The sequence below is a fragment of the Carcharodon carcharias genome, chromosome 15 (genome assembly GCF_017639515.1).
Source record: "Carcharodon carcharias isolate sCarCar2 chromosome 15, sCarCar2.pri, whole genome shotgun sequence".
Taxonomy (NCBI): domain Eukaryota; kingdom Metazoa; phylum Chordata; class Chondrichthyes; order Lamniformes; family Lamnidae; genus Carcharodon; species Carcharodon carcharias.
In genome coordinates this window covers 36,513,621-36,657,799 of record NC_054481.1, presented here as the reverse complement: position 1 = coordinate 36,657,799, position 144,179 = coordinate 36,513,621, and positions in this window count along the sequence as shown.

Below are 144,179 nucleotides of genomic sequence, written 5' to 3'. Positions count from 1 at the left end.
GCCATTGCTGGCTTCTCCCGTGTCCAGGGTGCAATAGACTGTACACATGTGGCCATCAAGGCGCCAGCAGGTGAGCCCAGTGCCTTCATCAACAGGAAGGGCTTCCACTCCATGAACGTGAGGATAGTGTGTGATCACAGGATGCAGATTCTACAAGTCTGTGCAAGGTACCCAGGCAGCTCCCACGACTCCTACATCCTCAGACACTCCCAGGTGCCAGGGCTCTTCAGTGCTCCAGCTCGGCTGGATGGTTGGCTGCTGGGTGACAAGGGCTATCCCCTGCGAAGGTGGCTCATGCTGCCTCCCCACCATCCAAGAACAGAAGCTGAGCAGCGGTATAATAGGAGCCACACCTCCACAAGGGCTGTGGTGGAGAGAGCCATTGGTCTTCTCAAGATGCGCTTCCATTGCATGGACTGCTCAGGGGGCGCACTCCAGTACCTCCCAGATCGCATCTCTCTGATAGCGATAGTCTGCTGTGCCCTGCACAATCTTGAGCTGGAAAAAGGGGATGCAGTTGATGATGAATACCTTGACATCCTGGATGAGGCTGCACATGATGAATCCAGCAGTGCCTCAGATGAGGAAGCACAGGGCGATGATGAGGAGCAGAATGACGACCCGCAATTACACCAAGGAGGCAGGGACACCCGGGACAATTTAATCCAAAGAACCTTCAGCTAGCTCCATACACGGATCAGCAGGAACAGCATTGCCTGACATTTCCACACGTGGCACATCTTCCGCCTGTTCAGCTGCAACTAAGGGCTTGGTACAGAAACATCAATGTCCACTCAAACGCTCATGAAAAATATGTGAAAAAGAAAAATGCACCACAAACAAAAGACAATCAGCCATGATAACAAAGGTGGACTTTATTCTGTCCAAAAGAAAAGCAAACAACACTCCAATGCAATAAGAAAAATTTGGGTCCCTATTCTAAGGGCAACACAAAATCACCAGTGACATACCCGTGGAGTGCCTAAGGTGCCTTATGCTTACGTTTTCAGGTGCTATGTCTAGGTGCTGCCCCGTTGCTCGAGTGGCTTGTGAGACAGCCTGCTGATTCTGCTGTCCTATTGGCCTTGATGACCTTGGGGGCTGTCCTCTGGCCTGTGGAGTCTGTGATGGCTCAGCCCGGGTGGGAGTGGCCAGTTCCTGAACTGGCACCTCCCCAGTTGTCGCAGCCTCAATGGAAGAAACATTGGCTGGCAGAGGGGCAGAGCAGCTGCAGCCCTCATCCGGAGCGCCCTGAGAGGAGCTCGCAGCGACGACAGGCAGCTGCTGCGCCAACGTGAGGTCCCTTTTGACCTTCTTGTTCACTGCAGATGCATGGGCACCGACATTTGGTGCCCACAACATTTCCCACATTGGAAATGACCACCCGTGGCCAGTACCACTGTGAGAGCTTGCAGGTCAGAGCGTATCCCAATCATTAAATGTTCCATTCGATTGAAGTCCCTTTCTATGAGAGTCGCCAATCTCCCATTGAAGGAAGCCTGAAGCTCTGCCCTGAGGGTCAAACTTTCATGCGCACTCTGCCTGGACTCCTCCGTCGCAGAGAGCAACTGAGGTGTTCCCTCATGCAACCCTGCCAGATGCAAACGCACTTCCTGCTGCCTGTCCTGCAGCTGCTGCAGAGGACAACTCCAGAGGCACATCATCACTGCCGGACTCAGCATGTGCCTCGTCCCCTGCAGCCCTCCAGCTGCTAGCGCCTTTGGCACTCTCTGCCCCTACCATCTCCTCCAGCAATTATGATGTGCCCTCTCCACTGTGATGCGGGACACTAGCCGATGGTAAAGTCACCACCGAGGTGTGTATGTCTGCGCTGGTACCTGGCTGGCTGAAATGATGTGCCACAAGTTGCACATGCTGGCCCTCAGGTGTGGAGAGGGGGCTGCGGTGTCGAGGTGCGGCTCGCTCTGGTAGTGATGCTGAAATTAATAACATGGACACTGCATCAGTTAGCGTACATTCAGTTCAAACTTTCATCCCTTTTCCCCCCAGCTTCATAAGTCACTCACCCTTCAAGACCCTAAGGAGACAAACATTGGTGAGGTGGGAAAGAGTCAAGAGGAGCCCCAACCATTAAATGCGCATGCAGACAGGCTGGTCAGATGGCCTCAGGAGTGCCTCATGACATGTACCATAGGAGTGGGGAGAGTGCAGAGGTACCTAACCTGGATGCATTGTGGCCTGGATAGTTGCGGGGCTGAGGAAACATCACAGACAGTTGCGATATTTGTCGTGGATCACAGGAGATTGAAAGGTCACATTATTGATCTTCATTCCGTTAGGAGGGGCATAGAACGGGTGGGCAGAAGGCAACATTTCCCCTTGGTGCAGGGATGAGTAACGTGATGGCATTTATCTAAGTTGAGTGCCATGAGGTTCACAGCTGAGGTGCTGAGGACCTTTTGGACAGAGTAATGTGGGGTACGCTGGCTGAAAGGGAGCTGGAGGCCCAAACCCCCTCAGATGCAATAACTCTTTGGCTGTGCAGCAGCGATCCAATGGCATGTTAGACCATGGTGATAGTGGTCACAAATGGGATAAGGTGACTCTGGAAGGTGGTGGAGACGCAAATCCTCAAAGGGACAAGGGTCCCTTCTGTATGACCCACACGTCAGAATGTCTCAGTCTGTGAATGAGCATTGTTTCAGCATTAACGATTCCAGCAACCATCAGTGGTTTGGATGGTGGGCAGACAGAGTGGATGGGACTGTGGACCTCAAATACATGGCCACTGGACCCCAGCCTTGCCGCCCCTGGCTTCCTGCCTCCTGCCCAGCTCCATGGCCTGCTCTTCAAAAGTTGTGAGGTGCTGGAGGAAGGCACACCCACCTCCAGTCCTCTGGTGCTCCCGGGCATTGTGGTGACTTTTTGCCTGCAAAACAGAGAAGAGGATTTATTGGAGCTGATTGTTCATGTACTCTGCACGCGCACGCCGCACCCTAACCACAGTGGCCCATCTGAGGCCTCCAGCAGCTCCAATCCACACTACTGGTGATCAGTCCCCAGAAGATAGTATGGCTGGTCCCAACCCCCTCCCCCAATGTCCACCTTGGACACATTCGGCGTCCATCACTTTGAATAGCACACGGGTCTTAGTGCCCATGGTAAGGTGACGCAACTAGGTGCGGCGCTGATGCCAGCAGATGCCACTTGGCCAAAACACCTTGAGGCACCCCTTGCACCATCTCATTACCATCAATATGATATGTGTTGGAGTTCTGAGTATGTGTCTAGCAGCCTCCTCTGTAGGTTGCTCCCAGACTACTCAAATGTCACAAACACCAACATATGCTGCGGGGAGAACCCTTCTTCACCTCAACCGCTAAGGCTGATGTAAGCATGGTCAGTACCAATTTGCCCACCCAGATTGCGCCAGATGCCCTATGCAGTAACGACAGCAAGACATGGTGGGGAGCTCAAAGTCTAAGGCTGCCTTCTGGGTCAAATGGCCAAGACAGACATGGTACTCACCCGTCCAGAGCGCAGCAAATCATTGAATCTTTTACTGCACTGGGTGCCAGTGCGCCTCACATCATCATGGGCACTCATAGCATCACCCACCTCCTCCCATGTCTGGTTGGTGACATGGGGGGCCCTCCTCCTCCCATCCTCTGGATACAGCAGGTGCCGACGGATAGACACCTCTTGGAGGAGCACAGCAAGGCAGACATCTGGAAATCGGGGGGGCACTGTGGCCTCCCGCTGGCCTCTCCTGCAGCCTGCCCCCCTCCTCCTGCTCATGCTGCTGTGCAATCGGTCCTCCCTCCCTCTCTCCACGAGTGGCCATGGTGCACTGCCTCAAGCAGGCTGCCTGGCCACTCTTTATACAGGCTGCCGGCTCCCCATTGGAACCGGCAGTCTGAGGCCACCCAGCCCCCGCGACTATTTTCCCGTTCTCCACGGGAGTCGCTTACCCACCGGGGAGGCCTCAATTGGCCCGCCCGTGGAAAATGGCAGCACGGCCCGTTTCTCCAGCGGCAATCGGCTGCCCACCCGCCGCCGAGTTGGTCCAGACTGCCCGACCGGCAAATGGAAAATCCTGCCCATCGTTTTTAATATGTCCCTGTTCGTGTGGCTGAGTCACATGTGGGGACATGTTTCCCTTATTTTTAAAATCTTCATTTTTCATTTAAAATTCCTTCAGCTCCCTGAGGCAGCTCTGTGCCTTCAGGGAACTTTCAGCCCCCATTCCCCCAGTGCAGGCGCAGACTTCCGGGCTCGGGCTCCTCCCACCCCCACCCCAGCAGCGCTGAGGCACCCAGCACACATTTCAGGCTGGCTGGCCGTTATTTGATGCGCCCCCCCCCCACCCAGCGTCAAATCGCAGTCGTGGCTGTTCCTGGGCCCACCCGACTGCCCAACAAAGGGAAAATCCTGCCCTATGTGAAGTCTTAGCAAGAAAAGGTGGAACAAGAAAATGCAATGGTCTTGAACTTGGACGGTGTTGCCTCTGACTGCCCTGGCATCAAACCGTTAAACAAAGCCAATTCTCGCCATAATAACCGTGCTGTAAAGGAACCGTAGCATGTTAATCATAAAGAAATTCAGCACTGCAGGAACAATTGAGAAGGATATACTTGCAGATGGACCAGCAATCAAAAAGAAATTCTTAGTTTAGTATGACAACTGTAAAACTGTATCAAACTGCTTTGAGCTGGTTCATTTGACTTTTATAGTCATGATATCATAATTGACTATTTGCTTTATTCTGCTGCTTCTAGAACCAGTTGAAGCCAGTCTAAACCAGTATAGACATGTATCTTTCATTAAGCTAGCTGTGAAATGAGCTGTGAAACTCCTCTCTCACTTTTAGTCACTGCCATATTGCTGGTAGAATGATGCTGCTTGATAGTCCTAAATATGTTGTTTGAGCTGTAATCTGAAATGTAAGTCTAATATCAATTCTTTGTATGATTAAAAGGTCAAGTAGATTTGTTCATGCAAAATAACGGAGAAAAAATGGACTGCAAAAATAATTTACAAGCAGCAGCCACAGGCAGAAAGGAAATCATAACTGGAAAATGCCAATTTGAATATCACGACTATGATGAGTTGGCATGTTAGTGGTTTTGCATATATTCAATAAACATATTTTTTAAAATGGTATCCACAATCAGCAACTTTTAAGAGACAAATATACATGGAAAATTGAAAATCGATTAAATGATGAATTTAGTCTCAGTGCAGGGGGTCTCATGGTGCAGAGGTTGTGATGACCCTACCTCTGAGCCAGAAGCTCCGGGTTCAAGTCCCACTTCAGGACTTGATGGCCACAGAAGAGGTGTTTGAACCAGCAAAACAGGTTGATTGTCAATTTGTAAATCCTTTCAATATGCCTATCACAAGCGGTAAGTGTGGGAGAGTTTCCTGGTCAGCCATGTGCAGAAGGCAATGGCAGACCACTGCAGTACCAGGCCAAGCATAACCATGGACCAATTGCAGAAGTCCATGGTTGCCAACACCCTTTCAAGGCATGGTGCCTGCAGGGAGAGATTATTGGTGCAGTTTGGCCACAATTTCTCAAACCCTGGACAACAAAACTGAAGTATGTGGAGTCTTGCTCATGAAAGCCTGAGTTCCTGTTCCTGGCATACTGTTAAGGACATGACATTGAACAGATGCTTGATGTTTTCCCACAGAGCAAGAATAACCTCTCCTAAGGGAAACTCATCTTGCTGTGTAGAAAAGCTCATGATTTAGTCCCTTGAATATGCTGAATTATAGTTAATTGCCACTGGAGCAGTGGTAGGATCACTGTAATAATAGCTCTCTATCCACAGATTAGGGAAGGGAATGTGAGCCAAGGTTCCCTTTTATAATTGCGATGTAAGACTGACTCCCTGTTGGAAACTGCATATGCAAGGATGTTAGTTTAGAAGAAGAGAAGTCTCTGATGCCCTGCACATCAGAACAACTGACCAAGCCTGGGATTTCCCAGTCCCGCCTGCAGCCGGGATTTTCCGGCCCTGCCCGCGGCCAGGATTTCCTGGTGCCACTGAAGTCAATGGGCTTTTGGCTGGCTCTCCAAATTTTCCGTTCTCGCCCATGACAGGTCCCGAAAGTCCCAGCCCAACACTCACTGTCAATGTTTGTACAGATCCTGGGGTACCAGAGGGTGACTGGTGCCTGTGGAACATATTCTATTAAAGTTAAAGGAAGCGGAATTGGGAGAAAGTGAAAGAGAAATAAAAAAATAATGAATCATGAATTGGATAGCACATTCAACAAACTGTGGATCTCCCAGCAGCTAAAATTAAGAGTAGCATGGCCTTGACATAAGGAATTTTACTGATTGTGTTAAGATGTCTGATTTTATGAACAGAATCAGTCCTCATCTTATGTGGAGAAATAGATAGCAGGAGGAAATAAACACAATAAAAACAGGAGACGAGACTCTGATCTCACGATATGAGAGTTAATTTTAATTTCCTTGATAATTTTGGCTTAGATATTTTCAGTTCATGAATTTGGACATGAAACTAATGGACAAGTATATCATGCTAATTTCCAGATATAATTTGGCACGGAAGGCCTAATACCTGTATGAGTTCTGAATTGCGAAAAACTAATCTAGATTTGAAAGATAGTATCAGTAACGGTGACCATGGGCAGAATTTTCTACCTGTCGGGCGGGTGTGGACCCATTCAGCGCCCGCGATCGGGTCCGCACCGCCATCTTACCCAGGTGGGCCAATTAAGGCCCACCCAGCGCATTTCCCGATTCCTGTGGATAGCAGGAGTGTGCGAGCGGCGTCGGACGTGCACAGGCTGCTGGGTCCAATCGCAATCTGCAGTCTGTTTAAAGGAAGGCCTGGCAGCTTCCTGTAGGCTGCTCACAATGGCCGCTTCCAGGTCACACCTCAAGGGGTCAGCTGAGCAGGGCACGCTGGAGGGAAGGGCAGAGGAGCAGGGCAGGCTGCAGGGTCTGCCACAGGAGCAGGGCAGGCTGCAGGGTAGGCCAGCGGGGGGCCAATGCACCCCTCGTTTTTCAAATGACTGCCTTACTGCCCTCCTTGAGGAGGTGGCAGCACGGCAGGAGGTGTTGGTCCCCCAGGATGGGAGGAGGAGGCCCCTCCACAAGACCAAACGTGACTGGGAGGAGGTGGCGGAGGTGCTGAGCTCCCACGATGTGGTGCGGTGCACCTGGATCCAGTGCCGTAAGCGCTTCAATGTTTTGTTGTGCTCTGGAAGGGTGAGGACCATGTTGGCATTGGGCATTTAACTCAGCAGGTAGGCTAGGCCTTTGAGGCCAATCCCCACCCCCAACTACTGTTATGACTGTATTGAATCATGTTGGGATTTTTCCTTCACTGGGTGGGCAAGCAGATAGTGCCCATTCTTACATCAGCCTGAGTGGTTCATGAGGAGATGAATTCTCCCCGCACTATGTGTTGCTCTTAGTCACACATGACTAGCCTGGGGGCAACCTGTAGGAGATGCAGCTAGGTGCACACTCAGAACTCCAACACATGTCCTATTCATGGTGATGAGATTGTGGAAAGGGAGCCTCAAGGTGTTGTGGCCAAGAACCATCTGCTGCCCTCGATGCTGCACATAGTTGTGCCTCCTTGCTATGGGATTAAAAACCGTGTGTTTCCTAAAGTGATATACGCAGAATGTGTCCAAGGTGGCCGTTGGGGGGGCAGTGTTGGGAGGAGGCGTACTATCTTTGTGTGACTGATCAGCAGTAGCAGGGAGAGGAGGCACTGGAGGCCTGATATGGGCCACTGTGATTGGGGTGCAGCGTGCGCATGCAGAGTCCATGTGCGATTAGCCACAATGAATGGTCTTCTCTGCTTTTCAGGAGAATGCTCACACTGCGTTTGAGGACTGGAGGGGGCCAGGTCCAGCTGCTGATGTTAAGCCGCTTCAAACAGGAGGCCCTGGAGCTTGGGAGGCACCATGCTCCCAGGTCAACTGGTGTCAGTGAGGCTGGGGTGGAACGACCAGGTATTTGAGGCCAACAGTGAGATCCACAATGTCCTCCCAACATCCATAGCACTGATGATTGTTTAATTTGTTATTGTTGCAACATTGCTCGATCACAGAGTGATAGAGTCAGACGTGTAGATCATAGAAAAAGGCCCTTCGGCCCTTCAAAGATGCACACTTCAAACACCTCCCAAAGTCACCTCATCCCATTTCCCAGCACTATGCCCATGGCCTTGTATGCCATGGCATCGCAACTGCACATCCAAATACTTATTACATGTTAGGAGGGTTTCTGCATCCGCCACCCTTTCAGGCAGCGCGTTCCACGTTCCCAACACACTCTGTGTGCAAAAGTTGCACATCACATCACCTGTCAACCTTATGCCCCTTTACTTAAATCTATGGTTACTCATCCCTCCGCCAACGGGAAAAGTTCCTTTCTGTCTACCCTATCTATGCTCCACATAATGTTATAAACCTCAATAATGTCACCCCTCAATCTCCTCTGCCCCAGGGGAAATAACCCCAGTCTATGCTACCTCTCCTTATAAGTCAAACTCTTCAGCCCAGCCAGCATCCTGATCAATGACCTCTGCCCTCGCTCCACTCCAATCATATCCCTTCCATGAAGCGCATTTCACAACTGCACACAGAACTATAGCTGTGGCCTAGACAGCGTTTTCTGCACTTGGACATTACCTCCCTGTTCCTATATTCTATTCCTCAGTTAATAAAGGCAAGTATGTCATTTACCTTCTTAAACACCTTATGTACCTGTCTTGCTACAGCAAGGTCCCTTTGATCCTCCTTACTTTCCATGGTCCTATCATTCATCGTGTATTCCTGTGCCTTGTTGTCCTGCCCAAGTGCATCACCTCACACTTATCCACAGAACATTCCATTTGGCATTCTTTAGGCCATCTGACCAGCCGGTCTAAATCCACCTGTAATGTAAGGGTATCATCCTCACTATTTGCCACCCCACCAATGTTCATGTCCATAGGTTCTGGGAGGTTGAGTGTATAATGAGCCAGGGGAAAGGGATGAAGTGTGTCACTGTGTGCACGCTAACTGATCCACTCTCCTTGCTGTTCATTTCAGCATCATCAGAGCATGGCCACCAGGAGGAACTATAGATGCCCCCTCTCACACCTGAGGGCCCTCAAGTGTCACCTGCGTCACACCATTTCTGCGAGGCAGGCACCAGCACAGATATTAGCATCTCAGTGGGCATTGCAACATCGGCTAGTGTCCTGGGGCACAGAGGAGAGGGCACTTCACAATCGCTGGAGGAGCTGGCAGAGACAGAGTGTGCCGATGGTGCCAGTGGTCAGAATACTGCAGGGGACCGGGCACATGCTCAGTTGGGGCCTGATGATGTATCTCTGGAGTCGTCCGCGATGCAGCAGTTGCAGGAAATGTGGCTGGGTGTGCGGGAGCATCGGGGAATGATACATGAGGCTATGCTTTGCTTGATGTCTGTGGTGGAGGAGTCCACGCGGAGCATCATTGATGCAATAAGCCTCATGGCAGAGTGACATGCTTCCTCCATGGAGAGAATGGCGACTCTTGTGGAGAGGCACCTCTAGGAGAACAAGCAGGTCCTCCTGGGGTTACGCTTGTACCTGCAAGCCCTCACAGCGCCAGTGGCCACAGCTGGTCATTGCCAATGTGGGAGATGGTGTGGGCTTCAAGCTTCCCAACTCGTTGACCATCCATCGACGGTGAGCTGGGAGGTCCAGAGTGACCTCACATCAGCGCTGCAGCTGCCTGTCGTATATGTGGGCTCCTCTCATGGTGCTCCGGAAGAGGGCACCAGCTGCTCCGCCCCTGTCCCAGTGACCGCTTCATCAGGTGAGGCTGCGATGACTGGGGAGATGCCAGCTGTGGAACTGGCAGATCCCTCCCAGGCGGGCCCAGCACAGGCTCCATGGGCCAGAGGATGACCGCCAAGGTCATCGGGGCCAACAGGACAGCAGAGTCAGCAGATAAAAACAAAATTGTTGAAGGGTCATGAGGACTCAAAATGTCAACTTTATTCTTCTCCGCCGATGCTGCCAGACCTGCTGAGTTTTTCCAGGTAATTCTGTTTTTGTTGTGCAGCAGAGTCAGCAGGCTGTCTCAGATGCCACTCTGAGCAATGGGGCGGCACCAAGACATAGCACCCTAAATGTAAGCATAAGGCACCTTAGGCACACCATGGGTTACTCACTGGTGCTTTTGTGTTGGCCCGAGATTAGGTCCTTATTATTTGTTTCAGCTTCATTAATGTTTTGTTTTGAATTTCTGAGAATTTCTGATGGTGAAAATTTAAACCAGATGTGTTACCATGGCTGAGGGTGGCATCTTTGTTCTGCATTTGTATGTTTTGGATAAATGTCATGAGTGTTTGTTTGGACATTGAAGTTTATGTCCAAAGCCCTTAGTTGCAGCTGATGATCTGGCAGATTTAGCACTTAGGTGCCAAGTATGGAAGTGCCAGGCAAGGCTGGTCCTCCTGATCCACTTGTGTGGAGCTAGCTGAAGGTTTGTTGGATTAAAGTCTCCCAGATGTCCCTGCCTCCTTGGTGTAGTCCCTGGTCAGCGTTTAGCCCCTCTGCATTCTTCTGTGCTTCCTCATCCTCAGAATCAGTGCTGGACTCATCGTGTGCAGCTGCATCCACTGCGTCAATCTCTTCATCATCCACTGCGTCCCCCCTTTCCAGTTCAAGAATGTGGAGAGTGCAGCATGCTTACCAATTCAGTGAGAGTTTAACTGTTAGTGTGCTGTGACCGTAAAAGACACAAACAGACAGGTTTCCATGCATTTGTTTAACAAGGAAAAGAGGATAGTTTTTATTGTACTTAACCCAATCTAAGAAAAACAATACAAAATGCTTGAACTTTCATGCGTATACATACTTAGGCTCACACATACAAAAATAGGCTACAAAGTGGGAGGATAAGTTAAGTGATATTATTAAAGGCCAATAAAGATTAAAGTTACATGGTTCTCGTAGACTGATGAGATTGGCGGTCCTCCTGGTTTCAGTGCCAAGGTGATTTAAAGATGCTGATGGACAATTTATCTGTTCTTCTGGAGACAGTAGCTGCTGGGTTGAGATCTTTAAAAACCCCTGCCTGTGGCACACGAATAGTCAAACTGCAGATGGGGCTCGAGCTTATAAAATAGCTGGAGGTAGAGAGAGAGGGGAAGGTCCACAATGGAGTCTTCTGTTCTGTTTGTTTACAGACTGCTTGTTTCCACCTGGTCCATGGAATAAATAAGATTTGATATCTGAAACCAGTTTCAGTCATGTGACCACATGATCAACACTTCCGTTGTTCACATAAATGAATGATTTAAAGTTAGAAGCCATTGCTACACAATGGTGAGTGGATGGTGACTATTCAATCCTACTTATGATGAAATGGTTCCTCTGCAGTTTCCTTTTTTCGGCATTGCTTGGAGACATGGAGTCTGGACTTTGAGTTTTTGGTAAGCGTACAGACAATAGGAGGTGTGAATGCCACAACTGGTTTTGTCTCAGCATGTCCATTCAAGGGGGGGTACCATAGTGTCATTTAATTACGAGCTTCCTGGAGACGAGTTAATTCTGAATCTGTGCAGAAATTACAAAAGTCACTTGACTCCTGGAGGCCATCTTAACTGCTTTCTGTTATAGTCATTTTAAAACTTAGTCACTGATTTTCAGCTAGTGAATACATAAAATTATTTTTATAAAGCATGGCCTCATAACATTGTGCATTTAACACCAAATTGCACTGTTTATTTCCAACTCTGCTTGTGTTTAAGATCAGCTGAGTGAATTAAATACGTTGATGTTGTGCACCTTATTTTCCATTTGTTGAGTAAAAGGATGAAGAATCAGGCAGGCCCTTTTACAGGCTTGACCTTCCTTCATTTGCTGTAACCATGCAATCCAATATTCCCAGGTACAAAAAAAGAATTTACTCCCAAATATATTAGTAAGGCATATACACTTAGCAGATATTTACAGAGGATTGAATGTATTTATACATGACGGATAATTTTCTTATGTCTTGCTGCTGTGAGAAGCATTGCCCACCTACAATGTGTATGGGAAATTCAGTCTGTGCGTGGGACCTCCAACCCGAATGGTATTCAACCCTTTAATTAGATTCTTGATTAGATTTTATTTATTCAACTTTGTTCACTTCTCAGATCCAGATTGTCAAACAGAACAGAACACAGAATAAATTTGAAAAGAGTGCCAGAAAAGTAACATAATTATGTTATTATACAAAAGACCAATTTCCTCTGTTCTGGCTTATGCTAATATATAAAACATATACTCCATATTTCCAGCAGGCTTTGTTTTTCTGTGTAACCCCTTTGGAAATTGCTACTGTAGGTAAGAGCATGAAGTCTGTAGGGAAGAGACATTATGATTTATCCAATTGTTATAAATATATTGATCCTTTGTGACACATCTATAATTGATGCACTCCCATCTTTCTCTGGATTCAGGCCAGCTCGTTAAACTAAATAATTTTATGTTCTGTTTTTGTGGTAGATAAAGTGCACAAGATAAATCTCAAATCACAGTGGTCCGAATACTGGTGGAGGCGACGGGTGTCTCAGCCATGGGCTGGATAGCCGGTGAGACCCTCCCTGTTGCCTCTTTTTGAGAAGGCCCACCGCATGATGTGCAATAAGGCACTTAACAGGCTAGTGGTGGTCCTTCCCCCGGGATCAAGGTCTCTGGGACAGAAGTCCTGTCCATCAAGAGCTGCCAGCCAAGCAGAAGCTGATATTGTTCTGTACTCAGCAGTGCCACCAGGATGGTGATGGATGCCATGGGTACTACAGCCACCCGAGGCCTCAGATCGAGAAGGCACAGGTGAATGATGGCGGGAAAGGGGAGTTACATTGGCAACAAGGACGGAAGTGTGGGGTGTGTTTCAGCAGGCCCTCCCCCTTCCTGGATTCCTTGATCAGGCACTACGCGCCTTTGAATGAGGGACTCCCCCGAAAGCCCGCAAGCAAACACACCAGTGTTTGCTTGTTGTGCTCCCTGCATGGCATGCCCTCAGCGGGGTTAATACTAGTAGTGGGGTGAGACCTTTGAGTAGGCATTAATTACTACTTAAGGGCCTCAATTAGCAATGGGGGAAGGAAGGCCTTTCATAAGCCTTCCTGCCACAAACTTAATCGGGGCGGAGGCAGGTAGGTGATGGGACCCCAACCCACCAAGCAGCCCCCCCACCACCACCACCACCAAGTTATTAACCCCAGCACATGGGAGGGCACACCCAGTTGCTGCTGAATGAATCCAGGATCTTATGGATTTAGTTGCTCTGAGGATGTAATGATGGGGGGTACGATGGAGCAGGGAGAATGTGGGAGGGAAGAAATACCACAAATGTAGCTTCCTAACATAGGTGTGGGTTCAAATTGTGAACTTAATTTGCATGTAGAATAACAGTCACTGCACTCCCCAAAGTAATCCAATATATGAAATGTGTTTAGGAATTTAGATCATATAATGAGGCAATTTATGAGAAATTTTCCAACTTCACATTGCTGCCAGAGAGCTGCATCCAGCAGTTATACTGGAAATTCAGTCATGCACTATGTATGATTTTCTGAATATTTAAATATTCCTAACACTTGGAAGATTGCACACAGCGTTCACCCACACGTACCATTTGTACTCCTGGTGGAGGGCAAAGTGAGGAAAATTACTCCATTAACCCTTTAATTTGCAGATGCATCCTATGTACATGACATTTAAGGTTACTTTTAATGTCGAGATTTTTAAGAAGTGCAATCTGGTAAAGCAGGTATTAAATGGTTTAGTTGTTTTCAACAATATAAGCATACATAACGCATATTTAGCACACAGTTAGGGAGATTGTTTGGAAAGAATTAAGGTGAAATGTGGTTTCAGAAGCCTAGCCTCTTAAAACATTGGATTATCCTGCACAAATTGAGCCTGTCATTTCAGGTAAAGGTCTGTTTTGTAACCATCCTTCTGATCATTCCCCTTTCCCTAATGAAGTTTTCAGTAACGTTAATATCACTCCGTCCCTCGGATAACAAGGCAATTATCAACAGAGTACTCCCAGAGGGCAACAAAGGCCCAGTTTTAATGAGCAGCACACTGCTGGAATAGTCATTGACTCCTTGTACTTTGTCAATTAAATGTTATTAATGTTCCCTGTGTTGCTTGTTATTTGTACTGTGCAGCTGCTTGTGTAGATGTGCACTTGCCCTACATAAAACCTGCACAAAATAAATCTGGTTCTACATGGAGAGATTCAAATGTAACTCATATTAACAGATGGTGTGTCTCCTTACAAAAAAATGGAAAGCATCATTTATATTAACAACTTACAGATATATTTGTTGCAATAAATTGCATCAGAACAAACTTTGCTGTCCTATTTTCTCATCTCCCTCCCTCTCCTGAGCTGGTGACGCACATTTGCTTCAGCTCTAGTACACTCGCAGCTCTCTGATACTTCTTTTGAGTGACCATTCTTCAAGCTAGGTTATAAAATTCAGCAGGGGATGTTACTAATCTTGCCTTGTAACTCTAATGGGAGCTGGGCAGAACTCCAAGGGAGTTGGAGTAAATGTCATTATGTCATTGCCCTGTAATGGGTTGGTGGTGACCTGACAGTCTCCTGCTCGAATTACAATGGGAGACTGGTAAAATCCTTATAGAATTTCAAGGCTTGAATGTTGGGAGGCTGCACACAAATAGCCATTTTCCAGTGCTGGTCACTTGATAGTAATCAGGAACAGGCACTCTGCTTTTGCTTTGCACTCCTTGGATCAGGTATCCAATTGTAGTAACTTTCTCTCACCGTCAAGAATGTGCGTTTATGTAATGTAGGAAAAGATTGTAAGGGATAGCACAAAGGCATAATCAGGAAGAAATTAAGGAGCTGAGCCAAAGAACGAAATATTAAAAAGGGTGACCAAAAGCTTGGTGTAAGGGAGGAGTGCTAAGGAGGGTCTTACAGGAGGTGACAGTGAGGCAGAGTGGCTTAGGAAAGACATTCCAGATAATAAGACATAGGCAGCTGAAAGCACGGGTGACAAGAGTGGTGCAAAGGGAAGGAGATGCCCAAGAAGGCAGAGTTGAGGGAATGGGGAGCCCAGGGGGGTTGTTGTAGGGTTGGAGCAAGTTACAGAAGGGGCAAAACCATCAGCTCCTGATTTGCAGATCCTATAACACAAATATTTTATTTGTTTCTCGGGACCTTGTGAACCTTACAAATTATGCCTTACAAATTGGTAGTACTCATTTGAAATTGGCCCCAAATGAAGCCTGTGAGTCTTCACAGGCTCTATTAATGCTGTTCACCCATATTAAAACAGATCTGATAGTCTTGCCTTCAGAAGTTGTCTTTTGATTGTTGCTTGCCAACATTGCCTATTGAATGTAATTTTGACTGTAGATCGGCTTCAATGAAAAGAGAAATAAGGGGAGGTATAAGTCAGGCTGCCAAGTTAGGCCTCTGACTTGGTCTTCTAGCCACAGTATTTATATAGCTAGTCTAGCTCAGTTTCTGGTCAATGGTGATCCCCAGGATGTTTATAGTCAAGGATTCAGCGATGGTAATGTTATTGAATGTCTGAGACGATGGTTAGATTCCCTCTTGTTGGAGATGGTTATTTCCTGGCACTTGCGTGGCGCGAATGTTACTTGCCCCTTGACAGCCCAAGCCTGGATATTGTCCAGGTCTTGCTGCATTTGGACATGGACTGCTTCATGCTTGAAGATAACCAGAGCATTAAATTTCTACACTACCAGATTGATTTGATATTGTGCTAACACCCAGATTACTTTACTTTAATTTTTCACAGTTCTGCCATCATAATTTTTTTGAGAGAGGAGGGAGATAAAAGATGTGACGTGATGTGACGCGAGAAAAAACTTTTTCACACAATGAGTGGTTTGGGTCTGGAGTGCACTGCCTGGAAGTATGGTGAAGGTGGGTTCAATCGAGACATTCAAGAGGACCTTAGATGATTATTTGATAAACAATGTGCAAGGATGCAGGGAAAAAGCAGGGCAATGGCACTAGGTCATCATGCTCATTTGGAAAGCCTGTGCACACACAATGGGCCGAATGGCCTCCTCCTGTGCTGTTAAGATTCTGTGATTCTGTGATAAGATGATTGGCTGCTCAGGGAGTAAGCATACCTTTGAAAACCTGAGTTCGCAACCACATTGAGAAACTCACTACAACCGTAATATGTAGAACACATGATTGACATGTTCAAGTAGAGATCTTACTGTCTGGACAGCAGAGGAAGATTTTCCAATAGAGCTTTGCAAGATCTCCAAAATTAAAGATCCTTGCATTTTTCACAATTCTGTCAGCCAAGGAGGAGTTAGAAGAGAATGGATGGATGAAGGTGGGCAACCCCAATGTGGGCAGTGGGAAACAATGAGAAGGAAAAGGAAAAAATGGATGAAGTCACTTTAGAACTAGATAAGCCAGTCACTGATGGAAACATTATTTATCTAACTATGTACTCCCTCTAAACAAAAATCCTTCACTATTTTTAAAATTCTTTTTCTTCTTAGGCAGCCCCTTGATGTTGAGGGTGTCTTGCTTCCACACTAAAAATGAATTCTCGGGTGACTGAAGAATCCAATGCGTGACCTACACTCCCTGTCACAGGTGGGGCAGACAGTGGTAGGGGGGATGGGTGGGTGGGGTGCCCGAGTTGCCATGTGCTCCTTTTGCTGTCAATGCTTGGCCTCAGCTGGCCCTTGGCGATGAGACTCGAGGTGTTCAGCTCCTTCCTGGATGCTTTCCTTCCACTTTGGGCAGTCTTGGGCCAGAGATTCCCAGATGTCGGGCGGGATGTTGAGGAGACTTTGACGGTGTCCTTGAAGTGTTTCCTCTGCCCCCTGGGTCTCGCTTGCCTTGTTGAAGCTCCGAGTAGAGCGCTTGTTTCGAGAGTCCCGTGACAGGCAGGTGGATGATTTGGCCCGCCCAGCAGAGCTGGTCGAGTGTGGGCAATGCTTCGATGCTGGGGATGTTGGCCTGAGCGGGAACATTGACGTTAGTGTGCCCATCCTGCCAATGGATTTGCAGCATCTTGTGGAGGCACCCCTGGTGGTACTTCTCCAGAGTTTTGAAGTGTCTGCTGTACATAGTCCACATCTCTGAGCCACGTAGGAGGGCGGGTATCACTACTGCTCTGTAGACAATGAGCTTCGCGCAGGGTTCGAGGTCCTGGTCTTCAAACACTCTCTTCCTCAGGCAGTCGAAGGCTGCGCTGGCACACTGAGGGTGGTGTTGAACCTTGTCGTTGATGTCTGCCCTTGTTGACAGTGGGTTCCCAAGGTATGGAAAGTGGTCCATGTCGTCCAAGGCTTCTTCGTGGATTTTGATAACCGGGGGCGGGGGGCGGTGGTGGTGGTGGTGGTGGAGGGGTGCAGCATGATGTGCAGGGAGCAGATTGGTAGAAGACCTTTGCCTTACAGATGTTTAGTGGAAGGCCCATGCTCTCGAATGCCTTGATGAAGGTGTTGACGATGGCTTGGAGCTCAGCCTCTGAACAAGCGTTGCCTGCATGCTGTAGTTCAATGACAAAGGATGGGACAATCTTGGACCTGGCCTGCAGGTGGCAGAGGTGGACCAGGTTCCCGTTTGTTCTGAAGTTTAGCTCTGCTCCAGTGGGGAGTTTGCTGAGGTTGAGATGGAGCATGGCGGCAAGGAAGAGCGTGAAGAGTGTCGGTGTGATGACACAGCCTTGCTTGACTCCAGTCCAAACATGGATTAGGTCTGTGATGGATCTGTTGGTCAGGATCACAGCTTGCTTGTCATTGTGGAGCAGGTGGAGGATGGTGACAATCCTTTGGGGCAGCCGAAACGGAGGAGGATGCTCCAAAATCCTTCGCAATTGACAGTGCTGAAGGCTTTTGTGAGGTCAAAGAGGGCTACCCACAAGGGTTGGTGGTGTTCCCTGCATTTCTCTTGCAGTTGCTGCACAGTGAAGATCATGTCCGTTGTGCCCCTTAGTGGGCAGAATCCACATTGTGAATATAGTGATTGATTCAACACTTTCCATTAGGATTTGATCAAAGATAATTAGCTATTAACCCATATACCGCTACATGCAGCCCTTCTGAAATGAACTACTTGAATTATGCTCAAACAAAATGCTACCATTTAATTTCCCTACAAGTGAATTGTGTACATGGCACTTACCTATTGTATTTCTCTTAATCTTGAGTACAGCGTGTCTACTCAAACCTAGTTTAATGCTCATTCCAGCTGCTGCTCCAATGGAAAGAATTAGCTAACTCTCGTGGGAAAGGATCATGATATGGAGGGGCTCTGTGTCTCTCAGTGCTGGACCATAAGGTGCTCCAGAAATCATTTGCAACACTCCTGCTTACTGGGGCTTTCCTTCAGTCTTTTGAGGGAGCTGGCCAGGTTCAAGAGGTTTGGCATTCTCCTGTTGATAAAGATGAACTCTCATCATTAGAGGATAGTGCTCTGGAATGTGAAACCGATCAACTGCCCTTATATCCACCTCATGTAACATCACACTGGGTGGAACCTTATGAGACGACGGGAATCTTAACTGCCAGCTAGAGAGGTCCACTGACCATGAGCTAATCAGGCAGTTGAGAGGCCACTGGCAGGCCTTTCCATAGGATCAGGACTTCGGGGTGGAGGTCCTGCCTCCAGAGAGCTGCTGGCCAAATTCTTTTGCTCAGCAACATCTCTGGGGAGGTGGTGGCTGCTACTGGAATTGCAGCCACCAGAAACCCAGAATTGAGGAGTGACCCAGACCAGAGTTAAGTAATGGCAGGAGGGGTTTTGCAGGGTTCATGGGTAAGGTATGTAAAGGAGTGGGACACTGTGGTGAGGTGCAGTTCTATGTAACTTTAACAGAATTTAGTTAATCGACTACGTGACTGTATCAACCAATTGCTGTACAGCACGGGCTACTTTTGGTAATGTAAGTCTAGAGCTGGAGGTGATTGAAGAAGCACACAATGTGTTTGTGCTCTGTTCTCAGCTCCAATAAACCACCAGTGTTTGTTAAGTACGTCGGTCTCTCTCTGCCTGTTTGTTAGGTCTCTCTCTGCCTGTTTGTTAGGTCTCTCTCTCTCTGCCTGTTTGTTAGGTCTCTCTCTGCCTGTTTGTTAGGTCTCTCTCTCTCTGCCTGTTTGTTAGGTCTCTCTGCTTGTTTGTTAGGTCTCTCTCTGCGTATCTTGTTTCAAGTACTGACAAGTGTGTAGATATCAAGGATGCAGCTCATGTTCATGGGACACAGTGAACCTGATTATCCAAAACATAAAAGCAGCACAGGCTGGGGGTGGGGGGTGGTGGTGCCTCTCAGTGCCACCCCCGCAACCCGCCCCCTCCCCTCCCCCAGTTCCCAATGCTGGGTCCCTTGATCAGGCACTGAGTGCCTTTGAAGGAGGGGACCCCCCCACCTCCATCCGGAGACCACAAGCAGCCTACACCAGTTTACTTGTCATGCTCCCTGCATAGTGACAGGCCTGCAGCTGGGTCAATACTAGCAACAGTGGGATGAGGCCCTTAAATGGTCATTCATTGTCCACTTAAGGCCTCAATTCACAGTGGGGCAGGAAGGCTGGCCATGAGCTTTCCTGCCCCAGACTTAATTGAGGTGGAGGCAAGAGGGTGGAAGGGTGCTCACTTGCCATCCCACTGCTCAATTAAATGCCCTATCTACTTCTAAACACGCCACAGAGAGGGTGGAAGATTTCACTCACTGCGTTTACCAGTGATCAAACAAGAAAGCTGGAGACATTGGAACTTCGCGGCTGCTAACAGACAATTTAATGTGCTGCACTTTTAGGCCTCCCTCTGTTTGCTTTTGCCACCATCGATAACCACCACCACCCCCCCCACCCCCACCCCCAACTTCTGCCCCCTGCCCTTCAACCCCAGTGCCAATAAAGCCTTGGCTCAGAGGTAGAATTCTCAGCTCTGAGTTAGGTTGTGGGATCAAACCAACCTCCAAAGATTTGAGCACTTAATCCAAGCTGACATTTCAGTACAATCGGGGGAGTGCTGCGTTGTCAAAAGTGCTGTCTTTCAGATGTGATTTCAAACAAAGGCCGTATATGTCCTATTGGGTTAACATAAAAAATCCAAGGATACTTTTCAAAGAAGAGCAGAAGAGTTGCCCTGGTCAATGCTTTTTTTGCGCTTCTACAGGAGTTCAAGTCACCAGAATTGCTGGATGCAATTATTGCAGAATTGCTTTGATCATCTACATGGAGCTGTGCTATAGCTGGCAACAGTCCTCCTGCACTCTCAATGGGCTGAAAATGGCACGTTTGTATCACAGAAATTCTTCTGTCTGACACCACATGTCTTACCTCCCAATATAATGGAACATCTTATCTAGAAAGTTTGTAGACTTTTACCATTAGAGACAAAATTGTGTTATTTCACAATTGCTCATGGTGTTATTTGAATGAGTCTTTCACTATCTTGAAACTTTTAGATGTTAAAAACCAAAAGCATTTTTTCCCTAACTTTCCAGTACACTGAACTGGTGAGTGCTAAACATCATGATACAACTCATGGAGGAACTATAGGGCTCTGTAACATCTGTATTTTAGCCTTAGGCAGCCTTCTAATAGCCAAAAATGAGACCTGAGATGTGTGTGTACATTTTCACCAGGAATTGCAGAGAATGCTGTCTTGGTAAAGGGGTTTCCATGCATGCACACTTATTGTGCCAACAGCATGTAGAGCAGGCAGATTATGATGTCAGTGTGCAATGCCACGCTGGCCACCAGTGCCGCAATTTTTGCACTTCACATTCCAGCCTATGCCCTGTCTTAACCGTGCACAGGTGGACATGTCTTAAACAAAATAAAGGATCCCCACTCCAATAACCCGCTCCCCACCCTCCCCTCACCAATATTATTCAAAGGAATCAGGAACTACGGCTGCATTAGTTGTTGCATTATTTCTTCTAGCTATTGTATGTGTTTTTTGGAGCATTCCTACACTTGTTTAAAGTTTGAATCCTCTTTGGAGAGTGGTTTGGTTGCTGTTGAACAACTATCTTGTTGATTTATGGGTTTGTGCTGAAAGAAATTGCTTCCAGACATGGGTGGCCTGTTAGTCCTCCTCTGTGAATTGAGTATAACTGAGGGACTGAAGAGAGGCGGTGCAGAGCAGGATAAGTTGCTGGAAGAGGAAAGAGGATGGGAGGGGGGAGAAGGGCTCTCAGCAGGAGGCCATATTCGCCAAGGGTTTTTAGGGAGCAATCCCTTTGCCTAAAGAAGGCCCTGTTAACAAAACCTGCCTTGATCCCAGTCAGAAAGGTGATTCCACCAATTGTGCTCAATAATTGCGGGGGGGGGGGGGGGGGGGGGGGGGGGGGGTTGGTGGGGGTGGGGAGGGGAGCGGGTTGATGGGGGGATGTGGGAGAGTGGTTTCAGCACATTGTATTTAGATGTACAGACAATTGGGCACTGGTGCCCACATGAATTCAGAACTAATCACAGCGGTTTCAATTGACCAACAGTGGCTAACAATTGAAGCTATTAACCAGGCTGATCTGCTACTGCAGAAATCATGAGTTGATAAAGTTTTACCCTTATCTTTTATAAAACTGCATCCCATCAGCTGGAGGTCCCATTTATCCTGTTCCAGTCAGGAATCGATGACACTGCTTGCTTGTGCTGACTAATGGGAGATTTTATATTTGGTGATTACGTGAATGAATTTGCATGGAAACTTGAATGTACCTTCACCCTGGCAAAGCCAGCAGAGTGTTCAGCACATTCGGAGTGCATTTTGCCAACTGAGCCCCTACTGGAAACTCCAGGCCCAGCTGGAGCGTCACTTCCTTGGATCTTTCTGAATACAGTGCCTTAGGAGGCTATGCTTCTTCGTGCAGACTGTTGCAGAGCTCTGCAAACTCCCGCAACTGAACCTGCTGCTGGCTCGACCGAAGGATGTGCTTTCCGAATTGCTGTCAAAGTTCCTTGAAGTTCTTCGCTGCTGCCTCCTTTCAGTCTGCTATAGGGGATGCTAGACAGATTTTGTCAATCTGTAATAGCCAGCCTACCTGCCCCATTGACTTTAACTGTCAACAGCAGAGAGCTTGGGGATTTGTAGCAGTGTCCCTTCATCCAGAGTATTATTGAGTGCACATGGATTGCCATCAGGACACCAGAATGCTAGATAACAGCAGTGATCATTAGAAAAAACCGCTACTCCATTAACATCCAGCTAATGTCCAATCACGGAAATAGGATCATACAAATTTGTTCAAGGAACTGAGGCAATTGCTACAATAGATTTATCCTGCAACAGCTCATTATTTCTCCAGTTCTGACCCTTTCAGGAATATGTCAGGATGGTTACTGGGAGACAAGGGCCATGATGTTTCATAACCCCACATACCCAAGCAACACAGACATAATGAAAGACAGGGAATTCCCAGGATCATAATTGAGTTCAACCTAGGAGTGCTGAAGTAGAACTTGAAATGTCTCAGCAGGCCCAGTAGCTCCCTACAATATGCTCCATGACAATCTACATCGTACTGCACAATCCCTGCTTTACAGGGAGACTTGCATTTGGAAGAGGCATAGTAGGAGCGGCAATCTACATTGAGTGAGGAAAGCAAGGAAGCAGCTGAAAATGGAGGACAACTTCCAAGGTCTTGCAAAAAGACATTGTGAAGATTAGCTAATCACCCAGTGATTCCTTTGAACTGCCCTCAAACATTACATAAGAGAGTTAGGATTTTACAGTCAATGTCGTATCCCGAACACTTGTTTAATCCTGCTTCAAAGAATATTTAGAAAATTTAGACAACTTCTGTATCAATGCCAAGCTGACAATGCAGATTTGGAAACTCTTACCAGCTAAGTGCCATATCTGATAAAGGAAATTTATTTAATGACAATCATAATAATTTCCTTCCATTAATTCACCCAAGTGGTCGATCCATTCTGCTTTTCTGAAATGTATGTTTCCTAACTATTTTACTCCTATGAAGTGTTCCCATGTAGCTTTGGGTAATTTGTTAGAAGGGCTGCTATTGTGCATGTTAGAATCCTCGTGGTTGTGACCCTCGTCATTTCTGGGTGCTTGAGCCTCTATGGCCCTAGCTGCAGCTTGTTGCACCTCAACTGCAGATGGGCCGCTCTAGCCCAGCTAGCTTGCTGGCAACCCTGGCAGGCATTGGTTAAGGAGGTGGGGAAAGAGCAGACGTGTTGACATCCTGAGGGAGGACAGAGTGTGCTGCTGCCATTGCTTCATTCCCACTCCCGTGGGACTGGTGCTCATCATTTCTGCTAAGTTTTGGGGAACAGACTGTAGCATAATGGGTTAATAGTTAATGTAATGAGAGGGTGATGTGTATCATGATGTAACAGTGACGCCAGCAATCATATGTTAGAGACTGTTAGAAAAATGAAATAGTCTGTACACAAGACAGATGTACTTACCCAGTGGCTTACCATGTATATAATGTAAATAAAGTATTTTTGAAGAAACCTACCTGAGTCAGACCTAAGTCACTCATGGGTAAAGGGAAACTTTTCCAACATAGATTAGGCCACAAGATAAACCACAAAATGTGGTAGCAGCAGTGGTGTCACCAATCTAACAACAATTAGATGTCATCGGCAGGACATCCATGGGAAGAAAATGGAAGAAGAATTCCTCAGAGGAAGAATCAGGAGAATTTTTCACTTCACATCTCCTTCACTGTCACTGGATCAAAGTCCTGGAACTCCCTCCCTAACAGCATAGTGGGTGTACCTACACCACATGGACTTCAGTGGTTCGAGAGGCAGCTCACCACCACCTTCTCAAAGGCAGTTAGGGATGAGCAATAAATGCTGGCCTAGCCAGCGATGCCCACATCCCATGAACAAATTTTTAAAAACTTACCTTGGTGAGAGGCACACTGAGGATCAGAAATGATGTCAGCACCAGTCACTGCCCCTTTGGCGGCCATTCAAAAACTTTGAAGGTCCACAGAGAGCGCAACATTGGGAGTTTTGGAAAAAACACTTCCTGAGGTATCGAGCAGCATTGGGTGTGCATGCCAAAGAGCAGAAGCAGCATGTTAGTTCATTCCTCTACGCAGTAGAGCCTATCACTGATGATGCCCTCGTGAGACAGAAGGTAGAAGAGACCTCTGCAGACCTCAAAACTGCTCTAAAAGTGCTTGATGCATATTTCAGCCCAAAATAGAATCTCATAATCTCATCGAGTGAGCACGATTGAAAAAGAGATCCCAAAGGCCAGGCGAATCTGTTAAATTGTTTCTTGTAGACCTGTATAAGTTGTTGCGGGTATGGTGCACTGGAAGACAAACTTATTTGCGACCACATTGTCATCAGAGTGCGCAACACAAAGCTGTCAGATTGCTTAAAGACAAAAGGCAATCTAACACTCAACCAAGTGGTTCAATACGCTAGGCAGGCTGAACTTAGGAAGCAAAATCAGGCTATAATCTGTCAAAATACCAAGGCTTCAGAAGAGTCTATTAGTTGGGCAGGCCCAAAGGTGCAGCTGCACCCACTGAAATGCCCGCCAAAACGGGTGAGAGGACAGAAAACCATATAGCAGTCATCATGAGGTGCCCACGCTGCGGCACTGAAAAGCAGTACAGAAGGCAAGGTTGACCAGCAAGGGACGCAGATTGTTTCCAACGCAGAAAGACTAGACACTTCAAGCAGAACTGTAAATCCAAAAATTTTGTTAAAGAAAGGAAGCAAAAGAATGTCTATGAAACACAGACAAATCAAGAAATTGGGAATAAGGAAAGGACTGAGATTATAGATTTCCTAGAAGTAAAAGATCACAAACAAGACTTTTGGTCAGTCACTTTAGAAGCTAAAGGCTTTAAAACTGACTTCAAACTTAATACTGTAGTGGTGTTACAGTACTGGCTGACCATTTGCAATGGCTCAAACAGGTGACATCCAACCATCAGCATTAAATTGCAAGGCCCAGGTGGTAAGGATCTTAAAGTAAAAGGGTCAGATACTGTCACACTTCACAAGTGGTGACAGGTTATAGAGATCCTCTGCAGCATGCACAATCAAAGCACATCTTTACTGAGCGGAAATGCATGTATACAACTGGGCTTTCTGGAAATAGCAGACCAAATCCTACATCAGGTCAGCTGAGTAGCATTCATGGAGGAGTTTCCAAAGTCGGGTGCAGACTGATGGGTTTCGATTCAGCAGTAGCTGGCGATATTTATTCATTGTGTGGTGGTCATTTTCCATTACAAAGACACCATCCATTGGACCCCATGAGGAGATTATAGATCTCTCAGTTCTTTTCGAACATAGACCAGAAGGTGTGGACAAAGCAGGGACTTCAGCAGATGGTGACTATCCACAAGAGGACCTTCTGCACCTAGATTGGCTCTTTCATAAAGAGGGTTATCAGAGAGAAGCCAATTTAGCAATGAGTTAGAAGATGAGGTTCTAGAGATTGGTTTGCTCTTTGAACCTGCTGCACATGAAGTCTTGAGGAGGCAGCTGTGTATGCTGTCAAAGAGCAGAATTTGTATCTTTGTCTCATTGGACCCACCAATGAGATCGTTTAAAAATTGCTGGCTGATCTCAGTGAGCTGTCCAGGGAGAACAAAATGTTTGATTCCAAGTTGGATCAACTTGCTTGAACGAAGGTATAGCCTATTAGTTTGGATGAAAGTAAGTAGATGCCCACACGTCAATCTCATCAGAAAGTCATCCTTCCACTGAAGTTGTCCTTCATTACAGAAGGGGAGGACATAACTACAGGGCTTCTGTAGCTGAGGAGCCCTAGACAAGCATTTTGTCTAGATTTAGTTCTGAAGTTTCATTCCATTGCTGAAGATGGTGTTGCCTTATCTTCTTATGCTGACACAGCCATCCCATTAGGGCTACAGTGGACTGACCTCATGTCGAAGCAAGTGTGGCTATTACCAATACCTATAGAAAGCAAAAATAGTTTCTGAAGTGTTGCCAGGAAGTCATATTTTCTTCATTTCCTGCAGTGCCTCCAGGATTTTCATCGTTCCTCTCATCGTCCATATTTTTTTCAATTTCAGATATCAAATACCCTTTTTGTCCTCAATGGAGCATTGAATGATATAGCTGTGCAATTCTTCGTTGGAATTGAAGATACTTCATCTTCTCAGGCCTTTCTCTGGTGTGCTAAGAGGAAGCAGAAGATTCCAGAGAGAATGTGAGCCTGTCCTCTTCCTGTTCAATCTCTTGGATCAGTCTTTCATTGAAAAGGTTTCACGATCTTTACGGCTCCATCGTCATGGTGGTCACAGCCCAGCTTCCAGCAGCCGTGGAAAGCTGCGGCCCCACTCCGCTGATGCTATTCTTTTCCAGGGAAAGGACGAGCGAACTCATGAATCCACAACATCCTCCCAGAGATCCGAGAACACTTTGGGAGATTGAATCCTTCATAACAGTGAGTTGGTGGGGGAAGAGTAGGAGTTGGAAGGTGTTGGAAAGAAGTTTTAAACATAAAGGAGGTTACAGAAGTTCAAAGATGCAATGTAAATAATTTAAGAAAATAGTTTAAAATTGTTATTAAAAAGTTGACATTATACTCGGGAGGAGATGGAGCATGATGGATTAATAGTTATGGTAATGACATAGTGATGTCTATCGTGGTGTAACAATGACATCAGTTAACATGTGTTAGAGGCTCTGGCCGGGTCAATGGTACTTTTGGCTGCCTTGCCAGATTTTCTTACTACAGGTGGGACTGGAAAATCCGGCCTCTGTTAAAAAAGGGAATAGTCTGTGCGCAAGAGAGATGTACTTACCTAGTAGCTTATCTTACATAGTTTAAGTAGTTTGAAGATATATATCTAGTCACTCGTGAGTAGAGGGAAACCTTCCCAGCATAGATTAGGCCACAAGTTAAACCAAAAACATAGACCACAGAAGATGTGTGCCTCCTTGAAAGTCTCTCTTTACTTGACCCTCCAGGCTCTCCAAGGTCCCAGAGCCAGAATGGCAGCTGCAAAAGTGGTGACACTACCTCTCTTTGTGAGGGCACTGTTGTAGCATCCCTAGAAGTGACCACACTACCGTAAGAGCTAACATCATACAGTTTGGAACTAGGCTTCTCCATTTTTTCAGCTATAGTAGTTCAGAGAAATTATGCTAAACTTGTATCAACCTTTGAATAGACTATTTTTGAAGCACTTGGTTCTGGTCATCATGTTATAAAAAGGATGTAGATATACTGCAGAGAACATAAGAAAGATTTACAAGGTTGCTAATAGAGCTGCGAGGTTGTACTTAATAGGACAGGATGAACAACCTCTTTTCAATTACAAAGAGAAGGCTGAGGAGTGACAATGAGAGTTTTTAAAATTCTGAAAGGTTTTGATAGAGTAGATGCAGAGAGAATGTTTGTACTTTGGGGGAAGAATGAAATTAGAGGCCATCAATATCAGATATTCACCAAGAAATCCAATAGGGAATGCAGAAGGAATTTTCTTTACCCAGAGCGTGGTGAGAATGTGGAACTTCCTACCAGAGGGAGTACTTGAGACAAATGGTTTGGATGCATTTAATGAGAGGCTGTATCAGCATATGAGAGAGAAGGGAATAGAAAGGTTTGTTGAAAGCTTTCATAGAATGGTTACAGCACAGAATCAGCCCATCATGCCTGTGATGGCTCTCTGAAGGAGCAATTCACCTTGTGCCACTTGTGCCCCATAACCCTACACATTCTTCCTTTTCAGATAATAATCCAATTCCCTCTTAAATGACTCAATTGAAGCTGCCTGCACCACACCCTCAGGCAGTGCATTTCAGATGCTAACCGCTGGCTGCATGAATCAGTTTTTCCTCATGAAGCCATTGCTACTTTTGCCAAATACCTTAAATCTATATCCTCTGGTTCTTGATCCTTCCACCAAAACAGTTTCTCCCTATCCACTCTGTCCAGATCCCTCATGATTTTGAATACCACTATCAAATCTCCTCCCAGCCATCTCTTCTCCAATGAAAGCAGTCCTAATTTCTCCAATTTACCTAGGTGGCTGAAGACCCTCACCCCTGGAACCAGTCTCATGAATCTTTTCTGTACCTTTTCCAATGCCTTTACATCCTTCCTAAAATGTGGTGCCCAAAGTTGGACTCCAGTTGAAGGCGGGCCAGTGTTTTATACAAGCTTAACATAACTTCCTTGCTTTTGTACTCTCTGTCCCTATTGAGAAAGCCTAGGATACTGTATGCTTATTAATTGTGCTCTCAACATGCCCCACCACCTTCAATTATTTATGCACATATACACCCATGTTCCTCTTCTCCTGCAACCCTTTTAGACTTGTCCCCTTTACTTTACATTGTCTCTGGATCTACGTTTTTCTACCAAAATTAATTGCTTCACACTTCTCTGCTTTAAATTTAATTTGCCACTTGTATGCCCATTCCACCAACTGCCTAAGTTATTTTGAAGATCTGCACTGTACTCCTCACAGTTCACAAGTTTTGTATCATCCACAAATTTTGAAATTGTCCCCTATACACCAAGATCTAGGTCATTAATATATATCAGGAAGAATAGGGGTTCTAACAAAGACTCCTGGGGAACTCCTCCACTATAAACCTTCCTCCAGTCTGAAAAACATTCATTGACCAGTACTTTTTGTTTCCTGTTACTCAGCCAATTTCATATCCATTTCACTATTGTCCCTTTCATTCCTCTAACTTTGTTCACAAGTCTATTGTGTGTCCTTTTATCAAATGCTTTTCTGAAGTCGACGTACACCTCATCAACAGCATTACTGTCATCAACTCCCTTTGTTACCTCATCAAAAAACTCAATCAAGTTAGATAAACATGATTTCCCCTTAACAAATTTGTGCTTGTTTTCCTTAATTAACCCACATTTGCACAAGTGACTAATAATTTTGTCCCAAATTATTATTTCTAGAAGCTTCCCTACCACTGAGGTTAAACTGATTGGCCTCTAGTTGCTGGGCTTTATATTTACATCCTTTTTTGAACAAGGGTGTAACATTTGCAATTCACCAGTTCTCTGGCATCACCTGAACCTAATGAAGATTGGAAAATTATGACTAATGCCTCCACGATTTCCCTCCCCTCAGTACCCTTGGATCCATCTTAGCTGGTCCTGATGCCTTATCAACTTTAAGTATTGGCAGCATATCCAACACCCCCTCCTTATCAATTTTAAACCCTTTTAGTGTCTGAACTATATACCTCCTCTTTCACCATGACCTGCACAGCACCTCCTTCCTTGGTAAAGACAGATACAAAGTATTAATTTAATGCCTCAGCCATGCCCCATGCCTCCATGCATAAATCTCCTTTTTGGTCCCTCATCAGCCCCATTCCTCTTTTAACCACCCTTTCATGACTTATACGCCTGTAGAAGACTTTTGAGTTACCTTTTATGTTAGCTGCCAATCTTTTTTCTAACACTCTCTTTGCTTCTCTTATTTGCTTTTTCAATTCCCCACTGAACTTTGTATATGTTATATTCAACCTGGTTCATGGTGTATTGTCCACTTGACATTTGTCATCAGCACATTTTTTCTTCTTCATCTTAATCTCTATCTCTTTTGTCATCCAGGAAGCTGTGAACTTGTTTGCCTTTTCATGGGAATATAACTTGACTATGCCCAAACTATCTCTTCTTTAAAGGCAGCCCTTATTCAGTTACAGCTTTGCCTGCCATGTTTAATTCCAATTTATCTGGGTCAGATCCATTATTACCCCATTGAAGTTGGCTTTCGCCCAGTTAATTATTCTTATTTTCAATTGTACTTTGCCCTTTTCCATAGCCAACCTAAACCTTATGATACAATGATCACTGTCCCCTAAAAGTTCTCCTACTGACACTTGGTCCACTTGGCCCACCTCATTCCCAAGAACCAGATCTGGCAGTGCCTCCTTTCTTGCAGGACTAGAAACATACTATTGTAGAAAATTCTCCCAAACACATTCTAGGAACTCTTGCACTTCTCTACCCTTAACACTATTACTATTCCGGTATATATTCAGATAATTAAAGTCCCCTATTATAACTACTTTATAATTTTTGAACCTTTTTGTAGTTTCCTTGCAAATTTGTTCCTTTAAATCTTTCCCACACGCATGTGCATAAAATGACACATGGTGATGTCGGGCAAGCGTCCTGACATCACTGCGCGATAGTTCGTTGGGCGGGTGCGTGATGATCTCCAATGCGCGCCCGCCATTAATTAACCGGCCACTTAAGGCCCTTGAAGTGCCAATCGACTGTGATTTTTTGGCACCCGTGCAATCTTCAGGTCAGCCCATGGTCACAACAGGCAGGCAGGTAGGACACATTGGTATAAGCCTCATCCACAGGCAGGATAAGAGGGCTCAGTGGGGTCACGAGTGTGCTCTGTGAAATATTGATGTTTCAAAGTTACTGATACTTGCCTGCGTGATCTGCAATACTTCAAAACGCATACCAGCTGCTTGGTCTGGACTTACAACCTTCAGGTCAGCACTCTGCAGTGAGGAATCTTTTTTGGGCCTGAAGGCTTCAGGAAGCCTTCCCTTAGCCTGGGAATGGGAGCTGAACTCTCCACTGGAGGCACTTCCTCTGAAGAGGAAGGGAGGGCTAGAAGGGGGAGGAGGCCAGAAGTGCACATTCAGTCTCCAGGGGAGCCACCTTTGGGAGATCAGGCACAGGCAGAAGGGGTGCAGGGCCAAGAGATAGTCCAAGGTGGAAGGGGCCGCAGAAGACACCACTATCCTGCTGCCAGGGTATACAGGCAGCGAAACAGTTACCTCAATATGTCTGAAGTGCAGTGCTGAAGGAGGCTCCGTCTCTCAAGGGAGACAGTTAACTATATCTGTCAGATGATTGGGCCTGAGATCTCCGTGAACTGTGTGGGTGGACACCCCATGCCAGTGGCTCTGAATGTCACAGCTGCCCTCAACGTCTATGCCTCTTGCTCCTTCCAGGGCTCGGTGAGTGATCTTTGTGGTGTCTCCCAATCAGCTGCCCACACTTGTGTCAAGCAGGTCACAGAAATTCTGTTCAGGCATGCATTGACCTTCATCCTTTACCTTTGGGACCAGGCAAACCAGACAGAGTGAGCCAGAGGCTTCACGGCCATTGCTGGCTTCCCCCGTGTCCAGGATGCAATAGACTGTACACATGTGGCCATCAAGGCACCTGCAGGTGAGCCCGGTGCCTTCATCAACAGGAAGGGCTTCCACTCCATGAACGTGTGGATAGTGTGTGATCGCAGGATATTGATTCTACAAGTCTGTGCAAGGTACCCAAGCAGCTCCCACGACGCCTACATCCTCAGACACTCCCAGGTGCCGGGGCTCTTCAGTGCTCCGACCCGGCTTGATGGATGGCTGCTGGGTGACAAGGGCTATCCCCTCAGAAGGTGGCTCATGACACCTCTCCACCATCCAAGAACAGAAGCTGAGCAGCGGTACAATAGGAGCCGCACCTCCACAAGGGCTGTGATGGAGAGAGCCATCGGTCTTCTCAAGATGACCTTCTGATGTCTGGACAGCTCAGGGGGTGCACTCCAGTACCCCCCAGATCATGTCTCGGTGATAGTGGTTGCATGCTGCACTCTCCACAATCTTGCACTGGAAAGGGGGGGACATAGTGGACGATGAAGACGTTGACGGAGTGGCTGCAGCTGCACACGAGTCCAGCAGTGAGTCCGAGGATGAGCAGACACAGGGAAATGCTGAGGGGGTAGACACTGACCCGGGCATACTCCAGGGAGGCAGGGACATCTGGGAGGCTTTAATCTGACGAACCTTCAGCTAGCATGCCACAGATGAAGCACCAGGACAAGCCTGCGCTGTAGGCTCCATACTCGACACCCAAATGCAAAATCTGCCAAGTTAGCAACAGTAACTAAGGGCCTTGTTAGTAAAGCTGAATGTCCCACAAAGCTCTCATTACATTATTGGAAACCACCCACCTCCAGAACAAAAGAGGCACCCTCAGACATGGTGACATGTCTGAATTTAATATTGCAAACAAAGAAACTTAATGAAACAAAATTAAAGAGGTGTTAAAAATCACATTAACTCATAAAGACCTCATTGCAGGCCAACACATAAGCATCAGTGATAAACCCGTGGTGTGCCTAAGGTGCCTTATGTTTACATTTTCGGGTGCTACGTCTTGGTGCTGACCCCTTGGTGGGAATGGCATCTGAGCCAGCCTGCTGACTCTGCTGTCCTGTTGATGACCTTGGCGGACGTCTTCTGTCCCATGGAGCCTGTGATGGCCTCATCTGGGAGGGAGCTACCAGTTCCACAGCTGGCATCTCCCCAGCCTCACCGGATGCAACGGTCACTGGAAGAGGGGCAGAGGAGTTGCCGCCCTCATCTGGAGCGCCCTGAGAGGAGCTCGTAGAGACGACAGGCAGCTGCTGTGCTGATGTGAGGTTGCTTCCAACCTCCCTTCTCACTGTGGTTGGATGGGCACTGAGCTGGAAAACTTGTTGCCCAGACCATCTCCACACTGGCACTGACTACTGAGGTCAATGCCGACATGAGGGCTTGCTGGTCCGAGCACATCCCCAGGAAGCCCTGATAGGTCGTCTGGAGGACCCTCTCCATGAGTGTCGCCACTCTCTCCATGGAGGATGCATGGCACTCAGACATCAGGCTCAGTGCTTTGGTGATAGTCTGCGTATGCTCCTCCACCACAGAGGCCAAGCCAAGCATAGCCTCATGTATCTCCCCCAGATGCTCCCGCACACCTGGCTGCATTTCCTGCGCTTGCTGTGTCGGACAACTCCAGAGGCACATCATCAGGCACCAACTGAGCATGTGCCTGGTCCCCTGCAGTCCTCCAACTGCTGGCGCCATGGGCACTCTCTGTCTTTGCCAGCTCCTCCAGCGACTGTGAAGTGCCCTCACTGCTGTGCCCTGGGACACTAGCCGATGTTATAATTCCTACCGACATGCTAGTAACTGCGCTGGTGCCTGCCTCGCAGAGGTGGTGTGACGCTGGTAAGACATCAGGGCCCTCAGGTGTGAGAGGGGGTCTCTGCTGCTCCTCCTCCCAGCCCTGCTCCGCTGATGCTGAAAGGAAGAACAAGGACATTGGATCAGTTAATGTGGAGGCGGTGTCAATGTGCACCCCTGTCTCCCAGATCATTATGCACTCATCCTTCCATAAGCAATGGTCAAGCCATGTTGCAAACTTCAATCACTGAACATTCAGCACTGCCATGGCTGCCGGGCGAACAATGGTGACCTCAGTGCTCCACAAACTACCTGCCCATGGCACCCCAGCCTCACCAGCACCAGTGGACCTGAGTGCATGGCGCCTCTCCAAATCCAAGGCCTCCTGCTCGCAACAACTGAGAATTGCCACCTGGGCCGGCCCACCGCCAATCCTCACCCACCTGGTTGGGTTATGTGCATTCTTTCCTGAAAATGAGAGAAGAGCATTGATTAGTGCCACTTGTACCTGGACACCCTTTGCGCACGGCCCACCCCAACCAGAATGGGACATTGCAGGGCTCCAGTGCCTCCTCACCCAGCTGCTGCCGAACACTCACACAAAGATGCTTGGCCTATCCCCCTCCCACACTGACCCTTGGATAAATGCTGCCTACACCACATTAGGCACCACACGGTCTAACCTTCCATAGCAAGGAGGCACAAGCACGTGGAGCGCAGAGGACAGCAGATCGATTGTTGCCCCGCCACCTTCAAGCTTCCCTTCCAGCATCACCCTGACTTTGACATATCCTGGAGTTCCAGCACTGCGCCTAGGTGCAGCTCCTCCAGGTTGTCCCCAAAACAGTCAGGTGGGTGTCACTGTACCACATGCTGTGGGGGCAGAACCCATCTCTTCACCACCCTCTCAGTGTGACCTTGGCATGGGCAATATCTGCTGGCCCACTCAGCGAAGGACACATGTCATCAATGATTCAATGCAGTCACTACACTCAGACTTGGGCGTGGGGGTCGCCAGGGTGGAAAGCCTACCTGCTGGGTTAAGTGACCAATGTTAACATGGTACTCACCCTTCCTGAGCGCAACAGGCCATTGAAGCGCTTGCAACACCAGATCCAGGTGCACCGCACCACGTCGTAGGAGCTCACTACCTCCGCCACCTCCTCCCAGATATGTTTGGGCATGTGGGGGGGCTTCCGCCTCCCATCCTGGGGTATCAGGACCTTCTGCCATGCTGCCACGGTCAAGCAAGGCAATCATCGGAAAAACGAGGGGCACAGTGCCTCCCTGCCCTACCCTCCTGTCTGGCCTGCTCACCAGCAGCGCTCTGGGGAGCCCTTCCACTGGCCATCATTCGCAGCCTTTGAAAGGCTGCAGCAGCTTTTTAAAACAGGCCACTGGGTCACCATTGGACCTGGCAGTCATTGCAGTCCCGCCGCTGCCCACCCATTCCCACTGTCCTCGGGAGCTGTGATTCATGCTGAGTGGGCCTTAATTGGCCTGCATGCATAAAATGGCAGTGCGGACCCAACCATGGACAACGATCAGGTCCATGCCAGCCCACGCCCACTTCTGCTCCACCCCCCCACCCCCCCACAGCCAGCCAGAAATTTCAGCCCTGGGTTCTTCAGCGCGTACCTGCAGATTTGTTTCCTCAACTCTTATAGGTACAACATACAGCTGCACTAGGCTGAGCTCTCTCAACAGGAAATGGTGGCTTGGTCGTGAACACTGGTGGAATCATTTCTTGATGATTCGTCTCTCTTTTCCTCAAATGATCCACATGTCTCTGTATGACTCAGCCTTCCACCTCCACATGGTAAGATAAAGGTCCAGTCACTGCACTTAGTTCACCTAGTAACCACTTTGGTCCTTCTCCAAAGTTTTTCACATATACCATCTCTCCCACGGTAAATTTCCTCTCTTGACTATGCCAGTCGTGTCCAGTTTACTGACTTCTTTGGCTCCTTTCCAGCTTCCCCATTGAGTTTGGCATCATTAAGCTCAATCTCGTTCTGAGATGGCGTTTTATTAATAATTTCGCAGATGTGACGCCTGTTGTTGTATGAAAAAGAAAGTGTGCTAGCTTGGTTGCTAGGGAATCTCCAGTTAACTTTTACATACCAGACTTGAACGTTTGAACTGCTCTTTCAACCAGTCCATTTGAGGAAGGATTATACGGTGAAGTTTATACATGAGTGATACTGTTGAGGCTGATAAACCATTGAAGCTCAGCACTTGTAAATGCTGTGCCGTTATTGGATACAATCATTTCTGATAGTCCATTAATTGCAAAACTTTGACGTAGCTTCTCAACTGTAGCAGAAGATATTGGTGTCTTCATCCCTTATATGTCTATCCATTTTGAATGGGCATGAACAATGAGCAGAAACATTGTTCCCATGAAAGGTCCCACATAGTCAATGTGTAAACGTACCCATGACCTTCCTGGCCACTCCCATGGGTGTGATAAAGCTTATGAAGGTAACTTATGCAATTGTTGACACTGTACACATTCTTCACTAAGTTTTCTATTTCTCCATCCATCCCTGGCCATCATATATAGTTGCATGCTGTGGTCATCATTCGGGAAAGACCTGGATGTGCACTATGTAGTTCAATCAACAATGGCTTTCTTCCCTTTGGAGAAACAATCACTTGTGCTCCTCACAATAAGATGCCATCGGTTGAAGTATGTTTTCATTTCGTCAAATACAGGTTCTTGTGACCAACCATGAAGCACTTGTTCTCGTACTTGAGATAGGACTGGGTCCCAACTTGTCATGCACATACTGGTGATAAATCTAAGAAATTTAACAATAACACGAGCTCTTGTGGAACTGGGGTGCCCTCATGATTTTCTTGTAAAGGCAAATGACTAAGGGCATTGGCATTTGCGATTTGATTGCCAGGCCTATGTACAAAAGTATACTCGTCTGCTGCCAGGATCAGGGCCCATCTCTGTATTCTTGCTGAGGCTCTGGGTGGTATAGCCTTGTCCTCGCTGAACAATCCTAGCAGTGCTTTGTGGTCAAAAACAATAGTAAAATGACGGCACTGTACATACTGGTGAAATTTCTTGACACCAAAGATGATTGACAGGCCTTCTTTTTCTATCTGTGAGTATCCCTTTTCTGCTGTGGTGATTCTTGACACGTGCCCTATAGGCCATTCCGTGCCATCATCCATCCGATGGGAGACCACTGCTCCCACTCCGTAGGGGATCATCATATGTCAACACCAATTCTTTCCTCTGGTCAAAATGTACTAACAGGTTGGATGAGTGAAACAATTGTTTCACCTTGGTGAAAGCTGCTTTCTGGGGTGCCTCCTAAGATCAACGTTGGTTCTTTTTGAATAGAGAATACAGGGGGGCCAGAACCGTTGACAAATTGGGTAAAAACCACCCAAAGAATTGCTCAATCCCAAGAATGACTTGAGCTCTGAGGCATTCTTTGGTGCAGGTGCCTCTCTTATGGCTCTCACTTTTTCCTCAACCTGGTGGAACCCTGTGAATCTACTCAGTGACCCAAATAGATTACTTCCCTCGCTTGGAATGTGCACTTTTCCTTTTTTAAATGAAATCCAGCCTGCAAGAAATGTTTAAAGACTTCTTCTAAATTCATCAAATGCTCCTTTTCATTGAGTCCTGTGACCAGAACATCATTTAAATAAGCTACAACCTGGGGCAGTCCCTGCAGTAAATTTTCCATTGTTCTCTGAAAGATGGCGCAAGCTGAGGAGACGCCAAAAGGCAATCGAGTATATTGGTAAAACCCCTTGTGAGTATTAATTGTGACAAATTCCCAGGAGGCCTCCTCTAACTCTAATTGCTGATAAGCATAACTCATATCAAGCTTTGTGTAAGTAGTTCCACCTGCCAGCCTGGCATACAGGTCTTCAATTTTTGGTATGGAGTGTCTGTCCAGCTTAACCACTTTGTTAACTGTCAATTTGTAGTCTCCACAAATTCAGACACTGCCCACTCTGAGAACGGCACACATTGTTGAATCTATAATTAGCTTCTCTAATCTGTCCAGTTTGCTGTTGACCTTTTCCCGCAGTGCCTGAGGTACTAGTCTTGCCTTTGTGAGTTGTGGGATTGCCTCTGGGTCCACATGAATTTTTGTTTGCAGCCCCTGAATCTTCCCAAGACTGAGGCGTATTTTTGTAGTAGCTCTGGTATCCCACATGCTCTTAGCTGGAAAATTTCAGCCCATTCTAACTCAATCTCCTTTAGCCAGTTTTGTCCCAGGAGAGTTGGCCCTTCACCTGCTGCTACCATCAGAGGTAGCTTTGCTGATTGGCTTCCGTAATGGACATTAACTCTACTTATGCATTTGACTTGGGTGTCTTCACCCATGTAAGTTTTTAATTTGGTATCAGTTTCTTCCAAATTTAATGTATGTTCAGGTATTTGAAGGTGTGCTCACTAGTTACTGTAGCAGAAGCTCTTGTGTCCACTTCCATCCGAATAGATCTGCCATTCGCTTTTACTGTTACATAAATTGGTTCTGTTTTCCCTACCTTCAAATTAAATAATGAATAAATATTTGAATTTGTTGCTTCAGGCTCTTCTACGCTGTAAATCTCACGGGGCTTTCTCTTTTGCTTGAAAGTCTTCCTAATTCATTCCTTTTACTGTCTCATTATGCGTTCATTTTGATGACAATAAAAACATTGGATTTTTTTAACCCGCCAATCATTTCAATCTACTTATTTCCACCTTTGTTGCCTTTATCCCTCATTTTAGCTGCTGAGTCAATTCCTTTTATTTTTCTGCTAGTGGTGGCTGTTTCCCGCTTCTTGGCAGAGCCTTGCATCTTCCCGCCCCAATTCTTGCATTTTCGTGCCCTTTTCGGCTGGGGCTTCTCCCCCCTCCATGTGGAGGACGGCGCCATTTTGCGCTCCCTGTATGGCTTTTGAATCCCTTACTGCACTTTCCAAGGCCAGTGTGATCTCTAGCGGCTTCTTAAAATCCAGATTTGTTTTGGACAGTAATCTCTTCTGAATCATGTCTTCATTCGCATCACACACTAAACGATCACTGAGCATATCGTTTAAAGACGTACCAATCTCGCAATGTTCTGTTAACTGTTTCAAACATGCCACATAACAAACAACTGTCTCCCCAGGGGTTCTATTCCTTGAATTAAGCTTGAAATGCTTCATTGTTACCGAGGGCTTTGGCTGATAATGACCCTTCACGAGGTCCATAATTCATCAAAGATTTTCGAATCTGGGGCACTGAAACCTCAAATTAAGCTGTAGGCTTTATTCCCACATGTAGATAAGAGGATTGTTGTTTCTTCTCTTCCCCCTGTAACATTGTTTGATTGGAAATAGAATGCAAAGTATTCAATATAATGAGACCAATCGACCATGGTTGACATGCTTTGAGGGTATTGCGTTGACGATTGGAATGGAAACTTCTACTTACTCCAACTGTGCGAGGTACAGCCCGATTTCAATTCTTTTGATTTCCACCATGATTTTATTCTCGATGTTGCTTGTGCTGTCTTCACTTTTGATCCTTGCTTTTTCCTTATCGCCGGGTTGTTGTGCCCTTGTTGCAAGTTTGTTGGGTCTCCACTTTATCCTTGCGTTATCCTCATTTTATCCTTGTTTTATCGTCGTTTTATCCTCATCGCCAGTTTGTAGTGGCCTGTGAGTCCCAATTGCACATTTGTTGCAGGGTGACCGAGTTGGTACTTTAGGTAGAGTAGTTCAGCAGATGCTTCTTAGGTGGAACACATTCTGTTTATTTACAAGGTACTCAGCAGCTACAAGTGTGTTTCTACACCAAACTCTATCTGCATACCTCTGCTGCTCACTTGCAGACTACTGACTTCCAATTGACTAAAAACTAACTACAGAGTTAGTCCATTGTTGGTTACACAAGATCATGAGACCTTCCTTTATAACATTCTTCTTAAAGGTATAGAACACATTAGATAAAACCATAGTCCCCACACTCTCCTTGACTGATAGCTAATCCTCACTGCATCCTTGGTCCTCTCCCTTGCATTATCTACTGTCTAGCCTTGCAGCAAGAGGGTGAGAGTAGCGAGTGGCTGTTGAAAAGGTATGTGGAGGTGTGTAAGGGGCTTTCTAAGTCAAGGGGAGGCTGAGTGAGAAATTTGGATCATTAGCACTTGTCTTTTGGAAGCTATGGGAGTCCTTCGAGCTCCAAAATGTCACTGGGGCACATGCACACACTCGTTGGGTGAGTCATGCTGGATGTCATATTGATGAAACCACTAGCTCATACACATTGAATGTCAAAATAAAATGCAAAAATAAAAGTTCACTTCTGACTCAGGGACAAGAACCTGTATCCATATTATGTTTTTACTCATCGTTTCGAGTTACACTACCTCCATATTTGATACTCAGAGGGCATAGATTTTGGCCTAGGTCTGTTCAGTGACTAGGACATGACTGAACTGACATGCCCAAGGATGGCCAGGCGCTCCCGATGTTTGTTGTTCTCCTAGCTACAGCTCATCTTGAGCAATGAAATTAATGTCAGGCTTTCTACCTCATCAGTCAGACCTGGGAAGGGTGGTTGGAGTGAGCTTTGGTCATTGGAGGTTAGGGAGATGGAGTGGTGTGATTGTGACTTCTGTGAATCGGAAAAGCAATTCTCCTCCTGGCTTCATAGGGATGCTTTATTAAAAAATGTAAACTTACCTGGCCAAAGAATTGTGAGTGTGGAAAAGTCTGGTGCCTGTCCTGCTTCTCATTGACCAGGGTATCATTCAGTGGTGTTAGGCTCCTAATATTTATATATTTATGACCAACACCTGCAATCCTAAGAAAGGAGCCCTATGAATTTCGCAGTGGTGTAGATTGAACGCAGGCAGTCCCACTGCTAAATTTGTACGCTTTGCATCTGTTTCACACCCAAACATATACAATTCAACACACATCAATATATATCAATTCCCACTCCAGAATATGCCTTAAAAGTACTAATGCTGATTCCCGATAGTTCTCTGAAACATGCCCAACCCCTGCAGTCAATGGCCGACGCACAAGATTTCTAAAAAATCAATTTCTCTTCTTGTTTTACCAGCTTTCATCTTTCCTGATGCAAGTTCTGTCAGACTGTAAGTTAATTAGAATGCACAACTTTGAAAAATGGACAATTAAATATACAGTACCTCATGTCCTTAATACATTACAACATCCAACATCGTAGATTGTCTGCCCTTAAAGAACATACAGTTCTATTCATTAGTGATACGGAACTAATCTGTCAGCTCAAAGCTTTACTGGACCTTTGCTGGCATTTAGATGAAGCAGAATGCTGTATAGTTGGCTTCCTTTCAAACCAGTGCAATGTTCCTGACAGAATTAATTAATTTAAAATTCTTTGATATCTGAAGCATTTTTCTCACAGCTCCTTTCCCTGGTGTAAAGACGGTGTATTAAAGCAGGAGTGCATTGTGGCATTTCGATGAGGTTCACCCTCTAAGTCAAGGGGAGGCTGAGTGAGAAATTTGGATCATTAGCACTTGTCTTTTGGAAGCTATGGGAGTCCTTCGAGCTCCAAAATGTCACTGGGGCACATGCACACACTCGTTGGGTGAGTCATGCTGGATGTCATATTGATGAAACCACTAGCTCATACACATTGAATGTCGACTGGAAGTATGTTTGCAACACTTCCATTTTAGAGATCAAGGTGAAACTAATACCCTGTCTTAATCTCAAATAGCAGTGAGGAAAGATGATATGGTACAGGGATCACCAAATGAGGGTTGACAGGAGGAACAAAAAAAAGGTCAGTCGTACTGTTGAGCCTACATTTCTTCCACTTGAGTTCTCGGCCCGAAGGCAGGTCCGACCCACAGTGCCTTGACCTCCACCTCAAGTAGGACAAGGAGGCAGGAACAACTCACACCCCAGCTGGAATGGGGATCGAACCCCATGCTGTTGGCATCAATCTGATGCACCATCCTGCCAACTGGCACCACCCACCAAGGAATCCAAGTTGCTGTGGCAACATGCATGTTGCAGTCCCGAGCTATGAATAGTGATGGTAGTGGCTCCAATTTTCTTTCCATCACATGGCTGACCAAGAACCTCTCCTGCTCTAACTGCCTGTCATTGCCGTACGTTGGAAAGATTTACAGGTTGATACTCAACCTGTTTGGCCATGTTATGAACACACCTTCCTTGGCCATCAGGTCTTAGGGTGGAACTCAAACCTGGAGCTTCTGGCTCAGAGGCAGGGATGTTACCCACTGTGCTGCAAGACCTCCTGGGCATACACTGCAGACCCTCAAACAGTCAGAGGGAGATAGAGGAACAAATATGTAGGAAAATTTATGTGAAGTGCAGAAACAAAAGAGCAGTTACAGTAGGGGATTTCAATTATTCTAATATTAATAGGGATAAAATCAGTGTATAAGATATAGAGGAGCAGATTTCTTAAAATGCATTGAAGAAAACTTTTTTTAGCCAGTCCATATCAAGTCTGACAAGAGAAGAGACAATAAAAGCAGTAAATACAGGTAATACTCAGCAGGTCAGGGAACATCTGTGGAGAGAGAAACAGAGTTAGCATTTCAGCTCAACAACCTCTCATCCACAGTATTTTGCTTTTGTAAGAGGAGAGACAATTCTGGATCTAGTTTTAGAAAATGAAACTGGGCAGTTGGAAGGGGTAGCAGTGGGAGAACATTTTGGTGGTAGTGCTCATAATTCCGTTAGATTTAGCATAGTTATGGAAAAAGACAAAGATTGATCAAGCGTAAAAGATTCAAGTTCAGCATTCTGATGAAAGGTCGTCAAGCTGAAATGTTAACTCTGGGCAGAATTGTCTGCTCCTGTTGGCAGCAGGCTGCTTGGTGGCGTGAGTGGGGAATATGGTGGGAAGGCCAAAAATGTGTTTCATGCTGTCGTGAAATAAGTTTGCGATCATCCGCTGTGCCCGTCAATGATGGGATGCATTTCTTGCCATCCAATGTCGAAAATGTAATTTTAATGCATTTGCAGTTCATCATCGTGTCTGCTTTCCGGAATCATCCCCCCACACTGGATCATCCGGGCATGTTGGCATGATTGCACACCAATGTGTTTCACAACAGCACATTAAGCGACGTGCAGTTGGCGAGCTGCACTTCGCTCAGGACTTCGAGGTTTGTTTGTCTACTTTGCTTCGGGCAGCACTCGCTGTCATCAGTGCCAGGCTTCACAAACAGTGCCGCATCACTTTTAGGAGGGGGCTCACCGTCATGTCTCTACCTACCAGACCAACCATAAGGTGGGGTTGGACTTTCAACAGCTGCAGGGCTAGGGCTTGCTAGGGGAAGGGGCAGAAGTGGCCTGACACAAGTGGAGAGGCTGCAAGATGAGGGCTGTACTGGGGAAGGTGGGTATCCCAGGGTGTGTGTGGGGGCACATGTTGATCTGTGCGAGTGGCCTCAAGGTGGTTAGGGCTGAGGAGGCAGTCTCCAGGGGAGATGAGGCCAGATGGAGATGTGAGGGTGTGTGTGGGAGGGATTGAATGGTGATGCTCCTTGAGCTGGCAGTGAGCGAGATGCCAGTAAATGTGTGATGGGCTTGAGGGTGTGAGTTTAGAGTAATGAGATGGTTGCCTTTCCCTCTTACCCTTCTCCTCTTTCTGCACTGGATGATGAACCTCTCCTGTGCAGCATTGGCATTGACCACCACTGCCACCTCCTCTTCTTGCCTTTTGGGGCCGTGTCTTCTGTGCAACAGTCCTGGGCTGCAAGCATTGAAAGCTGCGTGTGTGGCTGCAGTTCAAATATGGCGGCCAGCATGAGGAAGCAGTGAGGTGACGGCGTGGTAGGTGAATTGGAGGAAGCCCGCCAGCGAGACGGCATGTTTTCTGTGACTGCATAAATAACGTGGTGGGCAGGGGACGATATGGTGCGAAAACTTGGCCTTGTGCTCGGCGGGTAAAACTTTATTTTACATGCCTGCTACTCTACTTAGTGCAAACCTGGGACGATTCTGGCCTCTGTTTCTCATTCCACAGATGCTGCTAGGCTTGCTAAGTGTTTCCAGAGTTTCATGGTTTTGTTTTGGATTTCCAGCTTTTGCATTGTTGTTATAGCAAAGGTTTTAAATTGGGAAAAGGCCAATTTTACTAAGCTGAGATAAAAGCAGGCTGGAACCAGCTACTTGAAGATAAATCAGCACAGGAGCAACGTGAGGCATTCAAGGAGGAGGTAAAAAGTGTTCAGAACAAATATGCTCCCAGAAATAAAAAGGATGCCGCCCCCAAATCTGGGCACCACACCCTGCCAGACCCCCCAGCCCTCTGTTAGATGTAAAAGAACGTACAGAATGGTTACAAGGCAAAACCTGGGGAGTTATGTCAGATGTCAAGAACTGAAGACTGCGGAAAGCCTAGAGTAAAGAACGTTGGGTGCGGGGAGAAGGCGGGGTGGGAATTAAAAAAGAAATGAGGAAAGCCATTGGAGGGTATGAAAAAAGATTGGCAAGTAAAATCAAGAAAAATCCAAAGATGTTTTAAAAATACAGAAATGAATAAATAAAGAGCAGGAGGATGAAGAAGGGAAGTGTAGGATTGAAAGGAAACCAGAAAGGTCATTTGTATGTGGAGGCCGAAGATATGGGGATAATTCATAATGAATACTCCTTCTTCAGATGATGCAGACAATGTAGCGAAGAAGGGAGAGTGTGAAATATTGGATGGTATAACCATAAGTTAGGCAGAGAGGCTAACATCCTTGAAAGTGGATAATACACCACACCCAGAAAAAATGTACCCAGACTGCTAAGGGATGCAAGGGAAGAAATAACAGGAGCTCCGGCAATCATTTTCTAACCAGGCATGGGTGCTCAAAGACTAATAATGTTGTACAATTGTTTAAAAAGGCAGAATGATATAGGCTGAGTAATTAGAGGTCAGTCAGTCTAACCTCGTTGGTGGGCAAATTATTGGACAAATTTCTGAGGGACCATATAAATTGTTATTTAGAAAGGCATGGATTAATCAAAGGGCGTCAGCATGGATTTAAAGGTTGTGTCTGATCAACTTGATTGAATTTTTTGAGGAAGTGACAAGGAGAATGAATGAAGATAGTGTGTCTACTGTAGTCCAAATGGATTTTAGCAAGGCTTTTGATATGGTCCCACACAACGGACTGCTCAGTAATATAAAGCCCATGGGATCCAAGGGAAAGTGTCAATTTGGATCTATCAGTGCCAGGAAGCAAAAAGTAATAGTCATTGGATGCTTTGTGACTGGATGTTTTCAATACGATTATGCAGGGCTCAGTACCAGGTCCCTTGCTTATTGTAAAAGGATGGACATGTTTCAACAAGAAACAGATAAACTTTATTACAGAGAGCTTTTCAGGTGCTACATGCTCAATCAGGACTCTCAGCAGGAAGCCCCTCTCCCCTGAGATTACCTGAACTTAGAACTCATTGCTCGGAGCCTCTAAGAATATCATGTGACCCCTGATAGACAGCAGGAGAGGCTATACCTTCAGTTAGTACATTTCCTCCCTATTAGTCTTATACAGTCTCTATTTACAGAGAACATTTGAATGTGCAACCACATATGCATATATACATCTTCAGATGATTAAAGAGTAGTAAAGGCGGAATTTTCCATGCCCACTGGTGTCAGACATGATCGGTGGCGTGAGTGGACAATATGGCATGATTGGTTTTACAATGACGGAAAACCACGGCGGATCATCCACTCAGCCTGCCGAAGGCGAGCCCTGTTTCTCACCAGAGGATGTCAGGAACCTCATTGTAATACGTCAGCATATCATTACCAGGCCAGCCCACCAGAATCGTTCCCCCCGCCGATTAGATCATCCATCCACATCAGCAGGAAAGCACATTGACGTGTTTCACAGCAGCACATAAAAGGCATGCACTTGGCGGCCTGCACTTTGAGGGGAAATCAGAGGTGAGTACAGTAACATTGTGCAGTGCTTGCCAGGGTCACCTGTTGGACTTCAAGCTTCAGGGGCGTCGGGGGTCGGGGTTAAGGGCAGCCCTGTCATTGAGGTGACTGGTGGTGGGGAGGCAAGGACAGCCCTGCCATTGAATATAGCGTACAAACATTCGGGGTGGGGGTAGGGTGAGTGAAAGAAGTGGCCATGCATTAGGGAAGAGTGTGAGTGACTGCCCTTGACAGCAAGGCTGCATTTGACCAAGTGTGGTAGTAAGGAGCCCTAGCAAAACTGGAATCAATGGGAATCAGGGGTAAAACTCTCTGCTGGTTGGAGTCATACCTAACACAAAGGAAGATAGTTGTGGTTATTGGAGGTCAGTCATCTCAGTTCCAGGACATCACTGCAGGAGTTCCTCAGGGTAGTGTCTTCAGCCCAACCATCTTCAGCTGCTTCATCAATGACCTTCCTTTCATTATAAGGCCAGAAGAGGGGATGTTCGCTGATGATTGCACTATCTTCAGAACCATTCGTGACTCTTCAGATACTGAAGCAGTCCATGTCCAAATGCAGCAAGACCTGGGCAATATCCAGGCTTGGGCTGACAAGTGGCAAGTAACATTCGCGCCACACAAGTGTCAGGCAATGACCATCTCCAACAAGAGAGAATCCAACCATTGCCTCTTGATGTTCAGTGGCATTACCATCACTGAATCTCCCATTATCAACATCCTGGGGGTTACCATTGACCAGAAATTGAGCTGGACTAGCTATATAAATACTGTGGCTACAAGAGCAGGTCAGAGGCTAGGAATTGTGCGTCAAGTAATTCACCTCCTGATTCCCCAAAGCCTGTCCACCATCTACAAGGCACACGTCAGGAGTGTGATGGAATACTTCCCACTTGCTTGGATGAGTGCAGCTCCCACAAACCATCCAGGACAAAGCAGCCTGCTTGATTGGCACCACATCCACAAACATTCACTCCCTCAAGCACTGACACACTGTGGCAGCAGTGTGTACCATCTACAAGATGCACTGCAGGAATTCACCAAAGCTCCTTAGACAGCACCTTTCAAACCCATGACCACTACCATCTAGAAGGACATGGGCAGCAGACACATGGGAACACCACCACCTGGAAGTTCCCCTCCAAGCCACACAGCATTCTGACTTGGAAATATATTGCCCTTACTTCACTGTCACTGGGTGAAAATCCTGGAACTCCCTTCCTAACAGCACTGTGGGTGTACCTACACCATATGGACAGCAGTAGTTCAAGAAGGCAGCTCACCACCACCTTCTCAAGGACAATTAGGGATGGGCAATAAATGCTGGCCCAGCCAGCGAAGCCCGCATCCCATGAATGAATTTTTAAAAACCTGTATAAAGTGACCATGGCTCTGCAACTGAGACAGTTCAAGCGCAGCAGGCTGCTGCAGTCTGAGGCCGCCTCTTGGGTGTCATCGGCCACGGCCCCTTGTCCCCAAGGAGCCAACCCTGCAGCTTCTGTGGGCCCTGGAAGACTCCAGCGATCTGTGAGCAACTGTAAACCATGCGCACACCTGCAGGATGCATATCTGGTGGTCGCGCACCAGCTGCACATTCAGCAAATGGAATCCCTTGTGGTTGATGTAGTCTATTGTTGCGATGGAGATCTTAACACCATGGTGGCTGCCATCTCACCGGTGTTGACCTCAGTGCATTAGCATGCTGGTGCTATCACCTCAGTTTGAAGGCAGATCGACTCCTCCATCATGTGTTGCAATCTGAGGAGCACAGGGGACATCCCTTCCTGATGATCCTGAGCTTGCCTTTGCAGCTCCAGCAACTGTGACATGACCGAGTCCAGAGGCTCGTCATCTGACTTGGACTCGGCAAAGTTCTAGCGTCCATCAGTCCTTCGAAACCTGGGAAGTCCCTGCCTTCGCCTGCTGTGGATCAGACAGTGTGATGTGCTCACCAGATTGTGATTCCGAGGCTGCTCTCAAGCTAGGTCCCACCGAGGTGCATGTCTCTGCGCTGATGGGGGGTGTGGGTGAGTGCTGTGATGGGACTTCAATGGAGGTGCCTTCAGATTCCTCTTCAGAGGTTTCTTCGGGTCTTGAGCTGAGGACCTGGGTCATGGACTCCCTCGGCTCTATCCCAGATGTGCATGCGAAAGCAAGGAGAGATAATTAGCGCATGGCAGTGGCCTCTGAAATTGGACACATCACTCACAGCATGGTTGTCTGATGGATGTTGCATTGCTGGTTCCTCACTTGGTAGCGCAGCATTGACCTCACCGTCAGCATAGGACAGGTCCAGATCCTTGCTGGCCAGCTAGATGGTTCTGTTTTCAAAGATCCTGAGGACCTTGATTTTGGACATTCCACCACCAGTCTGAAATCTCTCCCTCTTGTGTGCCAGCTTGTCCTGCATGAATAGAGAAGGTGAAAGTGTAAGCAGGATGCCTGCCAGGCCAGATGATAAGTATGCCTGGCATGTGTGGGTGTTGAATGGTCCCATGGACGGAATGAGGACAATGAAGGTGTGTATGAGAGAGCGAATGGTGATGTCCCTTGAACCGGCAGTGAGTGATGGCTCTGTGGATGTGTGATGGGTTTGTGAGTGTGTGAGTTGAGTAATGAGAAGAGTGAGTTACCCTCGTGGAATGGAGGAGATCATTCATCCTCTTGCGGCACTTGGTGGCTGTCCTCTTTTGAAGGGTGCTGGCACTGAACACTGCTGTCACCACCTCCCAAGCCGGTTTAGTGCTATTGCTGCCCATCTTGTGACCAGAACGAGGATAGAGGTCATCCAGTTGGGCCTCCATGGCATCTAAAAGGTGCTCGGGCGACATGTTGCTGAATCTGGGGGTTGCAGTCTTCTTCAGTTTCAGGCCCATGTCTTCTGTGCAGCAGTGGTGGTCTGGAAGCACTGAGATGTGTGCTTGTGACTGGACTTTAAAAAAGGTGCCCGGCAAGATGCAGTGGTGGGGTGATGGCGGACGGGTGAATGAGAACTCTCCTGCCATGGAAATGACGTGTTTCCCAGGGGTGCATAAAAAATGTGGTGAGTTTGGGATGATAGGACGTGAAAACCCATCATTCCATGAGATTATGGCTGACCTGATAATCTTCAACTCCACTTTCCTGCCTTTTCCCCATAACCCTTGATTCCTTTACTGATTAAAAATCTGTCTATCTCCACCTTGAATATACTTAACGGCCCAGCATCTACAGCCCTCTGTAGTAAAGATTTCCACAGGCTGACCACCCTCTGAGAGAAGAAATTCCTCCTCATCTTTGCCTTAAATGGGTGACCCCTTACTCTGAGATTATTCCCTCTGGACCTAGACTCTCCCACAAGTGGAAACAACCTCTCAGCATCTATCCTGTCAAGCCCCCTAAGAATCTTATATCTTTCAATAACGTTGTCTCTCATTCTTCTAAACTCCAATGAGTACAGGCCCAACTTACTCAACCTCTCCTCATAAGAAAATCCCTCCATTCCCAGGACCAACCTAGTGAACATTCTTTGGACTGCCTCCAATGCCAGTATATTTCTCCTTAGATATGGGACCAAAACTGTTCACAGTATTCTAGGTGTGGTCTAACTAGTGCCTTATATAGTTTTAGCAAGACTTCCCTATTTTTATACTCCATTCCCTTTGAAATAAAGGCCAACATTTCATTTGCCTTACCTATTACCTGCTGAACTTGTACACTAGCTTTTTGTGATTCATGCACAAGGACCCCCAAATGCCTCTGAGCTGCAGCTTTCTTTAAGTAACATTCAGCTCCTCTATTCTTCTGCCAAAGTGCATAACTCACATTTTCCCACATTATATTCCATTTGTCATGTTTTTGCCCACTCACTTAACCTATCTATATCCCTGTATAGACTCTTTGTGTCATCCTCACCACTTGGCTTCCCACCTATTTTTGTGTCATCCGCAAACTTGGCGGTAGCACATTCATTTCCCTCAGCCAAGTCATTCGTATATATTGTAAATAATTATGGCCCCAGTACTGGTCCCTGTGGCACCCCACTATTGAAAGGTTGCCATCCTGAAAATGCCTCCCATATCCCAACCCTCTGTCTTCTATTAATTAGCCAGTCCTCTATCCATGCTAATATACTACCCTCAACACCATGGGCTCTTAGCTTATTAAGTAGCCTCATGTGCGGTACCTTATTGAATGCCTTTTGGAAATCCAAATATATTACATCAACTGGTTCCCCTTTATCTTTCCTGCTTGTTACCTCCTCAAAGAATTTAAATAAATTTGTCAGGCATGACTTCCCCTTCATGAAGCCATGCTGACTCTGTTTGATCATATTGTAAATGTTCTGCTATTACATCCTTTATACTAGACACTAACATTTTCCCAATGACATATGTTAAGCTAACTGGCCTATAGCTACTTATCTTTTGTCTCCATCCCTTTTTGAATAAGAGTGTTACATTGGCAGTTTTCCAATCCTCTGGGACTTTTCCAGAATCTAAGGGGAGAATTTTCTCCCTGCCGGGCAGGCCGGCTAGGAGTGGGCATGGGCAGGCACAGAGCCGATCATCACCTGTTTGGCTGTGTGCCATTTTACGTGGGTGGGCCCCATTAAGGCCCACCCAGCGTGACGTACACCCATTAGTGCTTGGCTCTACCTCTGCGGGTGGGGAAAGGAGGGAGAGTCGGGGCCTGAGCTCTTTCGCGAAAGAGCGCAGAAATCTCTATGAGGCATTTCCAGTGTCACATAAGCTGGGACATGTTTATGAATTTTCATGAAAATTTTTACTTAATTAATACAGCCTTCATGTAACCTCATCCCACCCGTGGATGAGGTTTCATGGAAAATACGAAGGCCGCCTGGGCTCTTCACTTGCCCACCAACCTGAAGGTTGGATGGGCAGCCCTGTTCAATTGGCTAATTAGATTATTAATGGCCTTAATAGGCCTTTGACATTTCAGCGGGCGTGTAGCTGACTCTGGTGCATGCCCACTGAACTAAAGGTTGGAATGACGCGCGGTGACATCCGGACACACGCCTGATGTCACCGCACGTCATTTTACGCGTCAGCATGTGGGGCCTGCTCCCGCAAGCCAAACTGAAGATTCTGCCCTAAGGATTCTTGGAAGATTAGTACCAATGCATCCATTATCTCCGCAGCTATTTCCTTTAATATCCTAGGATGCAACACATCAGGTCCAGGTGACTTATTTGCCTTTAGCCCCATAAGTTCCCCTAGTAGTTTTTCTCTAGTGATAGTTATTGTATTTATTTCCTCCCCTACCCCTCACCTTTTGCCCCATGATTATTTAGTATTTTTGGAGTGCTATTAATGTCTTCTACCGTGAAGACTGATGCAAAGTATTTATTCAACTCCTCTGCCATTTCCTGGTTCCCCATTATTTCCCCAGCCTCATTCTTTATGGGGCCTATATTCACTTTGGCCTCTCTTTTCCTTTTTATATATTTAAAGAAGTTCTTACTGTCCATTTTTATATTATTTGCTAGTCTACCCTCAAAGTTTATTTTCTCCCTCTCTATTTTTTTGGTCATCTTCTTTTGGTTTTTAAAACTTTCCCAATACCCTGGCTTACCACCAATCTTTGCCACATTGTATGTTTTTTCTTTCACTTTGATACAATCCTTAACCTCCTTGGTTAACCATGGTTGGTTTATCCCCTTCCTAGAATCCTTCTTCCTCACTGGGATATATCTTTGTTGTGATTCATGAACTATTTTCTTAAACGTCTACCAATGTTCATCTTTTCTGCTAAACTCCTTTCCCAGTCCACTCCCGCCAACTCTGCCTTCATTCCTTTGTAATTACCCTTATTTAAGTTTAACACAGTTATTTCCAAAGTAAACTTCTCACCCTCAAACTGAATGCTAAATTCCACCATGTTATGGTCATTGTTTCTTCAGGGATCTTTTACTGTGATATCAGTTATTAAACCTGCCTAATCTCATCCAATGCCCACTGAGGTGCTGGCATCTGCGATGGTGCCTGGTTCAGAGAGTGCATGTGGCGCAGGTGCATCTAGACCCTGGCGGGTCTTTGGCGTCAGGGGTGGCTCTTCAGGGTCCTGCGATTGGGTGTGTGCTGGTGAATCTAAGGGAGAACAACAACATGTCATTAGTTAAAGTCATCACACTGTCACTATGCATGCCAGGCACCCTGGTGAGACAATGGAGATCTGCATCATGGTGCCATCATCTTTCAATAATCAATGGAGAATCCGATTTTGAGGCTCCCATGAGTGTTGAGACTACATAACACTGTTTGGACCATCCGAAACTCTAACCTCTGTGCACTGGACTCTTACCTTCATCTGGCACCCCAGTTTTTCCGCGGCCAGTTGACAGAGATGCATGGCACCTCTCCAGCTCCAAAGTATCCTGCTTGAATCTGGATGTGATTGGAAGGTTTGGGGGTCTTTCACCTGTCCGGACCCTCTCAATGTTGTTGTGGCTCGTCTTCTCCTGAAAGGACGGAGGAGCATTGATTAGTCCACGCTCTACCTGCAGTGCCATTGAAGCCTGACTAACCCCATCCAAGGAGCACCTTGCAGGGCACATCCGAATCGTGGCCTTCAAGCTGCAGGGCACCTGGCCCAAGCAGCCAGGGCTCACCCCCTTGACAGTTGGCACTCAGACTCTAGCACCCCTGAGCTCCATGGGGGGACAGCCAGACCTTAACGCTTCAACACACTGATCCATGCCAACATGGTCGTTAAACCTTTTGCGACACTGCACCCATGTTAACCGCACAACGTTGTGTATGCTGACCTGCGTTGCCACCTCCTCCCATGCTCATTTTGTCAGGTACTGTGGCTTCCTCCTTCCACCTCTGGGGACAAGGGTGTCCCTCCAGGCAGCCACCTCCTGCAGTAGGACCATGAGGCACTCATCCGAAAACCCCATGGGGGGAGTGGGCAAGAGCCCACCTGACCTATCCTCCTGCCTGGCGTCTCCAGCTGCACTTGATGCCATAACTTCAGCGTCCACAATGCAGAAGGTACGTTCTTGTCTGGCAGCCTTCAAGGAGCTACCGGTGTCATTTTTAAACTGGCTGCTGGGTCACCATTGGACCGGACCAGGTGGCCGACAGGTCCCGGCCAGCATCCTCCCTTTCCCGACCATTGGGAGGACACATTTCGCGCTGGGCAGGCCTTAGCTGGCCAGCATGAAATCACTGTTGGGGGCCGATTGCGGGCAGTGGCCTGTTTCCTGACCGGTCGTGGGCCCTCCAATTGCACCCACCCTCCAAGGGTAGAATTGAAGCCATGGTGTCGTCCGAGGATCCACATTTATTTTTGCTTGCAAGCCTTTTAACTTCTCTAATTCATCCTAAGATGCACTGTTGTATTTCCTTAGCCGTTCAGGAACTGCTCGTGTTTACAGATGACGTATTTCAGACTAGTCAAGCTTGATTTTTTGCAACCAGACTTGGCCCAGAAAACGAGGTCCTTCTCTTGTCATTATGATCACTGGAAGCTGGACTGCCTGATGCCTATAAGACCCTGGCACTGTGGCAATGCCCTTTACCTGAATAGATTCTCTAGTGTACGTCTCCAATTTAGTGGTTGTTTGCTCCAGGTTTAGTCACTGGGTACCTTCAATAGGGTACTTGGAAGTGTGCTCTCCCATCACTGTGGGGGAAGTTCCTGTATGTAACTCTATTATTGTGGTTTCCCATTAAATTTGATTGTGGCAGTGATAGGTTCAGTTTTTACAAGGTTACGTTACACAGGGAATAGATGTCGGTGTCGGCAGCTTCAGGTTCTGCTGTATTTTTTAATTCAGTCATGTTGATTTGCTGCTTTATGGGCTGTTTCGACTTTGTCCGGCATTGCCTTACTACATGATATTTCTTATGGCAATAAAGGCATTCGGCCTTCTTAAATCTGCAGGTCTCTTGCCCATGGTCACCCTCACATCTATAAAAATTAACCCTGGAGTTGCTGCTGAAATGTCCCTACTCAGCTTTTTCATTTTTCTAACAGCACACGTTTCCTCTCGCTTTGCTGCTGTGTCTCTGGTTTCTGTGCCATGCCCGGCAGTAGGTTCCCGCCCCACATGAAGAACAGCGCCATGTTGTACGTGTTGTTAAGCCTGCGAGTCTCTCGCAGCACTTTCCATGGCTAGTGCTTTTTCCATGGCGCGCTTCCGCTCCATGTCTACCTCGGTGAGCAAATGGTGCTGTGTGGCATCGTCCTGAGCTCCACAAACTGATCAGTCCCGCAACGTAACGTTTAACATGTGCCTGAAGTTCCAGTGTTCTGCCAACTGCTTTAGCTTCATTGTATAGGTTGTGATGAGCTCTCCTGGGACTCTAACTCTGGAATTAAATTTAAACCTCTGCATTATTACGAATGGCTTCGGCTGGTAATGTGTTTTCACGAGGTCCACCAATTCATTAATGGACTTAAAATTGGGCGCGTTTGGGGCCATCAGGCTTGGACGAGATTGTATGTCTTATTACCACAGACACATAAAAGGGTTGCTTTCTGCTTCACCTCCACGTAATTTTGTTCGCTATGAAATAAAAGCCAAGGTGCTCTACACACTCCTCCAGTCCTCCATAGTCACGTATTAAGGATCAATTCTGCTGAAGAGTGGCACGACTGGTGAGTATTTTTTCTTTCTTTTCAAGATTTGATGTACTCACCTTGACAAGGCGAGGTGCAGCGTCGGAGGTATTTTATCCTTGTTGCCAAATGTAATGACTCGTCGGAACGGACACATTTCAACAAGAACCAAATAGACTTTATTACAGAGAGCATTTCAGGTGCTACATGCTCGATCAGGACTCATGTCAGGAAGCCCCACCCCCAAGATTACCATTGGTTGAAGCCACCAAGAACATCACGTGACCCCTGATAGACAGCAGGAGAGGCGAGCCCTTCAGTTGCTACACTTATCGAGGTATATATCAGTCATTTAGCTATAAATGTAGGATCATGATTAAGAAGTTTTCAGGTGACAAAAAAATTGGCCATGCGGTTGATAGTGAAGACGATTTCTGTAGACGGCAGGAAGATCACAATAGGCTGATCAGGTGGACTGAAAAGTGGCAAGTGGACTTTGACCCAGAGAAGAGTGAGGTAACATATTTGGGGAGGACAAACAAGGCAAGGGAATACACAATTGAAGTTTGGATAATAAGAGGTGTAGAGGAATAATTGAAGAGAGTGTGAGAGATGGACCCTGGAACAGTCAGTCTGCAGCACCTAGAAGAGAGTGTGAGAGGAGGACCCTGGGACAGGCAGTCAGCAGCATCTAGAGGAGAGGGCGAGAGGAGGACCTGTTTCTACCTGTCAGAGCCGAAGTGTGATGTCAATGGAAAACGTGTAGGTGATTGGTAGGTATTTCTTCCATATCTCTTTGATTGGCCAAGTGGTTTAAATAAGGAGACATTATTACAGCTGAAGAATACAGTTAAGAAATTCACTTTTAAAATATTTAACATCCATAATAATTAATTAAATAGAATAGAAATGGCTGAGCAGTTGATGTGTTGCAGCTGTAGTATGTGAGAGCTGGTGGACACCGGTGCGATCCACGATGAGCATGTCTGCAGCAACTGTTGTCTGCTCGAGGAACTTCAGCTCAGAGTTGTTGAGCTGGAGTCCGAGCTGCAGATACTGTGACAGACCAGGGATGGGGAGAGTTACCTGGACACTGTGTTTCAGGAGGCAGTGACACCCCTTAGATGAACTACATCAAATTTAGACAATAGTCAGCGTGTGACTCTGAGTGATGCAGGTATGGAGATCCAAACTTTAGCTTTGGAGGAGCCTCAGCCAGTGCCCTTGTCCAATTGGTATGATGTTCTTGCTCCCAATGTGGATGAAGGCACAGACTGCAGGGAGGAGAGCGAACTGACCACAGCACTGTGGTACACTGTGCCATTCAAGTGGGGAGAGAAAAGAGAAATGTAGTAGTAATAGGGGGTAGCATAATTAGGGAAATAGATACTGTTCTCTGCAACAAAGACAGAAAGTCTTGAAGTCTGGTGCCAAGGTTAGGGACATCTCTTCTGGGCTGGAGGGGAACTTGGAGTGGGAGGGGAAGGATCCAATTGTCTTGGTCCACGTAGGTACCAACAACAAAGGTAGAACCGGGAAAGAGGTTCTGCTGAGGGACTACTAAATTAAAAAGAACCACAAAGGTAATAATCTCCAGATTACACCTGAGCTACGGGCAAACTGGCATAGGGTAAATAAGATTAGAAAGGCAAATGCATTGCTCAAAGATTGGTGTGGGAGAAATGGGTTCCGATTCATGGGCACTGGCACCAATATTGGGGGAGGAGAGAGCTGTTCCATTGGGATGGGCTTCATTTGATCATGAACAGTGTCCTGGTGAATCGTACAACTAGGGTTGTAGATAGGACTTTAAACTAAGTAGTGGGAGGGAGGGTTCAACTGAAGGGAAGTTTAAAAAATCATAAAGAAACGAGAGAGCAGAGGTTCAGGGTAGTGAAGAGGCGAACGATAATCTAAGTGTGACGGAAGGGGCAAAAAATATAAGCAGAAGAGTGCAGCAGAAATCAGAACCAGAATGAGTAATAATGGTAAAAATTCAAAGCTTAAGGCTCTTTATCTGAATGCACGCAGCATTTGTAACAAGACAGGTAGTTGATGGCACAAATAGAAATAAATGAATATGACTTGATAGCTATTACAGAGATATGGTTGCAGGGTGACCAAGACTGGGAACACAATTTTCAAGGGTATTTGATGTTCCGGAAAAATAGGCAAAAAGGAAAAGGAGATGTGGTAGTAGTATGTTAATGAAGGAAGGCATCAGTGCGGTGGTGAGGAGTGATATAGGTGCAATAGATCATGATGTGGATAGAAATAAGGAATAGCAAGGAGCAGGAGTCATGGCTGGGAGTCACCTAAAGGCCCCCAAAGAGCTGCCTCACTGTAGGACAAAGTATAAATCATGAAATAATGGAGGTGTGTAAGAAGGGCGCTACAACTGTCATGGATGACTTTAACCTGCATATTGACCGGACAAAACAGATTGACAGGGGCAATATGGAAGACGAGTTTGTAGAGTGCATCAGGGTTTGTTTCTTAGAGAAATACATTGCAGAACCTACCCAGGAACAGGCTATTTTAGATCTTGTAATGTGTAAAGGGGTGGGATTAATAAGAGATATCATAGCTAAGTTTCTTCTAGGGGGTAGCGGTTACAACATGGTAGAATTTCAAATTTAGTTTGAGGGCGAGCAACTTGGGTTTCAAACCAGTGTCCTCAACTTAAATAAGGGCAATTACAGAGGTGTGAAGAAAGAATTGTCTAAAGGAGGCTGGGAAAATAAACTAAGGGGAAGATCAGTGGAAGAGCAGTGGCAGACATTTAAGCAGCTATTTCATAAAGCTCAGCAAAAATTTATCCCAATCAAAAAGAAGGACTAGATGAAAAGGATGAACCACCCGTGATTAACAAATGCGACCAAGGAGAGTATCCAGTCAAAAACTAAGGCATACAAAGCGGCGAAAACTATTGGTAGGCCAGAGGATTGAGAATATTTTTAGAACCAGCAGCGGATGACTAAAAAGCTAATAAAGAGGGAGAAAATTGATAATGAAAGTAAATTGACAAGAAATATAAAAACAAACAGCAAGAGCTTATACAGGTAAAAAAAAGAGTGCCTAAAGTGAGTGTGGGACTCTTGGAGGATGAGACTGGAGAATTGATAACGGGGAATAGGGAAATAGCAGATAATTTAAACCAATATTTTGCATCGGTCTTCACGGTGGAGGACACTATAAACATCCCAAAGATATCGGATAAGCAAATCTCTAATGGGAGGAAAGATCCTGTAACAGTCTCTATCACATGGGACAAAGTATTTGACATACTAATGGAACTAAAGGCAGACAAGTCACCAGGACCTGATGGCTTGCATACAAGACTGTTAAAAGGAAGTGCCTGCAGAGATAGTGGAGGCATTGGTCGAAATATTCCAGAACTCATTGGATTCCAGGATGGTCTCAGCGGACTGGAAAACTGATAATGTGACACCCCTGTTCAAGAAGGGAGGGAGACAAAAAGCAGGAAACTATAGGCCAGTCAGCCTAACGTCTATCATTGGGAAAATACTACAGTCCATTATTAAGGCAGAAATAGCAGGACATTTAGAAAAGCTTAATCCAATCAAACGGAGTCAATATGGTTTTATGAAAGGGAAATCATGTTTGACAAATTTTCTAGAGCTCTTTGAGGATATAATAAGCAGAGTTGATAAAGGGGAACCAGTAGATGTAGTGTATTTGAATTTCCAGAAGACAGTTGATAAGGTGCCATATAAAAGGTTATTGCAGAAGATAGGAGCTCACGGTATTGGGGGTAATGTATTAGCATGGATTGAGGATTGGTTAACACACAGAAGATAGAGAGTCAAGAAAAAGAGTCTTTTTCAGGTTGGGAAGACCTAACCAGTGGACGCAAGGATCAGTCCTAGGGCCTCAATAATTTACAATCTATATTAATGACTCGGATGAGGGGAAGAGTGTAATATTTCCAAATTTGCTAACGATACAAAAATAGGTGAGAGGGCATGTTATGAGGACATACGGAATCTGCATGGGGATGTGGATAGGTTGAGTGAGTGGGCAAAAACAGGGCATGTGGAGCTTAATGTAGGAAAGCATGAGGTCACGCACTGATCTGAAGAAGAGTCATGCGGACTCGAAGTGTTGTCTCTGTCTCTCTCCACAGATGCTGTCAGACCTGCTGAGTTTTTCTGGCATTTATTGTTTTTGTTTCAGATTTCCAGCATCTGCAGTATTTTGCCTTTATGTATGTGAGATCATACGCTTTGGTAAGAAGAATGAAAAGGCAGAGTATTATTTAGGTGGAGGGAGACTCCAAAAAAGTGCAGCACAGAGGGATGTGGGGCCAGAATTTTTGTCTTGCGGTGGGCGCATGCCTGACCTGAACGAGCGTAAAATGACATGAGTTGAAGTCAGTCGAGCATCCCAACGTCATTGCGCACTCGTGCGATATTTTGGTCAGCAGGCACATGTGGGAGTCGGCAGTGTGCCTGCCGACAATTAACAGGCTTATTAAGGCCATTAAAGTACCAATTAAATGTCATTTTTTGCTGCCAGTCCGACCTTATGCTGAGGGGCAGGTAAAAAAGCCAAGCAGCCTTTGCACTTCGTAGGAAACCTCATCCACAGGCTGGATGAGGTTTCCAATAGCAATTAAAAATTAAATAGAAATTGTAACTTCTCAGTAATATCATGTCCCTGCTCATGTGACAGGGTGACATGAGGGGACATATTTTCTTTTTAACATTTTTCCATTCCTTATTTTTGATTTTTTATACCTTTAGCTCCTGGAGGCAGCTCTCTGCCTCAGGGGAGTTTTCCTGTGCACACCTGGGAAAAGTTCCCTGCTCTTCCTCCTGCCCCCTGCCTCCCCACACAAGCAGTGCTAAGCACTGCCGTGCGCGTTTCACACTGGGCAGGCCTTAATTGGCCCAGCAGCATGAAATCGTGGTCACGGCCCGATCATGGGAGGCAGTTGGCTTCCCGACTGCTCCCGCTTGCCCCTGTTGAGCCTGCCTGACAAGGCCGAAATTATGCCCAGGGTATTCTTGTGCATGAAGCACAAAAAGTTAGCATTCAGGTGCAACAAGTGATTAAGAAGGCAAATGGAACTTTGGCCTGTATTGTGAGGGGGTTGGAGTTTTAAAATAGGGAAGTCTTTTTACAACTGTACAGGTGAGGCTGCACCCGGAATACTGTGTACAATTTTGGTCCCCGTATTTAAGAAAGGATATACTGGCATTGGAGGCAGTTCAAAAGAGATTCACGAGGCTGATTCTTGAGATGAAGAGGTTGACTTATCAAGAACGGCTAAACAGGTTAGGCCTTTATTCATTAGAGTTTAGAAGAATGAGGGGTGATCTTATTGAAACGTACAGGATTCTGAGGGGTCTTGACAGGGTAGATATTGAGAAGATGTTTCCACTAGTGGGGGAAATCTCAAACTAGGGGGTATAGTTACAGAATAAGGGGACGCTTATTTAAAACTGAGATGTGAAGGAATTTCTTCTCTCAGAGGGTAGTGAATATCTGGAATTTTCTACCCCAGAGAGTTGTGGAGGCTAGATCACTGGAAGTATTTAAGGAGGAGTTAGATAAATTTTTGGAAATATTGGGAATTGAGGGCTATGAGGAGCTGGCATGAAAGAGGATCAACAATCCTCTTATTTGCTGCACCTGAATGCTAACTTTTTGTGTTTCATGCAGAAGAACTTCCAGGGCATAATTTCACTGTCATTGAGGCCATGACCTTATTGAATGGTGGGGCAGGCTTGAGGGGCCAAATGGCCTACTCTTACATTCTTGTTTTATATTCATTGCCTGCATTACTTACCTATCCCTAATTTCCCTTGTTCAGAGGGCATTTAAGAGTCAACCACATTGCTGTGGGGTCCGGAGTCATATGTAGGCCGGATCAGGTAAGGACAGTAGATTTCTTTCCCTAATGGACATTAGTGGCAATAGTTTCATGGTCTTTTAATTCCAGATTTTTATTGGATTCAAATTCCACTAAATGGATAGGAAGGACCAATTTCTCTTCTAGAGGTGAATAACCAAGGGGTATAGAGCTAAAGTAATTTGTGGAGGGATTAGTAGGATTGAGGAGAATTTTTTACCCAGACAGTAATGACAGTCTGTAACTCTCTGCCTGAAATGGTGGTAGAGGCAGAACCCCTCACCTGCATTTATAAACCTACAAAGCTATGGACCAAGATGTGGAAAGTAGTGTTTAGCTGGATAGATCTTTGTGGCTGGTACAGCCACAAGAGGATGAGGAGCTTCCTTCTGTGCTGTATATGTTCTATATTTTCATACAATACACGTTAAGCAGCAGGAAGGACCCTCCCATTCCCCCCTGCCCCAGCCAACCTTTGCTAGTTAAAGAGATCAGCAGCTACTTATGGGTTAGTTGTTGGTTAAATTCTTCTGGTGGTTGCTGCCATTCTAGAAGTGATTTCCATAGTTGTTTCAAGTTATAAAAGTCCAGAGGAAAAGATGGGGCAGGTACCAAAGGACTTGATTGTGACAGTGAGGCTTCTGCCCAAGCCAGTCACTTCCAGACATGGGTGCACTAGTAGATATTCCCCTTGGAATGCACCGTGACTGGGAGAATGAGCAGAGGTCACACAGAGCAGAACCAAATGCTGCTTGTGGAACGAGGAAAGGGAGCAGGGCCCTCAGCAGGAGGCCATGTCTGCTCAAGATGTGCAGGGAGCAATTCCCCCCATTTGCACCTCAGCGAGGAAGAGTGTGCGAGATGTCCGTGCTTCATTAAGGACATCATCACTAAAATCTGTCACCTTCTGCAGCCACAACTGAAATCTCAATGCAGGGTGAGGACTGGTGGCTGTGAAAGTGACTGTGTGATGAATTTTTATGTATCTGGCTTCTTCCAGGCTGTAGCTAGAGGTATTTACAACATCTTACAGTTTGGTATCCACTGTTTCATAAGGAAGGTCACTAGGTCTTTCTATTCAATGAGAACCAAATGCATTTCTTCCTCTCTTGGGTGACATTGACTCCACAAACATCACTTTGCATGCCAACTCTGCCATGTGGTGGAATTGAAAGGGATTCCACACCCTCAATATCCTGCTGGTGCGTGATCATAGGCAGTGAATTATGGAGTTCAATGTCTGTTCTCCTGACAACACTGACAATGGGCAGAATTGACCCAGGTTTGCACTAAGTGTATTAGTGGATGGGCAAAACAATGTTTTACCCACCGGCCACAATGTCGGCTTTTCACACCATATTGTCCCAAACCCATCACATTAGTTATACATTCCCAGGAAACAGGCCGTTTTGGCGGCGGGTGGACTCTAAATTACCTGCCACACCATCTCCTCGCCGTTCCATCACACTGGGCGCCATATTTAAAGTCCAGCCCCCTGCACACATCTCAGTGCTTCTAGCTCACACTTGTTGCAGGGAACATGTCCACGAAAGGCAAAAAGACTACAGCCCTAGGTTTAATGACGCATCACTGGAACGCCTTTTGGATTCTGTGGAGGCCTGCCGCGATGTTCTCTACTCCTGCTCTGGTCGCAGGACAAGCAGCGGTGTGACCATACAGGTTTGGGAGATGGTGGCAGCGGTGGTCAGTGCCAACGCCCTTCAGAAGAGGACAGACACCCAGTGCCGCAAGAGGATGAATGATCTCTGTTCCACCAGGGTAAGTCACTCTTCTCATCAGTCTCAACTCACACACTCACAAACCCCATCACATATCCACAGGGACCTCACTCACTGCTAGTTCAAGGGATACCATCATTCACTCTTTCACACTCACCTTCATTGTCCTCTTCCCACCCATAGGACCATTCATCACTGACACATGCCAGGCATACTTATCATCTAGCCTGTCAGGCATCTTGCTTACATTCTCTCCATCTCTATCCATGTAGGACAAGCTGGCACACAACAATAGGGAGAGGTCACAGACTGATGGAGGAATGCCTGAAATCAAGGGCCTCGTGGACTTTGAAAACAAAGCCATCCAGCTGGTCAGTGACAATCTGGACCGTTCCTGTTCTGACGGTGAGGTCGGCGCTGCTCTACCAATTGAGGATCCAGCAGTGCAACATCCATTAGACAACTATGCTGTGAGTGATGCGTCCTGTTTCACAAACCACTTCCATGCACTAATTATCTCCCCTTGCTTCTGCAGGCACATCTGGAAAACAGCTGACGGAGTCCAAGACCTAAGGCTTCCAATCAAGCCCTGAAGAAACCTTTGAAGAGGAATCTGGAGACACCCTCCTTGATGTCCTGTCACAGCGCTCACCCACACCCTCCACCAGCGCAGAGACACACACCTCAGTGGGATCTAGATTTAGAGCAGCCTCGGGATCACAATCAGTGAGCACATAGCACAGTCTGATCCACAGTAGGTGGTGGCAGGGGCTTCCTAGGTGTCTGGCACTCGGAGTACTGATGGACGCTAGAAATTTGCTGAGTCCGCGTCAGATGATGAGCCTCTGGACTCGGTCATGTCACTGTTACTGGAGCTGCAAAGCTCGGGAACAACAGGAAGGGATGTCCGCTGCTCCCCTCAGATTGCAAGGCATAATGGAGGAGTCTGTCCACCTTCATTCTGAGGTAGTAGTGCTGGCATCAAGGTCAACACTGGTAGGATGGCGACCGCCATGGAGACCTTGGTCCAGGACTTCGCTCCTGCACTGCTGCCTGGGATCAACCCCATCATTGATGCCATAATTGGTCTCCAATCGTTTGTACACGAGAGGGGTGTGGGGCAGCTCGGTCTTACTCCAGCTACCTCTTCTCCTCAAGGAGTGAGCGTTGGGCCTCTGGGCACCCATAGGGAGGAGGATTAGCAGGTGTACCCTCCTGGGGCCATTCATCCACATGACTCTGGGAGTGTCCGGCCCATTCAAATCCCCTCTTCCTGTGACCTCAGCAGCTCCAGCTCCACAGGCCGAGGAGGGAGCCACTGCCGCACAGCAGGGCCCTGAAAGCAGGCCGGGACCCTCCAGACCTCAGCCGTTCAGAGGACGCCCACCAAGGTCATAACAGACAGGACTTCACAGTCAGCAGGCTGCCACCACCTCTGCTGTGGATGTCCGGGGAGCACCAAGATGTAGCTGCAGAGTTAGGGCTGTTAAGGAGGATTAGTTGCACAGCCTGGGCACGGGTGTTAATCACTTGTACATAATGTTCACTATTGTCAATAACTCCCAAGGATGTCTCCCTGCTTGTTCAGATGAGCTGTGTTCATGTCACTCAGCTGTGAAACCTTTCTGCACAAGATAAAGGCAGGTGTCTCAGTGCTTGGCCCCTTCCCTGTGCTTTGTGCAGCCTTCAGACCAAAGTGATGGTCCAGCCTCACACACACTGGACACATTATTGATGCTAGCACCTCGATGGTGCTGGTCATTGCTGCCAGAATGTAGTGGGCAGGCACCACAGAGTTCCGTCATTCTCTCTGTATGCTCTCAGCACCTTTAAGGTGGGGCTGGCCCACATCACACCAGCATCTGCGACTGGTGATGCTGTGCTCCAGCTTCTGAAAGGCTGAGGTGCTGAAGATGGACAAAAGATCAGATGCTTCTAAAGTTTCGTGGCTGCGTCTCTATGATATGACCCTGATCACAAAACGCTAGTGAGCTGCCCTCGGCCCGACAGGAGTCAGACATTCTCAGAGGCTGTGGGAAGATCTATGGATTGTTCTCAGTGCATGACATCATCATCCTCCTGGAATCGAGCGACTATTAGGGCCTCTGCTGCATCTCCATGACAGGAGCATTATCAGAGGGTAATCGCGCTGCCACAAACCATAGTTTCAATGTGAGGATCTATGGTGTCTCCTCACTGCATGTTGTCATCATCCTCCACAAATCTAGCAGCTATGAGGGCCTCCTGAGTGCGCCTGATTTGCCCGACCAGTGCGAGGGTCTCATCCCCGTCATCGTCACCTTCGAGGACCCCCTCACTCTCATCCCGGTCGGCGTCCTCCTCATTGGAAGAGATGTGTAACTCCTCCAGCTCCTCCTCAGCCAGCTCCTCTCCCTGTTGCAGCGCCCAGTTGTAAAGGTCACAGCAGAAGAGGACAATGAATGACACCCTCTCTGGACTATATTGCAGGGCTCCACCAGACTGGTCCAGGCACTGGAACCTCATCTTCAGCATCCCGATGGGCTGCTCCACCAAGTTGCGAGTTGCAGCATGAGCCTCATTATAGCGTCGCTCTGCTGCAGTCTGAGGCTGCTGCACAGGTGTCATCAGCCATGGCCTCTGTGGGTAGCTCTTGTCCCTGAGGAGCCAACCCTCCAGCCTCTGTGGATCCTGGAAAACTTCAGAGATCTTTGATCGACTGAGAATGTAGCAGTCACGCACACTCCCTGGAAACTGCACAGACCTGCAGGATGCGGTTGTGGTGATCGCACCCGAGCTGCACATTCAGCGAATGGAATGCCTTGTGGTTGATGTAGTTTATGCCATGTGTTGTGACTGAGATTTGAGCGCCACATGAGAGCAGTCGATGGCATCCTGCACCTGTGAGAAATCAAAGATCTGGGCAAATGCAATCGCTCTTGCATCCTGGCTGTCCTGGTCCTGGGCAAAATGCACAAAGTTGTGTGCCCTCACGAAGATGGCATCCGTGACCTCGTGGATGTATTTGTGGGTTGTGGGTTGTGAGATCCCACAGAGGTCACCTGTGGGGCCCTGAAAGGAGCCACTGGCATAGAAATTGAGCACCGCAGTCGCTTTCACAGCCACTGGCAGTTGATGCCCTCCATGTCCCCATGGCACCAAATCCTGCAGTAACTGGCAGATGGGACTGACCAGTTCCCTGGACATGTGAAGTCTTAGGTGACACTGGTTCTTGCTCATCTGCAGGAATGAAAGATGGTGTCTAAAGACCCTGAGTGTCACAAAGCACCAACCTGCGACGGCTCACTGTGGCTCTTGGGTGACGTGTGCAGGAGCCCCAGCTGTCCCTACTTCCAGAGGGTGCTGCTCCTCCCTCTGCACAGCCAGGAGCCTCAGTCGCTCTCTCCTCCATTACCTTTGCTCTCTGCATCCACAAGGCATACAGCTAGTTCATCAGGCTCCATGATCCTGATGTACTCCTCCTGCAGGATTAAAGAGAGAGAGAGAGAGACACGTGGGTTAGCATGGGTGTACTAAGAACCTGCCTTGGTTAAACCTGAAGGCCATTTAACGCATCCCAGAAAGTGCTGGTCAGCACTTGGATGGCCAGAGATTAGTGTGCTGCATGGCTGCCCAAAAGCCCACCACCTCTGCCCCACTCCACCTGACCAATTGGTGGCAGCTTTGCCCACTGGACTGCATGCTGTGCTCTCAAACCAGGCACAGGTATTGTCCTAACCTGCACTGCAAGGCTGCACTGTTAGCTTGAACCATGGGGGAGACAGGTCCAAACCAGGATGCTGACATTGCAAGGGGCTGTGAGACCCTCCACCAGTGCCTGCTCCATGGCCAGCTTTAGCAAGGGGATTATACAACTTGCCAGTCTCCAACTGTTCTGCAGTCCACTAAAACGCTCAGTGCTTTGCAGTCTGTGCCCAAGAGCTGAAAAGCTCTGGAGCATTCGGTGGCACTTTGATAACTCTGCGTTGCTTGAGTGGGCAGATAAACTAGAGGCCCGATTCCAGTCACATCAATGTGGCTGCGACTGAACTGTCTCAGCTGCAGAGGAATGGTCACTTTATACAAGGTGTCCCTAAGGAATAGCTGTTTCCCTCGCTCACTGTGCCCCCTAACCCGCACGTGCTTGTGTGCTACCTTCAGCTGCAGGGCAGCCCTTGCCACCACCGCCCCAAGTCACCACACCACAGGGCAGTCATTGCCAACCTCCCCAAGTCGATGTGAGCGGACGATTCCAGCAGACTGGCCTTATGATGACAATCAGATGTATTACAATGAGGTTCCCGACGTCCAATGGTGAGAAATGCGGCCCACCACTGATGGGCAGTGCAGACGAACACAACCTGGTTTCATGACGTTGTGAAACCGATTTTTGTCCTTCTCGCCATATTGTCCACTCACAACACCCGACACCAACAAGCACAGACAATCTCAGCTAATGCTTTTACTCTACAACAGTACATGGACCTCTTACATTTCAGCCAACATGGAAAAGCAAAGCGTGGCTACTGAGTGATCAAGGCAGATGACTTGGCTGATGACCTCAGTGTGCAATCCACCCACACATTTGTGCCACGTGCACAATGAAATCTGTGCTGTCACATGAAATGTGATGGACCGGGCCATTAGTGGGATGAAACAATGCTGCTGCTCCTTGGACCAGTCTTGGGGGAGCATTGCAGCATTTGGCAGAGCGCGCGTCAATATTTGTGCTGGTCTGCTGTATGCTGTACAACCTCATCATCATGAGAGAGAGCCCTTAGCAACCAGATATATTGCGAGCAGATGAGGAACAGGATGTGGAGGAGGGAGAGGGGAAGAAAAGAGGCAACCTAAGCAGCCCCTTTCAGTCCAGTCTAAAGAACCAAATGAAGTGCTAGTAACCAGAACCCCAAATTCCCCATTTAATAGTTCCACACAGCACCTCCCTTCTGTCACTGACCACCAGAGTGTCCGCTTGGCCACAAGAAAAATAAAAACAGTCAAAATACAAATGTTCCATACAAAATTTGTCAACAAAATCATGCAAATTGAATACAAAATCAAGTAATAAGCATTTTATGTCCCCTTTGTACCTGTCTATCATGTGCCTTTGAATGGCTGATTTCTCCTAAACTGTTCTCCCTCTGTGCTCCCTCACTGCTCCCTCAATGCTCCTACACTGTTCTCCCTCAGTGCTCCCTCAATGCTCCTACACTGTTCTCCCTCGGTGCTCCCTCAGTGCTCCTACACTGTTCTCCCTCAGTGCTCCCTCAATGCTCCAATGCTGTTCTCCCTCAGTGCTCCCACACTATGCTCCCTCAGTGCTCCCTCAGTGCTCCTACACTGTTCTCCCTCAGTGCTCCCTCAATGCTCCTACACTGTTCTCCCTCAGTGCTCCCACACTATGCTCCCTCAGTGCTCCTCAGTGCTTCCTCAGTGCTGCTATACTGTTCTCCCTCAGTGCTCCTACACCATTCTCTCTCAGTGCTCCCACGCTGTGCCCCTCAGTGCTCCCTCAATGCTCCTACTGGTTCTCCCTCAGTGCTCCTACACTGTTCTCCCTCAGTGTTCCCTCAGTGCTCCTACACTGTTCTTCCTCAGTGCTCCTACACTGTGCTCTCTCAGTGCTCCCTCAGTGCTCCTACACTGTTCTCCCTCAGTGCTCCTACACTGTGCTCTCTCCGTGCTCCTACACTGTGCTCTCTCAGTGCTCCTACACTGTTCTCCCTCAGTGCTCCTACACTGTTCTCCCTCAGTGCTCCTACACTGTGCTCTCTCAGTGCTCCCTCAGTGCTCCTACACTGTTCTCCCTCAGTGCTCCTACACTGTGCTCCTTCAGTGCTCCTACACTGTTCTCCCTCAGTGCTCCTACACTGTGCTCCCTCAGTGCTCCTACACTGTTCTCCCTCAGTGCTCCTACACTGTTCTCCCTCAGTGCTCCTATACTGTTCTCCCTGAATGCTCCCTCAGTACTCCTACACTCTTCTGCCTCAGTGCTCCCTCAGTGCTCCTACACTGTGCTCCCTCAGTGCTCCTACATTGTTCTCCCTCAGTGCTCCCTCAATGCTCCTACACTGTTCTACCTCAGTGCTCCTTAAGGGCTCCTATACAGTGCTCCTACAGTGTGCTATCTGTTTTCCTACACCATGCTCCTATACACTGCTGCTGCTACCCTGTGCTGCTTCTGTGCTCTTACGCAGTGTTCCTACACTGTGCTACCTCTGTCCTCCTGCACAGTGCTCTTACACTTTCCTACCACTGTTCTACTACATCATGCTACCTTTGTGCTCCTAGACCGTGCTCTTGCACTGCACTACCTCTGCTCCTACACAGTGCTTCTACACTGTGCTACCCCAGTGCTCCTATACTGTGCTCCTACCCTGTGCTCCTGTGAGGAGCACTGATATAGCAACGATGGGGTCAGTCCCTGCAGCATTAGTGGTGGAAGACTGTGACTTTCAGTGTAGGAGACTGCAAATGGCGTGAAAAAAATTGCTCAATAACGATTGTCCTTTGAGTTAGTAAATGTACTTAACTTTATAATGTGCATTGTTAGAAATATACAGGATTAAGTAGGTAGATGTTAGATGCCACTCATTGTAAATTAACAATTGTCCTGGAAATTCATGATGTAAAAGTTCAAATATTTGGAACTGCAGTTATTTGCAAAACTGGAGTTTACTGCAAATGAATTCTTCATCCGTCAGCCTGTGTCACCATGCCACAAACTAGAACTGAGGCTCCTTTTGATGGGAATTTTCTGAAGTTCCTGAGAGTAGGTTAGTTGCGCATGTAGTCAGCTGTGGGTCACTGCACTCTCCTGGCATTTGTTTTACTGCCTTAGAGAGTTGGAGAAGAACTTCCAAGAGTTTTTCTAAATTGGCCGCAATTTTCTTTCCTGATTTATTGTCTCCTGTGGGCTAATGTTACTCAGAGGAAGTTGTACTGCTGATTAGACATGGCAGGCTAATAAGCTTGTACACCTTATCATGTATTTTTATGTTAGCCTACTCACAAGGCAGTGCAAATCACACCTCATAAAGCTCACACTTGGCTAAAGCCCTCCTTTGTCCCTTGTTTTTTTACTGTATACAATATCTGATATACCTACATATTAGCTCAACTTATACATAACATATTAAAGTTTCAAATCTATATGTAGTTCCTGCCTCATAATATAGCCAGTGACCCCTCCAGAATCCAGTTACCAGTGACCCCTCCAGAATCCAATTACCAGTGACCCCTCCAGTTACCAGTGACCCCTTCAGAATTCAGTTACCAGTGACCCCTCCAATTACTAGTGACCCCTCCAGAACCCAGTCACGAGTGACCCTTCCAGAATCCAGTTACCAGTGACCTCTCCAAAATCCAATGACCAGTGACCCCTCCAATTACCAGTGACCCCTCCAGAATCCAGTTACCAGTGATCCCTCCAGTTACCAGGGGCCCTTCCAGATCCAGTTACTAGTGACCCCTCCAGATCCAGTGACCCCACCAGAATCCAGTTACCAGTGACAGAGAAGATAGGGAGGAGCTGTTCCCACTTGTAAAAGGATCAAGAACGAGCAGGCACAGATTTAAAGTGATTTGTGAAAAAAGCAAATGTAATATGAGAAAAAACGTTTCACACAGCGAGTGGTTCGGGTCTGGAATGCACTGCCTGGAAGTGTGGTGGAGGCGGGTTCAATCGAGGCATTCAAGGGGGCATTAGATGATTATTTGAATAGAAACAATGTGCAGGGGAACTGGAAAAAGGCAGGGCAATGGCACTAGGTCATAATGCTCATTTGGAGAGCCGGTGCAAACATGATGGGCCAAACGGCCTCCTTCTGTGCTGTTAAAATTCTGGGATTCTGTGACCCCTCCGGCATTCTCAGAGGAAAACCACTGGAGAAAAGAGCATGTTGGCATGGCAGAGGCAAGATCCTGGGCGCACCTCTTTCAGTGGTGACTCTTGTATGATCTCCTCCAGGCTGCTCAGCCAAGGCAGGAGGTCCTATTCCCCAAGGACAGAAGGAGGAGGCCTCCCTGCCTCGCCAAGCAAGTCTGGATTGAGGTATGAGGAGGCCAGCAGCTGTGGGGTTGTCCTGAGAACCTGCTGCAGTGCAGTAAGTGGGCCAATGGCCACCCCCACTCCACATCTCGGTTCCCTTAAGGTTCAGCAATTGGATAAGTGTGAGGGTTGCTGGGCAGGGAGAGCTCACCATGTCAGTGACAGAGGGTGGGGGCTGCAACATCTCGGAGTGGCTTCAGCGCCAAATTGTTTGAAGTGCAGCAGATCATTGCTATCTGGGAGACCCTCGCTGAGGCAGGATGAAGATTTTTTGGTATTCATTCATGGAATGTGGGCTTCGCTGGCTGGGCCAGAATTTATTGCCCATCCCTAATTGCCCTTAAGAAGGTGGTGGTGAGCTGCCTTCCTGAACCGCAGCAGGCCATGTCATGTAGGTACACCCACAGTGCTGTTAGGAAGGGAGTTCCAGGATTTTGACCCAGCGACAGTGAAGGAATGGCAATATATTTCCAAGTCAGGATGGTGAATAACTTGGAGGGGAAACTCCAGGTGGTGGTGCTCCCATCTATCTGCTGCCCTTGTCCTTCTAGATGGTAGTGGTCGTGGGTTTGGAAGGAGCTGTCTAAGGAGCCTTGCTGAGTTCCTGCAGTGCATTTTGTAGATGGTACACACTGCTGCTACTGTGCGTCGGTGGTGGAGGGAAGGAATGTTTGTGGATGTGCTGCCAATCAAATGGGCTGCTTGGTCCTGGATGGTGTCAAGCTTCTTGAGTGTTGTTGGGGGTGCACTCATCCAGGTAAATGGAGAGTATTCCAACACACTCCTGACTTGTGCTTTCTAGATGGTAGACAGGCTTTGGGGAGTCAGGAGGTGAGTTACTTGCCGCAGGATTCCTAGCCTCTGACCTGTTCTCATGGCCACAGTATTTATATGGCTAATCCAGTTCAGTTTCTGGTTAATGGTAACCCCCAGGATGTTGATTGTGGTGAGTTCAGTGATGGTAATGCCATTGAACGTCAAGGGGGTGATGGTTAGATTCTCTCTTGTTGGAGATGGTCATTGCTTGACACTTGTGTGGCACAAATGTTACTTGCCACTTGTCAGCCCAAACCTGGATATTGTCCAGGTCTTGCTGTTTTTGGACATGGGCTGCTTCAGTATTTGAAGAGTTGCAAATGGTGCTGAACATTGTACAATCATCAGCAAACATCCCCACTTCTGACTTTATGATGGAAGGAAGGACATTGATAAAGCAGCTGAAGATGATTGGGAAGAGGACATTATCCTGAGGAAATCCTGCAGTGATGTCCTGGAACTGAGATGATTCACCACCAACAATCACAACCATCTTCCTTTGTGTTAGGTATGACTCCAACCAATTGAGAGTTTTCCCCTGATTCACATTGACTCCAGTTTTGCCACGACTCCTTGACGTCACACTCGGTCAAATGCTGCCTTGATGCCAAGGGCAGTCACTCTCATCTCACCTCGGGAGTTCAGTTCTTTTGTCCATGCTTGAATCAAGGCTGTAATGAGGTCAGGAGCTGAATGGCTCTGACGAAACCCAAACTGAGCATCAGTGAGGAGGTTATTGTTAAGCAAGTGCCGCTTGATAGCACAGTAGATGATCCCTTCCATTACTTTACTGATGATCGAGAGTAGACTGGTGGGGTGGTAATTGGCTGGGTTGGATTTGTCCTACTTTTGTGTACAGGACATACCTGGGCAATTTTCTACTTTACATTTTCTACAGTGTTGTAGTTGTACTGGAGCAGCTTGGCTAGGGGCATGGCAAGCTCTGGAGCACAAGTCTTCAGTACTATAGCTGGAATATTGTCTGGGCCCATAGCCTTTGCAGTATCCAGTGCCTTCAGCCATTTCTTGATATCATGTGGAGTGAATCGAATTGGCTGAAGACTGGCACCTGTGATTCTGGGGACCTCCAGAGGAGACCAAGATGGACCACCCACTCAGCACTTCTGGCTGAAGATTGGGGCAAATGCTTCAGCCTTATCTTTTGCACTGATGTGCAGGGCCCCTCCATCTTTGAGGATGGAGATATTTGTGGAGCCTCCTCCTCCAGTGAGTTGTTTAATTGTCCACCACCATTCACGACTGGATATGGCAGGACTGCAGAGCTTAGATCTGATCTGTTGGTTGTGGAATCACTTAGCTCTGTCAATCACTTGCTGCTTATGCTGTTTGGCATGCAAGTTGTCCTGTACTGTAGCTTCAACAGGTTGACGCCTCATTTTTAGGTGGGCCTGGTACTGCTCCTGGCATGCCCTCCTGTACTTTTCATTGAACCAGAGTTGATACCGTGGCTTAATGGTAATGGTAGAGTGGAGGACATGCTGGGCCATGATCTTACAGATTATGTTTGAGTACAATTCTGCTGTTGCTGATGGCGCACGGCGCCTTATGGTTGCCCAGTCTTGGGTTGTTAGATCTTTTTGAAATCTATCCCATTTAGCATGGCAGTAGTGCTGCACAACACGATGGAGGTTGTCCTCAATGTGAAGACAGGTCTTTGTCTCCACAAGGACTATGCAGTGGTCGCCCCTACTGATACTGTCATGGACAGATGCATCTGCGGCAGGTAGATTGGTAAGGATGAGGTCAAGTATATTTTTCCTTCTTGTTGGTTCCCTCACTACCTGCTGCAGACCCAGTCTAGCAGCTGTGTCCTTTAGGAGACAGGCATCTTGGTCAGTAATGATGCTACTGAGTCACTCTTGGTGATGGACATTGATGTCCCCCATCCAGAGTACATTCTGAGCCCCTGCCACCCTCAGTGCTCCCTCGAAGTGGTGTTCAACATGGATGAGTATGGATTCATCATGGGGTTGCTGTTGTCCAGATCCGTGTGCCCGGACCTCTCTCCCTCCCTGGTTCTCCATCTTGCTGAATGACTGTCGGTCTGACTGGGACTCTCTGCCAGTAGCTACTGCAACACTGCCCAATCCATGCCCTGCCCCCACTCTGAGGCCACTCTCTAGTGAGCCCCCTCCCAGGAACGCAATCTTATCAATGAGACTTCAACCCCCATCAATACCTGCCAACTCCTTTCAACCAACAGAAGAAAAAGCCCCACCCTACAACTTTGCCAAGTGCAGCATTGATGATGGCTGCTGTCCTGTTTCTGCCCTTTAAAAACTGTCAAGTATCTGATGTCACCCGTGTGCTCACCGTGAAATCCAGAGGATCCCTTAAATCATGGCCTATTGCCTAATAAACGAGCTTGAAGGTCTGTCAATTGCTGACTTTGAGAGTGCGAGTGGCTCCACGTGCAGCCTCAAGCCCACCACTCATAAACCTAGGGCCCAACATGGTGCCATTAGGGGGGCCAATGCCATTTGATGCAATTTTAAAGGCCCCCCTCCCCCACCTCCATTGCCATCCATTTTGATGTATAAGATCCCTTCCAGAATGTAGGACCCTGAAACGCAAGCTGAATGTGTCCTGGTCAAATCATTCAATACCATTTAACCATGCTTCAACTGAAGACTGCACATGGTTTTGACTCTATGGTCAAGATTTGGGATTGCCATCCTGTACTGTGTGGGAAATAGTCACTCAGCAGTGAATTGCCACAAATTACCCAATCAGTGGCTTTCAGAAAGGTTTGCCATTTTTTGCTGCTGCAGTAAATTAATAATACACTGCATCAGCTGCTTGAATAATTTATTATTTCACTATTTCTTCTCTTGTGATAGTTTATTCATGCCACACAATTGTCCGGCAATCACCATCGCCTTCAGAAGAGAATCTAACCATCTCCTCTTGACATTCAACATCATTACCATCACTGAATCTGCCATTCTCAATATTTTGGGGTTTACCATCAAACAGAAACTGAACTGAACCAGCCCAAGATGTATAAAGTCAAGACACCCAATGGTGTCAAGAAGGTATAATAATGTCTATTATGTTAATGGAAATTATTTTAAAATAGAGTTCTAGTGGTGCCTGTGTCTATCTGTGTGTATATGTGTGTCGTAATTGCATTAAAGCCAGCTGGTCTAGAGGCTTTGATGTATAGAAAAGGAGTAGGTTTGAAATAGTAATTAGGTAAACATAGGGAAGTTGGAAGGTGAATTGTAAAGGGAGCAATTTGCATTTCTAAAATAAACTATTCAAAAGAATGGGTGAAATATTGCACTTAGCCAGAAGAAGCCAATCAATATGTTTATTTTTCCCAAAGCTTACTAATAAGATTGGTGCTATGAAAGGGTTTTATTGTTAGAAAAGGTAAAGTTCAAAAAAACCTAGTGATACAATGAGAATTTGCATTCAAAGGGGAAAATATGTATAAAGGAAGTGAAGGTTGTTGGTAAAAGAAGAGGGGATCTAAGCCTGTAAGCCTCAAACCACTGTCTGCAAGGACCAGAGCTAAAAGAAACTAATTCTGAATGGGGCTGTCGAGAGTGTGCTTTCCCAAGAATCTGTTTAAATCTATGTGTTTTATTGTTGCCTTAATGGAGGTATAACTGGGAGTCAGATTAATTAGAGGATTTTTAGAAGTTATTATAGTAGTAATTTGTAGACATATGTGTGTGCTTACAATCTTCTAATCTCTTGAGACTTAGTCTTATTATAACTGAATTCAAAACCTGCACCTTGAAACAGACGAATTGCAAAATTTGGTTATGACAGTTGTTTCACGTTTCCCTCTGGGATTTTAACAGCTCAGCATTTACCATCAGCTGTGTCATAATAATTGGGGGCTCGTCCAAGATATATTCGTAATTCCTTGATTGGTTTGGAATTGGTGAATCTTAAGGCTACGAGTACGAGAAGCACTTTGAATTCTGGAGTGGGTGTGAGGTATTTTTGGAAGTGTTGAGACTGCAAAAATGGCTGTATCCATGTCTAAATCTTTACTGGAAGTAGAAGCTATAACTCTGATTGGGTTACAAAAAGTATCCAAGAATAAGTTAACACAGTTTGTGGATAAATTACAATTGGGGTTACCTGTGGAGTCCAGGAAAGCAGAGAAGGTATAGTACAGTATTTGGAGTTGGAAGTGATACCTGACACTAGTGAGTCACAGCTGGAGGTAGTGAGACTTCAGTTAGAAATGAAGAAACTTGAGCTAGAGGCAGCAGAAAAGGAAAGGGCAAAAAGAGAAAAAGAAAAGCCATTCCAAAGGGAGCAAACAGAAAGCCAGGAGAAAGAAAGGGAGCTGGAATTGGAATTCCAGGCAAAGGAGAAGGATAAAGAAAGGGAGGCAAGGAAAGAGAAATGGCATACCAGCTTAAAACACTGGAAGTTAAAAAGAGATCTCAGATTCTGAACAAAGTTCTAATGATGAAAAAACTTTTCACTTAAAACCCAGTGGGGAGATATTTCAATTTGTACAACTGCTTCCAGAGTTTGAGGAAAAAGATATTGAAGCATTCTTTATCTCATTTGAGAAGATAGTTAAATAGATTAAATAGCCACAGAAAAACTGGACAGTGTTGTTACAATCCAGGTTAGCGGGTAGAGCATATGAAGTAAATGCTTCGCTGTCAGAAGAAATGTTGTGAATTATGATGCGGTGAGAAAAGCTATTTTGAGTGCTTTTGAGTTGGTTCCTGCAGTATACAGGCAGAAATTTAGGAATATGAGAAATCAGCCTGGGAAAACTTATATTGAATTTGAAAGGGTAAAACATAATAATTTGACTGGTGGATAAGGACATTAAAATAGAGACAACATATGCAGCTCTTAGAGAAGTAATTCTTTTGGAAGAATTTAAAGATTCAATTCCTTTGATAATGAGAACTCATGCTGAGGAAAAGAGGGTTCAAATGGGAGGCCAAGCAGCAGAGATAACTGGTGATTATGAGTTAGTTCATAGAGCTAAACCATTTTTTGTCACCCTTTCAAATCGGAAAAGGATAGAGGGCAGAATTTTATGACAGCGGGATTTTACATTCCTGCTGTTGTCAATGGGGTTTATAATGGCTCGCCGCATTTTACAGCCCCATCCCTGCCAAAACGGGGCCGTAAAATTCTGCCCATAAAGTGGGAAAGTGAAAGAAAAGATGGGCAGTCAGGAAATAAGTTTTTTTTTCAAAATAAAAAGGAAGGCGCTGAGGGTAGAAGTGACATTCAAAAATTGAGGTGTTTTCATTTTAATTAAGTTGGACACAGAAAGTCAGTGTGTTGGAAATTGCAGGGAAAATCTGTTGGAATTATAGAGGTGCAGAAATATTCTGGAAGTAAAAGTACTGTGGGTCTGAGGTTCAGGCTCAGGAAAATCCAATAGTTTGTGCTCAGATAAAACAGGCAGAATCAGTGATAAGTAAAGAAGCGGGAATGTGTTCACAATGTACCCAGGAGAATTCTGAGGAGCAGGTTGCAGAAATGTTTAGAGGTTTTGTATATGAAAGGAAAGTCTTTCCATGTGTACAAGGTAGAGTAGGTAAAGATATTAGAAATTTAAGAGACACATGGGCTAATCAATCCTTATTGTTGTGGGGTAGGGATATTTGTTGTTCAGAGGGTGTATTGCAGGAACAGGTGATAAATAAGTGGGTTCATGGAGATGCTAAACCTATTCCATTGTGGAAGGTAAATTTAAAGAGTAAGTGGAAAACATTGAAGTGACTGTTGCGGTGGTGGAAAAATTGCCCATTGCAAGGGTTCAATTTATTCTGGGTAATGATATATCTGGATTACAGATGTGTGTGATGCCTATGGCAGTTGAGCAACCTGTAGAGGCGTTTTCAACAGAGGTGTTGCAAAAGGAGCATCCTGGATTGTTTGATAATGAGATCACAGGCACATAGGTTGAAGCAAGAGAAACAAAGACAGGCAGTTCAAAGTCAGGGAGAAGGTATTGAAATCCAATTAGCAGGCACTGTGTTCGATAACGTTGTTCAGAAAGACACAGCAGAGGAAGAGGCAATTAAGATATTTAACCCAAGGCAGTTAATTGAGTTGCAGCAGGAGGATTTGCAATTAAAACAGTTACACCAGACAGCTTACTCAGAAACAGAGGTAAAATTGCGTGATATGATGTCAGGCAAGTGTCCCAATGCCATTGCACACTTTCGTGATATATCACTTAGCGGGTGTGCGCAGCAGTTAGAAGAGCACCCACCGACAATGAAGCAGGCAATTAAGCTCATTAATGGCCCAACTGTTAGCGATTTTTCATGGCCTGACCAACCTTACGGTTGGCGACTGGCCATTCCCCCATTCAGCCAGGCGGCCTTTTATATTTTTGATGAAACCTCATCCAAGGGTGGGATGCAATCTCTGTTAGGATATAAAATAAAACAAAATATTTGGGGACAGCATTTTTATGATGTCTGCTTTCAGGTACTTGATTGTGCTGCCTGGACATCTTTTGCAGCATTTTTGTGCTTTCTTTTATTATTTGGAGGTCTGCAGCTCCCTGAGACATCTGTCTGCCTTCAAGGAGCTCACCAGCATCCATGGTGATGTCAGTGTGTACCCTTTTCTCGCCCCCCCACCAGCAGTGCGGAGCCTTTCTCAGGGTGCATTTCATGCCGGCTGGTCAAGAATTGATTAACCAGTACAAAATCGTGGTCAGGGGCCAATCGCAGTCAGGGGCCCATTTCCTGTCCACTCCCAGGCCCACCGATCGTGTGAGCGCAAAACTCAGGCCATTATTTTATTAATTTACTGCACCCTCTGACCAATTAATTTATTAATACACTGCACTTGCTGTTCTATCAACTTATTAATTCATTGCACCTGTCCTGTCATTAATTTATTAATTCAATTTATCTGCTGATAATTAATTTAATAATTCATTTTTATGCTGTATTTATTAATTAATGTGCTGAAGCTGCTGTTGTGTAATTTTCTTGATTTACTCATGACGAGTGCTGTAGTAGTATAGCAGTTTCTTGATGTCAGCAGAGCTGATACAACAGTCAGACATAGCCTTTTACTATTGTTAGTGGCTGTTCATGTATGTCATGCCTGTGAGTTCAGTTTTCCTGCTTTGATTGTTTACTGCTGAACAAAATTGATAATATATTTTTAATGAGTCAATTTCTGCGTTATTTCCCTTAATTTAAATTGTAATGCCGATGTCATCCTCGATTCAGCAGTGCTTTAGGATTCAACAACATCATATTCTTCTGCAACACTGAAAATAAAGCTGGTACCATACAGGCTTAGTCTCCTTGGGGAACGTTTTCAACTTTCATCCAAAATGGACACAAAGTAGGCAGAGCAGCCACACCGCATTCCTGACGCCGTTGTTGGGTGAATTGAACTATTATCAGGTCTGTGCCTCATCAGCACAGTTTGAATCTAACGTTGGCACCACACAAGCAATTCAGAGTTCATACATTCAAATTCCACTACTTTTTGTGAAATTGAATTCAAAGAGCTGAATTTTGCCCATTGCTGGCAAGTGCTGCTGCCTGTGCCGAAAGTGGGAAGCGACCCTGCTTCGGTGGGTGGGACCCAGGGTTCACGTTGTGGGTGGCCTCCCCATGTGGTGGTGTGCCCTCTAGATGCAGGCAAAATGTCAGCAGAGGTGGTATTGGCCGTCAACTAGCCACTTAGGCCTCCGAGCTCCCTTTGCAGGATTCCCCTCCTTCACTCACCGTTTCACCAGCCCTCCTGCCTCATGAGCTCAATTCAGCCTAATAATTCTGGTAACTTATAGTCTACCTTCAGAAAATGACAATGAAAGCTCCTAGTTTAAACCCCCCACCAGCTGGTTCACTAATTTCTTTGAGAGAATGGAACCTACTCTCCTCACCTGGCCTAGCCTAGGCTGTAGTCCGATGCTGTGGTTAATGCAGTCATGGCACCTAGGGATGCTCAGTCAGTACTGCCCTGTTGCCCACATCCCAAACTAACAGCAAAACCTGTACTTGGTTGAGCCTACGATAGTGAAATATTCTTGATTTGCATCAGTTAACATTCTTTACTTCTGTGCATGATTAGGATTTTAATTTGCATGAAAAGTGAATTGAGTACAAGCAGCCCGGTGGTTCAGAGGGTAAGTGTGCCAGGTGGACTGGTACTGAGGTAAACAGAGCAGGGAGGTTCAAGGCTCATTTTATGGACTGTATTGGTTTACCGCCTTGGAGTATTATTGGGATTAATACAGTGGAGATAGTGATATGTTATCAAGTTCCCTGGCTGCTTCCCAGTAAATGATACAAGTGTAGACTCCCCTGTAAACATATCCCATTGGAGTGGTTGTGTAGGGAGGAAGAAAGTTGCTGTAGTCCCAGAAGCTGCTCTCTCATTAGGGAGGGACAACTGGTGTTGAGTTCAACCTAAGGGTCACTACGGGGGTGAGGTTAAGAAGGCGGGGCCAGTGCAAAAATTGAACCCACACTGTTGGTGTCACTTTGCATCACAAACTAGCTGCCCAGCCAACTGTGCTAACCAAACCCCATAGAGGGAGAAAGTGATCCCTGTAAGGCCACAAAAGCAGTCACATTTTAAAACCGTTTATACATGATCATTACTCATTTTTTCTCAGACCAGGCAGGAATAATGCTTCTCTTTACTTACTTTTCCTTTTAATTTAACACATGCTTTATAATGTAGGTTAATTTAATGCCTGTTAATGTCCATCGATTATAGATATGTCGCAACACTTACACATATTTCACTTCACATGCCATTAATTCTCAGTGAAAAATTGTTACAAATATACTTCAGCAATGTTTTGAGCATGAAGCTGTATAACAGCGAGTTCTCCTTAAAAAGGACATCCTGAGGTAAGTGAACTAGCTTCCTCTTCAAATGGTGCAGGTTGAACGGACAGGCCATAACTCAACTGCTTATCAAAAATAGAATCATCCCTCACTCTCATTCACCACACTTTGTTAATTAGGTGCAAACGACGTTTTGTTTAAACTACTGCCATCTGCTTAGTTAAACACAATTCAGGACAGAGCCAGAACTCCAAATTATGCTGTTTCTACAGACTGATGGTTTTCCTACTAGAGAACCTGAGGTGTTTATGCTTGAGCAAGTGTTCCTGTTAAATGAACATTCCCTAAATAACAGTGCAACCCTGAAGTCAAACCTAAAGCATTAAGCAACAGAACAGAAATCACAAATGGGAAAACCTCATTGAAATTTTGAAGGTCGTTCCTCAAAGAAATTATGGCCCAACAGCCTCTGCCTGCTGTTTGGTAAATATCACTACACAATCTCAAAATGTTCGTCATAAGTTTGTTTGAGGAGCCACATACTGCTGATAGGTGTACATATGTGGCCTTATGATTTTTAAAAGCAACTCCCAACTTCCAACCAGTAAAATTTCATTTCAAAGCAGTGACTAATGCATTTCATACTGAATTCTACATTATCAGGTCACAGACTACTCATGAAAACAAAGCTTCTTTAATCAAGGGAGAGGAATGCATAAGTGATTGGTTGCAGATGTATGATGGATGAAAATAATGTTCTAATTTTTAGACAAATAGCAGCTCTATGCAGCTGCTAATGTTGTGAACACAATCCCCAGAAGACAGAGTCTGGTTTTGAACTGAAAAGAGCACAAGAGGCTTAAGGCCTTCCACTATATTTCTTTTAAATATGTTTTTTATTTACATGTACCTGAATTATAATAATAAACACCTGTCATTGAAAGCAAAGGGAAGTCTGGCTGTTTCTTTTATCTCGAATAACCAATGCTTGTATTCTTCTTATTTTTAACAAATGATAATTTGTTTTTCTCACATTCACAATCTGAGATTTAACAATAGTCTAGAGAACAGTCTAGTGAGAACCCTTTGGAACCAGTCTGCATGGAGAAACAGCGCCATGCATGACAGTATCCTGGGATCTGTAAATAGTTAAAGGTTAACAATAAAGGGTTCATGTTTAAATGTACAAGCCCCAAGGTGTCATCACTGAGACATCTAAAGAACCTATAATACAACAGACTGAACAGAGGTTGGGATCCTGGGTTGCTAGTTTCCCTCATCCATGTTCGAAAAACCCTCTCAATTTATGATCCTGATTAAAAACTTAGGGTAAAAAATAAAAATGAGATCTGAGAAAGATGCTGAGAGAGGAAAGCAAATGATAGTAGAGAAATGAATTCAGATTAACATAAATATCAAGCATGAAGGAATAATGCAGTACAATAACAATGAAAAACTGTTGAGAAAAAAAACAATATTAGGTAAAAGCAATGACAATAATAAAAATGACAATATTAAATCAAAAGAGAAAGGACAGGGTGCCTCCAGCATAAATATAACCTGCAGGGTAAATGGCTGCTGAATGAGACAGACTATAGATCCAAAACTGATAAAAGTCATATTTTTCAAAAGAAACAAACATCAACTGTGAAATCTGGAAAGTGGCTGATTTTAGGTTAAACAATTCCTGCAATAAATCTAACAGCTGCCGTTCCCTGTGAGGTGAGTATGCCTTGAGCTGCTCATAGCAAGCCTATAGATTACTAACAGAAATCCTTTATCAATGCATATCAGCTTACTAAGTTTATTACCACTTCATGAACCACTTAGCTTCAAAATGTGGCAAAATAAATAGACAGTCAGATCATGGTATGGATTGGTAACTATCAAACAGGTTTACCAACAATAAACAAGAAAACAGTAGCAAGGACAAACAGCAGATTGCACAATTGTCCTCCCCAAAACCTAGAGAAATAACAATCACCTCGTTCGACCTTATTTGAGAGCTTTGCTGTTAATGTACTACAGAGTGCCTTGTCCAGGATTCTCTGGCTTCAGAAGTACAGTTGACATGGAATACATTTACCTGAGATATACTTTCAAAATGAATTATAGGTAAACCTGACTAAAAGGAATTAAGACTGTGTCTATCATAACTACATTGCTTAGTCAAACATTTAATTGTGACAATTCATTCTTGCTGCCCTGGTTTAACCTCCTCCAGCAGCTGCATACTGAATAACCTGCCACCCTGTCAGGTTTACATTAGCACTTGGGTAGCATATGAGATGTTTTCTTGCCTTGGTATCTTGCTCTGAGAAGAAAACCAATAACAATCAACTGATATTTACCCAAGTTTTGGGTTAGAATAAAGCCGCCTGATCTCAGTGTTCCCCAGTCCTGCTGCCAACGGACCTGAATGCTGAAATATGTCAACCTAGTGGGAACTTATTCTTTTTTAAGAATGTGGATTTAACCCCGAGATTATCAGACTAAAAGGAAACAAGCCAATAAAATAACATTGTGGGCAGACATATTTCACTTTTTGTCATAACCACTATTTTGTGAATTTTATTTTGGGAGCAGCTATGTGTAAACTCCTTCAACGGCACCATCCAAACCTATAATCTCTACCGCCTAGAAGGACAGGGGCAGCAGATGCATGGGAACACCACCACCTTCATGTTCCCCTCCAAGTCACACAGCATCCTGACTTGGAACTATATCACCATTCCTTCATTGTCGCTGGATCAAAATCCTGGAACTCCCTTCCTAACAGCACTGTGGGTGTACCTACACCACATGGCCTGCAGCGGTTCAAGCAGGCAGCTCACCACCACCTTCTCAAGGGCAACTAGGAATGGGCAATAAATGCTGACCTTGCCAGTGACGCCCACATTCCAAGAATGAATAAAATAACAAATAATAAAGCGGGAGGATTGCAGCAGAACAAGTATTTTTATATTTTCTTCCTTTCAGCCTGCAAGGACTTTGCATTAAAATCTATCAATGATTTTGCTGTTTGTTGCTGTGCTTAGAGTATGGGCTTGCCCTCAAGGCTATCTCAAGACAAGATTAGTCTAATGTGAATTTTGGTACACTTTAGACTTCCACTCTATTCCTGTTAAACTGCTGACCACCCAATTTCCTTTCCTGCCCCCATGTTATTTGATATTATTAACAGCTCTCGCCTCTGGTAATGTCTCCCTTTCCTTCAAATCTGCCGTTATCATGCCTCTCCTCAAAAAATCAACCCTTCACCCTCTGTCTTTGCCAACTACCGACCCATCTCCAACCCCCCCATGAAACATCTTGGCATTTTTTAACTACCTTAAAGATGACACATGAATACAAATTGGTGTCTGTTTTTGATGATTTTCTGTTGGTAATGCACTTTAGATTAATAAGAGAAGCTGCCAGTTAACCTGAACTGACATGGTAAACCAGCAACAGCAGCTGCTGTATTCTAAAAAGATTGTGCACGTTTTTAATCGAGCAATTTGTAATCTTCTACATTTTAAAGAAATGCACATCTTCACATAAAAATTACTTAAATTCGATTTTCCGCTCAGATATATTTCAACTTAGCATGTTGTATTTTTATCATAGCATCCTTGGCTTCTTTTTCTAACTATTATCATGCTTTTTCCCTCTACATTATAAATACAAAACATATATTGTGCCAGCTATTGGCTGCAAAGCTTGTGACTCCAGCTGACTGTGGGTGTTATAAATTTAGGGCTGCCCTAGATATTCTGTTGGGTTCAACATCACGGTGAGTGGACTAAGTATACCCTACAGTCAGGGGTGAGCCATTGCTGGCTATAGCTAGTCATACAATAATGTAACCCAGGGGCCATAACAACGAATCCACACAGTGTGCCCTGAATACCTTAATCTCACATGTTAGCTAGTCACTGTTCCTCCCATTTCCAAGAAAGTGGATTGATGAGCACTCTGGTGAGATGAGACAGTCATAAACCAAAAGGATGACTTTCATTCGATATAATATGTCAAAGAAATAGAATAATGCTTACAGGGATTTCATTCGATTTCATAAAACTACTGGTAACATGAAAATACGAAGGCAAACCACATTAGCCCTTCTCTATGTGGCCTCTGAAACTAGGTGTCATTAAACTTAAGCAGAGAGCTCTTAACTTCTGGGCCGATTCTTCTAGTCCTGTGAGCAGTGGGAAGCATGACTAGCTGGGGAAGCTTAATTTGGCATTAGGCCAAAAATAAGTTTCCCAACATTGGGATGAACTGTAGGAATGCGCTCTGCAGGACTTTAAAGGTGGCTTCAATGCATGCTCATTAAAAAGCACATCACCAGAATTAAGTTGCCCCTCCAAATTAAGTCCCCCACCAGCAAGAAATTAGAATGTTCGCCTTTACGACTGCACATAAGTAGCTTGCACCTGGCGAGTGACTTCTTCCACGACTTTGAGTAGATGCTGCTTGTTGGGACCACTCATAACGTCATTCGTATTGGGTGCCGGTAGCATAAGCTGCCTCCCAGTGTTTCCCTGATTAAATTCATCCATTTCATTCCACTGGCAATGCCCAGTTTTTACAGGGCTTACAAGCCTTTTTCTGGGATACAGGAGCATGGTCTGGGAGTATGAACACTAGAACTAGGTTCCCTGATGCTGACGTTCTGGAAACTGAACTAAGGCAACAACCATTTAAATCAACTCAAATCTCTGAAAATGTCTCCGCTTTGGCATGAGGATTCTCACGAGACTGGAATCAGCAGTTAAAATATCATACATTTTCACTTTAAGTAAGGTTATTACCAGCATCTATTCCTAGTTCTGTACCTACAATGATGTCAATGTTTTTTCTTAGCATTTCATTGTTTTCCCATAAAAAAAGAAAATGATCTTGAAACAAAAAATGGCTGGAGTGAGAAGCAGCAGCTATTCCCACACAAACGACACATAACTCTGTTATGGCTTCCCTCGGATCCCATGGTGATGTGTCCAAAGCACTCCCTTTGTTATAAAATTCCTTGGGCGGAATGGTCCCAGGTTTGCATGCAAGGAAAAATGACGTTTTATCCTCCAGTTGCCATGGCAGCTTTTTGTGCCGTACCATCCCATCCCTGCATCATTAATTATGCAGCCACAGGAAACACGCTATCTCGCTGGTGGGCGGCCTCTGATTTGACCTCCATGCCATTACCTTGATGCTTCCTCACTCCAAGCGCCATATTTAAACTGCAGCGACGCTGATCAATGCTTGCAGTCCAGGAGGGTACCAGTGAAAACATGGCCCCAAAAGCCAAGAAGAATACAGCCCCCTGATTTAGTGACGCATCCCTGGGATGCCTATTGTATGCTATGGAGGTCCACCGTGATGTCCTCTGCCCCCGCTCTGGCCACAGGAGGCCCATCAGTGTCACCACCACTCCGGCTTGGGAGATGGTAACAGAGGTCATCAGCGCCAATGCTGCACACAACAGGTCGGCCACCGAGTACTGAAAAAAGATGAATGATCACACCCATGCTACCAGGGTAAGGCACCCATCTCATCACTCTAAACTCACACACTCAAAAGCCCGTCACACATTCATTGGCATCTCACTCACTGCCAGCTCAAGGGGCATCACCACTCACTCTCTCACACACCTCAAATCACCATCTGGCTTCATCTCCTCTCAAGATTGCCTCCTCAGCCCTAACCATCTTGAGTTCACTTGCAGAGATAAGCACGCACACCCCTTCCCCAGTACAGCCCTCGCCCTGCAGCCATTGAAAAGCCTCCCCTACCTTACAGATGGCCTGCTAGGCAGAGACCTGCCCGTGAGTCCCCTTAAAAGTGATGTTGTGCTCCTTGTGAAGCCTGGCGCTAATGACCACAAGTGCTGCCCGAAGACAGGTAGGCAAACAAAACTCGAAGTCCCGAGCGAAGTGCAGCTCGCAAGGTGCACATTGCTTATGTTCAGCTGTGAAATATATTGGCGTGATGGCGGCTGATCCAATGTGGGGGAATGATTCCGGCGAGCTGGGCTTATGATGTTATCCAGATGTAGTAAAATGATGTTCCCGGCGTCTGCCAGCGGGAAATGCAGCCCGCTATTGGCGGTCAGACCGGACAATTGTAAGCTGGTTTCACAACATCGTGAAACCGATTTTTGGCCTTCCTGCCATCTTATAATGTGGCAGATTATGTGTGCCAGGCAGACAAAATCCACAATGGAAATTTGGTCATGCTATCATAATAGATTTGCAATTTGCATTTATTATGAGATGCGTGCACTGAATTCAGAAGTAATAAGTCCACCAAGACCTTTAGAGATTTTAAAAATTAAATTAAAATATTTATTAACAAAATATAAAAGATTTCAAACACAAAGATAAGACTACTATTATTTACTACTATAAGAATGCCTAAAATTCCTAATTAACCTGACCCTAATTACACTCGATTTAAAGCAACAGTCCAAAATAGATTTTAGTTTTAAAACAGAACCAGCAAATTAACACAATATCCACTTGGCAGTAGAATTCCAAATAGCTTTTCACCAACTTCAGTTTCGTTATATAGCAGACTTATGCACAAATGCTGAAGGTTTCATTAAGACTTTCACACATTCCTGTTAGATCTTACATGGCCTACTGATACATAGCCTCTCATTCTCCTTTATATATGTTTCTCTCCTTTTAATATGCAAATTCTATTGTTCCATATGTCTTTGAAACTGTATCTTTCTCATAATATAAAAACTTTCATGTTGCCAATATATTGTCAGTAACCTTTGGGAAAAATAAACACATTCCTTAGCCTTGTTTATCTGGCTAGTTGTAAAAAGACTAAGATCCCTTTGAAATCCAAATATCCCTTCATTTATCTAAAAATGCAGATTCCCTTCACACCTTACATGCTAAGCCAGCATCCATGTTTACTCATTGGCATGTCAAGCACCTAGCTTCTTTTGATGATTTCAAACTTGCAGTCTACTTGACTCCAAATGTAATTGCATCACACACAGACCCAAATATACTTACCCCCATAAACCTACTTCACAATAAACCAGAAAAATATTATGAAAATTATACTTTCATCAGATGCCATATTGTCCGCTCACATCCGTCACGATGCCTGATGCCAATGGGCATGGAAAAGTCCAGCCCTTGTTAATTTGCAGCTTTGACTTTCTTACCTTGTAATAGTCAACTATAGGAGTTACTGTGAAGTTTCCTATTTAAAACTAGTCTGCTTTTAAAATGTTTTTCTGTTTATTGAGCTTAAAACACTTTAAAGATCAAATTGGAGAATGGAAGGTATTGGTGGGAAGGGTGTTAACTCACCAAATTTTCTGTCAGTAGAAACAGTTTTTCTTTATTTACCCTGTAATCATTCTTGATTTTGAACACCTTTATAAATCTCCGCTGAACCTTATCTGCTCTAATGAGAACAACCCCAGCTTCTCCAGAGAGCAATGAGGCAGTGGGGGGTGGGGGGGGGGTGGGGTTGGGGGGCAGGGTTTGAGAAGTCACGGGGATTTGAGAGGGGATTAAGGCTTGTGGGTGGGACTTTCAATAAGAGGCCAGTTAAGGAGGGTCATCCCAGAAAGCCCCACACCCAGCCTGTGCAGGGGAACCATTGGGCTGGCCACTTGGCAGGGGCTTTTCCTGCTGCCAGTTAAATGTTGGTGATTGTGGGATGAAGCCCTTAAGTGGGCATCAATGCCCACTAGTGGGTAGTTGCCCACAACGCTACCTCACTGCTGCTATAATTGTGGTAGGGGTATGGGCAGGTGGATAAGTGGTGACCTCGGTATTTTACATGCCTCCTGCCTTTAAACTTGCAACAGGGAAGTGTAAAATGCAACCCATAAAATTCTTGAGGATGTTTCCCCAGCTGTGAATCTAGAACTAGGTCGTAGACTCAGGATAAGGTCGGCCATTTAGGACTGAGATGAGGAGAAACTTCTTCACTCAAATGGTTTGTGAATATTTGGAATTCTGTTCCCCAGAGGACTGTGGCTGCTCCACGCTGGGTATACTCAAGGCAGAGATTGGTGGACCTTTGGATATTTAAGGAATCAAGAGACAAGGTCAAAGTGGGACAGCAGGAAGATGGAGTTGAGTTAGAAGATCAACAATGATCAGATTGAATAGAGGAGCAGGCTCAAAGGGGGAGGGTCAAATGGCCTCCCCTAGCTCCTATTTTGTTATGCTTTTAGATTCTTATTTAAAAGGAGCTTTAAAGATGCAGAAAATAGGAAAGATACAATCCTGTTGTCTATTGTACTCATAAATATAAATGAATTGATTCATCGTTGGCCTTCAGACATCCACTTCTTTTGTGGGTAACTCAATTTGTTATTGAATCAAAGGCTTTTTCCTTTGGTCTGTAAAACACTCTGGCCTGATTCAGTTCACTTTATAACGTTGCTTTATTGCGATGCTAGGTAACTTCAAGAGCTGTGATGTATGGACATACACATCTGCCCTGATTCACCCACTGCTTAACTGTGCCAAGATGCAGTGGGGGGTGGCGGCAATGTCTGTCTCACTATCTCCCCATTTTCATCAGTGAGGGGGCAGTGAGATGAAAAGCTTATTGGTCACTTTCTGCCCTTTCTCAGCCCGATGTTTGAACAGGCCTCAATATGATCAAGCTGCTAGTGTCCATGCCTGAATTAGGCGCAAGACTCATTTTACTATTTAAATCAGGTGCTGAGGACGTGATAAGAATTTTGGTGCAATTTTGGACTGATTTGTCCCCAATACCTACTTCATGATTGGCCCTCCACCCCCACCCAGACCACCCCACTCCCAATCCATGGGGCAGAATTTTTTGCTTGGCGTGTGGGCGCACATCCGACATGCTAGAGCGTAAAATAGCGCGCAATGACGTCAGGTGAATGTTCCGACATCATCACGCGCTCGTGCGATATTTCAGTCTGCCGATGCCCGCGGGCGCTGGAGCCATATCTTCCATTAATTAAGAGGCCACTTAAGGCCATTAAAAATCCAATTGACACAGATTTTTCATTGCCTGGAAATTCTGCACTCATCGCATGGGCAAAACGAGCAGGCGGCCAACTGACAATTTCAAAAAGCTCATCCAAGGGCAGGATAAAAAGTGTCAGCAGCATTGCCAGTGTCAGTAGTGAGGAGTTAGGTAAATAGTTTGCTGCTGGTGACTTATTGGCACTTGGCAACTTCATCTCTGTTTGGGGCTTCATTGTTAGTATTTCCAGGCTTCATTTTAAGCCTCCTTGGTGTCTCCAAGGCCCCCGGAGGATTCAGACCATGTGGATTCTTCCAGGTATCAGACAGCTTTTCCTTAAGCTGGTAATGGGGATCGTGATCTTCGCTGGAGGCATCTCCTCTGAGGAGGAAGAGAGGGGCAGAAGGGAACGGAGGCCAGGTGTCCCAATGCAGCTTCCAGAGGAGAGACCTGTAGGAGGAGAGGTGCAGGCACAAAGGGCGCAGGGCCAGCAGGTAGTCCAAGGTGGAAGGGGCCGGTCTCCTGCTGCCAAGGTTTATAGGCAGTGATGCTGCTATCTCAATGTGTCCGAGGTGCAATGCTGAAGGAGGCTCCGCCTCTCAAGGGAGACAGTGACCTCCATTTATCAGATGACTGGGCCTGAGATCAGCTCTGACTATATGGGTGGACACCCCATGCCAGTGGCTCTGAAGGTCACAGCAGCCCTCAACTTCTATGTCTCCGGCCCTTTCCAGTGGTCAATGGGGGGGGATCTGTGTGGAACGTCCCAATCAGCTGTCCACAGTTCGGTCAAGTTGGTTACAGAAGCTCTGTTTGGGTGGGTACTGACATTTATTCTTTACTGAATGCACGTGGCCAGCCAGGCTGAGCGAGCCAGAGGCTTCATGGCCATTGCTGGCTTCCCCTGTATCCAGGGTGCAATAGACTGTACACATGTGGCCATCAAGGCACCGGCAGGTGAGCCGGGTGCCTTTGTCAACAGGAAGGGATTCCACTCCATGAATGTACAGATAGTGTGTGATCACAGGATGCAGACTCTGTAAGTCTGTGCAAGATACCCTGGCAGCTCCCATGACGCTTATATCGTGAGACACTTCCAGGTGCCAAGACTCTTCAGTGCTCCAGCTGGTAGTTGCATTTGCACTCTCCACAATCTGACACTGGCAAGGGAGGACCCACAGGAAGAAGAGGATCTTGACACAGCTGCACAGGCCACAGAGGATGAGTCCAGTTTTGAGTCAGAAGAGGAGCCCAGTGAGGAGAATCCTGAGGGCATGGAGGCAAACCTTGGTAACCTCCAGGGAGGCAGGGATGTCTTGATCCAATGCTCCTTCAGCTAGGCTACCAAAGGTCAGCTTCCACCTCATGCCCAGGCTGCCTCCTCCATCCTGGATGTCTGGAATGATCCTTTCATTTGCACCCAAAGTCCATTCAGTGCTTGTGCAATAAAGTATCCTGCCACTCACATCCAGCGTACCCTGTGCCAGAAAGAGAAAAGTTACTCAGGCCATCAGAACCAAAACAAATTTAATGTTATTGTCACATTGAATGGATAATGACATTACCATTATTGGAGTTGAGGTCCACACCAGCAGACTTATAAACGAACCATAAATGAGCAGAATATTACCAGTGAACTTGCTGTCTCAATCTCTGGTGATAGACTGTCCACCAATATCCATTACAAGCCTACCGACTCCCACAGCTACCTTGACTACAGCTCCTCACACCCCGCTTCCTGTAAGGACTCCATCCCATTCTCTCAGTTCCTTTGCCTCCGTCGCATCTGTTCCGATGATGCTACCTTCAAAAACAGTTCCTCTGACATGTCCTCCTTCTTCCTTAACCGAGGTTTTCCACCCACGGTCGTTGACAGGGCCCTCAACCGTGTCCGGCCCATCTCCCACGCATCCGCCCTCACGCCTTCTCCTCCCTCCCAGAAACATGATAGGGTCCCCCTTGTCCTCACTTATCACCCCACCAGCCTCCGCATTCAAAGGATCATCCTCCGCCATTTCCACCAACTCCAGCATGATGCCACTACCAAAAACATCTTCCCTTCACCCCCCCGTCGGCATTCCGTAGGGATCGTTCCCTCCGGGACACCCTGGTCCACTCCTCCATCACCCCCTACTCCTCAACCCCCACCTATGGCACCACCCCATGCCCACGCAAAAGATGTAACACCTGCCCCTTCACTTCCTCTCTCCTCATCGTCCAAGGGCCCAAACACTCCTTTCAAGTGAAGCAACATTTCACTTGCATTTCCCCCAACTTAGTCTACTGCATTCGTTGCTCCCAATGCGGTCTCCTCTACATTGGAGAGACCAAACGTAAACTGGGCGACCGCTTTGCAGAACACCTGCGGTCTGTCTGCAAGAATGACCCAAATCTCCCTGTCGCTTGCCATTTCAACACTCCACCCTGCTCTCTTGCCCACATATCTGTCCTTGGCTTGCTGCATTGTTCCAGTGAAGCCCAACGCAAACTGGAGGAACAACACCTCATCTTCCGACTAGGCACTTTACAGCCTTCCGGACTGAATATTGAATTCAACAACTTTAGGTCCTGAACTCCCTCCTCCATCCCCACCCCCTTTCTGTTTCTTCCCCCTTCCTTTTGTTTTTTTCCAATAAATTATATAGATTTTTCTTTTTCCCACTTATTTCCATTATTTTAAAATATTTTTAAATTTTTTATGCTCCCCCCACCCCCACTAGAGCTATACCTTGAGTGCCCTACCATCCATTCTTAATTAGCACATTCGTTTAGATATATATCACCAACTTCAACACCTATGTGTTCTTTTGTTCTGTTGTCTGTGACATCTTTTGATGATCTGCTTCTATCACTGCTTGCTTGTCCCTACAACCACAACCCCCCCTCCACTTCTCTCCTCCCACCCAACCCACGCACCCCCCCCCCACCCCCGCACACACACATACACACACACACCTTAAACCAGCTTATATTTCACCCCTTTCCTATTTCTACTTAGTTCTGTCGAAGGGTCATGAGGACTCGAAACGTCAACTCTTTTCTTCTCCGCCGATGCTGCCAGACCTGCTGAGTTTTTCCAGATAATTCTGTTTTTGTTTTGGATTACCAGTGAACTGTCCATCTCATGCTCATGGTGTCTTAAACCTATGTTTGTGAGTGCTAAGTCTTGGTGCTCCCTCCTCGCTGGCACCAAAATTGGAGGCAGCCTGCTCACTCTGCTGACCTTGATGACCTTGGCGGTCATCCTCTGGCCAGTGGAGCCTGTGCAGGCCCCGCCTGGGAGGGAGCAGCCAGTGCCACGGCTGGCATCTCCCCAGTCATTGCAGCCTCATCAGATGCAATGGTCACAGGCAGGGGGTTGGAGGAGCTGCTGCTGTCATCCAGAGTGCCCTGAGAGGAGCCTGCAGAGACCATAAGCGGAATGTGTGCCAATGTAAGGTCGCTCTGGACCTCCCTGCTCACCATTGATGGACGGGCATCTAGCTGGGATAATGGGTGCCTCATCCATCTCCCACACTGGCACTGACCACCTGAGGTCATTGCCTGTGTGAGGGCTTGCAGGTCCAAGAGCAACCCCAGGAACCCTTGATTCTGTACCTGGAGCTGCCTCTCATGAGAGTCACCACTCTCTCCATGGAGGAGGCAGTGTGCTCAGCCATGAGGGACATCGCAGTGCCGATGCTCTGCGTGGACTCCTCCATAATGGAGACCATGACATGCAAACCCTCATGGATCTCCGCCAGATCCTCCTGCATATCCCGCTGGACATCCAGCATCTGCTGCCTAATGGATAACTCCAGAGGCTCATCATCTGCCTTCCACTCAGCATCGTCCTGGCCTCCAGCTGTCCTCCGACTGCCAGCGCTCTGGGCACTCTCTGCCTCTGCCTGCACCTCAAGCGAGGGTGAAGTGCCCTCACCAATGTGCACTGACACTCTAGCCGCCAATCTAATGCCCACGGAGGTGCTGGTATCTGTGCTGGTGCCTGGTTCAGAGAGCGGGTGTGACGCAGGTGCAAATGAAGCCTGGTGGTCCTCCGGCGTCAGGGGTGCCCCTTTAGGGTCCAGAGAGCAAGCGCGTGTTGGCAAACCTAAAAGGGAGAACAAGGACATGTCATTAATTAAAGTCATCACAGTGTCATTGTGCATGCCAGGCACCCTGGTGAGACAATGGAGATCTGCGTCATGGTGCCATTGTCTTTCAATGATCAATGGGGGCTCCAGGTTCGATGATCCCAACAATGAGGAGACTACACCAGAATGGTTGCACAACTTGAAACTCTCACCTCTGTGGACTGCGCTCTTACCTTCATCTGGCACCCCCCCATCTCTCCACGCCCGGTTACACGGGGAGTGTAGCGGCTCCCCAGCTCAAGGGCATCCTGCTTGAACCTGCTGAGCAGCAGCAGGTTGGGTGGGCCTCCGCCTGTATGTAACCTCTCTGCTTGGTTATGGCTCATCTTCTCCTGAAAGGACAGGAGAGCATTGCTTAATCCACTCTATACCTGCAGCACCATTGCAGCCAGGCCAACCCCAGCTGAGAAACCCCTCACAAGGCACGTCCGAGTCGTGGCCCTCGAGCCACAAGGCACTCAGCCCAAGCAGCTAGGGCTCACCCTTTGGCCAGCTCCTGTGTGATTGACCTTTGGCACTCAGACTCGTCCCTGATGTTCATGTGGGTATGGCCATACCTTAATACTGCTGCACACTGACCCATGCCAACATGGTACTCACCCTTCCTAAGCATAGCAGGTCATTGAATTGCTTTCAGCACTGCATCTGTCTGCGTTGCACCAAGTTATGGCTGCTAACCAGTGCTGCCATCTCCTCCCATGCCCTCTTGGTGGAGTGCGGAGGCCTCCTCCTCCCATCTTTGAGGACAAGGGTGTCCCTCCTGGCATCCACCCCCTCCAGCAGGACCATGGGGCACTCATCCGAAAAGCAGGAAGGTCAGTGCCTACCCGACCTGTCCTCCCGCCTGGCATCTCCAGCCACATTTGACTCCATCAGGACAACACAGAACAGATGTCCTTCCATGGCAGCCTTCCTGGGGCTGCCTGGGCCATTTTTAAACCGGCCGCCGTGTTGCCATTGGTCCCGGAGGCTGACTGGCCCAGGCCCCTGCTCAGCCCTTCCCGACCAGTGACGAGATGCGTTTCACACTGGGCGGGGCCTTAACTGGCCTGCCAGTGTGAAATCATGGTCGGGGGCTGATCGCGGGTGGCGGGCTGTTTCCCTGCTTCTCCCGGTTCCACCGACCTCAAAATTCTGCCCATGACCTGCTTTTCAGTAACAAAAACAGAAAATGCTGGAAAAACTCAGCAGGTCTAACAGCATCTGTGCAAAGAGAAAATAAAAACAGAGTTAACGTTTCGAGTCCATATGATTGTTCTTCAGAGCTAAAGGGACGTAAAGATGTGATGAAATTTATACTGTTTAAGGGGGGTGGAGCAGGTGAAGCTGGATAGGAGGCCAGTGATAGGTGGAGGCAGAGGAGAGATTGACAAAGATGTCATGGACAAAAGGACAAAAGGATGTTAATTTTGCTTTTATCTAGCTGCTTTTCAATGCTTACTTAACCCTGGCTTCTGACTGGTTTGATTTCAATGGGGGGTCACTCACCAAAATGGATTGGACCTTATGGTGGCGATTAGATGAGTGGTTTGTTCACCCTGTCCCCTGTTCAGTGCTCGGGACAACGCTCATCCCCAGGGCTTAAGGACAGCTCTGGAAATAACCTTCAACGAGCCTGCGCAGAGCCCACTTGTCTGAGACTGGAACAAAAACATTGATTAAAAATAAACAGAAACTGCATAGAAGTATCTTTTGAGTCGAAGCTGGAGGGATAAATAAATTGCTTGTGATTTTAAGATGGTGAGTCCCTTCGGGAAAGCTAAGAAGAAACTGTTCCCACTGACACATGGGTCAGTAACTAACATGCACGGATTTAAAATAATTGGCAAAAAAAAAGCAGACGGAAGATTCAATGATGTTTTTTTATGCACCGAGTTGTTATGATTTAGAATGTACTGCTCGAAAGAAAGGTGGATGCAGATTCAATAGTAACATTCAAAATGAGTTTTGATATATACTTGAAAAGGAAAGATTTGCAGAGTTAAATAACAAGCAAGGGTGTGGGATCAACTGGGTAGTTCTTTCAAAGAACTGCTAAAGACCTGATGGGCCAAATGGCCTCCTTCCCTGCTGTAAGGTTCCATCATTATTTGGCAAATAGTATCCCCAATACCTCATACCAAGTCGGTCATCTGCCTCCGTACGTCATTGCTAGAATGATGTTCAACTGAATGATTCTTCTTGGGCAATCCCTCGGGGTTGAGGATGACTTGCTTCCACTCCAGTTCAATAGGTTCTGAGATGACTGATAAGTCTAATGTGTGATCAGACTCTTGTGGTGCTTGAAGGGTTGGGTAGATGTGTTGTTTGGAGGTTTGTGTGATCCCTTCAATGCTTCAACTTCACTTTCTCGATGAAATCTCTCAATGTGTTCGGTGTCTTCCCGGATGTCCAGCCACAAGCCATTGACTCCCATGAGTTGGTGGGGAATGTTTGACATTTTCAGGGATATTTTGAGAAAGTCCATAAAGATCTTCCGCTGCCCTCTTGGAAATTTCCAGCCATGACTAAATGACTAGATTATAGAGAGTTACGCCATAGTACCTAGAATCTTAAGAAGATATGTAGCTCCATTCACAACCTCAGAGCACCCCATTGGGCTTGTAAGGGGTGGTGGTGTCTGTCAGCTTCACCTCTGACTTCTGAGCAGTTCGAATCGCTCCCACTCCCTGGGTTCTAGACCTTGGACTTATTTGGGGGTTGTGACAAAGCGCAGCAGACAACTGGTTTTGGTGCAAGAAAACAAACTGAGTTTAGCGAAGTCATACATGAATTTATAACGTTAGGATTACACTGAGATTATATAGATTTACAAAGTTAGGAAGTTACTTAGTTAAGAATGGGGAACACACGGCATAATGGGGGAAAATCTCGCTACTAAACCCTTACCCTTGTCCCACCCCCAAAACATAACTAACTTGACCTATCATGCTCACCAACCAGGGTTCCTTGATAGTTCAAAATACAGCCAGGTAAACCGGTTGCAGTTTTGGGGTACGCTTTTTGTGTCCTCTGGGGCCTGCCATCCCCAGGTGGTCCCGGTCTGTGGAATCTGTGAAGGCTCTTCAGTTGGGTGGAGGGCGCAGTTGTGGGTTGTTGATCTTCATGAAGGACTGTGGTTGCAGCCTTGCTGTCTTTGGTTGAGCCTGCCACCCCGTGCCCCTCACCGTGATGTTGCCCTGCGGGCCTGCAAACCTTCAGATCACCTTCCTCCGCTTGGCTCAGCTCCCTGCTTAAACTTGTCTCCAACAGCTCCCAACTGCTCACTGCCCTGTGTCAGCGTTCAAAACTGCTCACCCTTCTGTGTCAGCCAAAAACTGCTCACTTCAGATCTCCTGGCCCAGTTATACTGTTTTTTTTTCGAACTTCTTATCTCAATCCAAATCAAGGTTAGTTATTTATTTGATTTTGGTGATGATTGTTGTCTCATTGTTTTTAATGGGCTCGCATGATGTTTATCATTATCTTCCTGCCCCTGTAACCAGTCTTGAACTGAAAGCCATTGTATGTGTGGGTTATTGATGCATTGATTGTGATCTTCCTGCCCCCGTAGTTAGTAGCGATTATTTATGCAAGATTTAGTTTTGTGTTGATTGTTTTAAAGGGAAGAATGCGTATTCTGTCTCCTCTCAATGACTGGTTTCAGGTAAAAGTCCAAAAGTCATATCCTTGTTGATGATATGAAAAATGTGGGAATTTTGAGAACCCTTCAGGAAGTTACAGCCAATTAAGAAGTTTTAAAGTGCAGTCAGTGTTTTTACATTACAACAATGACTATATTTCAAAATTACTTAACTGGCTGTAAAAATGCTTTGGGACAAAATATCAGGAGTGAAATTTATCTTGGCTGGATTTCAAAATGGACAACAGGGAACTGGCAATCCAGTCAATACTGCATCTGATATTCTGTTCTGTTAAATCAGTAAAGAGAATTAGGCACAGATTGTTAGTTTAATATCACCCTTTTGAAAAAGAAAATCACACCCTGTATCTCTAAAGTTGAGCTAGTTTTAAAGGTCACTTGTTAGAGAAATGTTCTTGAATTCTTTTGAGGTGAATATTGTGATGCTGAAGAGTTTTTCTTATGAGCTACCAATATTCGGAGAGGCGTTTTTCCATACAAGACTCTGGTATTTCTGAATGGAGTTACTAAAATGAAAGTGTCATTAACACATATATTTCCAATTGCAAATTAAGTTTATCACAGGTTTTAGTTAGGCTTCCCCAACACTGACATTAAGCTGACTGAAGGGTTTTCTCCTTCTTCCCTTGGTTGAACAGGGCTGTAACATTTGCAATCCACCAGTCTGGAGTGGATGACTGTGCCTTTGCAATTTACACCCTTACTTCCCTCAGCAACCGCAGATTTGGCAGATGTTTCTTTATGTTGATTGTCGCCAATCTTTTAAATTCCTCCTCATTTTCTATTTTTACCCTCCTCAATTTTATTACTACTTCCTCCTTTACTGTTACCTTTATCAGTGTCCTCTTTTTTAGTGCAGGCATACAAGAACTCATTTAGTACCTCAGCTATGCCCTTTCCCTCCAAAAATTGACCCCATTTTTCCTCTGGCCACATATTTACCATTTTTTAAGTTGAGAAAAGACTTGTGTTCTCTTTTATGCTACCTGCTAATCTATTCTCAAACACTGTCTTTTTCCCAAAACATTTACTTTTTCAGCTTTCCTCTGCACATTTTGTGTTCATCTTAATTCTCTACTGAATTAAGTCTCCTTTTCCTGTTTCATTTTAATCTCTATCTTTAGTCACCCAGGGAGCTCTAGCTTTGGTTGCTCTCCCCTTCCACCTCATGGCAATTTGTCCAGTTTGTACCGGAACTATCTCCTCTTTGAAGGCCTCTCTTGCTCATTTACTGTTTCACCTGTCAGTCTCTGACTCCAATTCTAACTGATCAGATTCCTTTTCCATTCATTAAAATTACCTCTTCTGCAGTTGAACATTTTCACATTTTGTTTTTCCTTGTCCTTTTGCATAGCCACTCTAAACCTGATGATATTGTGATCAATGTTTCTTAAATGTCCCCCTACTGAAATATGCTCCTGTTGCCCAGCTCATTTGCCAGAACTAGTTTCAAAGAATAACTTTGAAATGGAAATTGAATTTACTTGCGTGAGAAACTGTACAGAGCTATGGGGCAAGAACAGGGGAGTGGCTCTAATTGGATTGCTTGTTCGAAGAGCTAGCATAGCCATGATGGGCCAATTGGCCTCCTTCTATGCGGTATCACTCTTTGATTCTACGGTTCTGGATGCAGTTCTGCTTCCTTTCTCATTGGTCTAGAGAAAAAAAAGTTCTTGCTTGCATTTCAGAAATTCCTCCCCCCTTTTGCATTTTACACTGTTATTTTTCCAGTCAATATTAGGATCACCAAAAGCTCTTGCATCTTTCTATAATTTTCTCTTCTATTTCCTTCCCACTATTTAGTGGCTATAATATACATCCAGTAGTGCAATAGTTCCTCTCCACCTTCAGGTACCGTGCCCTAAGAGGGCATTGGCAACCATGGACTTCCATTGGATTGGTCCATGATTATTCTTGGCAAAGTATTGCAGTGGTTTGCTGTTACCTTCTGCAGTATGGTTGACCAGGAAACTCTCCTGCTCTTTCAGCCTGCCATCAGGGATAGTGGAAGGACTTATAGGCTGATCAACCTACTTGGCCACATTATGAATGCATCTTCTGTGGCCATCCAGTCCTGAAGTGGGACTTGAAGTGGCCCAGAGGTAGGGATACTGCCCACTGCCACAAGACCCACAATAGCTCCTTACAATTACAATTGTACAATAGCTACAATTGTTCCTTAATTCTAACCAGATAGGTTCAATCTTTGAGCCCTCAAGTACATAATCCCGTTTTAGTACTGTAACAGCATTTTTGACGAATTCTACCAACTCCTGTCCTTTTTCCTTTCTTTTCCTATTTTGCTAAATTAAATGTAGCCAGGAATAATGGGCAGACAAATGACAAATGAAATTTAATGAAAAGAAGTGTGAAGCAATTCATTTTATTGGGAAGAATGGGAAGAGGCAATATCAACAAAACCATACAATTTTAAAGGGGGTGCAGGAACCAAAAAACCTGGGTGTGGTCGCATGCATGTCATTGAAGTTAGCAGGACAAGAAAAATGCACACAGCACCCTTGACCTTAGGAATAGAAGCAGAGAGTACAAAAGCAAGGAAGTCATGCAAAACCTTTATAAAACACTAGTTAAGCACCAGCTGGAATAATGTGGCCAATCCTTGGTACCACACCTAAGGAAGAGTGTTATGACCTTAGAGAGGATTTGGAGAAAATTTGCTAGAATGGTATGAAGGATGTAAGACTCCAATTACATGCAGTGATTAGAGGAGCTGATGGCTCTAGAGTAGAGAAGGTAAAGAGGAGATTAAATAGTTGTTGAAAATCATGAGCAGCTTGATAGAGTAAACAAAGGGAAATTATTCCCAGTTGTTGAAGGTTCAGTAAGCAGAAGATAAAGATTTAAGGTAATTGACATAAAAGACCAGAGGCAATATGAGGAAATAAATTTTTATGCAGTGAGTTATGAACTGGAATGCAATGTCTGAATGAATGGTGAAAGCAGATTCAAGAATAACTTTGAAATGCAATTGAACATATACTTGAGTGAGAAAATGTACAGAGCTATGGGGCAAGGACAGGGGAGTGGTCCTCTTTGGATAGCTCTCTCAAAGAACCAGCATAAGCATGATGGGCCGAATGGCTTTCTTCTATGCTGTATTATTCTATGATTCTATACTCCTGACGCACCACAAATCCACAGATGGAGAAGGAAACAGAATAAGTAATGTATGTGTCAGCTGGGCAAACCAAGTAAAATATATTGCACAGGAGGTAAAGGTAAAACAACATGCGCAGGAAGGACACGGAGAAGGTGAGGAATGAAGAAAGTCATGAAAGAAATGAGGACAAGTTAGAGGAAAAAGGTGGGAACTAAGTGGAAACATTTTCCAAACAAGAAGAGGAAGGGGAAAATAACATTTTATTAAATGCTAATAGGGCCCAAACAATGAATTATTTTGAGTGTCAACAAGAACACATATTAATAAAATTTCCTTATGGAAGTGTTACAGAAACTTCACCGCTCCACAACAGGAACTTACATTTATATAGCACCCTCATCCCAGGGGGCTTTGCGAAAGCATGATTAAACCGAAACTGTCAATGAGCGAAACAAAGAAATATTGACATGATTGGCCAGGTCAAAGGCTGCAGATCGAAGGGAAATGAGGGGCAGTAAATGGCATCACAGTTACAGAAGATGTCATTTGTGTCTTTGGGGCCATTTTAATGCTGCAGCAGGGGTAGAAACCCAATTGGAGAGTTAGGCATTGAGTCCTGGGAGAGATGGACACACATCTGGGAGGCAACCACCTGCTCAAAAACACCTGGAGAGGAAAGGGGTGGGGTGGAAGTTTGCAAGGAGAGATGAGTTGAGGGTGAGTTTTTGAGCTGGGTGGGCAGTAATGGCCGCAATTGAAAGGGAAGGGATTGTTCTTGTTCACAGGGAACCAGTTGTAATGCCACTAAACAAAGGGACCAGGAAGGGACATTTTATGCTAAGCAGTACAGTATCAAAGATAATGGTTTCAAGGACAAGTTCACCTTGAAGAGGGCATGAAAGGAGTTAGTAGGGAGACTAAAGCTGGAGAGAGATAGTGGCATAGTGATAACATCACTGGACTAGGGGGAAATCCTGCTTGGTGGACAGAATCAGGAAAGGTGCAGTAGAAACTGCTGAGTGGATAGTCTCAGTCTTCGTGTTAGTGACAAAAAAATCCAAGAGCTGGGCTTAAAGTTGAGGAATTGTGGCACAGCCCTCCTGTGCTATCTGAGCTAGGTATGAGTCAAGGAAGGTGCTAACTAAGGTCCAATCCACATGGACACTTATTGATAATACTGTAGATTGGAGCCTGATTGGAATCACCTTGGTTTTCCATGTCACCCAGAGAGAGGACAACAGAAACCTATGGCAAGTTGCTCCAAGCTCTGGATACTTAACAATTTACTTTTTTTATCCTTGCTGTTCATTTTCTAAACACCACTATGTTGCAGTAAATATCAGAAAATGTGTTCCAGGTCGCAGGAAATCTTTAAGGTAACATAAAAGGCTGTTTAAATGCAATTGTTTTCCTTTAAAATCGTCAAAACAAACATTTCCTTTTGTTACAGCAACCATTTAACACATAAATCTATTTTCATTTGCGACATGTTGTGTCTTAAAACTAGGGTAACCATAGCAATGGCCCAGATTTTGAAAATTCACATTGCATTTGTACAAGGAAACACTCCAGTACCAGACCCAGTAGAAAAGCTGAGAACAATAACAAGTGACTCATGATCACAAATGTGGGATCTGGATGCTCTTCAAGTGCAGATGGTTTGAAAGATTGGAAAAATAATTTTAAATACTGTTACTATTTGCCCAAACACTGACCTACATTATAGAGTGACCCATAAACAACTAACACACTGTTTTACACCAAACAGGAAACATTTTCTACCATATATATGAGATGGGTTTATATAAATAGAGCAAATAAGACTTAAAAATTGTGTCTATGTCTGCAGAGTAGGCAGTATAGATTTTGATGATTCACGCAGATACTTTGAAAGAAGCAAGCTATCTTCTGAGCTTGCAGACTGGATGCTAGATGTTTGAATCTCTCAAGTTGGAATAGTTTGGTTTCAGAAGTAAACTAAATTAGTTTACATTTTCTGATATTTACTACAACGTAGTGGTGTTTAGAAAATTAACAGCAAGGATAAAAAAGTAAATTGTTAAGTATCCAGAGCTTGGAGCATCTTGCCATAGGTTTCTGTTGTCCACTTCCTGAGTGACACTTGAATATTGATCTGTAAATTCTACCATGCTTGAGGCAAAAGAATGGCTCCTAGTCTTATTATCACATTTTGTGAAGTTTGTAGGTAGAAGTTATTTTCACAGGTGTTAACAGCAACACACAATCAGATAGCTAGTGGTGCGCTGTTCGCACCTTATATCCACTTAAGAATAGAAATGATTCGTACTTAAATTATTTGACTATTAAGAAGAATTTAGTTAATCATCAAAAGAAATTGCTTTAAAAGGTAGATTATGCATGAATAGTGTCTGTCCTGGACAATAACAGAATTACCTGGAAAAACTCAGCAGGTCTGGCAGCATCGGCGGAGAAGAAAAGAGTTGACGTTTCGAGTCCTCATGACCCTTCGACAGAACTTGCATTCGAGTCCAAGAAAGAGTTGAAATATAAGCTGGTTTAAGGTGTGTGTGTGGGGGGCGGAGAGATAGAGAGACAAAGAGGTGGAGGGGGGGGTGGGGGTGTGTGGTTGTAGGGACAAACAAGCAGTGATAGAAGCAGATCATCAAAAGATGTCAACGACAATAGTACAATAGAACACATAGGTGTTAAAATTAAAGTTGGTGATATTATCTAAACGAATGTGCTAATTAAGAATGGACGGTAGGGCACTCAAGGTATAGCTCTAGTGGTTTTTTTTTATATATAATGGAAATAGGTGGGAAAAGAAAAATCTTTATAATTTATTGGAAAAAAAAAAGGGAAGGGGGAAACAGAAAGGGGGTGGGGATGGGGGAGGGAGCTTACGACTTAAAGTTGTTGAATTCAATATTCAGTCCAGAAGGCTGTAAAGTCCCTAGTCGGAAGATGAGGTGTTGTTCCTCCAGTTTGCGTTGGGCTTCACTGGAACAATGCAGCAAGCCAAGGACAGACATGTGGGCAAGAGAGCAGGGTGGAGTGTTGAAATGGCAAGCGACAGGGAGGTTTGGGTCATTCTTGCGGACAGACCGCAGGTGTTCTGCAAAGCGGTCGCCCAGTTTACGTTTGGTCTCTCCAATGTAGAGGAGACCACATTGGGAGCAACGGATGCAGTAGACTAAGTTGGGGGAAATGCAAGTGAAATGCTGCTTCACTTGAAAGGAGTGTTTGGGTCCTTGGACGGTGAGGAGAGAGGAAGTGAAGGGGCAGGTGTTGCATTTTTTGCGTGGGCATGGGGTGGTGCCATAGGAGGGGGTTGAGGAGTAGGGGGTGATGGAGGAGTGGACCAGGGTGTCCCGGAGGGAGCGATCCCTACGGAATGCCGATAAGGGGGGTGAAGGGAAGATGTGTTTGGTGGTGGCATCGTGCTGGAGTTGGCGGAAATGGCGGAGGATGATCCTTTGAATGCGGAGGCTGGTGGGGTGATAAGTGAGGACAAGGGGGACCCTATCATGTTTCTGGGAGGGAGGAGAAGGCGTGAGGGCGGATGCGAGGGAGATGGGCCGGACACGGTTGAGGGCCCTGTCAACGACCGTGGGTGGAAAACCTCGGTTAAGGAAGAAGGAGGACATGTCAGAGGAACTGTTTTTGAATGTAGCATCATCGGAACAGATGCGACGGAGGCGAAGGAATTGAGAAAATGGGATGGAGTCCTTACAGGAAGCAGGGTGTGAGGAGCTGTAGTCGAGATAGCTGTGGGAGTCGGTGGGTTTGTAATGGATATTGGTGGACAGTCTATCACCAGAGATTGAGACAGAGAGGTCAAGGAAGGGAAGGGAAGTGTCAGATGGACCACGTGAAAATGATGGAGGGGTGGAGATTGGAAGCAAAATTAATAAATTTTTCCAAGTCCTGACGAGAGCATGAAGCGGCACCGAAGTAATCATCGATGTACCGGAGAAAGAGTTGTGGAAGGGGGCCGGAGTAGGACTGCAACAAGGAATGTTCCACATACCCCATAAAGAGACAGGCATAGCTGGGGCCCATGCGGGTACCCATAGCCACACCTTTTATTTGGAGGAAGTGAGAGGAGTTGAAGGAGAAATTGTTCAGTGTGAGAACAAGTTCAGCCAGACGGAGGAGAGTAGTGGTGGATGGGGATTGTTCGGGCCTCTGTTCGAGGAAGAAGCTAAGGGCCCTCAGACCATCCTGGTGGGGGATGGAGGTGTAGAGGGATTGGACGTCCATGGTGAAGAGTAAGCGGTTGGGGCCAGGGAACTGGAAATTGTTGATGTGACGTAAGGTGTCAGAGGAATCACGGATGTAGGTGGGAAGGGACTGGACAAGGGGAGAGAGAAGGGAGTCAAGATAACGAGAAATGAGTTCTGTGGGGCAGGAGCAAGCTGAGACGATCGGTCTACCGGGGCAGTTCTGTTTGTGGATTTTGGGTAGGAGATAGAAGCGGGCCGTCCGAGGTTGGGCGACTATCAGGTTGGAAGCTGTGGGAGGGAGATCCCCAGAGGAGATGAGGTCAGTGACAGTCCTGGAAACAATGGCTTGATGTTCAGTGGTGGGGTCATGGTCCAGGGAGAGGTAGGAGGAAGTGTCTGCGAGTTGACGCTCAGCCTCCGCGAGGTAGAGGTCAGTGCGCCAGACAACAACAGCACCACCCTTGTCAGCGGGTTTGATGACAATGTCAGGGTTGGACCTGAGAGAATGGAGTGCAGTAAGTTCAGAGAGAGACAGGTTAGAATGGGTGAGAGGAGCAGAGAAATTGAGACGACTAATGTCGCGCCGACAGTTCTCAATGAAAAGATCGAGAGAAGGTAAGAATCCAGAGGGAGGGGTCCAGGTGGAGGGAGAATATTGGAGATGGGTAAAAGGATCCGTTGAACTGGGAGAGGACTCCTGCCCAAAGAAGTGAGCCCGGAGACGAAGACGGCGGAAGAAGAGTTCAGTATCATGCCGAGCCCGAAATTCATTGAGGTGAGGGCGTAAGGGTATGAAACTAAGTCCTTTGCTGAGCACTGAACGTTCAGCATCGGAGAGGGGAAGGTCAGGGGGTATAGTGAATACACGGCTGGGGTTGGGATTGGAAGAAAGGGTGGGGACGGAGGAACAGGCAGGGGTGGGGGGTCCTAGATGGGTGTTGGTGTCGATGAGTTGTTGTAGCTTGCGTTCCTTAGCACTTGAGAGAAAGAGAAAAAGTTTCTTGTTGAGGCGTCGGATGAGCCGAAGGATAAAATGAAACTGGGGGCACGTGCAGCTTTGAAAAAGGGTACGGCGGTGCTGCTGGAGGGAGAGGTCGAGTGTGTTCATATGGCGGCGCATGGCACTGAGTGTGGATTTCAGAATGTGACGGGAACACCAGTCCGAGAAACGTTTTATGTCCCGGAGATACCTGTAATCCTGGGTGGGTTCGAAACATGAGGGGTGGAATTTCAGTTGAAATCCACGTGGGGTAAGTCGGAGACGGAGACAGTCACTGAGAAAGGAGATATGGCTGTGAAAGCGGGTTTTAGTAAACACCTTGTCAAACACTAGGAGGGAAATGGAAAGCAAAGAAGGTGAGCAAGACAACAGAGAGATACGGAAATCTTGTCGCAGAGAGGAACAGAACTTCTTCAAGGAGGTAGGCATTTCTTGAAGAGCAGTGGCAGTCAATTAAACACAGAGATAAAAACAAAAGAAGAGTTCAGTATCATGCCGAGCCCGAAATTCATTGAGGTGAGGGCGTAAGGGTATGAAACTAAGTCCTTTGCTGAGCACTGAACGTTCAGCATCGGGCTTGGCATGATACTGAACTCTTCTTCCGCCGTCTTCGTCTCCGGGCTCACTTCTTTGGGCAGGAGTCCTCTCCCAGTTCAACGGATCCTTTTACCCATCTCCAATATTCTCCCTCCACCTGGACCCCTCCCTCTGGATTCTTACCTTCTCTCGATCTTTTCATTGAGAACTGTCGGCGCGACATTAGTCGTCTCAATTTCTCTGCTCCTCTCACCCATTCTAACCTGTCTCTCTCTGAACTTACTGCACTCCATTCTCTCAGGTCCAACCCTGACATTGTCATCAAACCCGCTGACAAGGGTGGTGCTGTTGTTGTCTGGCGCACTGACCTCTACCTCGCGGAGGCTGAGCGTCAACTCGCAGACACTTCCTCCTACCTCTCCCTGGACCATGACCCCACCACTGAACATCAAGCCATTGTTTCCAGGACTGTCACTGACCTCATCTCCTCTGGGGATCTCCCTCCCACAGCTTCCAACCTGATAGTCGCCCAACCTCGGACGGCCCGCTTCTATCTCCTACCCAAAATCCACAAACAGAACTGCCCCGGTAGACCGATCGTCTCAGCTTGCTCCTGCCCCACAGAACTCATTTCTCGTTATCTTGACTCCCTTCTCTCTCCCCTTGTCCAGTCCCTTCCCACCTACATCCGTGATTCCTCTGACACCTTACGTCACATCAACAATTTCCAGTTCCCTGGCCCCAACCGCTTACTCTTCACCATGGACGTCCAATCCCTCTACACCTCCATCCCCCACCAGGATGGTCTGAGGGCCCTTAGCTTCTTCCTCGAACAGAGGCCCGAACAATCCCCATCCACCACTACTCTCCTCCGTCTGGCTGAACTTGTTCTCACACTGAACAATTTCTCCTTCAACTCCTCTCACTTCCTCCAAATAAAAGGTGTGGCTATGGGTACCCGCATGGGCCCCAGCTATGCCTGTCTCTTTATGGGGTATGTGGAACATTCCTTGTTGCAGTCCTACTCCGGCCCCCTTCCACAACTCTTTCTCCGGTACATCGATGATTACTTCGGTGCCGCTTCATGCTCTCGTCAGGACTTGGAAAAATTTATTAATTTTGCTTCCAATCTCCACCCCTCCATCATTTTCACGTGGTCCATCTGACACTTCCCTTCCCTTCCTTGACCTCTCTGTCTCAATCTCTGGTGATAGACTGTCCACCAATATCCATTACAAACCCACCGACTCCCACAGCTATCTCGACTACAGCTCCTCACACCCTGCTTCCTGTAAGGACTCCATCCCATTTTCTCAATTCCTTCGCCTCCGTCGCATCTGTTCCGATGATGCTACATTCAAAAACAGTTCCTCTGACATGTCCTCCTTCTTCCTTAACCGAGGTTTTCCACCCACGGTCGTTGACAGGGCCCTCAACCGTGTCCGGCCCATCTCCCTCGCATCCGCCCTCACGCCTTCTCCTCCCTCCCAGAAACATGATAGGGTCCCCCTTGTCCTCACTTATCACCCCACCAGCCTCCGCATTCAAAGGATCATCCTCCGCCATTTCCGCCAACTCCAGCACGATGCCACCACCAAACACATCTTCCCTTCACCCCCCTTATCGGCATTCCGTAGGGATCGCTCCCTCCGGGACACCCTGGTCCACTCCTCCATCACCCCCTACTCCTCAACCCCCTCCTATGGCACCACCCCATGCCCACGCAAAAAATGCAACACCTGCCCCTTCACTTCCTCTCTCCTCACCGTCCAAGGACCCAAACACTCCTTTCAAGTGAAGCAGCATTTCACTTGCATTTCCCCCAACTTAGTCTACTGCATCCGTTGCTCCCAATGTGGTCTCCTCTACATTGGAGAGACCAAACGTAAACTGGGCGACCGCTTTGCAGAACACCTGCGGTCTGTCCGCAAGAATGACCCAAACCTCCCTGTCGCTTGCCATTTCAACACTCCACCCTGCTCTCTTGCCCACATGTCTGTCCTTGGCTTGCTGCATTGTTCCAGTGAAGCCCAACGCAAACTGGAGGAACAACACCTCATCTTCCGACTAGGGACTTTACAGCCTTCTGGACTGAATATTGAATTCAACAACTTTAAGTCGTAAGCTCCCTCCCCCATCCCCACCCCCTTTCTGTTTCCCCCTTCCCTTTTTTTTTTCCAATAAATTATAAAGATTTTCCTTTTCCCACCTATTTCCATTATATATAAAAAAAAAACCACTAGAGCTATACCTTGAGTGCCCTACCGTCCATTCTTAATTAGCACATTCGTTTAGATAATATCACCAACTTTAATTTTAACACCTATGTGTTCTATTGTACTATTGTCGTTGACATCTTTTGATGATCTGCTTCTATCACTGCTTGTTTGTCCCTACAACCACACACCCCCACCCCCCCCTCCACCTCTTTGTCTCTCTATCTCTCCGCCCCCCACACACACACCTTAAACCAGCTTATATTTCAACTCTTTCTTGGACTCGAACGCAAGTTCTGTCGAAGGGTCATGAGGACTCGAAACGTCAACTCTTTTCTTCTCCGCCGATGCTGCCAGACCTGCTGAGTTTTTCCAGGTAATTCTGTTTTTGTTTTGGATTTCCAGCATCCGCAGTTTTTTTGTTTTTATCTCAGTGTCTGTCCTGGGTTGCTTTATTAGCAAAGGGATTGTGAATGGGCCTGAACAGTTTGGGCTATCAGTGATCTGCTTGAGCTCTAACTGTATGATGGAAGGATTGTCACTGATGAAGCAGCTGAAGATGGGTTGAGGTTAGCATGCTTTCCTGAGGAATTCCTGCAGTGGTCCTGGGACTGAGAGGATTGGCCTCCAACAACGACAATTACTTCCCTTCAAATGCTCTCTTGAGATCAAGGACAGCTACTGGCATCAGTCCTTTGGCATCAGCTCTTGGAACTGTGCCCGGGTCAAGATTGTGCTGAGATGTGTAGCCAAACGATTCTGGTGCAACTTGAATTGAGTCTTGCTGAGCAAGATATTGTGGGGTAAGTGTTATTTGATGGAATATTGAGCACATCACCTAAACTGCCACTGATGATTAGGAGAGTCTAAAAGAATGTTAACTGGCTGAATTAAATTTATCCTATTTTTTTTGTGGTAGACCATACCTGACCAATTTTAAACATTGTCTGGCAGGTGTCAGTGTTAAAATTTCACTGGAACAGCTTGGCTACAGGAGTAGCTGGCTTTGCTTTGGGGTCTTCAGAACTACAACTGGAATGTAGTCGTGGCTCATAGTCTTTGCTGTGTCCAAGGCAGACTGAGTGAGCAAAGTTGGCTTTACAGCAGCATCTATCATGCCAATAACCTCAAGAGAAAGCTGAGTAGGATTATTTCACTTGGCATTTTTGGCTGAAGATGGTTTTAAACATTTCAGCCTTTTCTCTCCTAACCACTTGTTGGTTATCACCATGGTTGAGGACCTTTTTTATTTATTCTTCCATGGGATGTGGGCCAGCATTTATTGCCCATCCCTATTTGCCCTTGAGAAGGTGGTGGTAAGCCACCTTCTTGAAGTGCTGCAGTCCATGAGGTGTAGGTACACCCACAGTGCTGTTAGGGAGGAGTTCCAGGATTCTGCCCCAGCGACAGTGAAGAAGTGGTGAAATATTTCCAAGTCAGGATGGTTGTGGCTTGGAGTGGAGCTTCCAGGTGGTGCTGTTCCCATCTATCTGCTGCCCTTGTCCTTCTAGGTGTAGAGGTCACGGGTTTGGAAGGTGCAAGTGGTGGAGGGACAGAATACTTAAGGTGGTGCATGAGCTGCCAATTAAACATGCTACTTTGTCCTGAATGATGCTCAGCTTCTTGAGTCTTGTGGGGATTGCACTCATCCAGGCAAGTGGAGAGTATTCCATCATACTCTTGACTTGTGCCTTGCAGATGGTGGACAGGACTTGGGGAGTCAGTAGGTGAGTTACTCTCTGCAGAATTCGCAGTCTCTGGCCTGCTCTTGTAGTCACAGTATATATATGACTAGTCCAGTTCAGTTTCTGGTCAATGGTAACACTCAGGATGTTGATAGTGGGGGATTCAGTGATGGTAATGCCGTTGAACATCAAGGGGCGATGGTTAGATGCTCTCTTGTTGGAGATGGTCGTTGGCACTTGTGTGGTGTGAACGTTACTTGCCACTTATCAGCCCAAGTCTGAAAGTTATCCAGGTCCTGCTACATATGGACATGGACTGTTCAGTATCTGAGGAGTTGTGAATGATACTGAACATCATGCAATCACACAACATCCCCACTTCTGACCTTATGATGGAAGGAAGGTCATTAATGAAAGAGCTGAAGATGGTTTGACCTGGGACACAATCCTGAGGAACTCCTGCAGTGATGTCTGGGACTGAGGTGATTGACCTCCAAAAACCACAACCATCTTCCTTTGTGCTAGGTATGACTCCAGCCTCTGGAGAGTCTTTTCCTTTGACTTCAGTTTTGCTGGCGCTCCTTGATGCCACACTTGGTAAAATACTGCCTTGTTTTCTAGGGCAGTCACTCTCACTTCCCAGCTTGAGTTCAGCTCTTTTGTGCAGGACGGAGATGTTTATGGGGCTTTCTCCTCCTCCTCCTGTTATTGCCTGGTTGTCCAGCTCCATGCCCATTGGATGTGGTTGGGCCATTGGTCAGGCAAAATTATTTAGTTCTGTTCCTAGCCTACTGCTTTTGGAGTTTAGCATGACTATGTCAGGCCTTGAAGGAGCTAATTGGAACTATTTGTAATTGTGGTTATGTAAACCAGTGGCACCTTTGAGCCTGTGACACACCTCCCTCTTTCTGAAGGAGGAGGTGGTGCACAACTGGAGACAGCAGGAGCTGACCAGAGATGGACCAGTGTGCCAGCATGCCCTTAGCCCAATAAAAGCGACGCTGCTGACCATCACTGGGATACCCATTGCTGAAACCATGGCCAGTGCCATGGTGGTAACCATCAAATATGGTATGACCTACATATCAAATCCTTCTTTTCACATTCTATCTCCTCTTTATCCTATACTCCACTTCGACTAACAAGCTGCAGATGGTAAAAGAATGCACTTTTTAATTTCCCAACCCCCAACAGCCCACCTCCCCCAGGGATTTGCACAGAGTTTGGAGCCCATCCTTTCCATCAGGGAAATGGCAGCCAACTCCATAGCGCATCTATGGGCCCAACTCCATAGCACACCTGTGGACCCAACTCCATATTGCACTTGTGGGCCCAACTCCATAGCACATCTGTAGACCCAACTCCATAGCACACCTGTGGACCGGACTCCATAGCACACCTGTGGGCACAACTCCATAGCACACCTGAGGGCCCAATTCCATAGCACACCTGTGGGCCCAATTCTATAGCACACCTGTGGACCGAACTCCATAGCGCACCTGTGGGCCCAACTCCATAGCACACCTGAGGGCCCAATTCCATAGCACACCTGTGGACCGAACTCCATAGCACACCTGTGGGCCCAACTCCATAGCGCACCTGTAGGCCCAACTCCATAGCACACCTGAGGGCCCAACTCCATAGCGCACCTGTAGGCCCAACTCCATAGCACACCTGAGGGCCCAACTCCATAGCGCACCTGTGGACCCAACTCCATAGCACACCTGAGGGCCCAATTCCATAGCACACCTGTGGACCGAACTCCAAAGCACACCTGAGGGCCCAATTCTATAGCACACCTGTGGACCGAACTCCATAGCGCACCTGTGGGCCCAACTCCATAGCACACCTGAGGGCCCAATTCCATAGCACACCTGTGGACCGAACTCCATAGCACACCTGTGGGCCCAACTCCATAGCGCACCTGTAGGCCCAACTCCATAGCACACCTGAGGGCCCAATTCCATAGCACACCTGTGGACCGAACTCCATAGCACACCTGAGGGCCCAACTCCATAGCACACCTGTGGACCCAACTCCATAGCACACCTGTGGGCCCAACCATGATGCAGCCTCTAATGGCCATTGCCTCAGCTCCTATTGCAGCACAACCAGCTTCCTCCAGAAATCTGGAAGCTCAGCTTGTTGCCCTGTAAACTCATGCTGCTGCCGTCTTTTCTCTGGATTACAGGGCTGAAAGCAGCACGTAGGCTAACACAGCTGCTCAGTAATTTGTCCCCCAACAGACTACTTAGAATTGCTGAGGCAGTGCTTTAGAGAGTGGCTGTGGCAGCGTGGAACACAAACCTGCTGTCCCCTCTCAGAAAGGCAGCATTCATGTGGATACAGTAGCTATGTTAGTGGGCATATAATCCATCAGGTTGGGCTGATAATTAAGAATAAAACCAGGCAGACCACCTGACGCTAACCTGAGCACTAGAAGTGACAAAAGCACATCCTGCCCAGGCGACCCTGCAAAGCCCACGTCACAAACATTGGGGGGATTCTGTCAAAATTGGGAGAGCTGTCCAACTGGCTAGTCAAGCAACAGCCTGACATTGTCATATTCATTGAATCATACCCTACAACCAGAGTCCTAAGCTCACCAACACATCCCTGGGAATGTCCTGCCCCACCAGCAGCATATAGCCACTAGAGGTGTTGGCACAGTGGTATACAGTTGGGAGTGAGAGACCCTGGGAATCCTCAACATTGACTCTGGACTCCAAGTCTCAAAGGTACTCTGGGTGAGTAACTTCAATGTTCATCACTAATAGTGGCTTGGTAGCACCACTACTGTCCAAATTGGCTGAGTCCTGAGGGACACGACTGCTAGGCTGAGCCTCTGGAGGATGAGGAAGGATCCAGCATGAGGGGAAACCTACATAATCTCATGTTCATCAATGTACCTGTAATAGTTGCACCTGTCCATGACAGTATTGGTAGGGAGTGACCACTGCACAATCCTTGTGGAGGCAAAGTTCTATGTTTACACTGAGAGCACCGTCCATCATGTTGTTTGGCACACCTGTGGTTGAAATAGGATAGATTCAGAACAGATTTAGCAGCTCAAAATTGAGCATCAATGAGACCAACAGCAGCAGCAGAATTGTATTCAACCACAATCATTAATCTTATGGACTTGTTTATCTCTCAGTCTAACATTCCTATCAAGCCAAGGGATTAAACTTGGGTCAATAAAGAGTGCAGGAGAGCATGCCAGGAGCAGCACCAGGCATACTTAAAATGAAGTGCCAACCTGGTGAAGCTACAACACAGGACTAATTGCATGCCAAGCAGCAAGTGGTAGATATGCTAAGTCATCCCACAATCAGTGGATTAGATCAAAGTTCTGCAGTCCTACCAAATCTGTCATGAATGATGATGTACAATTAAACAACCAAGAGGAGGAGGATCCACAAATATCCCAATCCTCAATGATGCCAGAGATATTGCCAGCTGTTACAATCTCAAGGGAGAGCAGTAGCTTTTAAAAAGAAATTAAAACTCTCGGTTATTAACTGAAAGTATTATGCCACAAGGTTTCATGTTTCAAACAAAAGCTTTTACTGTAGTAGAGTTAAGCAAAGCAAGTACAACTAACGTAATACTATATATTTCATAAGCACTTAGATTTTAGATGCTGCCTGGTCTGGAGGATCTGAGCTAGGAGGAAAGATTGGATAGGCTGGGGTTGTTTTCCTTGGAGCAGTGAAGGTTGAGGGGACCTGATAGAGATGTATAAGGTTATGAGGGACATAGATAGGGTGGATAGGAAGCCACTCTTTCCATTAGTAGAGGGGTCAATAACCAGGGGGCATAGATTTAAGGTAAGAGATAGAAGGCTAAGAGGGGAATTGAGGGGAATATTTTTTCACCCAGACAGTGGAGGGAGTCTGGAACTCACTGCTTGAAACCCTCATAACATTTAAGAAGTATTTAGATATCCACTTGCATTGCCATAGCCTCCTGATGGCCTACAGAGACCATAGAAGATGGAGGAGAGAACGACTGAGGCTCCTGGCTGCGCATAGGCAGGAGCAGCAATCTCATGAAGAAGGGGCTGCTGGGGCTCCTGCACACGCTGCCCAGAAGTGACAGCGAGCCATGGTTGGTCAGCGTCTAGCGACATCCAGAGTCTATAGACGCTGCCTGTCATTCCTGCAGATGACTGAGAACCAGTGTCACCAATGACTGCGCATGTCTAGGGACCTGGTGGCTCACATCTGCCACTTATTGCAGGACTTGGTGCCAAAGGGACATGGAGGGAATCCACTGCCAGTGGCTGTGAAAGTGACCGCGGTGCACAATTTCTACGCCAGTGGCTCCTTTCAGGGATCCACTGGTGACCTCTGTAGAATTTCACAAGCCTCCACCCTCAAATGCAGCCATGAAGTCACAGATGCCGTCTTATCCATGACACAACTTTTTTTGCATTTCGCCCGGGACCGGGACAGCCAGGATGCAAGAGCCATTGGATTCGCCCTGATCTCGGGATTCCCACAGGTGCAGGATGCAATTGACTGCACTCATGTGGGACTCAGGTCTCCATCACTACACTCAGTGGACTTCATCAACCGCAAGGGCTTCCAGTCACTGAACGTGCAGTTGGTATGCGACCACCAGAAATGCTTCCTGCAGGTGTTCGCACGATTTCCAGGCAGTGTGCATGATGCCTACATCCTGAGTCACTTGCAGATCACTGGAGTCTTCCAGGGTCCACAGAGGCTGCAGGATTGGCTGTTTGGGGATAAGGCCATGGCTCATGACACCCATGTGGCGGCCTCAGACTGCAGCTCGCAACTTGGTGGAGCAGACCATCGGGATGCTGAAGATGCGATTCCAGTGCCTGAACTGGTCTGGTGAGCCCTGCAAAACAATCCCACAGAGGGTGTCACACATCATCATCGTCTCCTGTACCCTTTACAACCTGCTGCAACGGGGAGAGGAGCTGGCTGAGGAGGATATGGAGGAGATGGAGGTCTCCCTCAGTGACGAGGGCGCTGATGGGGATGAGGGTGAGGGTGTTTTCGGTGGTGACGATGACTGGGATGAGGCTGTCACACTGACCAGATGAGGCAGGCGCACTCGGGAGGCCCTCATAGCTGCCAGATTTGTGGAGGATGATGATGACATGCAGTGAGGTGTCCTCATAGATCCTCACATCTCAGTTGTGAACGTTTGACTCCAGTTTGGCTTATGGCAGCACGAATGCCCTCTATGAAAATGCTCCTGTCATGGAAATGCAGTGGAGGCCCAAATAGTCGCTCGATCGCAGGAGGATGATGATGACAACATGCAGTAAGGACACTCCGTAGATCTTCACATGGCCTCAGGAGCTGGTGCACAGCATCACTGGTCACAGATGCTGGTGTAATGGGGCCCAACTCCATCTTAAAGGCGCTGAGAGCACACAGAAAGAATGAGAGGACTCTGTGGTGCCTACCCACTACATTCTGGCAGCAATGACTAGCACTGCCGAGGTGCAGGCATCAGTAATGTTCCCAGGGAGTGTGAGGCTGGACCATCACTTTGGTTTGAAGGCTGCACAGAGCACAGGGAAGAGGCCCTGGACTGAGACACCTGCCTTTATCTTGTGCAGAAAGGTTTCACATCTGAGTGACAAGAACTCTGCTCATCAGAAGGAGCCATAGGTAGGGAGACATTCTTGGGAGTTTATTGACAACAGTGAACATGATGTAGAAGTGATTAACACCCATGCTCAGGCTGTGCAACTAATTCTCCTTAACTGTCCTAACCCTGCCACTACATCTTTGTGCTCCCCGGACATCCACAGCAGAGGTGGAGACAGCCTGCTGACTGTGACGCCTGCCTGTGTTGACTTTGGCGGGCGTCCTCTGGAGGGCCGAGACTTGGTGGGCCTGGCCTGCTTTTGGGGTCCTGCTGTGTGGCAGTGGTACACTCCTCGAGCTGTGAAGCTGGATCTTCGGAGGTCACAGGAAGAGGGGAGTCAGATGGGCCGGTCACTCCCAGGGTCACCTGGGTGGATTGCCCCGGAGTGTACATCTGCTGATCCTTCTCCTTATGGGTTCCTGAGGACCCTTGGCTGACTCCATGAGCGGAAGGGATAGCTGGAGTGAGATCGAGCTGCCCTGCACCCCTCGCATTGTTGGCGGCCAACTAATGCGTCAGCAATGGAGTTGAGCCTGTGCAGCAGTGCAGGAGTGACATCCTGGACCAAGGTCTCCATAGCGGCCACCATCCTGCCAGTGTTGACCTCAATGCATTGCAATGCTGGTGCTTTCACCTCAGCCTGAAGACGGACGGATTCCTCCATCGTGCTTTGCAATCTGAGGAGTGCAGCGCACATCCCTTCCTGATGTTCCCGAGCTTCTGCTTTTGTAGCTCCAGCAACCGTGACAAGGCCGAACCCAGAGGCTCTTCATCTGACTCGGACTCAGCAATGTTCTGGCCTCCGGCAGTGTCCTGAATGCCAGGGACCTGGCAAGTTCCTGCCGCCACCTGCTATGGATCAGACAGTGCGATGTGCTCACCAGATCATTGTCCCGACGCTACTCTAAAGCTTTGTCCCACCGTGGTGTGTGTCTCTGAGCTGGTGGAGGGTGTGGGTGAGCACTGTGACGGGACTTCAGGGAGGATGCCTCCAGATTCCTCTTCGGAGTTTTCTTCGCAGCTTGATTGGAGGCCCTGGGTCATGGATTCTGTTGGCTGCTTCCCAAATGTGCCTGCGAAAGCAAGGAGAGATAATTAGTGCATGGCAGTGGCCTGTGAAAGAGGACACATCACCCACAGCATGGTTGCACTGCTGGGTCCTCACTTGGTAGAGCATCGCCGACCTCATCATCTGCACAGGATCAGTCCCAGTCATTGCCGGCCAGCTGGATGGCTCTGTTTCAAATTCTGTGAGAGGTTTGAATTCTGGCTTCCCTCCACCTGTCTGTGACCTTTCCCTCCTGTTATGAGCCAGTTTGTCCTGCATGGATAGAGGTTGGGAGAGTGTATCAGGACTCCTGCTGGGCCAGATGATAAGTATGCCTGGCCTGTGTGGGGGATGAGTGGTCCCATGGACGGGATGAGGACAATGACGGAGTGTGTGAGAGAGTGAATGATGATGTCAGTGAGTGAGGGCCCTGTGGATGTGTGATGGATATATGAGTGTGTGAGTTGGGAGTGATGAAAAGAGTGATTTACCCTGGCGGAACGGAGGAGATAATTCATCCTTTTGCGGCACTGGGTGGCTGTCCTCTTCTGAAGGTTGTTGGCGCTGACCACCACTGCCACCGCCTCCCAAGCTGGGTTGGTGACATTGCCACCCATCCTGTGGCCAGAGCGGGGGTAAAGCACGTCCCGGCAGGCCTCCACGGCATCCACTCGAGGGACCCATCGGTGAAGCCGTGGGGGGGAGCTGCAGTCTTTTATCCTTTGCTGGCCATGTCTCCGAGGCAGCCATGGTGAGCTGGTGGTGATGAGTGCTTTGCTGGCGGCTGCCTTTTAAAGATGGCGGCCAGCGCGATGCAACAGCGGGGTGATGGCGAGCGGGCAAATGAGAGCCTGCCCGCCATGGAAATGGCGTGTTTCATGAGACTGAATATATAATGAGGCAGGCTCAGGAAGATACAGCGTGAAAACCCATTATTTTCATCGGTGGGTAGGACTCCATTTTACCCCCCACTTCCACGCTTAGTGCAATTCTGGGAAAACTCAGCCCTATGCGTCTAAATTTGAAGGTCTCAACAGACTACTCCTCATTCTACTTTTATTTCCACCCAAGAGTTGCCCCATACTTTAAAGGATCTTGAGGGTTGCTTCACTTCTGCTGGGACCAAATCAAGGTGTGTCAGACGCTCAAGAATTTACTTTGATTTTTCTGTGTTCCTGTTATTCTTAGAGGTATGAGAATTCTTGGGATCCTTCTACTCACATCTGTCTAGGTGATCTTTCAACTCTCATTAAGCAATTTATGATTGTGGACACACCCAAGATGGGCCTCACAGTTTTCTTGCTCAGTGACTCCAAGATCAGAAATTCCCCTTAGTTTCTGATAGCCCTTTGCTTCTGGTCTACAGCTTCTGTCAAATTCTCTCCCTCTGCTTCTGAAAGCTGTTCCCAGACTCCAACTAACTGCAACTGCTGGCAGCTTTCTCTCTCTGCTTGTTTCCAAGCTGTTCCAGTTCCATGTGTAAACTGCCTGTTTTCAATGAAAAATCACACAGATAAACCTGAAATAGTAGCTCCCCTGTAATCTATCCCCATGGCAATGTGGCACACCTGGGATGTTCCAGATAAAGATTTGAACTAATTAACTTCAACTCCTTTGATCTGAAAAGTAAATGGATACTTTAAAACCTTTCTTTTTTTGCCAGTTGCTTTTCAACCATTCTTGATCTGGAAAATTTGCACGAATAATTTATATCTCTAAAGGGGACCATAGCAATTTTACCAGACTTGCTGACTCCATTCCTAAACTAAGAGAGGACCACCTATTGTTTATTGTTTTCACACCTCTAACTCTAACCCCTTTAATTAAACAGGAACTTTCCTTGAAATTGAAACAATCTTAGGGATGTTTACCAGTCGCCCAAACCAGGTGCTTCCATTATCTTATATTTAAACTTCAATCCCCAAACTAAAACATATGAATCATGAAATTAAACATTTTTGCAACACAGCACAAAAGTCAAGGCTGAAGCATTTGCAATCACCTTCAGCCAGAAGTGTTGAGTGGGTGATCCATCTCAGCCTCCTCCTGAGGTCTCCACCATCACAGAACACAGTCTTCAGCCAAAGCAATGCATTCAATTTGATGTCAAGAAATGGCTGAGTGTGCTGGATACAGCAAAGGCTATGGGCCCCAATAATATCCCTGCTGAAGATTTGTGCCATGCCTCTAGCCAAGTTCTTCTGATACAGCGACAGTACTGGCAATGTGGAAAGTTACCCGGATATGTCCCATCCACAAAAAGCTAGACAATTCCAAGCTGGTCAAGCCCATTTTATTAAATTAATTCATGGGATGTGGGCATCACTGGCTAGGCCCATCCCCAATTGCCCTTGTTCAGGGTGTATTTAAGAGTCAACCACATTGCTATGGGTCTGGAGTCACATGTAATCATGACCAGGCAGATTTCCTTCCCAAAAGAGCACCAGATGGGTTTTCCTGACAATCAACAATGGTTTCATGGACATTATCAGACTTATAATTCCAGGTTTTTTTTAAATTAAATTCAAAGTTCACCATTTGCCATGGTGGGATTTGAACCTGGGTCCCCAGAGCATTACCCTGGGTCTCTGGATTATTCATCTAGTGATAACACCTCTATGCTACCAACTGCCCCCATAATTCAATCAGTCTAATCTCGATCATGAACAAAGTGATTGACAGTACAATCAAGCAGCACTTATTCAGCAATAACCTGCATGATAATGCTCAATTTAGATTTTGCCAGGACCACTGGACCCCAGTCCTCATTACAACCTTGGCTCAAACATGGACAAAAGAATTGAATTCCAGGGGTGAGGTGAGAGTTACGACTATTGACATCAAGGCAGCATTTGAACAACTATGGCATTAACGAGCCCCAGCAAAACTGAAATCAATGGGAATCGGTGGGGGAAAACACGTAACTGGTTTGAGGAAGGTGGTTGTGGTTTGGAGGCCAATCATCTCAGCCCCAGGACGTCACTGCAGGGGTTGTTTAGGAAAATGTCCTAGGCCCAACCATCTTCATCAATAAGCTTCATTCTGTTGTGTTATTATAATGATGTAATACATAATCACTCATAAGGGATTGGTTAAACACATTGTTGGTTCATTTATTCAGACTAGGCACATGAGAACAGTTATACATAGGTATAAAGCTTGAAGACATCAAAACTCTGTGTGTGTGCTTTGCTCAAAGCAAAAGTGAAATTAAGACTGGATCACATGACACAATTTCCTTCTAGTGATGTCCCTTACAACATCCACCATTGTTAGGTCAGAAGCAGGGATGTTTGCTTGAACAGTGATGATTGAACAGTGTGTGATACTATTCCTGACTCCTCAGGTATTGGAGCAGTCCATATGCAGCCAGATCTGGACAACATTCATGCTGAGGATGATCAGTGGGAAGTAACATTCATGCCACACAAGTGCCAGGCATTAACCATCTCCAACAAAGGAGAATCCAACCACTTTTCCTAAGTGTCCAATGGCTTTGCCATTGCTGAAAACATAGCAACATAGGACTTGGGAGCAAGAGTCAGCCATTCAGCCCTTTGAGCCTGCTTCGCCATTCAGTAATGTCATGGCTGATCTGCTTGTGATTTCACCTCCACTTCCCTGTCTGCCCCCAGAACCCTTGTCTTCCTTGTTGATTAAAAATCTATCTAACTCTGCCTTGAATAAATTCAATGTCCCAGCCTCCACAGCTTTCTAGGGACAAGAATTCCATAGATTAATGACCCTCTGAGAGAAAAAAATTCTCCTAATCTCTGTTTTAAAAGGGAGGCCTCTTATTGTTAAATTGTATCCCCTAATTTTAGTCTCCTGCACAAGTGGAAACATTTTCCCAGCATCCGCCCTATCAAGTCCCCTCAGGATCTTTATATGTTTCAATAAGATCACCTCTCATTCTTCTAAACTCCGATGGGTACTGGTCCAACCTGTTCAACCTTTCTTCATAAGATAAACCCCTCATTCCAGGAATAAGTTGAGTGAACCTTCTCTGTAATGCTTCTAATGCATTTATATCCTTTTTCAAATAAGGAGACCAAAACTGTACAAAGTACTCCAGAATTGGTCTCACCAAGGCCCTGTACAGCTGTAGTAAAACCTCTCTACTTTTATATTCCATGCCCTGTGCAATAAATGCCAACATTCTATTTGCCTTCCAAATCTCTTGCTGTACCTGAATGCTAACTTTTTATGTGATCCATGCACCAGGACATTCAGATCCCTCTGTACCTCAGAGTTCTGCGATCTCTCTTCATTTAAATAGTATACTGCTTTCTAATCTTCCTGCCAAAGTGGACACGTTCACAGTTTCTGACATTATACTCCACCTGCCAAATTTTTGTCCACTCACTTAACCTCTCTGCTCCTTCATAGACACATTACCTTCGCTTGACAGCTTAATTTCCTACCTATCATAGCATCATCGGCAAATTTAGCAATCATACCTTGGTCTCCTTATCCAAGTCATTAATATAGATTCTAAATAGTTGAGGCCTCAGCACCAATCCCTGTGCCACTCCACAATTACAGCTTGCCAACCCAGAAAAGACCCATTTACCCCTACTCACTGCTTCCTGTTAGCTAATCAATCCTCTAGCCATGCCAATATTTTATCTGCTATACCATGAGCTCTTATTTTGTGTAGCAACCTTTGATGTGGCACCTTATCAAATGCCTTTTGGCATCACATCTACAGGCTCCCCTTTATCCACCTTGCTTATTACCTCCTCAAAGAACTCTAGTAGATTAGTGAAACATAATCTCCCTTTCACAAAACCATTTTAACTCTGATCCTATTATGATTTTTCTAACTATCCCTGCTCCATAATCTCCATAAAAATGGATTCTAGCAATTTCCCTAGCAACATTCTAGGGGACGCCATTGACCAGAAACTAAACTGGACTAGCTATATAATTCTGTGGCTACAAAAGGAGGTCAGAGGCTGGGAATTCTGCAGGGAGAACTTGCATTTTGACTCCCCAAAGCCTGTCCACCATCTACAAGGCACCTGTCAGGCGTGTGATGGAATACTCCCCACTTGCCTGGATGAGTGCAGCTCCAACAACACTCAAGAAGCTCAACACCATTCAGAACAAAGCAGCCACTTGATTGGCACGCCATCCAAAACCTTAAACATTCACTCCCTCCAACACCTGCACACAGTGGCAGCAGTGTGCATCATCTATAAGATGTACTGAAGCAGCTTTGCCAAGGCTCCTTCGACAGCACCTTCCAAATCAGCGATTTCTACCACTTAGAAGGACAAGGACAGCAGGTTCATGGGAACACCACCACCTGCAAGTTCCCTTTCAAGCCACTCAGCATCCTGACTTGGAAATCTGTCACCGTTCCTTCACTATTACTGGGTCAAAGTCCTGGAATTCCCTTCCTAACAGCATTGTGGGTGTACCTACACCACATGGACTGCAGTGGATCAAGATTGTGGCTCACCATAACCTTCTCAAGGACAGGTAGGGATGTACAATAAATGATGGCCTTTCCAATGATGCTCAATCCTATGAACATATATTTTTAAAAAATCATCCTTCCACCCCTGTCGCTTTGGCGGTGACTTTGCTGTTGCTTCTCAGTCAGCCAGCCCAGAATGTGGCTGCCCATGCCAAGATCCTACAGCCTGGAACTGGGACCTCAAGGCCCAGAGCTGCTCGAGTCTGTTCTCCAAGGCTATCTTCAGTCCCCTCCATTGAACGTCAATAGTCTTCATTGCAGCCCCTAGGGTAGCAATGCATAGGAGCACTAGGACAGGCACACAGAAGACAGGTACCACAGGAATGCACAAGAAGGGAGATTGGCTTAAGTTTGTGTGCATCATGGCACAGTTTCATTCATGAATCTGACTTTGATTGTTTAGTGTTGGTTGCTATTTTTGCATTGTAGTCAAGTAGGTCATTGACAGATGGAAGGTAAAGAATGGGGCTATTCTTCATGAGTGGGGAATTGTGGTGATGATTACTAGTATCGCAGTAAAATTAGTTCTTTATATACAGCCTGGGCAGTAACGAGCTGTCTGGAATATCAGCTCTTCTCCCTCTTCCTCCTCCTGCCCCACATCCTTCTCTTCCTCTCTCTTGTGCTCTGGTTCCTCAGCTGCTCACCATATAGCTGGTAGAAATGATTGTTCCCTCATGATTTCAGGGATGTGCAGCATACAGCAGACAACCACAAATCTTGTGACCCACTCAGCTGAGTACCTCTGGGCTGCTCCTCAGTGGTCCAGCCAGTCGAATCGTTGTTTCAGCACACCAATGGCCTGTTCTATCGCAATTCTGGTGACAATGGCTGTCATTGGGTGAAATCTTACTGCCTTTCAAAATATTCTTCCATCTGAGACAAACACAGGCCTTGCCCTGAATGATCTGTTTGTCCACCTACATGTGCAATCTTCCCAACAGGAGCCCAATGAAGAGCCCTGTCCAATTAAGGGTGGTGGTGGGTGGGATGGGGGAGAGGTTGGGGGTATTCCTGAGGCGGCAGGCTTGTTAAGCCCTTTGGAGCGGAGGAGAAGCCCTTCCAGATAAATCATTTGGGCTCTGGGTGCGGTTTTCCTGCTGGTGGCCCCATCATTAGACCATGGAGATGCTGGGCTCAGGATTCATCAGGAGGTCATTCTGCCATGAGGAAGATTCCAGCAGAGTCCTCCCCACCCCTCTTATTGACCTCCTACTTGCTAATTATTGGCTACCCGTCACTGCTGACCAGGTAGCCGCTTCCGTCGTTTGACCAGCTCCACCTTGATCACCAGAAGGCAGGAATGTGTCAGCCTGCCAAACAACACCCTAATCCATAAATTTGCTTCTAGCCCTGCCATTAAGGCCACTTCAAGGGGACTGGGTAGATTCCACCAATTTCATGCATGCTGCACACATGTCGATTGCAAACCAGAGTCATCGGCCATGTCATCAAGAGATATCCCTTGTCTCCCAGCAGGCATCTTTTGGTTTGCCATGTTGGTTGAGATACAGCTGGCACAGCGGAGTGCTGCAGAATGAAGGCATCATGGTATGGTCGCACACCAGCTGCAGTTGAGGGAGTGTAACCCTTTTCAGTTCTGGCACACAGTAGAGTTGACATACGGTGCCTGCAAAGTAATGTGGGCACACTCAATGGTACCTTGTACCTGAGGAAACCTGCAAACTTTGCAAATCCTCATGCTGGCTCCACCTGCTAACCTCTGGAAAGAGGGAATAGAATGAAGTTGTTGCTCTAATAGACAGCCTCCCTTATATAATAATGGAGTTCCAACTTAGAAGAAGCCAGACACATCAAGGTCTATAACCATGGTTAACCTCATAGACACTGGGATCCCTGCCCTTCTCTGTGGTTGTAGTTGTGTCTGCGGCAGGTGTCATGTTTCAATAAGAAGTGCTTTACTGAAACACAGACATGTGACATATTGTTTCCCTACCCTGGGATCTGTGAGCCCTTATCCCCTTTCTCTTTCTCCATCTTCCAGTGGCTTGTCCCACTCTGTGTGATCTCTGTTCATTCTCCCACTCAATGCTGAATTGCAAGGGGAATGCCTACCACAGCACCCATGTCTGGGAGCAAATGGTTTGTGCAGAAGCCTTGAAGTCAGCAAAAAGTCCTTCAGCACCTGCCCCAACATTCCCTGGAGACTTGCAATTTGTTCCACCTTCATAAAGCATCAAACATTTGTAGAAACAATGCAACAGGCAGAAGAAATCAACCAGCAATTAACCCATATCTAGTTAATGATCCCTTAAAATGCGGTGGTGGGAATCCTTCCCTCTGATGAACGCAAAGCCAGCTGTGTGAGGTTAAGACAAGCTATTGACTGGAGCACTGAGCTCCAAAATGGCACCACTGGTATCAAATCAACATTGAACACTAATTGGCATCATGACTTGTCTACCCTGCATATTTCCGATGGCCATTAACTGCATGCACTAACACTTTTACCAAAAGTGTGCTTCAGGTCAGAAGTGTGCACATGTCTGGCAGGCACCATTTTGCTACCCTAAGGGTACTTGTAGCGCCCAAAATATGGGCATTACTGAGCCCAATTTCTCACCCAGTGTGTTACAATGTAGTTGTAGATAGGAAGAATAGATTTTCATGGGAGTTCCTGGTGATATTGTTTAAAGTAAAGGCAGCTTTATCATGTGGAGTTATTGGCAGAAGTTGTGGTAAACTTGTATAGTATCTTGGTTAGATCATCTTATAAAGAGGATACAGAAGCACTAGAGAAGGTGCAAAAATGATTACAAGGATAATACCAGAACTATCAGGTAAATCTGAATAGACTGGTGTTCTCTTCTCCAGAAAAGAGAAGGCTGAGAGGTAACATGATAGAGGCATTTATAATAGTGAAATTTGATAGGGTAGACAAAAAGCTGTGTCCATTCCTGAGGAATAGCAAAAATAGCCCATAAATAGAAGGTAGTCACGATGAAACCAAGTAAGGAATTCATGAGAAACTTCTTTACCAGAAAGTGATTAGATGGTGGAGCTTGCCACCAGAAGCAGTAGTTGAAATAAATAGCATAGCTGCATTTACAAGGATGCTAGATACGCACATGATGGGGAAAGGAATAGAAGGTTATGCTGATTAGATTGGATGAAGGGGAGACGGAGAAGGCTTGTGTGGGATCTAAACAGCAACAGAGACTCACTGGGCTGAAAGACCGTTTCTGTTCTGTACGTTCCATTAATCCTACGTAATAAAAGGGAAGTGTTTTAAGGAACCTGCATCTATCTGATAACAATGGTGGTATGCATGCAGACTATTGAGCAATAAGATGTCTCTTTGCTAGTCACATTCCTTTAACTAATGAATGTTTAGATATATTTAACAGAGCCTCTGCTATCTCTTCCCTGGCCTCTTTTAACATGTGTGCATGCAATCCATCAGAACCGCAGGGGTTTTGTTTGCTCTGATATGATTGGTTACTTATATACCCCCTTCTATTTTAAATGTCTTTTCTTTTTATTTCTTCCAATATGATGTCCACTATGTTAATCTCTTTGATAAATACTGAGGCAAAGTAATTTTTCAATATTTTTGACATTTTGCGATCATTTGTGCATCTTTTAGTGGCGCACTCCCTCAGAATCACAGCTAATCCTAATTTATTTTCTTTATGATTCTGTAAAATGCTTAACAATTTCTTTTTATATTCTTTGATAATTTAATTTCATAGTTCCACTTTGCTCATCTATTTCTTAAATTTCTTCCTTAACCTCTTAGTATTCACTTATGTCATTGCCTCCTGTGTTGTCATATACTTAGCACGTGCCTTTTACTTTAGTTTAATTTTTAACCTATTTCGTTATTAACCCATGGTGTTTCTGGCTGGATTGTTTATTCTTGATTTTTGTTTTAGCAGATTGTATTTCTGTCTCTATAAAGCAAAGCCTGTGGTGGACAAAATGAGTTTTGACTTAACGTGGTTCATTATTATTTCCAAAGGTACCCAGCAAATAGATCAGTTATACTTTCACTCAGGGAATAGCATCAGGAGTACATGAGAAATAAGAAGTGAGTCATGGCTCTACTTTTCCTGCTGGATGTGACTCAGAAACAATGATTTACTCACCTTGGAGAATCTTGTGCAGCCATTAAACTTCTTCCTGCACTTATAGTGACAATTGAGGTGGAATTGGGGGTGGGGGTGGGGGGGGGGGGGTGGTTGCACTGACTGGCTCAGAAATTGCCCTCCATAATGATTGCACCACCTTCTCATATGGCTTCCTGCTCTTGGCCCCAAGGAGTTGAGGTTACAATCAGATCAGCCATGATCTTCTAGACTGGCAAAGCATGCTTGAGGGGCCGAATGGCCTACTCCTGCACCTAATTTGTATGTTCACATGCCTTTAGCTAAGCACTCCCTTTCACAATCCTTCCTCAGTATTGTGCTATGACCACAGCCGGTGTTAATTGTTGCACAAACCAAATCCCGGAGGGAAACTTGGCTTACGGGCCACAACCTTTTTTTACTATTTTAATAACGAGAAGAAGACATACCAATCTCAGCAGTAAGAGACCCAGTAATACTTTTGGGGTTTTAAAATTTAAAAGTAAAAATTTTATTAACAAAAAAACAAAAATAAAAGAAATATTAAGCACACAAGATGACAGTTACACAATTAAGATCAGTCTTACAAAACATTCCCCCAAACTCTCTACTTTCCAGGCAACACTCCCTTATAGATATTTAAATATGGAATCCAGTAATATCACACAAGGCAGACTGTGTGTACCACATGATCTTTACCCTCTTCCAATTTGCTATGGAATTCACTTCAGAATAAAACTTCTTGCTGCACCCCAAGGCTTCTCAACAGATCAAACAGCTCCAGCAACTGCCAGCCATCTCCAGCTCAATGGCTCAACAGCTATCCAGCTCAATAGCTATCTCTAGCTTTCTCTACCTCAATAGCGATCCACAGTAACTCTAATATACCTTTTACCCTTTCATCTCAGTCCCATTGTTCTCACACCCCTTTGAAATTCAGATCCTTCCAAATATAAGATCTTCCATTTTCCCAATTTGTTTTTACTTTTGGGTCAATAAAAAAATAACACTGCTATTTACCTATGGGCTCCTGCAAGATGCAAACATTTTCCTTGCACTTCTGACTTTCCTTCGAAATTCAAACAACCTCTCAACTTACCTAAAAATGCAAATTTTGGATCTAACCTATTTAATTGCACCTCAAACTTCGCACCTTTAACCTTTTCATGTTTCCAAACACCCAGACAACCTGTCTCCTATCAACCCCTTGCCCAGCTTAATTAAATCACACACAATACACAGACACCCAGACTTCTTTACAGAATAATACAATACTTCCCCAAAATATTTAAAAAATAGCAGCCATTTTCACAATTGTTCATGAAAGAACGTCTGTCCAGTTAAAAGGTTGTAGAATTTTAAACTCTTCCTCCTAGCGAGTGTAAATCAATTACCAACACTTTTACATAATGAGTTCCTTCTCAGGAAACTTGAGGGGTTCGTGGTAGAGCCATGTGAGTGGGAAAGAGTTCAATTGCCAACCTAGTTATTACAGGAAAATCCAGCCCATTGGGTCTTGTAGTAGAGTTTCTGGATTAATACTTTAGAAGCTGGTCTTTTGGCCTTGATTTTTTTACTGGGATGGGGCGGAGGTAAGGTTTCTGTTCCATGTTGGAGTGTGGAGAGGAGGTGGAGTCCAGGGGAGGAAGGAGTGTGGAGAGGAAGGGAGTTCAGTGGGAGGAAGGTGTTCGGAGATGGGTGGGAGTCCAGGGGGAGGAAGGAGTGTGAAGAGGGAAGGGAGAAGAAAGGGTGTCTGAGGGATTCAGGAAGGGGGAAAGAGTAAGGCTGGAAGAAGAAGTGAGGCTGGAGGAAGAGGTAAGACTGGAGGAAAGAGTCATGAGATGGGAGGGATTCACAGTGGTGGAAGAAGTAATGGTGTCTGAGTGGGTCAGGAAGGGGGAGGAGCTAAGTGGGGGGTGGAGGGACTCCAGGGGGTGGAAGGACTAAGGGGAGGGAGTGGGTTCCGGGAGGGAAGGGGTTGCAGGGGAAAGGGGTCCAGAGGGGGGAAAGGGGTTCCAGGTAGGGAAGGGGTCCAGTGGGGATGCCCAGGTGATCGTGCAAGAGGGTTATCTGATGGGTCTACGACTGCCTTCTGGGGAGCGAGCTGAGGGTACACGTGGTATGAGGGAATGGTGAGAATGACCAAGGGCAGTGTGAGGTGGTAGGGTGGTAGGGTGAGGTTTCGACGGTAGCGGTAGAAGAGACGGTGAGGGTGGTTGGTGGTGGGGACTCAGAGGCAGACACAGGGCTTGGAAGTTGGAAAGTGGAGGTTGGGGAAGTTAATGTGGATGGGGGTGGGATTTTCACAAAGGAAGGGAACGTACATATTTACCAGGACACCCCCAAAGGAAAAGGGTTGTGGCTGGTTGTGGAGGGGAGGTGGAAAGTGATATTCAGGGAGGTCAACTGTAATGGGGAAAGGAAATAGGTGACTGGGGAAGGGTAAAGGATGGGGGAATGAAAATAATTAGCATCATGCTGTCCAAATCAAAGGTGAAATGAGAGTCGTGGTGGGCAAGATCAGGTGCTGCATGGGATTGGATGGATGGAGATGCAGGTCAGCTCAGATGGACAACTGAAAACGTACCCCAGCAGGCAGCATTGAAAATGTTCAGGACTTTGAGATGATTGTGACAGGGGAAGGATCCACATGCGTGGGAGGGTGCCTGCATGAGGCCCCGAAGGCCCTCTCACGCACAAACTTCTCCCTCCAGAATCACTTGTGGGCTGGTTGCTCTCTCTACGGTGACAGAGGATGAAGTTGAGGGGCTCAGAGGCAAAGGGGACTTGGGGAGAGAGGGCAGCCTCTGAGATTATTGAGTGGATGATGCAGGGGTGTCCAATTGCCTCCCACCCTCCCTTCGGGTACCCGGGGGCCCCTGCCTGACTCATTGAGGGGAAGGAGCACCTGGATGGACATGGAGGTGCCCTGCTTCCCTCTCACATTGCCACTGCAGGAACTCACCATAGCTACCATGATGGAGTGGAGGTCTGTGCACATCTCCACATTCTGCTGGACCAGAGTCTCCATGGCATCTGCCATCCTCCCCATGGAGACCTCCATATGTGCATATGTGGGCACCACTTCATCAGGGAGCACTCTTCCAACTTGCGGGCCACTCCGTTTAGGGCTTCCAACAGCTCTGTATGATGTTCCCCCACTTTCTGCTGACTCTCCAGGATGAGTTGAAAGGCCAAATCCAGAGGCCCATCATCTGACTCTGTCCTCACAGTTCCCTCTTCCCCAACAGTCCGCCAAGTGCTGGGGAGCTCGGCTAAACTTGCCTCCTCTTGCTGCAGACGTGTGTCTGTGCGGTGACCACCTGATCGTGAAACCGAGCCTGCTCTAGATCTAGGTCCCATCGAGGTGTGTGTCTCTGCGCTGGTGGAGGGTGTGGGTAAGTGTTGTGATGTGTCTTCTAGGTTGTTTATTTCCAGCTCTTCAATGGAGGAGGTGTCCTCTTGGCTGGAGGTGAGGACCTGGATGCAGCTGAGGGACTGGCTAGCTGAGGGTGTCAGTCGCTTGGCAGAGCTCCCTGTGAACCAAAGTAGAGATAGTTAGTGCATGGCAGCAGAGTCAAAAGCAGGAGAGAGAGAGAGCACTCAAAGTTGCGCTGAGAGAGGGATGGGGCGCAGGATCCTCATGAGGGTGTTCACCACCAACCTCACTGTTGCTGCAGGCACAGTCCACGTCCTCACCAGTCAGCACGATGTACGCTCCTCCAAGTGAGTGAGGGGTCAAATTGGGCCAGTCCGCCCCTGGTCTGGGACCTCTCCCTGCTGTTGTGAGCCAGCTTCTTCTGCGTGGAAACAGATGGAGAGAGTCTGAGCAGGTGCATGCAGGTGAGCGGAATGTTTGTGTGGTGAGCGGAGACATGGATGCGCTGAAGATATGAATTTCAGAGGACAAGGGCCTGATGAGATGTGAGGGTGTGTGTGAGAGTTAGAGGTGTTGTCCCCTGAGGTGTAGATCCCTGTGGGTGTGTGATGGGTTTGTGAGTGTGTGAGTTGAGAGTGATGAGAAGAATGAGTTATCCTGGTAGAAAGGATGAGACTGTTCATCCTGTAGCGGCACTGGGTGGCTGTCTTCTTTTGCAGGGCATTGGCGCTGACCACCGCTGCCACTGCCTCACGTGTTGGGTTGGTGATGCTGCTGCCCATCCTTCAGTCGGGGGGGGGGGTTGGGGTTGGTGGCGGTAGAGGGCATCACAGCGAGCCTCCACAATGTGGAGGGACATGTCATTAAAAAGTTCAAAAGGCGCTCGAGGGACATGACACTAAACCTGGGGGCTGCAGTCTTGCCTTTTAGGGCCATATCTTCTGTGCAGCAGTCATGAGCTGGGAGCACTGAGATCTGTGCATGCGGCTGGGCTTTAAATATGGCGCCCAGCATGATGAAGCGGCGAGATGATGGCGTAGCTGGCGAATAAGAGCTCGCCCGCAATGGAAACAGCGTGTTTCCCGGGAATGCATAATTAATCTGGCGGGTTTGGGACGATGTGGCATGAAAAGCGGCCCTTGTGGTTGGCAGGTAAATATAATTTTACCCGACTACTTCTGCACTTCTGGGACGCTTCCACCCATTATCTCACCTGTTTTCCCTATAATATACACCAAGTGAAGTACTTAGCTTGTTAACTTAGTATTACCCATCTAAACAACCCCTGACAGAAACTGTTTCCTTTCCTAACATCTTAAAGGGGGTCACTTAAAATTGACCCATTGTCACTGGTGTTGGATAAAAATGTATTTTAATCAGCAGGGAAATATATAGGAAAGAGAAAAATGATGATGCCAGGTGAGTGGAGGGATAGAAATAAATTGGGGCGGTGTGGGTGATTAGTGCTGTGCTTGAGCAAGTGACAGGAATTATCTATGTGTAGGGCCAATCAGGTAAGACCACCAGAACCGTGAGGAATAAAAGGACATGAGGACCAATTAAGCCTATTTCCTTTAATGGCCTTCTCAACGAAAACACTTGCCAGCTGCTAGTTAAATTGAGTTTTTTCCACCACCAGCAGAGGTATCCAAGTCCATTATATGCTCATCAGCTCTCAGACTATACCCATGAATTTTGTTTTGAGCTTTTTTTATTCAGTGATAAAGGCTGTGTGCTGTGACTCAAGCAGTGAAAATAAGTACAAAGCTGTCATGTTTGCAGTATTCGCTTACATGCTCAATTCCGTGAAAATCAGAATCTATTTAGCATTAAAAGGATGTAGCTTCTCACTAATATTGCCTTCATGGGATGAACATCGACAGATAACTGAGGTTATTGAAGAGTTTTATTAACCCCACTGCCCCCTGCCAGATTTTCCTTCCTGCGCTTCATCCTCATGGTTCTTAATGTGTAACACAATAGAAAATCAACCCTGATGGCCATGTCTGATGGTATCTGTACCAGTGATCAATGTTGAGCCTGCAGCCTCCGAGAGATTCAGGCCACCACTCAGGAGCTGTGCTGCTTGATTTTTTTCACGTAGAAAATGCTACTTCCTTTGACACTGTCAACATTTTCCAAAATAGATGCAGCTGCCAAGATCCCATCAAGGATTTTTAAATATCAGTGAATATCCTGCAGAGTCTAAACATCAAGAGCGAAATGAAAACCTTGATAGTGTGCAGAAGGTCCATTAAGATATGATAGTCCGACATCCCCCTGAAGTAAAGGGGATGTGGAGCCTAACTTGTATGTTGCAATATACTATGTGGTAATAAAGAGGGCTTTCATATCACTAATGCATTCCAGGCTACTGAAATCATAGGCTGTAACATGTCTTGAGAACATAATCTAAACATTAAAAAGGATTTTTTTTGTCTCTTTCTTTGAATATTTCTCTTTACCAGATATAGAAATCATGAAAATGGGTCTGGGGGAAAGGTTGCTTGACTGACAGTAAAGCACCATCCAATTGGGTAATGTGTCTTTTTACTTTCCAATCGGCATAGAAAGACAGTGTGTCACAAGGATGAATGTTTTGGCCAACTATAGGCTGGAGCGTGGGGGCCAGTCGTGTGATGAAATCTCCAGGAATACATTTAATCATAGTTGGCAACCCTATTCCCACTGCAACCTCCGTGCCCCCTCCCTGGTCACTCCCCAAGTCCTCTTACTTCCTGGTTGCCCCTTCATTACTGAACTGAGAGCCACTGCTAGAGTTGCACTGACCTGATGTAGTGGTTCACCTTTTCCCTCAAAGACCCTCCCCATACCCAAGTTCATGACACCAGGTTCATACGTGTACGGCTTGAACAGATTGACCAGCGACACAAGTTTCTTCTGATAATTCACCCACAACCTCACAGTACAAAAGCCCAAAATTTACAACAACCCGTCCCCAGTACCCGACCTAAAGTCACCACGATTCGGGCTTAAACTTACAAAAACACAGGCAAAACACCCTGTATTGTCCTAAAACCTGAAGAAAAGACTCTCAGAACAATATCGCCAAGATATGGCTGAAACAAGTTACAAGATACCAGCAAAAAACACCAAGTTTTCACCCCAAACCTTCACAAAATCCTCAGACCAATATCACTACGATTTGGCTGAAACTTATAACCTCCAACACAGTTGGTCTGTCCAGTGTTGACTGTAGGCTTGCGTCAAGCTGACTAAACTTGACCCTTTTTCCGAATGCAGCCCAAAACCTTCAGGCCAATCTCACCACGATATGGCTGGAAACACTTACAACCCCCAACATGGCTGGTCTGTCTGGTGTAGAATGTAGGCCTGAGTCAAGCTGGCCAGATTCTTCCAAGTGCAGCCCAGGTGCTCAGATCTTCTCTTTTTTAATATTAATTTAAATCAGACATGTCAAGACATATTTCCTGTTGTTCCAATGTCCATTTAGTTGATTCCACATGAAGTCCAGGCAAATGTCATCAATTCCTGCTGGTTGAAACAATATGGGGCTTTTGCATGGAAGATGTATCCAGATGAATTTTATCAATTCTCATTGTATGAGCAATTCTCCTGCTGTTTGAGGTGGTACAGTTACAGCACCTGACTCCAAACTTAATGAGGGTTTGAATGACTCTATTCCAGTACTATTGTCTGTGGTACAGACCCTAAGTTGCATAATTCCTTGAGTGTATTGTATTGATTATATGTCATTTGCGCCATTGTATTGGGTAATCAGTCTTCTTGACTGCATTAGTCAATGTCCAAACCCTTTTGTTAGTCACTGTTTTTTTTACTAAATGTCCAAATTAACCCCTTGCTGCTTGGTGCTGTACTGCTTGACTGCAGCTTAATGTTTGTAATTTATAGTTTCAATCATGAGGTCAAGATATGTCCATGGGTTTGAAATTATATTCCATACATTTCCCAGTTGGAGGGGATTCCAATCCTACACTGACCTTTAATCTCACTTAGTCAGCAAGGTACCTATTACTTCTTATAGCTCATTGGCTGAATGGAAATGAGGGCTAAAGCCCGGTATGGAGGGGACATGTTGAGTCTCTCTATTAAGATGCACTCAGAACCTGAATTACTCCAAAATCTAGGCTAGTGCATGGACTGCTTCAATGCTTTATTCGTCCCTATGTCTGAATGGAACAATGGCTCCTTCAATTTGTTTCTGCTCTTCCCCCCTGACTCCAGTGCCCCACAGCCAATTTATGCTCGAAAGAGCATCAGTCGGCTGCAGGTTTAACTTCAGCCTCTCACTTGGGAGGAAGTCCCACCTTAGACAGATGCCAGTCAAATTGATTGACCGACAGCTCTCCAGGCCGTGTGATGACAAGAGCTGCAGTGGACTGAAGAGGAAGTCTATGGAGACGTTGGAGCCTAAGACCCAGGACTGGACGGAAAGGTAAGTTTTTGGCGTCCCAGATCGAGGGAGGGTAGGGAAGGCCTGCGGCGGTAGGTGGGTGGTGGGGGGGTGGGGGGGGGGGGGGCGGGGTGGATGGTTGCTGTCGAAAGTGAGTGATTAGGGTGTTGGAACAGAGGCTGGAGGTGGAGGAGGGAGGCCCACTGGCCACCGGACATTAAGGGGGATGGTGCCCGAAGTTAGAGGGTGGCTTCTGATGGAGATGCTCCCCGCCCCTTCATGCTCAGCGCCTAAGCCTGATCATTTTTGTGCTTCCCCCAAAATCCTCCCACCAGCCTAAAATTTGAAGCTGGGTGGGAAATGGCCCTTCAGTGGCCAATTACTGGGGCAAGGGCGGGTGGCCCAACCGAGGCCTTGCTCGCTCCAGCATAAAATCGCTGCAAGGTCAGGGCAGGCGCAAACCTAGAGGGAAGCCCTGTTCCTTCTATTTCATGCTCCTCCCCACCACCCATTAGACCATAAGACATAGGAGCAGAAATTAGGCCAATCAGCCCATTGAGTCTGCTCCGCCATTCAATCATAGCTGATAAGTTTCTCAACCCCATTCTCCCGCCTTCTCCCCGTAACCATTGATCCCCTTACCAATCAAGAACCTATCTATCTCGGTCTTACATACACTCAATCACCTGGCCACCACAGCCTTCTGTGGCAATGAATTCCATAGATTCACCAGTCTCTGGCTAAAGAAGTTTCTCCTCATCTCTGTTCTAAAAGGTCTTCCCTTTACTCTGAGTCTGTGCCCTCGGGTCCTAGTCTCTCCTACTAATGGAAACATCTTCCCCACCTCCACTCTATCCAGGCCTTTCAGTATTCTGTAAGTTTTAATCAGATCCCCCCTCATCCTTCTAAACTCCATCAAGTTTAGACCTAGAGTCCTCAAACATTCCTCATATGTTAAGCCTTTCATTCCTGGGATCATTCTTGTGAACCTCGTGTGGACCCTATCCAGGGCCAGCACATCCTCCCTGAGATACAGGGCCCAAAATTGCTCACAATATTCTAAATGTGGTCTAACCAGAGCCTTATAAAGCCTCAGCAGCACATCCCTGCTTTTATATTCTAGCTCTCTCGAAATAAATGCCAACATTGCATTTGCCTTCCTAACTACCGACTCAACCTGCAAGTTAACCTTAAGAGAATCCTGGACTAGGACTCCCAAGTCCCTTTGCACTCCAGATTTCTGAATTCTCTCCCCATTTAGAAAATAGTCAATGCCTTTATTCTTCCTACCAAAGTGCATGACCTCACACTTGCCCACGTTGTATTCCATTTGCCATTTCTTTGCCCATTCTCCTAACCTGTCCAAATCCTTCTGCAGCTTCCCAACCTCCTCAATACTACCTGTCCCTCCACCTATCTTTGTATCATCTGCAAACTTAGCCAGGATGCCCTCAGTTCCTTCATCTAGATCATTAATGTACAAAGTGAAAAGTTGTGGTCCCAACACTGACCCCTGCGGAACTCTACTAGTCACCAGTCACCATCCTGAGAAGGACCCCCTTATCCCCATTCTCTGCCTCCTGCCAGACAGCCAATCTTCTATCCACGCTAATACCTTGCCTCTAATGCCATGGGCTCTTATCTGACTGAGCAGCCTCCTGTGCGGCACCTTGTCAAAGGCCTTCTGGAAGTCCAAGTAGATAACATCCATTGGATAAAAACAAAAAACTGCGGATGCTGGAAATCCGAACAAAAACAGAATTACCTGGAAAAACTCAGCAGGTCTGGCAGCATCGGTGGAGAAGAAAAGAGTTGACGTTTCAAGTCCACATGACCCTTCAGCAGAACCAGTTCATGAGGACAAGGGTCATGAGGACTCAAAACGTCAACTCTTTTCTTCTCCGCCGATGCTGCCAGACCTGCTGAGTTTTCCAGGTAATTCTGTTTTTGATTAACATCCATTGGCCCTCCTTTGTCTAACCTACTTGTTACCTCCTCAAAGAATTCCATCAGATTTGTCAGGCATGACCTCCCCTTGATGAAACCATGCTGACTTTGCCCGATTTTACCATGCACTTCCAAGTATTCTGAAATCTCATCCTTAATAATGGACTCTAAAATCTTACCAACGACCGAGTTCAGGCTAATTGGCTTGTAATTTCCCATCTTTTGCCTCACTCCCTTCTTAAACAGGTGGGTTACATTAGCGATTTTCCAGTCCTCTGGGACCCTCCCTGACTCCAGTGGTTCCTGAAAGATCACCACTAACGCCGCTCTTCAGCTATCTCCTTCAGAACTCTGGGGTGTAATCCATCTGGTCCAGGTGATTTATCCACCTTCAAACTTTCAGTTTTCCTAGCACCTTCTCCTTGGTAATGGCCACCATACTCACCTCTGCCCCCCCCCCCCCGACTCTCTTGAACTTTGGGGATGTCACTCATGTCTTCCACTGTGAAGACTGACGCGAAGTACCTATTCAGTTCCTCCACCATTTCCTTGTTCCCACTAATACTTCTCCAGCGTCATTTTCCAGCGGCCCAATGTCCACTTTTTCCTCTCTCTTACCCTTTAAATATCTAAAAAAAACTCTTGCAATCTTCTTTTATATTACTGGCTAGTTTACCCTCATATTTAATCTTCTCCCTCCTTATCTCTTTTTTAGTTGTCCTCTGTTGGTCTTTGTGGGCTTCCCAATCCCCTGGTTTCCCACTGCTCTTTGCCGCTTTGTATGCTTTCTCTTTAGCTTTTATGCTGTCCCTGACTTCCTTTGTCAGCCATGGTTGCCTCGTCCTCCCTTTAGTGTGCTTCTTCTTCCTAGGGATGAATTTTTGCTGTGTCTCCCAAATTACTCCCAGAAACTCCTGCCATTGCTGTTCTACTGTCTTTCCTGCTAGGCTCATTTCCCAGTCAATTCTGGCCAGCTCCTCCCTTATGCCTCTGTAGTTGCCTTTGCTCAACTGTAATACCGTTACATCTGATTCCAGCTTTTTCCTCTCAAATTGCAGGGTAAATTCTATCATATTATGGTCACTTCCTCCTAAGGGTTCCTTCACCTTAAGCTCCCTCATCAAATCTGCCTCATTACACATCACTAAATCTAGAATTGCCTGTTCCCTAGTGGGCTCCACCACAAGCTGCTCCAAAAAGCCATCTCGTAGACATTCCACAAATTCCTTTTCTTGGGATTCACTACCAACCTGATTTTCCCAGTCTACCTGCATATTGAAATCCCCCATGATCGCTGTAACCTTGCCTTTCTTACACACCTTTTCTATCTCCTGGTGTATCTTGTGCCCCACATCCTGACTACTGTTTGGAGGCCTGTACATAACTCCCATTATGGTTTTTTTACCTTTACGGTTCCTCAACTCTACCCACACAGATTCCACATCATCTGACCCTACATCATTTCTTGCTATCGATTTAATTTCATTTCTTACTAACAAAGCAACCCCACCCCCTCTGCCAACCTGCCTATCTTTTCGATAGGATGTATATCCTTGTATATTTAGCTCCCAGTCCTGATCCCCTTGCAGCCATGTCTCCGTAATGCCCACCACATCCTACCTGCTAATTTCAATCTGTGCCACAAGCTCATTTACCTTATTTCGTATACTGCGTGCATTCAGATACAACACTTTCAGTCCTGTATTTCCCGGCCCCTTTCTCATTGTCGTCCCTTTATCTGATGTGCTTGAAGTTAGATTCGTAGCCCTTTCCAAACACTCTGTCCTATTTTGTGTTCTGGAGACTTTAATAGCCTCTCCTGGGCTCTCCTTTCTTTTCAATTTTTTCATAATTTTCCATGAAGTTGAATCCAGTGCCCCCCCCACCCCCACCCCCACCACGCTAACCTGCTGCTTTGTTTCCCATTTGTCATGCTTCTTGGAGTTTTACCCTTCCCTCGCCACCACCCCCCCCCCCCCCACCTCGCCACCCCCACTTTCTAGTTTAAAGTCCTGTTTAAATACCCAGCCCCCGCATCATACCACCTTAAAACCTTAAAACCAGTCAGCGAAGGAGCTCAAAATTTAGGCCCACGTTTATTGGAGATTGAAATTACCAGCATGGATCAACTAGGGAAGGAAGTTAGTCAGCTTGAGGTCAACAAACAGAGTGATTATGCTGGCTGTGTGTAAGTGTATTAACATTTCAAACAGAACTCTTGGGAACTCAGGTCTGGAACCACATCTCTTTGTGTTGCTTCTTATTACAGCCATAAGACTGACGCAAAACAAGTAGTCACCTTTATTCCCTGCCACTTTCATCCTTAAGGCAACATTGAAAGCATAAATTATTCAATATTATTTCATAAATTAATGCCAACTTGTCATGGGTGAAAACAAGCTCTTTGAAAAAAGAAGCTGAGTCATTTGTTAAAATTTTTCACCAGTGTTTCAGACTACAGAAAGGTTCAGCTAATTAGGAGAAGTCAGAATGGAAGCAGCAAACACTGTTGTGTATAATCAGAAATTTGTGCTCCAATTTTAATCCCACTGAACAAGAATGTGTGTGGATGGGCAGTTAAAATAGTGATTAAGTACTTACCACTACATTCACAACCTAGTATGGCCTGTTGATGTTTTAAGCATACACTTTGAATATCTCCTTGAATATATTAGAATCAAAGTCCTACGATCCAATAGGATCTCAACTGTGACATCTTTGCCTAATGATGGACTTGCCAGTTACACCTGGTGGGATTGTATGGTGGTCAATTGTTCCATATTTGATTGTGTGAGTCTGTTTACTATTGATGCTCACTGTGCTTGATTGGCAAAGCCTGGGTGTGGATTCAGAGAAAAGTAAACAAAGTTGTAGAAAGAGCTGGAAGACACAACTGAAGTATGGAGTAGACATTTTAAAACACTGTGAATAAAACCTGTTACGCATAGATGCTAGTATCATCTCTGCATGGATCCAAGATATAAAATATACAACTGTTTGGGCTCTGACAACCAATGAAACACTATTTAAAGGAGTGCTCACTGGCAGCTGTTTGGGTCATTGCACCTTTGCACTATATAGATTTTTTAAATTCATTGACAGGATGTGGACTTTGCTGGCTGGGCCAGCACTTATTGCCCATCCCTGGTTGCCCTTGAGAAGGTGATGGTGAGCTGCCTTCTTGAACTGCTGCAGTCTATGCAGTGTAGGCACACTCAGAGTGCTGTTAGAAAGGGATTTCCAGGATTTTGACCCAGCGACAGTGAAGGAACAGCGATATATTTCCAAATCAGGATGGTGAGTGACTTGGAGGGTAACTTCCAGGAGATGGTGTTACCATCTATCTGCTGCCCTTGTCCTTCTAGATGGTAGTGGTTGTGAGTTTGGAAGGTGCTGTCTAAGGGGCCTTGGTTAATTCCTGAAGTGCATCTTGTAGATGGTACAAACTGCTGCTACTGTGCGTCGATGGTGGAGGGAGTGAATGTTTGTGGACGTGGTGCCAATCAAGCGGGTTGCTTTGTCCTGGATGCTGTGAGTATTGTGGGAGCTACACTCCTGACCTGTGCCTTGTAAGTGGTGGACAGGCTTTGGGGAATCAGGACATAAGTTACTCACCGTATGATTCTTAGCCTCTGACCTGCTCTTGTAGCCATGGTATTTATATGGCTAGTCCAGTTCAGCTTCTGGTCAATGGTAAGTCCCAGGATGTTGATAGTGGGGGATTCTGTGATGGTAATGCCATTGAACATCAAGCAGCAATGGTTGGATTCTCTGTTGTTGGAGATGGTCATTGCCTGACATTCTTGTGGTACGAATGCTACTTGCCACTTGTCAGCCCAAGCCTGGATATTGTCCAGGTCTTGCTGCATTTGGACAAGGACTGCTTCAGCATCTGAAGAGTCGCGAATAGTGCTGAACATTGTGCAATCATCAGCCAACATCCCCACTTCTGACCTTATGATGGAAAGAAGGTCATTGATGAAGCAGCTGAAGATGGTTAGGCCGAGGAGCTACTCTGAGGAACTCCTGCCCTGGAGCTGAAATGACTGAACTCCAACAACCACAACCATCATCCTTTGTGCTAGGTATGACTCCAACCAGTGGACAGTTTCCCACCTGATTCCCATTGACTCCAGTTTTGCTAGGGGTCCCTAATGTCGCACTCAGTCAAATGCTGCCTTGATGTCAAGGGCAGTCACTTTCACCTCACTTTGGGAGTTCAGCTCTTTTGTCCATGTTTGAGTTTCCAGCTTCCAGGTCACTTAATTCTTTCATTTTTACCTTATTGATTACTGTAAATGTCATCTACTTATTATGGATGCTGTTATTGCTAGCTTTTCTCAGTGCTAGAAGACATGATTTGTCAAAGTCACCACAGATCTTAACTTCTTTTCTGTGGGTCATTCTATTTGTTTATAGGAGGGATCTCATCTTCTGCAGTAGACAGCTCCATAAACCAGGAAGCTGACATCTTGTTCACCAGATCTCAAAATTACTTCACCTCCTCCTTTAACTTCAGCAGTCCACATGAGACAGTGTTTGGGGATTTTCAGCTGTGGGTGTGTGCAGGATGTCATTGACTGCAAGTATGTCACCAGCACCAGAACACCAGAACACCAGCATTCATCAATGGAAAAGGCCATCCCATTAATGTCCAGTTAGTGTCTCAGCGCAGAAACAGGATCATGTAAGTTTGTGCAAAGGCATCCCGACAGCTTTCACAACACGTTAATCTGTGACAGGATTCTTTTTCTTCAGTGCTCGGCCTGAAGTCAGGTCCAACCCACAGTGCCACGACCTCCACCACGAGCAGGGCAAGGAGGCAGGTCCCAAATTCACCCCAGCTGGAACAGAGATCAAACCCCGCACTGTTGGCACCAATCTGATCCACACTGACCATCCAGCCAACTGAGCCAACCAGCCCCAAGAAGTCTGAGTTGCTGTGGCAACATGCACTTTTACATGCATGCAGTGCCTGGGAGATTGGGGTGCAGATGATGGTAATCACTGGGGTCCATGTCTTCTGGGGCCCAGATTTATTGGTCGAGTCGCCTGTCATTGTGGTGGTCCGTGTTCAAAGCAGCCAATCTGATTGACTGGCTACTCGCCAATGATTGCTTTTGTTCTGAACAGCAGCAATCATTGGCCCAGTGGGACACGCCAGGTTCCCCACTCCCTCCTTTTCTAGCCTATCTCCTCATGGGCTTCTGTTAGGGTGTTGTTGGACTAGTGTGCTGCTTTCTGTCCTAGCTGGAGCCTGGAGGCTGCTGGAGTGCAAGGTAAGTGCCTCTGTGTTTGCTTACCTCCCCCCTGAAGGCCCTTTCCCTCCAGACCTCTTCTCTGGGTCCTGAAGTCTTCCCCAAGTCCAGTTGCTTGACGATGGTGTTTGCGGTCCAGGGCCCTTCCATTCCCCACCCGAGTTGGCGAGAATCTCCATGCAGCTCAATTCCAGCTGACATCGCAAAGTGGTGGGAGGGAAATCACAGCTGCTATTGAGTGAGTGTTTGTGAGTGTGAGAGTGGGTGGGTGGATGTGAGAATGAGTGAATGTGTGTGTGGGTGAGCGTGAGTGTGAGTAAATGAGTGTATGTGAGTGTAAGTGAGTGTGCATGAGTGTGAGAGTCAGTGAATATGAGAGTGGGTGAGTGAATGTATGCGAGTGAGTGTGTGTATGAGAGATGGAGTGTGTGTGTATGAGTGTGAGTGTGTATTTGAGTGAGTGAGTCAGTGTGTGTGTGTATGAGTCAATGAGTATGTGTGTGTCAGTGAGTGTGAGAGTGGGTGAATGAATAAGTGTGAGAATGAGTGAGTGCAAGAGTGAGTGAGTGTGTGGACGAGAAAGAGAATGAGTGAGTGGGTGTGAATGAGTGTGTGTGTGAATGTGTGTGTGTGTGAGTGAGTATGTGGGTGAGTGAGCGTGAACGCATGTGTGTGAGTGATTGTGTCCGTGAGTGAGTGTGTATGTGAATGTGTGAGTGAGTGAGTGAATGTGAGAATGAGTGAATGTGTGCTTGGGTGAGTGAGTGATTGTGAGTGAGTGAGTGTGTATGAAATTAAGTGAGTGTATGTGAGTGTGAGAGTCAGTGAATGTGAGAGTGGGTGAGTGAATGAGTGTGTGAGTGAGTGCGAGAGTGAGTGAGTATGTATGATTGTGAGTGAGTGTGAGAATGAGTAAATGTGTGTGTGGGTGAGTGAGTGAGTGTATGTTTTTTTTATTCATTCACAGTATGTGGGCTTTGCTGGCTGGGCCAGCATTTATTGCCCATCCCTAGTTGCCCTTGAGAAGGTGGTGGTGAGCTGCCTTCTTGAACTGCTGCAGTCCATGTGGTGTAGGTACACCCACAGTGCTGGTAGGAAGGGAGTTCCAGGATTTTGACCTAGCGCAGTGAAGGAATGGCAATATATTTCCAAGTCAGGGTGGTGAGTGACTTGGAGGGGAACTTCCAGGTGGTGATGTTCCCATCTATCTGCTGCTCTTGCCCTTCTAGGTGGTAGGGGTCGTGGGTTTAGAAGGTATTGTCTAAGGAGCCTTGGTGAATTCTGCATCTTGTAGACAGTGTGTCGGTGGTGGAGGGAGAGCAGACTGGCTGACATCCTGAGAGAGGTAGCACCACTGTTACTTCTGGGGCTTGTCACTTGGCAGGATAGCAGATTGTAGAAGAAGAAATATATTTTCAAAGAGATAATCAATTTGTTCCACCAATCTGTCCAGGGTGGACATTTATCTCTTCACCAAAGATACAAAGATACACAGGAGGGACCAGCTAGAGCATTCCTGCAGATGACCACATTCACCAGGGTAGACTACATACAGTTGATACCTTTGGAGAAGACACCACACATGCTGGGATCAAACTGTTCCATAATTTCACCCATAGTTGTAAAACTCCTTGGTGAGGTTTCCAATAAAGTGTATAAATGCTTGTGTGAGGCCAGCATTTCTTCTCATGGCTGGGCCCAAGAACTGTTCATCATTGTCCTGCTCAGCAGAACTGGGAGAGCATCTTTCTCCCTAGCGAGGTCACTCGAGAGTGGAGCTTGACTTGATGAAATAGGATAATAAGGTGCCAGCGAATCGACAACCGACTTTACATCACTCTCATTTTTAAAATGTTTCTAATTATTTAATTTAATTTTTGGTTTCTAATTTTTAAATTCTACAGAAAACACATGGTGAGAGTTAATAAAGAAAGGAATTAAAATGAAAGTGGGGAAGTGATGAATGTAAAGCCCTGTGAGCAGAATGTGAAGTAAAGAAGGAATACTGTGGGGAGATGGTGGTTGTGTAAGTCTTGGGATGTGGGAATAGAATGGTTAGCGTGAGGTAAGAATGGAGTGTGTGGAATGAGAATGAAAGGTGCTGCACTGTGCCATTGTATGATGGAGGGGAGGGAATTGTTGAGAGTGTTGGGGCAGGGGGTGAGAGCAGTGTTGGGAAGCGTTGTTGAGAATAGTGGAGAGGTGAAGAGCTGTACTCACTGTGCTTGCTGTTCTTGGAAGGTCCTGAACCTTCTTTGTACACCTGAAGGCAAGTTCTGAGGGTGAAATTGCAGCATTGACCCTGTCTGTCGTGTTTTAATAACGATATATAGGCAACAATCACTCATAAGGAATAGGATAAACATGTTGTGGTTTAATTTATTAATTCTAGGCACATGTGCACAGATATACATGGATATAAAGCTTGAAGATATCAGAGCTGCAGAGCTGTGCGTATTTGTTCTGTTGAAAACAAAAGCGAAACTAAAACTGGATCGCATGACACACTTCCTTTCTAGTGATGCCATGCTGAAACCTCTTAAAGGCATGTTACAACACTGTCAGCCAGCTCTGCCCAAGCTTGTTGACTAAAGGCTTTTGGGAGAGGCTTTTGTGAGCAATGGGGAGCAGCACCTCCCCCAGGCCTGACTTCCTCCAGTGTATTGGAAATATAACTTCTTGGACTTTGGAATACTAAAACCCTGGTTTTAATGTATTTTTTCAAAAAGTACTACAAAATTGATAGGCAGATTGTTAGGAGGTCTCATGTCTGACAGGAATTTATGCTTCTGCCATTGCGAGGACATAGTGAGTAAATTCAACCCCAAGATTTGTTCTGAGGTGGGGAAAAATTATTGAGGAATTTCTACGGAGCCCAGTATATCAGTAGCCCAGCAGCAGTGATACCTTTCTAGCAATCAAATCTTGCATTTTCATAATGTAAGGCCAGAAGAATTGTTCCATCTGTAAAACATGGTGCTATACTTTTGGACTAAAAGCACTTTGTGCAAGTAGTACAGGACCAAAATTAATTATAGTGTTAATTATTTAGTCTGATCAAATGGGACATGGTTGACAAGTTGTAAGGGGAGTTTGGGGTGCATGTGCAGCCAGAATGAGTGGTAATTGGGTGGGGATATTTCCACCACTGTTTTTCTTAATAACTTGTTTACATGGAGACATAAATCCCTTTGCTCTTCCACAGCTCTGAGTCTCTTAACCTTACGAAGATGTCCCAATTTAGTCTTTGACAACCTTAAACTTCCACACATTGAACTTCTATCCGTCACAAATTTACCCATTCATGTTAGTCTGCCTATATGTCCCTTCCTATCTACACAATTTACTCTAATTTCTGTACATGGGAGGTTTAAATTTTCCTTAGTCCAATGCTGCATGATAGTCGACCTGCAGCCCCTTTGCCACCTTGTGGCATATAAGTTACAGCGGGGGCACAGGACCTGGGAAACTGACCAGTTTTCTGCTTTCCGCCTCTATGACTGCCATCCCCAGAGGGCAGCAGGAGAGAGAGTGGATTAGAGCTTTGTGCAACGATGACAAGTCTGCTCTGGAGAGTGATGGCCAAATGCCTAACTCCTCCCGATTTCTTAAGACTCCCCTTATCTCTTCTAGAGACTGCTCAATTGATGGAGTGCTTTATTAAAGAGAAAAATCTTTGGTCTCTTCTATTGCTTTAACTATATCCCTTGAACCTATTGGTGTTGCAGTGGATGTCTTACTACAGCGCCACTGTGCCTTCCTCCATCATGACAGTAGGCTCTCTCTGGGTGGTGGAAATCCTATAAAGGCCCCACCCTGCATGTGAAATGAGTCCATCTTTAGGGAAAGCAGCAGGCAGAAATTCCACCACAGCGAAGGCACCCCAGAGAAAAGTTCAATGTCTAACAGATGTTGCGATTTACATAGATGTGCAGCTGCCGAAGATGGATGTTAAAGATGGAAGCAAGGACGGTGCCTATGGACGGCACTGCCTTTCACTGGAGGTGATGCCAAAGACGGTTTAGAATTGTGACACGTCAACATCTTAGGCAGAGCAGATGTTAAAAGCTTTTTCTGGATTCAGGAAGTTTTGTCAAATAATAGGGTGCAGAACTTGCCTAGTTTTACGGCATTTTTCTTTGATACAGCTTCACTAAGGAAACATATACATATTCAGATACCTTCTCAGCTGTTTGCTTATAAATGAATGTTCATGTTACTGCATGTTCATATTACTAGCACATTGTTGCACATTAATGTTGCATATAAATATTGCAATTTTCAACCATGTTATAACATATAACTGTAGGAGATTTTAATTATCCAAATATAGCTTGGCATAGTGAAAATACTTGTTCGTGAAAAGGGGGAGCTTTTCTAATGTATGCATATATGTCCATATGTCTGTCCATGTTCAGGATTGTTTTCTCACATCGTTTTGCTACACCAACTGGAAGGAAGAATGAAAAAGAGAGAGCTGGAAGCAGCAGAACAATCTGAGAAATGTTAAACATAGTATAATTTGGCTCAGCATAAAAACAGATAAAGAGAAAAAGGCTAAAAGGTGAAGGGAAGACTCTTAGATTGTAAAACTGTCGTGACCGGCATTCCGTGGAGATCAGGGCTGGCCCTTGTTGTTTCCTAGCTGCAGTAATTGAGGGAACATTATAAGATATTGCTAATAGTATAAATTTAAGGTACATGACAATTTTTGATGTGAATTCAAACGCTGCAGAGGACATAGGTAAGCTTGGCAAATAGATGGTGGATGCAGTTCAAT